This window comes from Toxorhynchites rutilus, chromosome 3, assembly GCF_029784135.1.
Source record: "Toxorhynchites rutilus septentrionalis strain SRP chromosome 3, ASM2978413v1, whole genome shotgun sequence".
NCBI lineage: Eukaryota > Metazoa > Arthropoda > Insecta > Diptera > Culicidae > Toxorhynchites > Toxorhynchites rutilus.
The window spans coordinates 174,430,540-174,552,435 of record NC_073746.1 but is presented as its reverse complement, the minus strand read 5'-3'; the positions used below and the strand labels follow the sequence as shown (position 1 = coordinate 174,552,435).

General features: G+C 39.6%; 2 protein-coding genes across 10 annotated transcripts in view; both read right to left on the bottom strand.

The window, feature by feature from the left end:
- Positions 1–424: 424 nt before the first annotated feature.
- On the bottom strand, positions 425–64,841 carry LOC129775564 (protein cappuccino). Of its 4 annotated transcripts, none has more exons than XM_055780440.1 (9): positions 63,986–64,841; positions 44,125–44,679; positions 42,787–43,389; positions 42,518–42,730; positions 31,915–32,081; positions 26,668–27,928; positions 10,197–11,129; positions 890–1,187; positions 425–830 (listed from the first exon to the last, which is right to left on the bottom strand). In XM_055780440.1, the coding sequence occupies exons 1-9, from the start codon at positions 64,359–64,361 to the stop codon at positions 710–712; spliced, it is 4,527 nt and encodes a 1,508-aa protein (XP_055636415.1). In that variant the 5' UTR covers positions 64,362–64,841; the 3' UTR covers positions 425–709. The 4 variants fall into 4 exon arrangements, with proteins under 4 accessions (XP_055636415.1, XP_055636413.1, XP_055636414.1 ...); XM_055780438.1 differs by having other exon boundaries at positions 26,554–27,928; positions 63,986–64,840; XM_055780439.1 differs by having other exon boundaries at positions 426–830; positions 26,554–27,928; positions 42,518–42,727; positions 63,986–64,840.
- A 24,488-nt stretch (positions 64,842–89,329) lies between these two features.
- The window catches only part of LOC129779357 (hemicentin-1-like), an 866,908-nt gene continuing 834,341 nt past the window's right edge, over positions 89,330–121,896 (bottom strand). For 5 of the 6 annotated variants that reach the window (XM_055786770.1, XM_055786771.1, XM_055786772.1 and 2 more), the window contains exons 5-8: positions 114,675–116,828; positions 114,228–114,611; positions 102,856–103,272; positions 89,330–92,445 (exon numbers count right to left, since the gene is read on the bottom strand). In XM_055786770.1, the coding sequence (XP_055642745.1) occupies positions 92,210–92,445; positions 102,856–103,272; positions 114,228–114,611; positions 114,675–116,828 (3,191 nt within the window). In that variant the 3' untranslated portion in view covers positions 89,330–92,209. Of the gene's footprint in view, positions 92,446–102,855; positions 103,273–113,833; positions 113,864–114,227; positions 114,612–114,674; positions 116,829–121,896 lie in introns of those variants that run through there. The other variant, XM_055786775.1, reaches the window with a different exon arrangement.

Genomic DNA, 121,896 nt, shown 5'->3' with positions numbered 1-121,896 from the left:
ATATAGATATTGAAAGACATAAGGCGATAGAACTTTCGCTTGAATCATTTTGAACTTTGAAGCAATTCGGTATCAGTTTAGCTGTTAGTTCAGCTATTCGCACTGTGTGAAAAATTAAAATGTATATACAATAGCATCTATCCAATTCTTTAGCTTCTTCTTCTTCTTCTTCTTCTTTGTTTTTAAGAGGCTTTAAACTTTGCAGTTCATTCGCCTATTTCTTCAGCTCTAACTCCTTTCTAATAACTTTGAGATACTAACGGAGTGCTGTCTTCGTGATAACCATAGGACGAGGCTCCGGCGTCGTACCAGTCGAACACGTTTCGAGCGTTGTAGCAGGACGCTGCATCAAGTCCAAACAAAGTTGGGGTCGTAGGGGTTAGTAGGATACGAGTATTTTGAGACAGAAGACAAAACATTCGCTTGAATCATTTTATTCCTTGAAACAATGTCTCATTCATAACTCTGACTCCATTTAATCTGTTCAGATATGTAATCACCAAGATTTATTTTAGCAAAATAGTCTCTCTCACTTCTTACAAACTAATCTATCATTTTTCATACGATTCATAAAAACATCTTCAATAAATACTATAAATATAGTTCCTATAAATATTTTTTCACAGTTTTTATTTATCAATACAGATATAATCATAGCGGAAAAAGGTATTTTCTTGAATAGTTGTGCTTCTTTTTCATTTTACTCATTTTAACATTTATTGCTGAGGCGTTTCAAACGCTCTTTCAAGGAACCTGCCTTCAGTTTTCCTTGCGACGATTGCTTGGAGTTGCTGGACACGTTTGGTGGTGGCCGTTTCGTTTTCTTTAATCTGTAATAAATAGAGCGTATAAATTATGTTTTTTTTTTCCAAGATCACAAGACATTTACAGTTCGTTGGATAGATTCAGAATCTCTTTCTTGAATATATTTTTGAAATCATGGGAGAAAGGCGTCCACAGCTCGAAAAACAATTCCGGCTTGCATTCCTCCAAGGCGCCCGATTTAGGAATAAATTTGTAGAAAATCATCGTTTTGATGAATATCTCCCTACATTCGTCCAGCTTGCGGTATTGTTTCTCTATTCGCTTTATTGCCACCCCAATGAAGGCATCCATTTTTTCTTTAAACGTAAGAATACTGTTTTCCGCAGATTCCGCTATCACTTTTTCCGTTATTCGGCGACATTCTGTGGAATTGAAATTAAAAATGAATGTGAATATCAATTTACATGTTTTACGTATGGACGGATTTCGCACCAACTCATCTATGGGCATGACCCTCTCAGAACTTAATGAAACTTTCTGGGCCTATTTAATTTTACCTATTTAAGCAATTTGGTATATTTAGTTTTCCGAAAAAATATCTAGACTAAGATGTGAAAAGGGCCAAATATTTTTGACCATTTTTTTAATTTTTTTTTTCATCGAAAATGGTCCTACAAAAAAGTGATGTATGGAAGAGCTTTAGGAAAATAATTGAATTTTCAGAGAAAAATACTGAACTTTTTTTTTTTGGAATTTCTACACTGGAAAAATCAATTTTAAAAACTAAAAGTCGATTTTCTCAAAATAGTCATCTCAGATTTTGATGAAATGGTAGATAAATGGTCGATAAAAATGTACCCTACAACTTTTTCATACATTGCAACTTGTGCATATATAAGACAAAAAATATTTTCTAAAAAAAACTTTTTCAATATTTTTTTGAAATTAAGTTTTTTCAGTGCAGAAAGCCAACCCAAAATAAAAAATAATAATAATAAAAATGTTGAATGAGTGTTTTAGAGGTCTTTATTTCAAACCAAATGTAATATAACTAATGAATTTTTTTGACATTAAATTCATTTTTAATTCATCTGATTTTATACGATGTACATGTTAACTTATACACAATCATCATATCTTTCATATTTTTGGTTTTTATCTAACGTTCTGAATATTTTGGGATCATCTACTGAATTTGGAAACCTTTTAGCTGCGATTTATTTTCATCAACAGGAATAAAGCAATCAAATTTTTGTGTTCCCGATATTGTTTTCGCGTGATTGAATAGTTCCTCAAGTTCACTTGCCTTTTTTATATGCTGTTCTTTGGATACGTAACAGAAATTCAACTTTGTGATACATTTGTCATTTTGTTTAACTGCCCAATCATAAAGCTCTATGCTGTTTGGGTTGTGTTTCCAAATCATCAATTCATCAATTTTGAAATCAATCGATGAATTTGTGCCTTATTTTGTTGATAAAGTAGACGAATTGATAGAGCATGACTTTATTTACAAACAGCAGTCTGTTTTTTTTGCGAAATTAAAAAAAATCTTTGATGCAAGAAAAGCAATAGTAATTTGTGATTTTTCGAGAGAATTATTCATTTATAATTCATAATGCGGCACAGAGTTATCACTGGAATAACTCGCAAGCAACTATTCACCCATTTGAAATATACTACGAAAAAGATAGTAAACTAGAAAACGTAAGCTTTATAGTTATTTCAGAAGTTTTAACACACTACACTGCGGCTGTGCAGTTGTTTATAGAAAAATTGATGGAAATTGTCAGAAAAATAATCAATTTTACTAAAATGGCTTTCATGTCCGCTCCATCGGCAGCACACTACAAAAACAGAAAAAAATTCACCAGTCTGTGTAATTTCAAAAAAGTTTACGGACTAGAAGCAGAATGGCATTTCATTGCCACCTCCCACGGGAAAGGACCTTTTGATGCAATAGGAGGGACTCTAAAACGAATGGCAAAGAGGGCCAGTCTTGCCCAAGATTACGGAAACACAATCCAAACAGCACTAGAGCTTTATGATTGGGCAGTTAAACAAAATGACGAAATTGAATTTCTGTTACGTATCCAAAGAACAGCATACAAAAAAGGCATGTTAGCTTGAGGAACCATTCAATCACGCGAAAACAATATCGGGAATACAAAAATTTGATTGCTTTATTCCTGTTGATGAAAATAAAATCGCAGCTTAAAGTTTTCAAATTCAGTAGATGATCCCAAAATCTTCAAAATGTTAGATAAAAAGAAAAAAATAGGAAAGATATGATGATTGTATCTCTTAAAATATATGTTAAAATTGTATAAGCACAGATGAACAAAAATGAATTTAATTTAAAAAAATGTCATACGTTTTATTACCTTTGATTTGAAATAAAGACATCTTATTATTATTATTATGAGTTATGGCACTTCTCAGCATTGAGCTGGAATATTCACCTACCCCCCGGGCTTCTTAAATGCCAAAGGGGGATTAGGCTCTGTGGTATCTTTTTTTTTCTCTTTGTAATAGTGTCTGCACAATCATCGTGTTCTAATTATGGTGATTCAGGAACCGTCGCACTATGTTACACGTTCCAAGAATCACCGCTTTCTGCATAACCGCAAGCTGCTCTGTTACTTGCAGCTCCTCCAATGACTGCGTGAGAGAGTGTGGAACTAAACCAGTAGCAGAGATCACTACTGGTATAATACGGATGCCTTTCAAATGCCACATTTGTTTTAGTTCTTCTGCCAAGTCGTGATACTTGGTTATCTTGGCAGCAAACGTAGATTGTAGATTGTGGTCTAACGGTATTGCAATGTCTATTATCAGCACTTCTTTCTTATTTTTATCGTAGACCACAATATCAGGGCGATTAGCTGGTATTCGGACATCCGTAATAATCTCGCGATCCCAGTACAACTTGTAGCAGCTATTTTCCAAAACCGGATCCGGAATATACTTGTAGTAGGGTACCAACTGATTTACCAAGTTGCGTTTTGATGCTAGCTGTTGATGAACAATCTTGGCAACCGAGTTGTGACGATTGAGATAAGCTGATTCGGCTAGCGCTCCACAGCCGGCTATGACGTGTTCAATCGTCTCTCCTACTTTATTGCACTTTCTGCAACAGTGAACAACGTTTTCGTGCAAGATGTACTTCCGGTAGTTTTTAGTCGCTATTATCCGGTCCTGGATGGCTACCATAAACCCTTCTGTTTCAGAAAAGAGTTCACCTCGCACTAGCCACGATCTCGATAATACTTTGTCGATATGCGCTTGCTCTAAACGATGGGGGTGTGTCCCATGAAGTTCCTTTTGCTTCCATGATGTTATTTTTTCTTCTATGGTCTGCAAATTGCAGCTAAGTTCGTACTGCTCCTGCGCCAGATGCAGGGCACTGAATCCACGGTCCGCTTCACAGACAGCGCGATAGATATCGTGACGGGTCTGACTTTCCACGAAGTAACTCCGCAACTGCTGGATCTGGGAACTGCAAAGCGCTCTAATGTCACACCTCTTCCTCCTTCAACACGTGGCAAGGTGAATCTTTCTATGGACGACTTTGGATGGTGCATACGGTGCTTTGTGAACGTCACTCTCATTGCTCTTTCTATTGTTTCTAAATCGGTTTTCGTCCACTTCAGCACCCCGAAACTGTACGCGAGTAAAGGAACGGCAAACGTATTGACGGCTTTGATTTTTTTGCCGCCGCAGAGGTTTGTTTTCAAAACCTGGTTGATTCTGATCAAGAATTGTTCCTGGAGTTTCTACTTGATTTTTGTGTGACAAATCCCTTTCAATTGCAGAAATCCCAGGTACTTATAGGATTCGCCTTCCACCAAATCTTGAATCACTCCACTCTCGTTAATGCGGAATCCTTCAGTCTCCACCAATCGTCCACGGTGGAGCTGTACTGCCTTACACTTTTCGATTCCGAGTTCCATCCGCACATCGGAACTAAAGTCGCTAACACACTGTAGAAGACTATGTAGCGCTTCTGTTGATTCCGCAAACAGTTTCAAGTCGTCCATATAGAAGGTATGGTTTATTGTCGTTGTTCTGTTGATATGGTAGCCATGGCTGCTTCGGTTGAGTGCTCTGCTCAAGGGGTTCATCGCAAGGCAAAACCACAAAGGACTGAATGTGTCACCTTGGAATATTCCCCTGCGAATATTGAGAGTTCTGGATCTCAACATAGTTGTTCCGTCGGTGATACTAAGCGAGGTGCTCCAATTTACCATTGCGTGTTCCATAAACCTGATGACGCCATCATGTATCTTGTACATTTTTAGTACCTTTATCAGGTACGTATGCGGTACTGAGTCGTATGCTTTTTTATAGTCAATGTACGCCATACTCAGGTTCCTTCTGTTTCGGCTTGCTTGTCCGACGATGACTGCATCGATAACGACTTGATCTTTGCAGCCCCGCGTGTTCTGTTTACAGCCTTTCTGTTCTTCTGTTAATATTTCGTTAACATCGCAATGGTTTTGTATCTTTTTATTAATCACCGACGTAAGTAGCTTGTACAGGCTCGTTAGACATGTTATTGGCCTGTACTTCGCCGCATTCGCTGTGTCTTGATCCTTTGGCATCAGATGAGTAATTCCCCTGGTCACGAACTCCGGTGTTGTTTGGGGATTTTCTAATACCTTATTGAAGCACTCTGCCATTCGCCCATGAGTTGAAGAAAACTTTTTGTACCAGAAATTGTGCACGAAATCTGGTCCTGGCGCAGCCCAATTCCTGGAATATCGAATGGCTTCGTTGATATCATGGGCGGTTACCATAACGGCAGGCATTGCTTCAAGTCCGTTTCCATATTCCTCTTCTTCTGCCAGCCACATCCTGTTACTTCGGTGTTGAATAGGGTTCTCCCATAAGCCTGACCAAAACTGGGTAACTTCGTCAATCTCAGGAAGACCACCATCGTAATTATTGCGTTTCTTTTTGATGCGGCTGTAGAACTCCCTTTCGTTCATACTGAACATACGATTATCCGCATGCCTTTTCGTACATTCCGTATAACGTCTTAACCTTTTTGATAGAGCACTCAACCGTTGTACATGGGTGTCGAGGATCTCAATGATGCGGTTTTCATTAAGATCAGAGAGCTCTGCCGGCTTCACAATTTCAGCAACTCCACGAATCAGCTTTCGCGATCGACTTCCCCTCTTGTACTGCGTTAGTCGACCGATTTTTACTCGGAGCGTTTAGATACGACCTTCCAGGCGTCTCATCCAAGCAGGTTTCGGTTTTTTGGAGAGTACGCGGTTCTGTCTATCGTCTTGGTGAAAGGTGCGCATTCCTAACGTCCGTACAACAGCTACAGTTCCACAATAAACGATAAATTGCAGCTCCTCTAGATTCTCTACCACTTCCAGGTACACAGGTAGAACTTCCTGGTCGAGTACTTGGACGGCACTCGTTAGTCGGTGGGAATACTGCAACTTCGGAATCTTGTGTCGGGTTAAGGGGTCCGTTCCGTAAAACTGGGTCACTGCTGCATCCATGTGGAAAGCCAATTCGTTCTTTAGTTGACCTTGTTGTTGATCCTCTGCCGGCTCTTGTCCTCTAGGCTCATCCACTGGATCCGGTGGTGGTGCAATAGATTCGCGCCTTTCACTAGCGAACGATGCACTAAACCTAGCAGAGCTCCTTCTCGACATATCGCTCGATCTTCCACTCTCTCTACGCAGTTCTCGTTGCACTTCCAACTTGATGGCCTCTATTTCAGCCGGGGACAGCATGTTGTGTGACAAAATCGCTCGTCTCCGTGTGTAGAGCTTATTCCGATCTAGTTGGCCGGCAAATCGTGGGAACTGCTCGTTGAACATTTCCAGCATTCTTGGTCTGCCGGACATGTCCGTCTCCAATCTTGTGCAGACATAATAGCAACGAATCACGAATTCATTCATCTCTCTCGTCCACATGATTCGTTGCCGTTGGCGGCCTGTCAATGTGAGCGACTGACGTCGTCCAATCGCAGCATCATTTGCAGGTGCAGCATTGCCATTGTGATTTCTTGTGCTGCGGGTTCTGTTTAGCGTTCGGTTTACGGGCTGAGCCCGATGACTAGGGGTCCGCTCTTGCACCAATTCCTCTAGCCGCTGGCCGCTCGCATGTACGCCCGTTCCAGGACCAGCTCCAGTCCGGGGGCCCTCCTCAGGCGATCGCATTACTATAATTCTCCGATTTCTCAATTGCATTATTGGTAGTTTTCCTTTTCCCGGGAAAACACGGGTTGGCACAGGTTGCTTCTTAGAGTCCTCAACCTGCCTGAAGGACGGTATCTCAGCCGTTCCTAACCTGGAATACAGACGCTGTTGTGGGCCGCTCCTAACATGGAGAACAGACGCTACACTAGTCCCCCTTCCCTGTTTGCATACGACCCAAGGTCCCACCGGGGTTGGTTATCCGATCTTTCCAAGGGTTGCTCGCATCTCAGCTAGTACCTCGTGAAGGTAGGGATCGGAGTTCCTGGGCAGAGGCTGAAGGTCGCAATGGGAACTATGAGACACGTGCACCAGGCTTAACTAACCAATTATTATTATTATTTTTATTTTGGGTTGGCTTTCTGCACTGAAAAAATAAATAAACTTAATTTCAATAAAATATTGAAAAAGCTTCTGTTAGAAAATTTTTTTTTGTCTTAAATATGCACAAGTTGCAATGTATGAAAGAGTTGTAGGGCACATAAAGGGTGAACACGAAATTATTGCGACACATTCAACAGGGCATAACTTTTTTACCATTGGGTAAAAATCAACCAAATTTTGCACACCTTCTCATTGATGTGTATTGTCTACATGCTGTCAAACTCGAAGTCGTATTTTTCGATTCAACGAAAATGGAGGTGAACCAACGCGAGTCGAGAGAACAAATTCTTTCCAAACACCTGGAATTTCCTGACCTGTCGCACCGGCAGTTGGGAAAAATGTTGAACATTCACCATTCAACCGTCTCCAGAGTGTTGAAGCGGTTCCAGGAGCGGTTGACGTTGGACCACGGCAAAGGAGCTGGAAGAAAACCGGGACCGGAGAACAAAACGATGGAGGGAAAGGTGAAGCGGATGATTAAAGCAAATCCCAACGTCTCAAGCCGTGATTTGGCTAAAAAGATCGGAATGTCGCAGAGCTACGTCCAGAATGCAATAAGAGAGCTGGACTACATACATACAAGGTACAAAACTTCCCAAACCGCGATGAGCGGCAACAATCGACGGTTAAAACTCGGGCACGGAAGCTCTACGAGAAGATGCTGACAAAATATGGCTGCTGTGTGATGGACGACTATATATTAGGCTGTCAAAAAAGTCCTGCGGTATTTTTTTTGAATTTTCATTTGTTCATAAAATTAGTTACAATCATCTGTTTTAAGTCAAATATGAGCCGTTTTGTTCGATGACTTGTTCCCAACGAGATGCCAACTTCATAATACCCCTGTTATAGAAGCTTGCTTCCTAATTGGCAAAAAACTCGGATAGCCAATTTTCACAGGCCTCTTTTGTGGCTAACTTCTGACTACCTAGCTCGTTCGCCATTGACAAAAACAGGTAGTAGTCACTTGGTGCAAGGTCTGGACTATACGGCGGATGCAAAAGAACCTCCCATCCGAGCTCCCGGAGCTGGCCTGGCGTTGTCCTGATGGAAGACAATGCGGCCTCTGTTTATCAAAGATGACCTCTTCTTCATGAGTGCTACCTTCAAGCGGTCCAGTTGTTGGCAGTACAGGTCCGAATTGAGCGTTTGGCCATAGGGAAGCAGCTCATAATAGATTATTCCTTGACAATCCCACCAAACACACAGCAGAACCTTCCTGGCCGTTAATGAGGGCTTGGCCACCGTCTGAGCCGCTTCAGCGGGCTTCGACCACGACCGTTTGCGCTTCACGTTGTCGTAAGTGACCCACTTTTCATCGCCAGTCACCATCCGCTTCAGAAACGGGTCGATTTTGTTGCGATTCAGCAGCGATTCACATGCGTCGATACGGTCAAAGATGTTTTTTTGCGTCAACGTGTGTGGCAACCATACATCGAGCTTCTTTGTGAATCCAAGCTTCTTCAAATGGTTAATAACGGTTTGATGACTTATCTCCAGCTCTTGGCCGATGCTACGGCTGCTACTATGCCGGTCTTTCTAGGCTAATTCAGCGATTTTGTCGCAATTTTCGACGATAGGCCTTCCGGAGCGTGGCGCATCTTCGACGACCTCTACACCAGAACGAAAAAGTTGAAACCATCGTTGTGCGGTGGAAATGGAAACAGTATCGGGTCCATAAACTGCACAAATTTTATTGGCAGCTTGAGATGCATTTTTGCCTTTGTCATAGTAGTACTGTAAAATATGTCGGATTTTCTCTTTATTCTGCTCCATATTTGCGACACTATAACTCACGAACGCTTAACCAAACAAAACATTTTCAAGGACTATATTATAGCGCAATGAATACAACTAGAACTACGCGCTTACAACGACACCTCGCGGAAATACCGCAGGACTTTTTTGACAGCCTAATGAAAGCCGATTTTAAGCAAATTCCGGGGTTGGAGTTTTTCACCGGCAAGAGCAAGTTCGATGTGGACGACAAATTTAAGAAGAAGAAAATGTCGAGATTTGGCATCAGGCCACTATTCTAAAAGTGTCCTGCAGTGGTATGAGGCCAATTCTGTCTATTTTGTTCCAAAGGACATGAACCCGCCAAACTGTCCGGAGCGGCGCCCGGTGGAGCAGTACTGGGCAATAATGAAGCGGGAACTTCGGAAGGGCAAGAAGACAGTCAAAGACGAGAAGGACATGTTAAGAAAATGGAAAAAAAACCTGAGAAACTGGTACCGGATGACACTGGTACCGGATGACACACTGACTTTGACGGAGGGCATCAAGCGAAAATGCGTTCAATTTTACACTCAAGGCTCCATCGATTAACTTTTCTTTTGATTTTTGAAGTAAATATATGTATAAAACTACCCTAAAATTTTGGTTTGATTCTAAACATTATAAGAAAATTGGCATGACATTTTCGGTGTCGCAATAATTTCGTGTTCGCCCTTTATTTATCTACCATTTGTCTACCAATTCATCGAAATCTGAGATGACCATTTTAAGAAAATCGACTTTTAGTTTTTAAAATCGATTTTTTTCAGTGTAGGATTTCAAAAAGTATGTTTTACTGAAAATTCAATAATTTTCCTAAACTCTTCCATAGATCACTTTTTTGTAGGACTTTTTCGAGTAAAACGAAATTATAAAAAAATGGTCAAAAATATTTGGCCCTTTCCATAATTTTCGGAAAACTAAGTATGCTAAGTTGCTTAATTGGGTAAGGTCTTTACGCCCAGAAAGTTTCATTGAGTTCTGAGAGTTGTCGAGTTGGTGCGAAATCCGTCTATGTTGATGTGTAAATACAAGAAGAAATCTCACCATCCGTTTTAGATTTGAGCATATTCAGTTGCGTCTTGCAATCGTCGAAATCGACAAGCACAGCTCGATCCAAATCTCCTGGATCTGGGACTGGAATTTCAATTTCATGCAACATTGTGCCATTTTTCCGACATTGGCTGATGTAGGTTTTAATGATGAAGTGCAGGAGAGTGATATTATTATCTTTTGATTTAACGTCCTTCAGTTTACCAAGAATTTCCAATCCAAAACCATCCGCTTGCCCTCGAGTTCGATTGCCTCCATTCATGTAGTTTCCGAGGGTTAGGATGATCGAGAAGAGATGCTTGAGTTGCTCACTTTCGATCAGAAACTCACACGTGTGTTTCACTGTTTCAAGTTTTCTGGTAACCGAAATGTAATGTTCGTCGAATTCCGCTTGGAATACTATGCAGGATATTCGTTCAGAAAATGAAGATATGTTGGAGATACGTAGCAAGAATTGCTCTGGAGGATCCAACGGTATATTACCCTCGGCACATTCCCTAATCTGCGAAAGTTCTTCGTCGGTTGCTTTGATTTCCTGAATTTTTTGGAGCGCTTCCAGGCTCACGACAGATGTATCACAATGGTAGATAGCCGATTCGATTTCGTAGAAATCAACATGCAGACTCTTGGCGAATATACCAACATTTTGGGATCTCTTGCTGTCCAACACTTTGATTGTTTTCTCAGGTTTTTCGATTTTTTCTTTGACTTTGGGAACTACGACCTGACGCGAAAACAGCTCAGTGAATTCTTCGATGTTGTCTAGGCTCATTTCTTCCAACTCTTGCCAGAGTGCAGGTTTCAGTTCTTCTGGCTGTTCGCCAGCGGAATCCGTTTCTGTTACTGGGCTTATCTTCGGTGCCACTATCCGCGTCCAGTAGAGTGGCTTCATTGGTTTTGGAGGGTTTACGGCAGTCTTACGAAGCGCTGGAAAGGGTTCATTCTCAGTTTGTTAACAATGTTGGTTTTTATTTATAGTAACAATGAGGGTGATTAAGGCTGTACAGTTGAAGGTGAAAAACGCGCAAAGAGCAGTTTCGCTGTCTGTTGTTTGCTTCAATGTTAAAACATTATGTACACAAGACAGAAACTGTTGTTACAGTTTCTTCGTCAGTTTAGCCTGTTCTACCATACACCACGCAGAGGGAAGTTTAATAAGAGCATCAATATTTTAGGAATGTTTGGTTCCAAATAATTAATAATAAAATTTACCCGACTATAATAATTGTTAGTGATCTTCTCACTCAATATAAACTAGCTCTAGAAAGATTTATAGATTTTGAAAAAAAAGAAATACTACACTACTTAGTGCTAAGAATGTGTCAAACGGCTTCAGAAGTAGGATTGTAGGAAGGGACAATTCAGTAGTGATAAGAAATAAAATGAAAGTGTACAATTTATGATATCCTATCTTGAAAAACTAATGCACATAGTGCAGTTTGTGGTCTTTTGGAATTATAATGCTAATGCTAAAATCGGGAGAAGGTATTTACGACAAAATCATTCGATATTTATTTTATTATTACCGGTACTTACTGAGGGATCTAATGGGTGTAGTCAAACTTATAACCTATATCCAGGAGTGATATTGCCCCGTATTATCTACCTCAAAATTGAACAAAAAGCCGGCACCAACTTATGACGAAAGCCACTTTGACGAATTGTAGATTGTCTCGAGAAGACATGAAATAATGAAGTGGCTTTAGAAAATAAAAAAAAATCCTTTTTCTTAAATTATTTCTACTTTACTGTGCGAGCAAGATTTACGTCAGTCAGCAGATATCATGACTGAAAATTCACGTGTTATCTTCGAGTTTCATATAAATCCAGTGTATTAGAATAAAACAGAAAATAGTTTCCTCGTCGATTTGAGAAACTTAAAAATTCAATACAGGCTTTCAGAAATACTTCGACTAGATAACTATTTTGAATTGGGTATTAATTATATTGAGTTTCTATCACGTTTGGGAGTTTTAGTACATATCATCGGAATATCCAAACTAAACTCCGCCTGCGAACGACGGATCTCTGTAGTAACATGTCCGAAAAGAAACTATTGAACGCCAGGGCAGTGGGTCCGAAGCCTAAAAAAAGGAGGATGGTTGTAATAGCTGTTATCCATGGTTATTATAGAAAAAAAGTAATGGATAAACCCCTAAGCCAAGGTGTTACGCGACCCGTGCTGAGGGTTGAATGGTAGGGGGGGTTTCATCAAATACCCTGTCTATAACGGAGCCTGTGAGGCACCGGGGCGCCCTCCACAGTATTTTCCGCCCTTACTGCATTAGGCGGGTCACTGATGTAGCTGACCTTCTTTACCGCGCAACTCGTGGGACTCACATGAACAATCCTAACAAGCTTTTCGGGTTCCGGCAGCCTCTCTCTGCATAATGGAGACGAACAAAATGCTGGACAGAATAAAGTTTATTCAGGTGAACCTTCATCACGCCAAGGGAGCAAGCAGCATCCTAAGCAGAAAGTTCATTCACGAAACTTTGGATGTGGCTCTTATTCAAGAGCCTTCGTTCTATAATTCTAGGTTTCGAGGAATCTCTACACAAAAATCTCTACGACAGCACACAAACTGCACCAAGAGCAACAATTCTTATACGGGATAACATTAGGTAGGTACCGATTACAGAATTTATCAACCGTGACATCGTGGCAATACAATTGGAGGCTCCAACGATCTGAGAGAAAACCGTTATCATCGTCGCTTCGGCTTATTTCCCAGGAGACAACGTTGAAGTTCCTCCATTTGAAGTTGCTACGCTGATACAACACTGTAAATTAAATAACAAACAATTCATCATAGGATGTGACGTCAATGGTCACCATACGGTCTGGGGCAGTGGCGACATCAATGTCAGAGGTGAATATTTGCTTGAATATTTAATGTCAAATTATACAGGGTTTTCCATTTCGGGATTCCGAAAGTATACAGCCCTGCGCTGACAACCGTTTGACATAGCTGTCAACCAAAGCGTCATATCGTTAGTTGAATGTCTGCCATTTTACAATATGGATCGTTTTAGCATCGCACAACGTGTTAATTTTGTTAAATTATACTATAAAAATGATGAAAAACCGGCAAATGTTTTTCGAGCATTACGGACGGATTTTGGTCGTCATGGACGGCCTACAGAGCACACAATCGCTGATGTAGTGCGTAAATTCAAACAAACTGGATCCGTAGCGGATATTGTGAAACCTGTGCATCATCGAAATGTGTGTTCGGCCGAAAATATTGCTGCTGTTGCTGCCAGTGTGGAGGATGACCCGAATGTTTCGATTCCACGGCGTGCTCATCAATTGGGCTTGTCAAACACATCATTGTGGCGAATTTTGCATTTGGACTTTGGATAATTTCGCGTTTTGGTGATGCCAATTGGCCGTCCAGATCATGCGGTTTGAACCCGCTAGACTTTTTTGTGGGGTTATGCGAAAGACCGTGTCTATGCCAACTCTCCGCAAACTCTTGAACATTTGAAAGACAACATTCGTGAGGTTATGACCGAGATACCGCCCCATATGTGCCGAAAAGTCATCGAAAATTACCTGTTCCGGATCAAGGTGTGCGAGGAAGCCCTAGGTGGACATTTGAATGATGTTGTATTTCACACATAATGGCATAACCAAACTTTATTTGAAATAAAAGTTTCATCGAAATTAGAATTCTAAGTGTGTTTTATTTCAATTTACTTTCGGAATTTAAATTTGGAAAACCCTGTATTAACATTTGTAACCAAGGAAACGACCCAACATTTGTCAACTCTATTAGACAAGAAGTTCTTGATCTAACACTCTGCAGTTCTAAACTATCGGATAAGATAAAAAATTGGCATGTGTCAAATGAAGAATCTCTATCTGATCATAAACATATAATGTTCAATTAAAATTCTGGTGATCTTTTGATCGAACAATTCAGAGATTCGAGAAAAACAAATTGGGATAGTTATCATTCCAAATTTCAGGAGAAAATTTTAATATCAGTGAAAAGTATTTCTTCCACTGAACAGCTTGAAATAGTTTCATCAGAATTTGAAACCAATATTAAATCCACCTTCGAAGAAAACTGTCCACTGAAGCAAAAAACATCAAGTATCTTGCATCTTGGTGGAACAAAAAACTTGAAACGCTTGGAAAATTGTCTAGAAAACTTTTCAACAAAGCAAAAATTACCTCTGATTGGACAGATTACAAAACCTGTCTAACAGAATATAACAAAGAAATCCGTAAATCTGAGAGAAGGGATTGGAAGTTCACCTGTGAACAGGCAGAAAGTTTACCTGTTGTAGCAAGACTTCATAAAGCCCTTTCTAAGGATCATATCAACGGACTTGGTAGTCTGAAAACAGGAAATGGTCAATATACAACCGATTCCCAGGAAACACTTAGTATCGTGATAGAAACACACTTCCCAGGCTCAATCTAACTGATTTCTGGACACGCACAGGTCTTCAACACAGCTCAATCTTGTCTAATCAGAGACGAAAATAGAGCTAATAAATTGGCTAGGGAGGTCTTCACGAAGTCAAGGGTTGAATGGGCAGTGGATTCCTTGAAGCCCTTTAAATCTCCTTTAAATCTTTTACCGGTGCTGTTACAAAAAAGCAAGGATATCACTGTCCCTCTTCTAACGGAGATGTTTAGAGCTAGTATGGTACTAAGATACATTCCTAGTAAATGGCGAGAAGTCCGGGTTATATTTATTCCCAAGGCTGGCAAACGTGACAGGACGACTCCCAAAGCGTATTGACCAATTAGTCTAACATCTGTCATCTTAAAAATGATGGAAAAGGTCATTGATCTCCATATCAAATCATCATATTTGAACAGGAGACCATTGAACAAATTTCAATTTGCCTACCAAGCAAATAAATCAATTGAAACAGCGCTTCGCACGTTAATTTCAAAAATAGAGAAGTCTTTTGATGCTAAAGAAATCTCGCTTACAGCTTTTCTTGATAATGAGGGAGCATTTGACAATGCATCCTACAACTCTATAAATAAAGCTATGAAAAAATATAGTTTTGACATGTGCATCTCCAACTGGATACATGCCATGCTAACCAACCGACTAATAACAGCTAAATTAGGAGGATCTACTCTAACAACCAAACCAACTAGAGGTTGCCCTCTAAGAGGAGTTCTGTCTCCTAGTTGTCGACGATCTTCTTAATAACCTAGCTAAATTAGGATACGAAGTCATTGGTTTTACTGATGACATAATCATCTTAGTGAGGGGTAAATGTGAGTATACTATTTCCAACAGAATGCAAACAGCCCTTAACTACACACTCAAATGGTGCAAATTGGAAGGACTTAGTGTTAATCCTTCAAAAACAGTCATAATTCCATTTACCAGAAAAAGAAAGTATAAGATTCCACCTCTTAGATTGGGAGGTGTACAATTGGAGCTTTCAAAACGAACCGAATAACGGAATAACGAACGTCTGGCATTCTTCTCAATAACTGGAGCAATGCCTAGCGCACCTTCCAAAGCCCTAGATGCTCTTTTAAACCTTCTACCCTTGCACCAATATGTGCAACTTGAAGCGGAAAAAGGTGCTTATAGGCTGAAACGTATAAAATTTTTTCTAGAAGGAGATCTCACAGGGCATTTACAAATCCTGAAAGATTTTCAACTGAACACTATAGTAAGCATGAATGAAGACTGGATGGATACAAAGACTAACTTCAGTGTTCCCTTCAAAGTGATTGAATTCAATCGCAACGAATGGAAAGAAGGTGGTCCCAAAACTCGTCCAGGATCACTCGTGTTTTATACCGATGGATCTAAAATCGGTAAATCTACGGGAGCTGGTATTACTGGACCAGGAATTGACATGTCATGTCAATTTCAATGGGACAGTGGCCTACAGTTTTTCAAGCAGAAATACAAGCTATTATAACATAATCTAACAGTGGCCAGGTACCCAGTATAGGCTAACGAAGTTAACCTATACTGGGTGCCTGGTCACTGCGGTATAGAATGTAATGAAAAAATCGATCTCTTAGCAAGATATGGATCTTCAACTAAATTCGTCGGGCCTGAGCCATTTTGTGGAATATCTACATCATGCATCAAATCGGAGCTCAAAACTTAGGAAATATCAATGATAGAAGCCAATTGGAGGGCTCTAAAAAAAGTTAAAAAAGTTAGATTTTTTACGATGACATTTTCATTATTTAAAAAAATATAAAATATTATGAGATATCTGTCCAGGTCGGAATCAAATGTTAATACGGAAGTTCCTGCAAATGGTGACTTTTAAAGCACTTTCGACAAGTTCATAGAATTTCGAACAAACATAGACGGAAAATTTATGCTTACATCAGTTGGGATTGGTGCTTTCAAACCATCTGATGTTCAGCTAAGAGAAACATGGCCTAGTATAAATTGATGTTGATTTACACAAAAGTAAAAACTTCTTGCTTCAATGCAGCAGTTTCTGTCGTTACACTTCACTACTATCAAAAAGTACTGGGATGTCCTTACGTGACGAGCATACCACTCGGCTTGATATCATACTAATTCTGCTTCATAAATTTGAGAGTTTTCGGACTCTATATATTCTGCTTTGACGGGATAACCATCGATCGCTAGGTTATTCCACACGTCAGCTAACGATTCCGCTGCATACGCAAAATGTTCCTGTTCCGGATTCCTTGTTTTGAGTTTTCATCCAAGTGAGATAATGATCACGTCATGATCCTACTGAACCTACTAACTCCCGGGAAAGAGGACCAATCCGACGTTAAACTCGGTTGAAAGCACTGCGTCCTGGAGCGTTTGTAGCAACGAATATTGCCTCAAGATTCAATTGATTAAAATGATAAATCGAAAATATCTATGATATTTTCATAACAAGGGTTCTCGTCTGGTCCTCCATTCACATTAATTATGAATTATGAAATGGCTTGATAATTCCTTGATACCAAATCATCTCGAATTCAGGCAGCTCGCACACCCTTTTAAAACCAAGTCCATGAGAAAATGCGTTCGAAGAACCATGCCATCTTGAACGAACTGCAACGTACATTGGACCAATGTATTGAACTGGTTCAGCATGACTAAGGTGCCCTTGCTTTATCTTGTAACCAGACAGACAGAATAAGTTTGTGTTTAGTAGCCATGGCAAAATCATGAGCCAGTAGATTTACGCGATATTCAAGATGCATGAATCGATGCCTGCTTACTGGGTGTTGTTAAGCCCACTGCAACACGTGCTTCATCATATTGGCTCAGTAAATACACCTCATTCGGTTCCAAAATCGAAGCGAGCAACTCAAGCATATTGGGGCGCGTGAATTTATTAAGGAAAAAATAAATTTTGTTACCTAACGATCACGGCTACCCCCCTCCCCACTGTATCACATTAAGTAACGCAACCTCAGAAGCAATGCTTTTACTGCTAGTAATATTGTTCCAGTTCTAAGTCTGCTAGAGCTCCACTGATACGTCCAAAATCCGTCAATATAGTTAAAAGCTTCTCGGATCGTTTTCCAGCCACGGAATCAATGATGGAAGGATCAAGAGAGGATGTGGCTTTCGACGCAGGATATATAAACCGCTTCATAAGCTTTAAAACCGGTTTTTTCAACATTCTTTCGCATCCAAGACGAAATTGCAAGATTTGTCTGTCGTAAAATTTTGGCGAGTTTTTTTTTAATCTATCCAACTTTGGATGCACCGTGAAAAATCTAATGCTCCCCAAGTTCAAAGGTTTTTCTTCTCCATTTTGAAAGTCTAGTTGCAGCTCGGGTAAAATGGTGGAAGAATGATGAGAGTGAGAATTGAAATCATGACGCGAGATGTTCCAACTGTTGTTCATAACTGCCTGAAGCGATGACTCTGCCATCACTGAAAAGCCAAACTGCAGCCAACAAAATCGGCCATACGTCAATTGACAGGGTCGGTATAAGTTGCGCATCAACTCATCTGAGGGACCGTGCGTATGAAACAATGGACTGGTTTGAGGCGATGAGAGATCGCGTCCATCAATGGGGTGACAAGTACCGTCACTCAAAAGGACAGGGCATTATTGTGCTCGGCCTGTCGGCATTGTTCCCATTTGTTCATTATATGTGGTCTTTCTTTCTGTTGGTGACCGTCTCCGGGAGTAGAAGTGCGCGTCGTGTAAAGTAAATGTCCTTAATTCAAAAAGGTAGATAAATGTAGTCATAGTAATGTTAAGTGTTGTTTGTTTAATAGGTTTTGTTGATAGTTCAGGTTGTTCAAATTGTGAACATCGTAAATATAAAAAAGACACAAAAAGAAAAGGTAATTTAAAAATGAATGATATGGGGACGCCACGGTTACTGAAGCCGGCTGGACAGGTCCGACCAGTGGGCCTTTTCTTTGTATATTTATTCTCCAAGACGCCAGGAGACAAAGAAGGCCACGGCAGAGAGAGGCCCTGCAGTAGGGACGGCCAATAACACCCAGCCAGGAATCAAAATCGAGCTGTCGATAAAACCGAGTTTGCCACCCACTCGGAAATCCGGAGTTAAGCCAGACCAGACCGCAAGTACCGTATGCTGTAAAACCCTACCCCCGAAATATAAAATACGTTACCCGTTACCTTATGTGTTATTCCCTTGTGAACAAACAGCCCAGTACATTCCCGTTTTCTTTTGTCCGTTATTCCGGGCTCGGAAAGGTAGCCGTCGCTCCCTTGGCCGAGTGGTTAGCGTCATAACTAACATGCCGGGTGTTCGGGTTCGATTCCCGTTCTGGTCGGGGGAATTTTTCGTCAAAGAAATTTCCTCCGACTTGCACTGTGATCACGCGTATTCTAGAGCTTGCCACTCAGAATGCATTCAAGGCGTGTTATTTGGCATAGAAATCTCAACTAAGTACTAATAAAAATGACGCAAGTAATACTACGTTGAGACGGCGAAGTTCCTCTAGGAACGTTAGTGCCATTGAAGAAGAAGAAGAAAGGTAGCCGTCACCCCTCGCCCGTAGTCGGCCAAAAAGAAGGTTTCGCCACAGGAGTCTTGGGGACGATTGTTAGAGAGGCTCCCCACGAGTGACGTTAGTGGTTCCATTCAGGGTAGACGGAAATAGATTGACTCCCGGAAAATTGTGAGTTGCCAGACTCTGGTTGAGGGTGACTGAGCATCTTATAACGACCCTGAGTGATCCCGAGCAGCGGTGCATTACAATGTACGGATGTTACCTCTACGCCAGATCGCTTCCTCCATCTGCAGCCACTTTGTAGTCTTGTTCAAAGACCCGTCGAAACTAACGACAATTTATAGCTTACATTATGCAAAGTTTCTTCGAGCTCAGATTTAGATTACGAGGCAACATCAAACATGAATTTACCACACCCTAGTTGGACCTTCTCAGCTTTCTGGCTGTCATGAAACATTCTTCTCAATACAACCATATCTTTTTGCGGAGTAATTCGTGACACAAAACTGTTTCCAGACACCACATGATCTCAACTTTGATAGTATGGTTTTGAAGCATGAATTTATTGATAGTTTTCGAAGAAGGAAAAGAAAGGAATTGGTTGAAGATGAATTGCAGGTACTGATTGCACAAGTAAGTGATCAGTAGAAACAAAACCTGGAGGTGTCCGACTCGAACTATTTGTTGTGTATACGAAACAGTACGTGCATCCGCGCGCAACTCCGGATCATGCAGCCAAATACCTTGGGGGATGGTTTTGACTGCCATTCCGTACTTAGTACTGTACTTCCTATCTCTTCCTAAATCTTGCTATTTTCTGTAACAGAGGAAACAGTTCAACAGTGGAATTTGCGAAAAAAATCCATGCTTTCGGTTTAGTCGACAGTCGGGGAAGAATGCCATACAACTATTTGAATTCATCGAACCTTTCTCTATGCTTACCAAAAAATATCTGCCAAATAAAGGGTGTGTCACATCAAATCACGGAAAAAACGCTGTAGAAATTTAAGTTTTAGGAATTATAACTTCAGCTTTCGCTTGTAATCAGATAAGAGTGTATAGATCACGTTGGCCATGCTTCACTGTAAATTTTTCGTAAATTTGGAAAAATGTCGTCGAACGAAAAAGAGCGTCGTGAATTAATCCTGCGCACTCATTTCGAGAATCCGGAGTTGTCACATCGGGACATCGGTAAGATGCTGGGAATCGTCCAATCCACGGTCAGCAGAGTACTAAAACGATACTTCGAGAACCTAACCATCGACCGGAAGGTGAAGAACGGCAAAAATGGATGCTCCGTCAGTGAAAAAGATCACAAGCGCGTAGTTAAGCAGTTTAGACGTGATCCGAGAAGTTCGGTCCGGGATGTCGCCAATAAGCTGAATTTGTCAAGTTCATTCGTCCAGCGGACCAAGCAGCGGGAGGGCCTGCGTACATACAAGGTTCAGAAGGCTCCTAACCGCGACGAAAAGCAAAACATGGTGGGGAAGACGCGAGCCCGGAAGCTGTACACCGAAATGCTGACGAAGCTGCATTGCCTGGTAATGGACGACGAAACCTACGTCAAAGCGGACTTTCGTCAGCTGCCGGGCCTGTTGTTCTTCTCCGCAGAGGACAAATTCAGCGTTCCGGAGGAGATTCGCAAGCAGAAACTATCCAAGTTTGCCAAAAAGTACATGGTGTGGCAAGCGATCTGCTCTTGCGGAAAGCGGAGCGCCCCCTTCGTGATGACCGGCACGGTAAACGGGCAGGTTTACCTTAAGGAGTGCCTACAGAAGCGCTTATTACCACTATTCAAGCAGCACGAGGGCCCGACCATCTTCTGGCCGGATCTCGCTTCGTGCCACTATTCAAAGGTCGTGTTGGAGTGGTACGAAGCAAACGGGGTCACCTTCGTGCCAAAGGAAATGAACCTGCCCAACGCGCCGGAGCTTCGCCCAATAGAGAAATATTGGGCGATTATGAAGCAGGCCCTCCGGAAGAACCCAAAAGTTGTCAAATCGGAGGCGAACTTCAAGAGAAAATGGATTTCTGTTCAAAAAAAAAACTACAACCTGACGTTGTACAGAACCTTATGGACGGGGTAAAGAGGAAGGTGCGAGCATACGGGCTTGGGCTCGAAGTATGAATAAAAAGAAAATGCCAAAAGTTGTTTAATAGTTTTTATTTTACTGTCTAAAATTTTCAAAAGGATCGGTCTACTGGGCGAATTTCTACAGTGTTTTTTTCGTGATGCAATTTGATGTGACACACCCTTTACCAGCAAAAGCAGCATACATTCTGTCAAATTTATACCGGGATAACGACATTTGTGTGCTCAACTACTCGTACCGTCAATAACGAACAACTTGTACTTAGGCGCGGCACTATTTTCATATACCACTGCAAATCAGCCGTACGTAAATCAGTCGGTTGAAGCCCAAATGCAGAGAACATACACTGACACTGTGGAGATAGGAAAATTTGTAATTTAAGCTCCGTCCGGTGCACGGGTCAAAACGTAAAACCAGAAGACTAGCTCCTGAGAGCGATCGAACTCTCCAAATGCAGCTTGACAGTTTTTTGATTGAAATGAATTGCAAGAGAAAAGTTACTTCAGAGAGTCGACAGTGTGTGGTGAATTAAAATTGCGGTGAGCGGTACTCGATGAAATAATACAAAGCATCGGTTTTCATGCCTTCTGGCGGAGAGTGTTTATGTATTTTGCATCACACGCACGCATTGCTGTTTTTTATACGTGGCCAAAGATAGATTGAAGTTGTTACCATAGTTTTGTGATTTGTTCAGTGTAAATGTGGAATAATGGTGGCGGTGGATGAAATATATAATATAATTCTATTAGTAAAAAATATTGTGTGAAATTTTGTGTTGCAAAAAAAATTTCTTGCGTCGAAACGTTGAAAATGTTGTAGAATACATTTTGTGATTCAACTATGTCGAAAACACGGGTGTATGATTGGTATAAGACATTCAAAGACGGCCAAGAAGAGATGAACGATTTCCTACGTCAACAACGACCATACAGTTTTCCACCTGATGAACACCGACAATCGACAATATAAAAGGAATTCTCGGAAGTCGTCATTGAAGTTTGAGAAAGCTGGCCCGTGAATTAAATATCTCTCAAAAGAGCTCAATTTTCTTCAGAAAATTCATCTTAATCAAGTGGCAGAAGACATGCTTGAACTATCAAATTCTGATCCCACGTTCATCCAATGCGAAATTGCTGGCAACGAGACATGGGTGCACGAGGTATTTCTGAAACTCAAAATACCGCTTCGTGGGACCCGTTTTGACAGCATTGACGACGTAAAAACGTATTCGCTGCGTATTTCCAGAATACAGCTATGAAATGAATTTCTATGACTTTCGATGACCCTCAGAAGGGTGACACCAGGGCCCTACTACCGCCTATCTTTTCCTATGTTCTCGTATGATGCCAACATCAAAGTTATGAGTGGGGTTCAAAATTTATAAAAAAGTGCCTACATCCCAGCTTTCCGCAGCTATCAGTAGAGTTCAAAACCAATCAAACCGAAGTAATCGTTGAAGGCCAGCTGCTGGAATATTTAAATTGCAATACTTTGCTAATACCAGAACAATCAGGATATCGGGAAGGTCATTCCTGTGAAACCGCTTTGAACTTGGTATTAGCAAAATGGAAAGAGAAGCTAGAGTGCAAAGAGAATATCATTGCTGTTTTCTTGGATCTAAAACGCGCTTTCGAAACAATTTCTAGGCCCTTGTTGTTGAACACGATTAAGCGCTTTGGATTTACGAGTACTACATATAAATGGTATGAAAGATATTTAAATGACAGAACTCAACGGACTATTTTTAAAGATACAATTTCCAATCCCCTAGGGAAATAATCTTGGAGTACATCTGGGAAGTGTATTAGGGCCCCTTTAATTTATTAAGTATTTCAATGACATGCGAAGAGTTTTACGATTTTGTGATATCAATCTTTTTGCAGATGATACTGTGTTATTCATTGCAGCTAATGATTTAGATCAGGTCGTTTTACATTTGAATGGAGATTTACATTCTTTAAGTAGATGGCTGAATAATAAGCAATTCAAATTGAACATAAGTAAAACTAAATATATGGTAATCTCGCGAAATCGTTTGAATGAAAACGTCTCCATCGTTATTGATAATGAGACTATTCATCAGGTCGGGACATTAAATATCTTGGCGTGATTATTGATGACAAACTCAAGCTCAACACTCACATTGACAATGTCATCAAGAAAATTGCCAAGAAGTATGCAATCTTATGTCGATTGAAAAACGATTTAACTATTTTTCCTTTTTTTTTAGCCAATGACACACAAATATCGAGATTACAGCGCTTGCGGTTGCGGTTGATACTAAAATTTAACAGATTCACTTCCTCATCTTTAATCTTGGACGCTCTGCAATGGATATCCGTGAAGCAAAGAATTGTTTATTTAACTATGGTGTTCATTTTTAAAGTAATTTACGGTTTGCTGCCTCGATTTTGTGTGATCGAGTTGAAAGAGGAAGTAACTTCCATAGTTATAACACTAGAAACGCGAATGAATTAAGAACACCTGATTTCTTGTCATGTGCTTCACAAAATTCGTTGTACTTTAAAGGAATAAATGTGTTCAACTCGATGACATATTAAATGCGCAACAACACTTACAGAATTTAAGAGGCACTGTATTTCACATATAAAAGCTGTGTTTTATTAACAGCCGAACCAGTTTTTGTTTATTTTTATGACGAAGATCTTCACTGACGAAGTTTTATACGAACGGATAATTTACTGTGGACAATTTTTTTGCAGTTTGTTTTCAATATTTTCAATTTTTTTTTTTTTTTTTTAACGGATTATATTATGTAGATTATTTAATTTTTTTTAAATTATCTTTTTTTTTAATTTGTATTGATCTCTTTTATGTCTGTCATGATCTTGGTGATGATGGACTATTTTTATTTTTATTTTGTCGTTCTTATAGTTTTATTAGTTAAAAAAAAATTAAAGTAGTCTACAAAAGTTTGAGCGTCGCGCGCGAGACACAGATACAAAGGATGTTAAATTGAAAGTTTTTAAAGTGCCGGTCTAGGAATTTTTCGTAAAAGAAATTTTCTCGATTTCTCTGAATGACGGTATTCATAGTCAATCCATATGGATAACTCGTCTTGCTCAAACCACTGTAGGGGAAGGAGGCGGGACCATCATCATCATCATCATCATCAGATCTCAACTGTTTTGATGGTTGAGATGTTGGCAGAAAAACATGGCTGCCAATGAGAGGGCCGAGGGACACCCACGCTATTGATAAGTATATTATATTGTTTCGAAAAAAAACTTCAAGATTTCAAATGAACGTCGCTGGTCTGCGATTGGTGGTATTGTTCAGTAACAAACTTCACCATGGAAAAGTTCATTTAAAATAATCTTGCTTCGTTTTGAATGGGAAAAAGGTTACTGATGGGGAGTGGCGGTTTAAATTTCACGAAGTGTCGTTAACGATCTTTCGAATTCGCTCCAACCATGTCAGGGACAACCTGAGGAGTTTATATTTTGTGGAGAGAGCAATATCACTGTAGACCACTTTTTGAATTCATGGGGACAACATGCATTTTTTGCTTGCAAATCCACAGTGTGGGATATTTTTTAGAACTGTTGAATTTGTTTATTCGTTTTTTGTTGCTTCAACTCATCGCTGAGATAATCTTCTGGGCCACACAGGTGTAATGATATTGAAAAACTGATGTGTGGAAAACTGACTCGATGTGCTCATTAAAATGTTGTGAAACAAATTTATGCGAACTACGATGGACTGATCACAGTCAATGAAGTTTTAAGCGATCTTGCTGAGAGCTCGAATACCAGATGAAGTTCGCGGTCCCTTTTACCAGCAATATGTGATTTCAGCATTCTGCGTCATTTGTACTTCTGGTATGATGTACTTCGTGAAGTAGATCTAGCGCAGAAATGTTTGTAAACTGAAGAATTATCTCTGGAGAAGATTTTGACCAGACTCAATGCACTGTTGATTTTTGTAATGAATAAGAAAACAATGGAAAATAAAAATAAAGTAGAAATGTTGAAGTGAATTGATCATTTTAATCGGGAATTACAAAGGTCTTCAGAATCGTCTAAAGAAGTAAGCGAAATAATTGAAGCAATTCAGTCTAGACACATGATTTGAGCATCAGCATCTGATAAGTACCTGAAAAGTCGATTTTCCAACTAAAAATTTCTACGACGAAGATTTGGAAACAGAACATTCGCTAAAAGAGATACCAAGATTCCGTGGACATTTCACCAGTTCATCGTGTAGTGGGACCTCCAAGAAACATTTCCAAATAATACAGTGAGCTTGAAACTGATTTTATGTTTGGAAAATCACCCTCAAACAACACTCACATTGCGAAACAAATTTCAAACATCAGAAACTTCACAGCTCGACTGAATTGAGAGCTTTAGCCCTTTCTATGTTGCCAACGCTTAAGTTGTGTTGGTTGGGATATGGAAGCTAGGGCCCTGAAGCGAGTCCATCAATTTTCGGGTCGGAACTGGTGTGAACAGTGTTGACTGATTGAACACTTCACTAAATAACTCGCATGTTCAAATAGTTATGATCTTGCAAAAGTAATTCCCCCCAGTGACATTCGTTTGTTATAACATACTACGAATCATGTCAGAAAACGAGAACGAGAGAACTCTGATTAGGTTAACACTTCATGATACACAAGCATGCGAACTGGAAAGTAATGACAACTTTCGGCGCGGAATCAACTATTTCGCAATTGCGCCGAAAATATGTTTAACACGTTGAGCCCAGGGACTGACAGTTACAAAATAGGGGAAACAAATATATATGGTTGGTTTTTGGATGTTTTGCAGAATGTGACTACTTTCTAGTCAAATTTCTGACTATTTTCTATCTATACAATTAGTATCTTTGGGAGCTGGGACCGACAATGATATTGTGCAAACGCGGACTGAATGGAAAGCGCAGCAAACAAAAACGGAGCCTAACGTGTTAAGTTAAATAATAAGCAAATAAAAACATATTTTGACAACAGTTAGGCTGGAACTCGCGCGAACCTAGGTTCGTCAAAAAACTTGAAAATAAAGTTTGAATAGAGGGGATGACACCCAAGACACTCGCCCCGGGTTTCCCCAGGTCACGATACACCACTGCATATTAGTATTATTACGCTCACACAGTCTATCAAACAAAATTCCGTGAACTTGGCAGCCAATTCCCTTTTCCATACATCCCCTTTTTTTTAAGAAAGCCGGTCTCCCAGTTCTATTCTACTTGTGATTACTTAGAACATAGCAATACAAACTCGTGACTATATATAATAGAGAGAAGACAACAAAGAAATAAAACTCTAACATCTCGTTTTTTTTGGGGATTGAACAAATTCGCTTACTATTTGCCTGATACCATCCTCCGGGCGTTGGTATTGGTAATGGTAATGGCGGTGGAGGGCCTGCCGCGGTCACGTGACTGTGGCCACACGGAGTAGTAGTTGACGGTAATTTACCTGGTCCCATAGGAACGGCCATGGTACATGGTGGTTGTGGCGCTGTTGGACCACTTGCCACAGCCGCCGAAGAGTGTGGCGGTGGCGGCGGAGGCAGAGGGGGTGCGATTGGAGGGCCTCTCAGTGGATTGATTCCCGACGACGTCATCGGTGGTGCTGGAGGGGCCGGTGGAACCGATAATGTGGCAGGGGGTGGCGGTGGTGGTGGGGGAATGGATGCCAGAGATGGAATATGATGTGGTGGAGGAAGAGGAGGAGGAGGAGGAGGAATTGCAGCTTTCGGAGGTCCTACTAGCTTTGGGAATGCACATGGCGGCGGAGGCGGAGGTGGTGGGGGAGGTTGTGAAGGCGCATTACACGACCTAACAGAGGTTGAATTCGCCGTAGGTACATTTAAGATATAGTTGATCGGATCGGTTTGTGTTTCCTGTGTGATCAAACTCTTTGGTTGGTAGGGCTCTGTCGGAGAACTATTTTCTATGAGATGATCACTCCCAGATGTACCAGAGCTCAGATCGATCTTAGTAGATGCTTGCTTGCAGCAATTTCGGCAGATATATACGGTGTTTTGAGCTCCATTAGCATTATTATCGAACACAGTGCCATTAGTAAGGTTACTACTATCATCACTAGTGTTAATGTCCGGAAGGAAACAAGATCTGTGGTTATCAATACTGTTAGGTAAGCTTGCGTTAATAATATTGGAATCACATTCAGCTGATGGGTTTCCCTTTATACGTGATGCATCATTTTCCACGGTAGAACTAACGAGCGGAGGTGCCATTGGGGGTGTTACTGTTTCACTTTGATCCAGCTTTTCCTGCTCGATCTGGTAAATAGTGACATCGGTTTCGTTCAACAGATCACTCAGCATACACGTTCGATTTTTCGCTTGCACAATTTCTACTTGACTTACTTCACTATCACTCTCATCCCGCACGAAATTTTGTATCACTCTTTTAACGTCGTTGAATGTTTCACACATGCTCACTTCGTTTTTCAGATCTTCAAGTTTTCCATCGACCTTGACATTAGACGCCTTGGGTGTGCTGCTATTAACAGTCATCTGTCTGCTGTCTTCACATTCGGCAGTCCTTGGAGGATCGGTGGTGGAATGTGCGGCGGATTTTGTTGTCATTGAACCAACCGACTCACTAGTACTAACAAAATGTGGCCAAACCACGTGCGTTTCTAAGCGACCCGGTGTTGGCGGAACTGGCGAAGGTATGTCCGTGTGAGCCCATTGATACATCAAGTTTGGCTAGAAAACAAAAAGCAGAGAAGATTTGATTGATATTATTCGTTTTCTTAATTTGCATATTTCGTTGCTATTCATCCAAATGACACGAATGTGTGCTTTACAGATCCACGAATAAGAAAACCTGTCTGGAGGCTGTCGAAGCATCGCTTATGCGTCAGTTTACTGCTTTAAATGGTAATCTTATTTTGAATTTTGAAAGCATTATTTCTTCGTAAGCATGACATGAACATATTAGGTTGGAGAAAAAGTAAACCATTATTTTTATGTGGAATTCAAAACTTTATAAAAAATGTTTCCGATTGTCATTGCCTCTATCATCTATCATAGAAGTCTTGGTCCTTATTGGCGAAAAACTCTAGTAATCGATTTTCACAATCTTCTCTTGATCCCAATTTTTTATCACTCAGTAAATTTTGCAACGCGAGAAAAAGGTGAGAATCGCTTGGTGCCATGTCCGGACTTTATGATGGATGCATTAAAACTTCCCAACCAAGCTCCCAGAGTTTCTGGCGAGTCACTTTATACGTGTGTGGCCTTGTGTTGTCCTGATGGAACACAACATCTCTTCTGTTGGCCAATTCTGACCATTTCTTGTCAATCGCTAGTTTCAAACGGCTCAGTTGTTGACAGTAGAAATCTGAATTTAGTGTTTAGCCATACGGAAGCAACTCATAATAAATGATTCCACCAAATACACAGTAGAATCTTCCTGGCCTTTAGTCTTGGTTTGGCCACCATTTGAGCTGCTTCATCACGCTTTGACTACGATCGTTTTCGCACAATATTGTCGGATGTGACCCACTTCATAACCCCACTCAACATCTGTTTAAGAAATGGGTAAATTTCCTTCCGTTTGGCCGATGCTTCGCAGATGGGAATTCAATCCATAATGTTTTGACGCAGGACTACGTCTTTCTTTTCTATACTGGGGTGTAAATTCATAGTTTGGTTACGAGAGCGTTACGCCGGAGCAACAAGATTTGGAGTGTTAATACCTCCTAAACAACTGGACGAAAAGGTATGATAAAGACTTCATTCGAATGATAAAATGTCTACGCGTTTTACGCTTGTTACTTATTGATCCAAAAACTTGTTTCGATAGTTTTAAAATTGCTTTGAAAACAGGCTATTCAAATCACACAAATCAGTATATAAGGGGAAGCCAACTTGGAGATCCACTCAGCCTGGGGAAAATCCACACGGAAATCCACTCAGTTATAATTGTACAGCAATTGTAGCATTTTCTTGCTGTTGTGATTGTGTGACATGCCCAGTTCAGGCAACACGGGCATCGTCAGTTTAGCGATTAAGTGGGCTGGGCATTCGGCACATATTCCGCCATCTTATCAGCAGACAGTCACCGCTCGGCTTCGATTGGTCTCCGATTATCCTGCGGCCGTTCATGGGTACACATTTTGGCAACCCCGCCAGGAGCAAGGATTAAACGGGATAATCGGAAATCGCCTTGAATCGAAATATTTTGAGACGTGATCTTTCAGGGCTTCTGCGTGGGATGGCAACTATGACAACCGCTTGGCGCGCTGCAGTTTGTTTTTTTGTGTCCTTCGCGCATAGCAGAAATAGAGTTTTTCTGTGTTGAGTGTGTTGAGGGTAACCCTCTTAAAATGCCCAAACAAAAATTTCTGAAGAAACCCTAAATTATGAATGGATCAATATGATGACAACAAACTCAAGCAATGATAAATGCAATATCTACTTGAGAGTTCGAATGTTTTCATTCAAAAATGGTGATTTCTTATGGTAGTATTAGCAACTAGAGACTTGGGGCTTTTCAACAAACCAAAACTCGTAACGATTATGTGTGATTTTCATGAAGAAAAATCAATTTGCGTTTACTAGTTGCGTAAAAACACCCAATAAAACCAAGATCATTTACCCAATATTAATGATAAGATGCACAAGGAAAACGAACAAATTATTGACACCGATATGTTCCACTTTTTTTTAATATAGCAAGTAAAAAATAGATCAATCTTCTATAACAAGTACGGTTTGGGACGACTGTACGATGAAACGGTAGAATTAAAGCGGATATGCGCGGATCGGGTCGACCGCGCAAATGATTATGACTCGGGACGACCGTATGAGTACAAAAGAAAATGAAAAAAATGTGGATCGAGACGACCGCACAAACAAGTACGGCTCGGGAAGACCGTATAAAAAAAATGACAATGATAAGAGTGCGGATCGGGTCGACCGTGCTGTGTAAAAATGGAAGTAAAATTATTCGCGAGTTGGGACGACCACGCAGAAAAAGTACGGCTCGTGACGTCCGTACGGGGAACACAACTTGATTCGATATTTTGTTAGTTGAACGTCGTAAGTAAGTTTATACATACCAAAGGTGGTTCAAATATTTTCTGTGAAGGAAAATACACTGAACCAAATCCACATGCATTTGTTTTTTCATATTTTTTAATTTTTTTTTCGGAGAAGAAAGAAGATGTATGGCATGCCCAGTTCAGGCATCGTCAGTTTAGCAATTAAGTAGGCTGGGTTCTCGACTCATATTCTGCCATTTTATCTTTCGAATGAAATGAAGAGGTATTGAGACTCAAAACCTTGTGCCTCCAATGTAACGCTCTCGTTTTTAAATTCCCCTAAACATTAATTCATCCATTCATTTATAATAGATTCAGATGCAACTTAAAACAAATGATAACTAAACCAACGATAGTCCAACGTCAACCTTGCGATTATACCACAGACATAACCCACTTCCTGTTTTTTTTTAATCTCAATTGGTATGACACCCAAACATCGAGTCTCTTATCGAGTCCAGCATTGCGCAAATTATTTGAACAATTTTATAGTCGACTAGCTTACCCGGCAAACTTCGTCCCGCCCAAAATTTATTTTTTTGTTATCACATCCACGTTTTCTTACTAACCGCACGTTCGTGGGTCCAATAGCAGAACTGTTCATTGATTGATCTTCTAATCTACCCTTTAAAATAATTTTTTACTATAAAATTTCAGTACTTCTACCAAAACTCGACAAAACTTGGGATATGTTCATTATTTTTATGGGACCCCCTCTCCTTTCCAGAGAAGGATGTGTCATACCATCATAGAAAAATTTCTCGTACCCAGGAACCCTTACATCCCAAATTTTGTTCCATTTGCTTGATTATTTCTGGAGTTATGCATTTGTGTAGCAGTAGAGAGGGGATAGGTGTGTCGTGTGGGCCATAGAAACATTTATTGCTACCTAAAACCTCCACATGCCAAATATGGCTCAATTTGCTTGATTAATTCTCGAGTTATGCAGAAATTTGTGTTTCATTTGTATGGCAGCCCCCCGACGAGAGGGGGGAGGAGTATCTAACCACCATAGAAACATTTATTGCACCCTAAAACCTCCATATGCCTAATTTGGTTTCATTTGCTTGATTAATTCTCGAGTAATGCAGAAATTTGTGTTTCATTTGTATGGCAGCCCCCCTACGAGAGGGGGAGAGGAGTATCTAACCACCATAGAAACATTTATTGCACCCTAAAACCTCCATATGCCTAATTTGGTTTCATTTGCTTGATTAATTCTGGAGTAATGCAGAAATTTGTGTTTCATTTGTATGGTAGTCCCCCCTTAGAGAAGAGGGGGGGGGGGGGTCTCGAGCTATCATAAGAATCTTCCCCGACCCCAAAAATCTCTGCATACCAATTTTCATGTCGATCGGTTCAGTAGTTTCCGAGTCCATAAGAATCCGATAGACAAAAATCCATTTTTATAGATATAGAAGAAGATCATTAAAGAAAACAATGGATTTCTTTTTTCCCAACCTAAAATGTATGTAATTCATTCTGAGTATGGCTAATGGACAAAAATAATTTTATGTTTCGAAATCACATTTGCTCATTGGCAATTGAATAATTTTAAGCTTCGACCCTGAACAACGCACGTAGGAGGATGGTAATATTAATAAAGCAAAATATGTTGCATTGGCAACGATCGTTATTATTTACCCGAAATGTTTCCTGGATGGGAGCCAATTTATCCGGAATCTGTTTGATAACTCCGGCTACCATTAGATTTGTGCAGTACTGTAACATCACGGTGTTAAGTTCTTGCTCGTTGATGGTCACATTTGCGGACTGCAGCGTTGATAGAAGCCAGTTCATGAGCATTTGACCTGGAATAGAAACATAGAAATAATCTTATCAATGCAATCGATGACTAGACACTACAACAAATAGCGTACTAAATTCTAACGCCAAATATTCGTTATCTTGTGTAGCTTCACGCTGATAAAAGGTGCTATCTGGTAACCACTTCTGTTGACGTTGTAGCGTGTAGCAAGGATATGTTATACTGAATACTATTCGTAATTCACGAGCCTCGTGGATAAATTGTACCCAAACCGTACTAGAACCCAGAATAGTTTTTCGACGGTACGCAATGCACTTAACCAGAACGCAGTAAATATCACAGTTAATGATGGCATTTTTCCATTTGAGTTGTGGCCTCATGATTGAAATCATGCCCAGTTTCTTGTACACTCGAGAATGCTTCACAAGTAGCCGGAATTTTTCACCTCGATTTCCACAATTATTGTTGAAACTGACGGTGAAGTAGTATCGTTTCCGTTTGAAAAGTTTATCGGCGAAAGTTTTTTGCTTCATGATCGTTAAACTGTGCATTTTGAAACTAAAGGTTGGGTAGTTAAATTTCAATCGCGAGTACTATGGTCTACATTGTTTAAATGGTTTGTTGTGACCAAAAATCACTCTGCGCTCATGTAGATTTGAAATGAGACTGGTGTACAGACGTTGGTGCGGATGTTGTTTCGTATCTACTTTCATGGTGTCGCGTCATGATAAGTGGGTGTTAATTGACGAAGTAGAATTGCGGAGGTAAACATGGGTATGAGAAATGCAAAAGGTGCTATTCCATAGAGCTGATTGATATATTTTCAATTTGAATTTCATTTGTTCGCATGTATTCGAAAAAAACATTCGCACCAATATCGACTTTTGCTAACCTTTTTCGTGGGGGAATAAATAGGCATTATCATGATAAAATAATTTGCCCTTGTGTGTGAATTCTGCTCGTTTTTTTGATCGATGCTTCAAGTGCATCCATCGAACTTCACCATAAGTATGACTCGGGCTCACCAGCACATAATGGGATTAAGCTCATCTGGTACTGTTGGTAATCTCGCGGGAGAAGAATATGAGGTTCCCTATTCCTGAAATGTAAGTTATTTAGGTGAATTTAGCAAATATTATTCAATAATTCTGAAATCTATGGAAGATAATTATGTAAGCTTGAGGTTTTGGAAAATCATCAGCAGTTTTATATTTTCTTTGCGATCAGTTAGACATTACACATTTCTCCCAACGTGTTATAAGCTATTCATACTGTCATTGAAAACAAATTCCAATTTTTCTCGAGCCCAGGACGCGATAGCTGCCTTCACTCTATTGTCCGAGGTGTAATGATTACTTTTGAGGTAAAAGGACATAAAAAGGAAAAACTAACAATCTCAAGGTCGCAAGGTCGGGGGAATACGGATGGTGTGAAATTGGTTCAAACTTCAGACTTTTTAGAACGCGAAGTGTGAGAACGAGCGTTGTTGTGTTGCACGATTATTGGCACCAGGTAGCCCTTAATATGACATATTCGAGGTCGGAGGTATTTAATTTTGAATTAAAACTATGACGAGTTTGCGACGATTGCCGTCTGAGGAAGTGATTGAACGTCCGCTGCGAATCAATAATTAAGGCCTTTCGAGAGTTTTTTTTATCCCATCTGTTTTTATTTTCTCTAGGCTCATCAACACTTGAGCTGTAACAGAGCCGGATTTATACGTGCACATTTTTAGCTTATCGATAAGATGTGGTAAATTACACAATTTGGCCTTTTCAGGGTAAGAGTATTCCTATTGTCCCACTGTTCACAATTGGACCGTACGAAGTGGACAATTGATGTGAGGCTTCCATTGTTGTGTTTTTAAAAGCACCGATTAGAGAAGGTTCTTGTTGCAAGTAGCAGAGCGTGTGTTAATGGAGAGAGGCTGGATCACCGTTATTATAGCATGGACGTAGTGGATAGAGTAACACACAAAGATGATCGATTGAGGGCCCTTAGTTTTGAGCTAACGGTCGTTCGCTTAGTAACGGAAACGCAACCAATTATGCTACGAATACCCTCATTTTTCCAGGTTTTGGCATATCTGTGTTTCATGTCCTTGGGTACAAAAGTGACCCCATGGCTTGATGGCTTCGCATCACTCCATGACATCCTTTGAATAGTGGTACGAAGCTAGATCCGGCCAGAAGATAGACGGGCCCTCGTGTTGATTCAACAGAAAAAGCAGACGCTTCTGTAGACACTCCTTGAGGTAGATCTGCCCGTTTACAGTCCCAGTAGTCACGAACGGTGCACTCTGTTTGACACATGAGCAGATCAATTGCCGAATCATGTATTTCTTGGCAAACTTGGAAAGTTTCTGCTTCTTTACTTCCTCTGAAACATCAAATTTGTGCTGGGCGGTGAAGAACAGTAACCACGGAAGTTGCCGGAAGTTCGCATTGGCGTGAGTCTCACCATCCATGTTCGTGACTTTCCCACCGTATTTTGTTGTTCGTCCCGATTTGGAACCTTTTGCACTTTGTACGTATGCAGTCCCTCCCGGTCCTTGGCTCTCTAAACGGAAGACTTGAACAGATGTAGCTTTTTGGACCCTAACCGAAGTATTGGGATTTCGTTAAAAAGCTTTCACGACATGTTTGTGATCATGATCACTAATAGAACATCCATTCCTTTCGCAATTCTCTTTCCATTCGATGCTCAGAGTTTCGTAGTAACATTTTATCACACCGTTGACTGCACGATTCCGATTTGTTTTCAGATGTCCCGATGAGAGAGTTGGGAATCTTTCAGGAGCTTGCGCAATATCAATTCGCGACGTTGCTTTTTGGATGACGCCATTTTCTCTAATATTCGAAAAAAACCGACAGCGATAAAAATACAGTGTAAACAATACATTCTAAACTACTTCTACTCAAATTTGGGTAATTTTCTACAGCGTTTTTTTCTGTGGTGCAATTTGATGCGGGACACCTTTTATAATCAAGAATCTCATGATATGTTTGCGGGTGTGGTCAAGTAGACACTTTTTTGTTTGCAAATTAATAGCAAATTCGTATTCATTTAGTCCCAACCTAAGCTCGCGCGGCTTCCAACCTAACTGCTGCCGTTTTTTATTACAAATCAGGTTGGAACCCATCCCATCTTCAATACGAAATGAACTATATGTTCCGATCGTTTTATACCTCCTTCAGTTTCACATACACTATTTCACACAAACGTTCCGTATTCTATGTGTTAATAGATTAATAGAATTAATAGAATAGTCCCTGGATTTTTAATGAAAACAATGGTTTTTTGGGCAAAACTGTATCTATTCCTCAACATAGTTTCATTCCAGGGCAATACACTTCGTATTGCGAGTTTCCAACAGTTCGATCCCCTTTCTGTAGTACCAAACGTCGAAACGTCCTCATATGATGTGAATCTCTTTCCGTAGGCGATCTGGCGTAGTGGTAACATCCATACCTCTCGGATTAAAGGTCACGAGTTCAATTCTCACTCTCGACATTCTTCCGAAATGGAAGTGAAGTGACGAACCAGGCAAATATGTTGAAAGTCACTTTAATGAAAGGAAGAAAAAAAAATCTTTCCCTGGAGCCACCGCTTGAGGTTTGGGAACATTTGCTAGTCGCTGGTGGCCAAGTTTGTTGTGAAGTTGGATTAAGACTGCACTTTCAACATACATAAATACATAAATACATCTCTATTTCTCATATATGTTTTGTTTGATGCAAAGTTCTGTACATGGGAAATGATTAGTTCATGCTTTACACCTTCGTTTGTAGATTTCAAATTGCGGATTTATACGTAATTGAAATTGAAATTGGGCAGAAACGTATCAGAATCTCTTTACAACTCTACAAAACACAGATTTTCGAGCTAAATCCAGGTTTTGGAAAAGCTATCCGTCCACTTCACTATGCACTGTAAGATAATGGCTTCGTATCGTATTAAAAAAATCTTCACAAAAAATGTACAAAAAGCAAATTTTGTGTTCGAAAAGCCTCCATTTCGTCAAAAAAAAAAAGACGGTGGGTAATGTCGGGGACATAACCGGAGTGACGTAGGACTAAACAAAGGGGACAGCTTTTGTTAAATATATATTTTAAATATATTGTCTTATTTTCTTCTCCTACGTGAATACCTACCTATCTACCTGAAAAATGGATTAGTTTACTGTTTACTCTTTATGAATATGTTGATGGTTCTGAAAAGAACCTTTGGTGTTGTGTTTTTGTTATCACTCGATATTCCCATCTTGTTCGGTTAAACCTTCCTGTTTAGCTATTGCGTTTGCCACTCGCCACAGCTTTCACAGTTGGAAAATTTCTTCCCATCCAGCTTGTGACATGTTGTTCAGTAAATTACATTTAATGCGACGTGCCGGAGAAACACTTTGCCACTCACTGAAACAAATTGTTGCCTTGATGAGCGCCGAACCGAAGCTGCTCTGTTCTTGATGCGGGTTTTCTGATTGTCGTGAGTAGCTTTGCAAGCCAACTCGAACACTCCGACGGCCGAAACTCTATAATCGCTGTTAGGTATACTGGTGCTCCGGCACCAATCCGTTCGGCCTAGTTACCCTTGCGGAGCAATCAGTGCGACCGACAGGGAACTGGAGACCTGCACGGTTCGAGTGAGACTTTGCCTTTCCCTTAACTTGTCCTCCTTTGTTACGTCCACGATGCCGATGCCGTACAACCACACGGGTTTACGGTTTGAAAGAAAATAAGATATTTTTTTGGGGTCCGCGTGTTTTATACTCTAGCGGTACACACTCACAGGATAGAGACAAATCGGCAGACTCAGCCAGAGGGGCGAGTCCAACGAGACGAACGAATGAGCGTTAAAAGGGAGCGATGGCAAAAAAATACATTCATTACGATTTGTTCGCTCGTTGGATTCACATGCAGGCTAAAAAGGGTCCTTTTCAGGATCACAAAATTATCTTCAATCTAAAGAGTTTATTGTTTTGTTATCACTCGATATCCCCATCTTGTTCGGCTAAACCTTTCTGTTTAGCGATTGCATTTGCCACTCGCCACAGCTTTCACAGTTGGAAAATTTCTTCCCATCCAGCTTGTGATATATTTTACAGTAAATTACATTCAATGGCACGTCGCATTACCACCACTCAGTATCGGATTGGAGGTAATTTTAACCTGTAATTGAACATTTGCGATGACAGTGGTACAGTGTCGGCTTTCAATGTGGGGTCATAATTTGGACCCCGAACTCTATGTTTACAAACATGTCCAACTAAATATGTCGCATTGCAGGTCCGTCCAATTAGCTAAATGTCGAGATAAGTGTAAATTACTGTACTTTCAATCTAGAAGCAATTTAAGAATTGGTGAAAATCAATAAGCTCAGAACAACTGCCAAATTCACATACTCATCATATCCTGGCAAACAAATTATGATAAAATCATTTTGTGTTTTATTATTATTTTGGATATTGTTTTAGAAAGCATTGAACTGTATTTCCTAAACTCTTTTTTGGAAGGTTTAATGGCCCTGAAAAGCGCATTGTTTTATGGAATGGTTCCAATTTAGAAAACTTAGTACTCGTGGTTTTGAAAAAAACCATTTCGAACGCCCTCGATGCCGCCTTGTACTGGATTTGCCACCAAAGCAGTTTGTATAAAGAACAAACTTTTTTCTTCTGCTACCTGATGCCGTTTTGCGATTGCGTTTGCCACTCGCCACTCGCTGCAACTGCCTGTTGTCTTGATGTCCACCGAACCGAATGTGTTCTGTTCCGAATGCGGGTTTTCTTATCGTCGCGAGCAGCTTTACCAGCTAACTCGATCACTTCGGCGGCCGAAACTGTATAACGTCGGCTAGGTGGACTGGTGCACTGGTACTAACGCGCTCGACCTAGCTACCCTTGCGGGGAACTCCAGATCAACACGGTTCGAGCGGGATTTTGCCTTTCTCTTCACTTTTCCTCCTTTACCATGTCCAGACATGGCTGCTTGGGTTGGTTTGTTGATGTGTTGTGATGCGAACCGATGTGGTGTACGGTTTGAATGAGAATGATCTTTACGGTAGGTAGGTAGGTATTGTATTATAGAGACTTTAAACTTTTGCAGTTCATTCGTCTCTAGCCTTGAGAAAGGCCCTTTGAAAACTCTACTCTATTCTACTCCAGCGCTACCACCTCCGCCCTCTTGCCTTGAGAAAGGCACTCGATCCCTCGCCGTCCAGCTCGTCCAGCAACGATGTTGTCCAGTCGGTGTCCACACGAAGAATGTGAACCATCGTTACGGCAGCGGAGCGGGGATTTTTAAGCTGACTGACTGGCTCGAGAATTACGCATGTGTGAGACTGCGACCAATGTTTCCCTCTTTTTTTTCTTTTTCCTTTCTAATCGTGCTTCATTCTATTTCGCTTGCCCGTTTTGGTCGGTACAATTTGAGGAGCACAAAATGGACCAATAAAAAATGGGCACATAGTGCATTTTCACAATGCTTGATATTTCACAATTATTCAATTATTTATCTCAAGAAAGATGAAATGTTATTCGTTATGATAGATGCGTAGATATATTTCCTATCAATTGATGCAAAAACCTTTGCGATCTATTGAGAAATGCTCGAGTTATAAGCGTTCCAAATCTTGCATTTTTTCCTACTTGTTCAGTGCCTAGATTTCCATTTCACCCCCTATATCTCCCGGTTAGACGTAGTCCTACGTCAAAACCACACGACGATATCCAAGTTGGATTACCACTGGTGGGGTCCAATCTTAGATCGAAGCGCAGCGAAAGTAAAGTGATCTGGATTTCTCAACAGTCCGATGCCGAATAAAATTTTGCCTCAGCGAGATCCACTGTTTATACTCTAGGCAAGTGTTTCCTTTCATTCTTCTTCTTTTCCTTTGTTCACGGAGACTTTAAATCCTACAATTCCCCCTTCGTTGCTCGTTATCGACAGCTCTGTTCGGGAATGCACACAAATGTATAGGAAAATGGAAACGCTTAAAGTTTTCATGAGTTTTAACCATTTACAAACAAGGGGATTCAAATGTATAGCATATTAAATAAATCTTAGGGAATTTCCGGTTCGTTTAGTATGTAAATCGCCAAAATCCTTTCGCAGCAAAAATAGTTATTAGCGTTTATTTCATAAAAACGTGACCTGTTTTCTGATTTGGCACCCTGAATGAAAGACGTAGTTCTACGTCAAAACATATCCAAACAGGAAATCCACTTCCAAATCCATGCTGAACTATGTACTATGTACTAGGCTAGAATACCCCCTTAACTGAACATTGCAGAAGGAGTTTTGGCGTTCAATACATGTGTTTTGTACTTCGGTACTATTGCACTTGATATTTGATAACTCTGAAACCGCCAAAAAAACTCCTGTGCTCGAAAAAAGACAGCCATCACCTCCGGAATATCTTCACCGCATTGATCGCTCAAGAAATATGTTGAATAGATTAATTGAACGTGTTTTTATTTATATCTCAAGGAATCACAACGGTTTGGTCATAATCGTAACTGTGACAGGTGTACTGATTTCAACTCCAATCTTTACTGGTTCAGAATCTGTTCGATTCTTTTGTTTCAGACTTTTTTCGAATCGCCTCTCTTCGTCAGCTTGTAACTATTCTAATATTGAATATTTTTCCCGTTTATTTCTTGATGTTACTATTCGCTACTAATCGAGCATTTCTTAATAGATCGCAAAGATATTCACATCAATTGATAGGAAATATTTTTACGCATCTGTCAAAATGAATAACATTGGTGAAAAAAAAAATTATAGGAGGTTGTGTCCAAGATACGACCGCATTGTTGACGTAGAACTACGCTGTTATTTTATATAAGTCGCTTGTTTATACCTTCGGATATTATTCTATAGTAGAATAATCTCTGAAATTATTTTTTCATTGTAGAATCAGTTGACGATAATTGATTGATGATTCATTCTTGCCCTCGCAAAACAATCGTATGTCGCAATTTATTTCATGTCAATGCATTGAAAATTTTCCTCGAAGGCTATTCCGGTGGCCTTTTTCGAAATTGACATAGACTCGGCTACAGTCGATTATATACATGTTGCACCAGCACCATTATTCCATATCTCATAACTACATCAATATATCTTTGGCACCGCATGTAAACAACAACAATGACAACACTTGCAAGTATCAAATATCATGCTACATGTTATTTAGTATTGCCTCAAAGGAATCGCACCTCTAGATATCGTTCGTACAAACTAAGCGTAAACCAAGCGCCAAACAAGCGTTCACCATAGCATGCATACAGAGCCATACATTGGTGGCTTGAAACTACTAGCAATAAAAACATTTCTCATCATTTTGCGCTATTCTCAAAAGAAACGCTTCTGTTAATATTACTGGCCTCGAAAAGAGTTGCATTACTTTTTCATCCTCAAGAGAAGCGCAGCTGTCACCCTTAGTGGAAGTTTTGCTACTGGCAAGCAAAACCTAATCACATACAAAATTTTTTACTTTCAAACTTACAAAACATTTACTTTCTTGATGACTAAACAAGCGAAATAAACTCTTTTTGTTAATAACAACCTCGAAAACAGTAGCATTGCTTCATTATGATCAAGGCTAGTGCAAATTCAATCCTAGTTGAAGGCAGTTTTGCGACTGGCACGCGAACCCAAATAACTTATAACATTCCAGTAAGACATTCAAGATGCTTGGTATTCCCAAATAATTTTTTGGTGCACAACCTTAACGTCTGCTTCGCCATAACGTTAGTTTAATGCATTGATGCATTCTCAAAGGCACCAACGAAACCCTTATGAAGACGGAAAATAAACAATGTTAACTGCTTGGAAAAAGACTGAATTATGCCACACAGCTTGTACTCTGCTGTAACACCCATCGTTGCGAATTCGCTGATGAGTTTGTCAAGAGCGACCGCCTTCACTACCAGCGGGGGGAGCTTGATTTTGGTTGCTGCTTGGGTAACGGCGTTTACATTTTCGACCGACGCGCCGAAATCGCCTACTTCGCTGTTGTTCGGTGCGGTGACACATTCGCGAAGGCTCGGTTCAGTGCGAGCGTTTTTCACTGCACCAACACCGCGTGCATCATTAGATGACGCTTATCTCGAAATTTTATTGCCCCTGGCAATGCGTTCGTTTTTTGCAGGGCTCGAGTCTGCCTTCCTCTTCTTCTTGCTCATCGCACACTACGCGAAGCGTCCAATTTATGATGCGGAAAGAAGATCAATCTTAGATCGAACTGGATTACTCAACAGTCCGATGCCGAATGAAAGTATGCCTCAGCGAGATCCACTGTTTATACTCTAGGCAAGTATTCCTCTTCATTGTTCTTCTTTTCCTTTATTCACGGAGACTTTAAATCCTACGATTTCCCCTCCGTTGGTCGTCGATAAGTTGCTCGTTATTGATAGCTCTGTTCGGGAAAGTACTCAAAAGGACAGAACAAATGTATGGGAAAATAGAAACACTTAAAGTTTTCATGAATTTTAACCATTTACTAACCAGGGGATTCTAATGTATGGCATATTAAACAAATCTTACGGAATTTCCGATTCGTTTAGTATGTAAATCGCCAAAATCCGTTCGCGGCAAAAATAGTTATTAACGTTAACTTTATTTCATAAAAACGTGACCTGTTTTCTGATTTGACACCCTTAATGAAAGACGTAGTTCTACGTCAAAACCAGAATGGGCTCGAAGGGAATGGGAATTCTCAAGATCTAAATAGTACAGTCAACAGTGAGCCGTGTGACGTTACTACGAAACTCTGAGCATCGCACGGAAGGAGAAATGCGGTCAGAATGGATGGTCTATTAGTTGAATCTTTTTTTTCTCTATTATAGTGACTTTCAACACATTTCGACTGGTTCGTCACTTTTACTTCCGTTTTTGGAAGAATGTGGGAGTAAGAATTGAACTCGTGATCTCTGCGTGAGAGGTATGGATGTTACCACTACGCCAGATCACCTCCACAAAGTTAAATCTGTCCAAGACTTTCGTTCAGGGAGCCAAGGACCGGGAAGGACTGCACACGTACAAGGTGTAGAATGACAAAATACGGTGGAAAAGTCACGGGCCCAGAAGCTGTACACCCTGATGCTGAGGAATACCCATTGTCTCATCATAGATGATGAGACTTACGTCAAGACGAGCTGCCGGCAGCCGGAGAAAGTAACGAAGCATAAACTTTCAAAGTTTGCCCCGAAATACATGATTTGGCAAGCAAACTGTGCTTGTGGCAAACGGAGTGCGCCGTTCGTGACCACCGGGACTGTAAACGGACAGATTTACCTCAAGGAGTGTCTACAGAAGCGTCTGCCTGTCCTGGAGAGGTACGAAGCCAACGAGGTCGCTCTCGTACTAACGGACATGGATTTTTTTCCATGATGGAATTTGAGGTGGAACACACCTGAGAATAGCCGTATAAAAATAGCAAAAGACGTCACAAGATAATGGAAGCCGTAAAAATGCTTACCTTCGAACTTTTCGTACGCGGAAAAGTTCAGTTTCTCCGGCACGAACGGAGGACGAGAAATTTTGCTCGCCAGTGTACATTCGCTCGGTTTACCGGAAGAGAGGGTCACAACTTTCCGCAGGACGTTACCTTTCCCTACCGGTAGTATTGGTGATATCCATTGTTGCTCAGTACCAACCATTGAATGCGCTTCGGAAGATGGGGGCAGTGCTACTAAGGTAAACAATAGCTTATTATTAACATAGAATACGATAAGTGAAGATACTTACAACAAGGAGTGGCGTAGAGTGAACTTGGTGTTTTGATCTCCGCAAGTTCTACTTTCTTCACACGAGAAATGTTGAACAGGCCTTTCCCTTCTTCCGCGGGCAGCCCATCGCCGCGGATTTGAATGGTGCTGCACGGAGTAGTCATGTGGTTTCGATAGTTCTGAGTCATTGCATCTATCCCTTCTTCGTCCACTAAGTAATATTCATCCAAACATTGTCCATCCAAACTAATGCCTTCTATATTAACAACTTGGCATTTCTCTAAACACTGAACACTACAACTCTCGACAGAAATGCCGGAAACATTCACTATGGACAAATTTTCTCTCCAGTTTCTACCCTTCCCCTCACTTGCATCGAAAGCGATTGGTTCAATTTTATGAACACTAAGCTGCTGCAGTTTCGTCGGAAGCGATGGAATCTTCTTCACCGGTGTTGACTCTGTTTCATCGTCTTGCGCATCGATTAGGTCCTCCTCCGAGTAGTATGCCTGGTTTATTTCCGTCGCAAAGGCTCCCAGTGGTGTGGCCGGATCGGTAAAGATCGAATCCGAGCTGGACGAGGTGGTGTGCTCAAGCAGATGGATCACTTTGGCAGAGTGATCTGTGTTCAGTAGAGTTCATATTGTGGAGATCATGACGGTCAGGAACATGGAACGAATGAGAAATATGTTTTGATTAGTATTGTGAGGACGTTTTAAAACGATCCATGAATGTTGTATCTGCCGAATGGATGGAAACTAGTGTAAACAGGGATAGCAATACGATCACTACTTTTTGTTGTATCTAAAAAAATAGTACTCTCTACATTGAAGACAAAATACGACATGCAACATTTAATTTATAAATATGCTCATGGGCGGGTTCCAAATGTATGTACATGAAGTATTATGATCATTCGTGCGGTCAATTTTTCGGTAGGAAAATAACAAAACACTTTGAACTGAGCACTTTGTAGTACTAGCGAGGATCCAGAATTATCGTGAACGTTTATCATTAAATTATATGTACATATAGAAATCAAACATAGTTATTTGGGGAACGCGTAGCCAACATGGTAAAATCGCGTTTCTCGCTTCAAAGCACAGAGAGAGTGGTAACGATCAAGGTTAAAACTGTATAAACACAAGTTGTGCCCTCGGAATAATTTCATTTCCCCTCTCTCTTTCACAACAGTTATTTGTTCTGGATTGTCGTGCCTAATAGTTATCATTAGGGCCTCTGATTATTCAGAAAGTTAGAATTATTGCAACATATATCAACATAAGTAGGTCAAACGCTGGAAGAAACCTGTTGATTCACCGCTGGAAAATACACATCGTTTGATCTATGTACCTACCTTTGTTTTGATCAACCAAATCGTGGCGAACGGTCGTGTTTTCGCTGAGCGATTTCACCCTCCTCCAGGAGTCCGTAGTTACTATGATTGACCCAGACGACGGCTCGTGATCGCAAAGGTCCAGCTGTCTCGTGGTTGTGCCCTCACCCAGAACCAGTTTATTACTGAGGCCGTTCGAGTTTGGCTTTGTTGCTATAGCAGCACAGGAAGCCGGCAATTTGTTGTTCCCTACGATCAGGTCTTTTTGTGTTTGTGGTGTTTTGGTGCTTCCATTTGGTTGTGCTAGTGCAGGTCGGGTCGTGGTGATCATAGTGCCTGGTTGTGAGGAGGTCTGTGACTCGTTTGTTTGGACTTCTTCAGCATGTTTGTTGTGTGTTACGGTGTTGCTCTCTGTATGGTTCGATGTCGTCATCGTCGTTGTTGATGTTCCCGCCGTAGCTAGCGAAACTGTACCGTTTGGGCTAGGGGGTGTATATATTACGTCATGCACACTATCGGTATCTAGCGGTGCGAAGCTAGAGCTGCTAATGCCCTTATGTTGTGTATCATGCGTTCCTGTTAGGCGGGAAAATATAGTGGAAGAAAGAGTGAAGATGATCGTTGAGGTAAAAGGAATTGTACAAAATAGTTGAACGCAGCTAGACTTGATCGAAATTCCAATTGAAGAATTTGATTTACCACATGGAACATGAGTGGCACATGGAATGATGTTTTAACGGTAGTTGATTATCTAGTTTATTATAATAATAACATAGCTGATCAGAATATGAAGAACTCTTGTAGATAATTGATGTTGAGCTAATTTGACGATTTACGCTACACTGTTTCTATGATACTTTGTTTTAAACCTTTTACTCATTACAATAAACAGAATGTTTGCGGGAAGTCAATTTGAGCACTTAATGGAACTAACAACTATGCTGTTCGTTTAACGACATTCGTAGGAGTGAATTTGCTATTAAAGAAACATAAGTCACTCAAGAATACCTTACATCGCCTTGGTTTTATTTGTAGCACTCAAAAACTAGTTTCCCCGCTCGAGCGTTGCCAACCACGTGAATTGCGTGAAATTGAGCTGTCAATTTTAACGGTAATTTCTTTCGAAATCAGCAAATTCGACTCGTTGTTATTTTGCAATTTGTATCTGCTGATTGATTGCATCGATAGATATCGGAAAATCGGCACGCAAGGCTACCTACTTATGCGATCGTGGAATACGAATAATAAATGGCGTTGTGTGTCACAACAATCGTAGGTTCGCGAACAGAGATTTAGATTCAAACGCATCTGAATTGTTTGTTTGAGAAACCCCAGAAGTCCATTTGACGCACTTCCGAGAAAACGACTGAAAACTGTTTTTCTCCAAATTTTGACCTGGTCCTCCTCTTTGTTGGTATCAGGTTTGGTATTTACACCCAAAACCACTTTTGTGAAACCACTTTTTCATCAATATAAAAGTTCTTGCTTAAAATATAACACTTTAGAGTTGGTGGACTTAGGGGTTTCTCCCCTAAGCGATTGAAGCGATTAAATTCAATTTGATGTACTTTTAATATTTATAGTGATCATACCAAGTAAGAATTAGTTAAAGTTGTTTCCATATGGATATGCAGGATTGGCAGGGAGACTCAATTGATCTGTAAAGTACTGCTGTTGGCGTCACGTACGTGACTTTTTTCCACCGCCATGTCCTTGAAGTCTCTCGATTGAGAAAACTGTCGATTCTTTAACATTTTATCCGGCCACTGTTTTCCAACGAAATAGTTTTCTCGTGTAGTTTCTGGTAGATATAGTAAGATACTTTTGCGGAAGACAGCGAAATGTATTGTACTACAAGGTCAATTACGGTTCTCAGCTTGGGATTTTCGCCTCTCAAATCGTTTGAGAACATCATTATCTTTCCTATTTTTGTATACCTTTCCATTGACTTTTGCCTATTTTATGAATTCCGCTTCCTGATATTTTTTTTGTCTGCCGATTGTCAAAAATGTCCATAGAATAACGGAAGCTCATCGAGTGTGATATAAAGGGTGTCCCACATCAAATTGCACCGCGGAAAAAAACGCAGTAGAAAATTACCCATTGACTCTCTTGAAAATTAGGGTAGAAGTACTTTAGAGTGTATTGTTCACACTGTGTTTTTATTGCAGTCAGTTTTTTTTTCGAAAAATTGGGAAAAATGGCGTCACCCGAAAAGCAACGTCGCGAATTGATTTTGCGCAAGCACGTGTAAAATCCTTAACTCTTTCATCGGGACATCGGAAAACAAATTGAAATCGTACAGTCAACGGTGAGTCGGGTGATTGAATTTCACTACGAAACTTTGAGCATCGAACGGAAGGAGAATTGCGATCAGAATGCATGTTCTATTAGGGATCAGGATCACAAGCGTGTCGTGAAAGCGTTTAAGCGGAATCCCAATGCTTTGGTCAGGATTGTGGCAAAAAACAAGTCTTTCGTTCAGAGCGCCAAAGGACCGAGAGGAACTACATAGGGGAAGACGGGGTAAGACCCCATAAGAAAACCAATTTTCGATTAAACGTTAAACGGATTTCCCCTATTTGTTGTGCTACATATAATTGAGTATATAATAATTTACTACTAAAAAATGTGTAAATGTTGATTGTATAACTTTTTTGGTGTTTTTTCAATAATTTATGAATTGATGAAAAATACTTTTTGTTTTGCTGGAGAGGTAAGAAGGACCCCCGGCGGGGTAGACGAAGCGATACCATTTTCGAACAGTTAAGTCTAGTAAAAATAACAGGAACAGTGTTGTCTAAGGTACTAAATGTTAAGGGTTGATCATAAACTACGCACAAACTTCTGAAAAGACCATCTATATTCCATGTGCAGAGTTTTTAAAAAATCGTGAAAAATTTACCAAATTATCGGACGATTATCTATGTGGGTCTAAAATCTCTCAAAATCTGTTCACGAGAAGTCTTAATGACCTCGAAGTAGGTATTTTTAGTTCCGATTCGATATGTTGTTTCGTTCAGTCAGCTCGAATGCCAGTTCCTTGACATATCACATTGTGATGGCGTAGAATCGATTCTCCAGCTGTAGCAAATGCTCTAACATTTCTTGTTCTGAAGTAGTGGTAAAAACTGGATCAATGGATCCGAGTTTCATCGTCGAAGATTTATTGTCTTTGATTTGTTAGCGGTTCTAGGAATTCCAAAACCGACTGAAGCTGTCCTTATGGACATGCCGTTATCTACTCTCGCTTCAGCTGTATTTTGCTTATCCAATATCCATCGCATCCGCGACGACTTCCTTATGTACTTTCGGGACATTTGTGTGTAAAGAGACGAGTAAAAAGGTGGTATTTTATTTGATTTGAAAATCATTTAATATCACAGCGCGTGGCGCTTTTACCCCGTCGAAAATGGTCTGTCTTCCCACCCAGAGCACCTTTTGCATTATTTTGTACTCTACACGCATTTTATATTATATTTTTTATATCTTTTCACGCAGGCAGGACCGGAATAATCTACTGAAGGACTGGTATACTGGCAACTAACGAAATATACAGTTTTTGCTGGAGAAATCCTTATTTCGGTTGCCTTGAAAATTAGATCTTTTGCAACCGCAATAGACTAAAACTTTGGTTTGGTTTACAATTTTGATATTTCGTGCGCTCAAGTGTTGCAAGGTGTTTCGAAATGACAAGAATATGTTATTAATGTTTCTTGCGTAGCATATTTGCCAAAATACTGAGGATTTCTTATAAAACTAGAAGTGGTCCGTCTTACCCCGCCGGGTGGTCTTACCTCGTCTTCCCCTACGTATAAAGTGCAGAAGGCTCCATATCGTGACGAATGACAAAATGCGGTGGGAAGGTCACGGAAACTGTGCACCCAGATGCTGACGGGGACTCATTGTCTCATCATGGATGATGAGGCTTACGTTTAGGCGGACTTCCGGCAGCTTTCGAGGCTACTGTTCTTCGACGCCCAGTACATGTTTGATGTTTCGGAGGAAGTAAGAAAGCAGAAACATTCAATGTTTGCTCATGTGGTAAACGGAATGCGCCGTTTGTGAGTACCGGGACTGTAAACGGCAGATCTGCCTCAAGAAGTGTCCACAGAAGCGTCTGCTTTCTCTGTTGAAGCAACACGAGGGCCCTACAATCTTCTGGTCTGATCTAGCTTCGTGCCACTATTCAAAGGATGTGTTGGAGTGGTACGATGCCAACGGGGTTACTTTTGTACCTAAGGTCATGAACCTCCCCAACGCACCGGAAGTAAGGTCCTTCGAAAAATACTGGGTTATTATGAAGCAGGTATTACGGAAGCTCCCCAAGGAGGTCAAATCTGAGGAAGACATGAAGAAAAAGTGGGTTTCCGTGCAGAAGAAGCTGCAGCCAGATGTTGTACAGATCCTTATGAGTGGAGTTAAGTGTAAGGTGCGAGCATACGGTTATGATATTGAAGTTGAATGAAATGAATATGCCAAAACATTACTGATGGGTTATATTTTTTTTGTCTGAAAGTTTGAAAAAGATCGATCAACTAGGTAATTGGAATGTAATTTGATATGTTATAAAAATTGAAATTATTTTCGCATGACAAAAACATTGATTAAAATTTTTTAATTAAAATTTGACAGAAAAATAATATCCTCAAATTATATTCCATACATCTCGTCGCTTTCAATGGGAAACTTCTGAACTGTTTAGTGGAAGCTTTTGGTTTATCCAATTGCACGATACAGTGTACAGTGTTGACGTCTACAATCGAGTTTGGAATCCAAATTATTCTCTATAGGATTAGAAGGCCCGAAGGCAGTTTTAAACTGCTAAAATTTGTATTGAAATTTTTACATGGCGTTATTTATTCATTTCAAGCGTGTAATTCTGATCCTAACCTGTTTTCTCTGAATTTTCTATTATTAAAATTCACCATTATAATACGAAATCGTTTTAAGACATTTTTTTTGTTTTTGTAGAAAAAAAAGTGATATTCATTTACATAGAATGCTAATTTGATTGAGTAGAGTTAGTTTTCATCCATAATTCTTATTATAAAAGTGTGTTCATTCCACCTAAAAATCCATCATTTCCATTATCGCTTCCTTATCAACCCTCCTATACTCGCGCATACGATCTGACAGACCGAGAATCAATGAGGTGACTTAATTGAGTGACTATTAAAACTGAATGAAATTAAAAAAAAATTACTGGAGTTTTTTTCATTGTCTATATATATCTTTTTCTTTGAATAACCAATAAAGCCTAAAAATACACAATAGTAATATTACAGAGACACGCATAGCCTGTGAGTATACGAGTTACGATTTTGCGCGGGAGTATATAAAAATATAATAAAATGAAGACAGCTCAAATCAGACGATTCCTTTCTCGAGTTTTGCGCTTACCAACACATTTGGCGATCGATTTTCATTTATATAGCCATCAAACATCAACTAACAACGCTTATCACGATGTAATTGTAGAACAAGTGGGAATTCAATTTTACGAATTTTTCCATTTTCCTTCAGTATTTTCCGAAAATTTTCAATTGTCATGTGATATTTTTATAAGACTCCCCTTTTCCTCCCAGAGAAGAAAGAGGTGTCATACCATCATGAGAACATTTATTGTACTTCTAAATCCTCACATTCCAATTTTGGTTCCATTTGCTTGATAAGTTTTCAAATAGTGCAACTGTGGTGGATGCCCGCCTTAACGATACATTCAAGGCGCGCGATCAGCAGAATTAGCAAGAGTCCAAAGTTCCGAGAACAGGCGATTGCGATTTATGCTGACCGCGGCAGAAAGTGTCACGTAGGCATCGCCGCATGCATGGTAGAATATGTCTGAGAGAGTTAATAAAATGATTCTTACACCTCAACTCATGGCGAGTAGTACATTGCTAATACCACGTCCCTCGATGTCTAAGCTGTACGAGTAGACATCAAATCATGGCGATCCCTCGCCAGTCGAGTAAAAAGTTAAAAAGGTTAACTTTTAACAGAGTAAAAGTTGAGTTTTAACAGTGCAAAAGTCGAGTGATAAGTGGCAGAAGGAAAATCGATCACAGCAATCATTAATTACCGACCAACAATGGGTTGGTTTAGCAGCGACGAGATCGTCGCGCCGGCAGCAATTAACAGTACAGCCGAAAACAGCCACGCACAGACGATAGCAATATGCATACTTGCGGCAGCCGCCGTGGGATACATCGCGATTAAATTAATTGCGAAATTGCACCGCCAACAGACAAAGCGAGTGGCCAACCGGACCATTCAAATGAACAATTTAGCAGCGAACGTTTAACCCTTAAACTTCTAACGATGTTTAACGTTTGTGCTATGTGAACTGTGAAGTGAATAATCATAAAGACCATAAAGTGAATAATTCATAAAGACTCAGACCAGCCGCACCGTAGTGCGAAATTCAAAACGAAAAAAGCACACAGTTAATTTAATTATCAAAATACTGTGACCGAATGAGAGCACCGGGACAGCAGAACGGTTAAAAGCAGCAACAATCAACCGCAGCGAACATCAGTGAATGCATGCGACCATCAACATTGTCCTGTTATCATTTCACGACGCAATGCGGAATGCGCATCCACAGGCTAACTTCAAAATTAACAACAGGCTGCGTAGAGGTAAGCGCCTCCGCAGGCCAACAGCAACATTATCAACAGGCTGCGTAGAGGAGAGCGCCTCCGCAGGCCGCATCCAAACAACGAGCAACCGGAAATCTGATTCAGACGACCGCCAGTGAAGTGTTCTTCAATCAGTTCAACGACCATGTAGATTAGTACAAAGCAAAACAACGAAAATTTATGTAAGTAAATGGATTTTATTTTTACAGTGCGGGATAGAAATAAGCTTTTAACTAATTTAAAAAAGCATAAATCATATACGCTACCCACAAAGAAACAAAAAATTAAAGATATCAAACAGCTATTGCTAGAAGTTAAACATGTAGTGATTGATGCTAGAGGAACGGAAAATCAGATAGCTTTCAAAAACAGATACATCGATCTTAAAAACATAGCAAGGGAGTGTTTGGTAATATTGAAATCAAACGACCTCGAATGCACAGCTATAGAGGATGATGATTTAGAAATTGGGGAAAATACTGAAAATAAGGAAGACAAAGAAGAAGACGAAGTCGAAGAGCAAGAAGAGGTAGAATTGGAACAAGAAGAAGAGGAAGAACAGAATAGTGAATTTTCAGACTTATCAGAAGAGGAAACAAGTGAATCTGAACCTGAACCATCCAAAATGGCTACGCTAGATCTTGGAATAGCTATGAAACTTATTGAAAAATATGATGGCGAGAAAACTGGGCTATCATTATTTTTAGAAACGATGGATCTGCTCAAAGAATATTCGAAAGATGTTCCTGAGGCATCCATCATAAAATTCCTAAAAACTCGATTAATAGGAGCAGCCCATGGCTCCATTGAAAATGTGACTACGTTAGGACAAGTTAAGCAAGATCTGAAAGACAAATTTACCATACGCCTCACCCCTAGAGCGGTGGAGAGCGAGATTCGTCAATTAAGACAACAGAACAAATCTGTCAGCGAGTTTGGCGCTGATATTGAAAAGCTAGCGACAAAACTAGCAGCGGCACACGTGTCGAACAATACCTTCACATCGGAAGCTGCTGCATCCAGTATTGTTTAGCCAATAGCTGTACAAGCTTTCATAGAAGGATTGAAAAATCCCCAGACCATGTTTTTCTTAACCCGTGCACCCGTGGCCGAGTGGTTAGCGTCTCACATTATCATGCCGGGTGTGCGGGTTCGATTCCCGTTCTGGCCGGAGGATTTTTCGTCAAAGAAATTTCCTCAGACTTGCACTGTGGTCACGCGTATTCTAGAGCTTGCCCCTCGGAATACATTCAAGGCGTGTTATTTGGCTCAAGAAATCTCAACTAAGTATTACTGAATGACGCTAGTTAATGCATATGTTGAGACGGCAAAAGTTCCACAGGGAACGTTAACGCCATACAAGAAGAAGAAGATGTTTTTCTTAAAGGCTAGAAACCCTAGTACTTTAAATAAGGCGATCTCAGACGCACTAGAATGTGCACCAGAAGCGTCAAAAACTGAAAATGCTTTCTGGTTTGGGTTTTCAAACAGATCAGGAGGATACAACAGCAATGAAAGAGGCCGTGGAAATCCACGAGGCCGTGGATACTCTCGTGGAAGGAGAAACTTCCGAGGCCGTGGTAACCACCAACAACAACAACGAGGTAATTACCAAGGTCGAGGTAATTATCAAGGCTCAAGAGGACGCGGTAATTACCAAAACCAGGGGAACGGTAATAATCATTTCCAACAACATTCGCAACAGCAAAACCATAGGCAACATGCACATTTGGCAGATCACGAGCCTCAGCAATCGAATGCATCAGTTGCAGCACAGTAACCTACAGAGGAAGCTAATCTGATCGAGTTATTTCGTTGACTTGAATCAAGGAAAATTAAGCTCGTCACCCCGAACAGCATTTACCATTTTTGACAATACTATTAGTTTTATTATTGATAGCGGAGCATCGTGCAGTGTTATTGATATAAAACACATACCTGAAAATGTGAGAATAGACAAACAAGATATAATCTCAATTAAAGGAATAAATGGATTAACAAAATCCGTTGGGTCCGTCAACACTGTATTGCAGTTCGGTAATGACTATTTCGCCATTAAATTTAATGTTGTTCCAAAATTGCCGAGCAGCATAGCAGGATTGATAGGCACGGATTTCTTATTGAAATATAAAGCCAATATTGATTTTGAAGCTTTAAATTTGACATTAAGAAACAACCAAAATACAATGAATCAGATACCCCTAGCACTTAATGGAACTGTGTCGATTGTTATACCACCAAGAACAGAAATAACTACCAATGTAAAAACAAAATTTTGCAACACGTGTGTAGTACTTAGCGAACAGGTTATGCCAAATGTATTTATTGCAAACTCAATTGGTCAACCCTCGAAAGGTACTATACCTGTTAGGATAATCAATTTAAAAAATAAACCAGTAATAATCAAGCAACTGGAACCGAAGATAACATCAGCTGAAAAGTACAATGTTATCGAATTTAAAAAACAAGAGAATAATATTGACAAAACACGAGCGGAAAAACTATTGGATGAATTGAAACTTAGTCATCTATCTGGGGATGATGAAAAAACAATTAAGCAAATTTGTCTGAAGTACTCAGATATATTTTGTGTAAAGGGAGATAAACTTGGAACCACCAATGTTTATTGTCCTTCATTGACCACCAAACCCAATAGTCAACCAGCGTTTAGTAAACAATACAGACTACCAGTCTCACAGAAGAATGAAATCTGTCGACAAATTGACAAAATGTTAGAGGAAAAAATTATTGAAGAAGCCAAGTCAGAGTGGAACAGTCCATTATTGCTTGTACCAAAAAAATCAAGTGATGATACTAAGAAGTGGAGATTGGTGATTGATTATAGAAAAGTCAACACTAGTCTTCAAGATGATAAATTCCCTCTTCCAAATATTGAGGAGGTGATTGATTCATCAGCAGGTGCGCAATACTTTACTCATTTAGATCTGTCGCAAGGCTACTACCAATGTAACCTAAAGCCTGAAGACAGACACATTACTGCTTTTTGAACGCCGTCGGGCCAATATCAGATGACCCGACTGCCGATGGGACTGAAAACCAGCCCATCCTCTTTTTCACGATTGATGACCGTAGCGATGTCGGGACTTAATTTGGAAAGATGTTTAATCTACCTTGATGATATTATTGTGTTTGGTAAAACATTTGACGAACACAATAAAAATTTAATTTCTATATTTCAAACACTTCGAGAAGTAAAATTGAAGCTTAATCCTTCTAAGTGTAATTTTTTGAAGCAAGAACTGCTTTATCTAGGACATTTTATTTCAAAAGAAGGTGTCCTTCCTGACCCTTCAAAAATTGAAACTATAAAAACTTGGAAAAGCCCTTCAAATGCTGACGAAGTTAAACGCTTCGTAGCATTCGCCAACTATTACAGGAAACACATTCGAAACTTTGCTGAAACGTGTATTCCATTAAACTTCCTTACGAGACAAAACATTCCATTCAATTGGACTTCGGAATGTGAAACAGCATTCCAAAAATTAAAGGAACAATTTATAAACCCACCGGTGTTAGATTATCCAGATTTTAGCGAACGAAATATTTTTAAACTACATACTGACGCTTCAGGTTATGGTACAGGTGCAGTACTCAGTAACAATAATGACAAACCAATAGCCTTTGCAAGCAAGACGCTAAATAGCGCAGAAAAAAAAATTCAACTATAGAGAAGGAACTTTTGGCTGTGGTTTGGGCAGTCCGACATTTCCGTACCTATTTATATGGGCGAAAATTTGAATTGTACACAGACCACAGGCCTTTAGTGTACCTTTTTACATTAACTGACCCTTCAAGCAGGCTGACGAAGTTTCGTCTAGCTCTTGAAGAATACAATTTCGGTGTCTATTACAAAAAAGGTTGTGAGAACGTAGTAGCGGACGCGCTATCACATATTTCAACAGCTGAATTGAAAGACATGAATACAAAATTAAGCCAAGATGCATTCATAACAACCCGAATGCAAGCTAGAAAAGAAAAATCGGAATCTTCCACAGGTGATGTGATCAATGGCCATGATACTTCACATGGAAAGAAAGCTCAAATTAAAATACAAAATAATGATTTTCAAGAGAACATAACGTGGATCCCGGAGAAAGAAGAAATAATTATTAAACCAACAGAATCCTTGGTATCGTTACGACGAACAATGGATAAACTTGGAGCAATATGCAAAATTAATAACGTCGACGAATTATACATAAAAATCAACAATGAATGTGCGCACAAATTCTATGAAAAAATAATAAATCATGATTTAATCAAAGGGATACCAAATATAATTAAAATCTCAAACAAGGTGAAAATTATAACGGACGAATTAACTAAAAAGTTGATCCTTAATGACTATCATTTGTTGCCAACTGCAGGACATGCAGGCATCAAAAGAACAATAAACACGATCAGACAAAAATACTACTGGAAAGGCATGAACCAAGATGTAGCGAGATTTGTTAAATCTTGTGTAAAATGTCAAAAATATAAGTCAATCAACAAAGAAAAAATTCCTATGACAATTACTACAACAGCTGGCGCAGCGTTTGAAAAGATTTATTTAGACCTTGTTGGACCGTTGATTCCTTCAGAAGGTTATGAGTATATCTTGACAACGCAGTGCGAGTTGACAAAATTCATTACCGCAACTCCAATAAAGGACAAAGCAACTGAAACAGTAGCCTCAGCTTCCGTAAAAAGCGTCGTATTAAAATATGGCGTGCCAGAGAGGATTGCGACTGATAGAGGAACAGAGTTTATGTTCACTGTTCACATCAGTTGCAAAACTCCTGAATATTGAAAAACTAAATAGCACAGCATACCACCATGAATCAATAGGAGCATTAGAAAACTCACACAAAGCCCTTGGAAATTTCTTAAGAATCCAGTGTGATAACAAGTTATTTTCATGGATAGACTGGGTACCATATTATGAATTTGCCTATAATAATACGGTTCATTCTACTACACAATTTACACCTTTCTATCTCGTGTATGGCCAACAGTCTAGAATGCCATCAAACCTTACAGACAACAAACCTGAACCTATTTATAACTTTGACGATTATAGTAAACGCATGAAACTACGACTACAAATATGTCACAACGAAGTAAAGGAAATATTAATACGAGAAAAAACCGTCAGGACAGAACACATAAATAGAAACGCGAAAATAAGGAATTATAAACAAGGAGATTTAATCCTACTAAAAAATGAAACAGCAAGGAAATTGGATGAGAAATATTCTGGTCCATTTCAAGTATTGGAAGATTTAGATCCAAACATAAAAATTTTAATTCAAGGAAAACAAGATTTAGTGCATAAATGTAGAGTCAAACCATACATAGGACGTGTAGTGGATGTTTAGAAAATGACAACAATAACAATAATAATAATAATAATAATAATAATTATAATATGCCATAATTGTAATTCACCATAATAATTCATTGTAACATTCTATTTGAAACATTAAATGATCTTCAATTAAATATATTTATACAATAATAATTTTTAGCGTTAACAGTTCAATATCAATACAATATCAATGTAATCAATTACAATATCAATTAATAACAATTTATCATCAACTCAATTTATTATATTGCTTATAATACTACTATAAATAAGAAGAAGATTATAACAACTTTAAACTTGATTTAAAAATTAAACTATAGCATAATTTTTAAATTTTATAAGAAAGGGCGTGTGGTGGATGCCCGCCTTAACGATACATTCAAGGCGCGCGATCAGCAGAATTAGCAAGAGTCCAAAGTTCCGAGAACAGGCGATTGCGATTTATGCTGACCGCGGCAGAAAGTGTCACGTAGGCATCGCCGCATGCATGGTAGAATATGTCTGAGAGAGTTAATAAAATGATTCTTACACCTCAACTCATGGCGAGTAGTACATTGCTAATACCACGTCCCTCGATGTCTAAGCTGTACGAGTAGACATCAAACCACAACCCTCCTAGAGAGGGGGAGGAATGTCGAACTATCATAGAAACGTTCCGTGCCCCCTAAAACCTCCAAATGCCAAATATGGCTCCATTTGCTTTGTTAGTTCTCGAATTATGCAGAAATGTATGTTCCATTTGTATGGCAGCCCCCCCTTAGAGAGCAACTATCATAGGAACCTTCTCCGGCTACAAAAACCCCTATATATAAATTTTCACGTCGATCGGTTCAGTAATTTCTGAGTCCATAAGAACCAGAAAGACAGACAAAAAGACAAACAGAAATCAATTTTTATGGATACAGATCAAAAACCAGGTAAACTCTTCCGTTTGAACGTAATTTAAAGTTCTAAACGGAACTAGCAGATTATTTGTCAGGAACGACATCTTTTCGTTTTCTTCTCCTGAACGCTCGATGCCCGCCGGCAATCAATGCTGACTCGATGACCACCAAACGAAAAGAGTGTCGCGCGTGTATGTATTTGTGTGGCGGCTGTCTTCAGTGCCTCAAGCCTTTTCGATACTGATGCTTTCTTGGTCGCCTTCCGTACTGAGAAGCCACTAAACCTGATAATATAAATACATCATGTACAGTGGTAGACATTCGTTTAGCCGCACCTTATTTTACCTCAATATTTTTAAAAATAAGTCAATTCTTTGTACAGTTTTGCTCGAAAAAGACGGTTATTGTTTATTTTCATCGAATTCATTCTAAAAAAAAGTATAAATTCACTTTTTGTTTTATAAGTAATTCAAATATGTGGAATCAGGGTGATTATAGCCCAACATTCCTGAATTACTGCCTTGAGACTGGAAATGTTATCATATTATCATCCGTTTGCATAGACCATCTCGGCCAAGATTCTCCATAGGTTCTCTATGGGATTGTAATCGACTGCCAACAGGTCATTCAAGAAGCGGAATGTCTTTCTCGACAAACCATGTCTTCGATTGCTTGGAAACGTGGATCTATGCATAATCCTGCTAAAAAACGACATCCTCGGTAGCATTATTCTCAATATGGCCAATCAAAAATCCTCCAGTAATTGAAGATACTTTTCGGAGTTCATTCGGGTGAGAATAAAACAAATGAGAAGCTTGCTGTGATAGGAAACGGCTCCCCACAAATCAAACTTTCGCCCCCTAAGTTTCGCTTCGATCTCACGACATGCCGTTGACTTAGATTGTATCAATAGCAACTGTAACAGTCCGGACCATCCAAATTGAACTTTTTTCGCCGGAAAATACAACATTTCTCCATTCCAGTTTCCATTCCATGTATTGCCGGGCGAAAATGAGAAGGCTCTGCTCATGGGTGGCGATCAGTTTCGGCTTCCCTTGAGCAGTTCCCATTTGTTGGTCGTTATATCCCATATTTCTGGCACTATTTAAAGAAATTCCGTACCACTTTCTCAGATAAACCAATTTTTGTTACGATCGAGCGATTAGAAAACTTTTGTTCACTGAATTTTTTTTATTATTTTCCGCCCCTCTTCCGTCAACAGAATACCTTTCGCCATCCCTTTCAATTCTACGTAAATCACTAATCTGACTAACTTCTTACGTTGCAGATCTAATATTTATCTTGTAAATTGAACATTCCTAAGTATTTTTTCAAAAAAACGGAGATAAAGGCTTGGTGATTATGTGAGAACTCGATTTTTATGCCCTGCGGCTAAGCGTATGTCTCGGGAAAAACGACGTTTGAATGTTTATATCCACCGATGTCGCCTTGTGTGTGTGTGATTGGGACGCACGCCCTTTCAATAAAAGTGACTTAAATATACTATCACTACAGACATAGACGTAGTCATACGTCAAAAATCTCGTTACTAACGAAATCAACTGTTATGTGAAAACTTTTCGAATCAATCGCAATCACGATTCTTACGTTTAGTGGTCATTAACACTAAGCAGTACCCACAATTGGCGAGGTTTGCTAAAATTCATCTCTCAGCTTCTTGCAGTAGGGGAGAGGGAGGCACATTCGGACACTTTTTTTCCTTGATTTTTTTTTGTAAACTTAAAAAAAATCCTGAATTCATCCTGGTTTTCATTTGGACATCAATGTATCATATGAGCGTGTTAGATGTGTGCGTTGATGCGATTACGATTGGTTTATTCGAATTTTGAAAATTGCCTTTTTGTCCGAATGTGCCCCATGTGTGGGGCACTTTCGGACAAGGAAAAAAAATGTTTATCAACAATTACTTCCGTTTCCTCTTATTTCCAGCATATTCTGCATTTTCTATTTATCAGTATTATTCTGAAAGGAAATTGCTTGCTATGAGAGTCAGTAAAAATTCGTGATTTTGCTTTCTTCCGTTTTCTAGTGGTGGTTTTCCGCGGTGAAGTTTTTGGAAAAGACTCAACATTTTTCGGGGACAAAGTTGCCAAAGTAAAATCTATCTGCTATAGACACAATGTTTTGCAGCATTGTTGTATTACCCGATGAGTCAGTTGCTACCTCTGCTCCAGTAGGTGAAATCATTTGAGCATTCAAAATCCTTGTCCGAAAAAACCTTTCTTGAGAATGGATAGCAACCTGTCATTTTGAATCCAGCTAGGATATTACTCAGATTGAAAGAAGCATTATAAAGGGTGTGTCACATCAAATTGCATCACAGAAAAAACGCTGTAGAAATTTAATTTTTAGGAATAATATCTTCAGCTTTCGCTTATAATCAGATAAGAGTGTATAGATCACGTTGGCCATGCTTCACTGTCAATTTTTCGTAAACTTGGAAAAATGTCGTCGAACGAAAAAGAGCGTCGTGAATTAATCCTGTGCACTCATTTCGAGAATCCGGAGTTGTCACATCGGGACATCGGTAAGATGCTGGGAATCGTCCAATCCACGGTCAGCAGAGTACTTAAACGATACTTCGAGAACCTAACCATCGACCGGAAGGTGAAGAACGGCAAAAATGGATGCTCCGTCAGTGAAAAAGATCACAAGCGCGTAGTTAAGCAGTTTAGACGTGATCCGAGAAGTTCGGTCCGGGATGTCGCCAATAAGCTGAATTTGTCAAATTCATTCGTCCAGCGGACCAAGCAGCGGGAGGGCCTGCGTACATACAAGGTTAAGAAGGCTCCTAACCGCGACGAAAGGCAAAACATGGTGGGGAAGACGCGAGCCCGGAAGCTGTACACCGAAATGCTGACGAAGCCGCATTGCCTAGTAATGGACGACGAAACCTACGTCAAAGCGGACTTTTGTCAGCTGCCGGGCCTGTTGTTCTTCTCCGCAGAGGACAAATTCAGCGTTCCGGAGGAGATTCGCAAGCAGAAACTATCCAAGTTTGCCAAAAAGTACATGGTGTGGCAAGCGATCTGCTCTTGCGGAAAGCGGAGCGCCCCCTTCGTGATGACCGGCACGGTAAACGGGCAGGTTTCCCTTAAGGAGTGCCTACAGAAGCGCTAACTACCACTATTGAAGCAGCACGAGGGCCCGACCATCTTCTGACCGGATCTCGCTTCGTGCCACTATTCAAAGGACGTGTTGGAGTGGTACGAAGCCAACGGGGTCACCTTCGTGCCAAAGGAAATGAACCCGCCCAACGCGCCGGAGCTTCGCCCAATAGAGAAATATTGGGCGATTATGAAGCAGGCCCTCCGGAAGAACCCAAAAGTTGTCAAATCGGAGGCGGACTTCAAGAGAAAATGGATTTCTGTTTTAAAAAAACTACAACCTGACGTTGTACAGAACCTTATGGACGGGGTAAAGAAGAAGGTGCGAGCACACGGGCTTGGGCTCGAAGTATGAATAAAAAGCATATGCCAAAAGTTGTTTAATAGTTTTTATTTTACTGTCTAAAATTTTCAAAAGGATCGGTCTACTGGGCGAATTTCTACAGCGTTTTTTTCGTGATGCAATTTGATGTGACACACCCTTTAAACCGATGCAACTATACCTGAAAGGTCGTGTATAGAAATAGTTTCTCCAGGATGGTTGAGTAGCCAATCGTTCTGGGAAATTGAGAGCTTTTGCTTGAAAGGGCCCATTAATGAAACATCCAGCGGTTGTAAGCGATTTGTGACATAAAGTGGAAAAGATACATGAATTGTGCAATTTTCTCGGCAATATTTAATTGTTTCCAAAGTGCAATGACTTTTTGATTGATTTTTGATTTTTTGAAATTGATTCGTTTACGTTGCTTTTTGCAACGTATTTTTCCCGTTATGCAACCGTTAGTTGGGAAATTAGCAAAGACAATGGACCACCTGTGAGTTGGAATCATGAAAACGTCCTATTCGAAAATAGTTCGTTAGCTCTTTCCATCTCATCTTCGTTAATGCTGGATCTATCGGTTTTCTTTTTGTAGTTTCGAACGATCATTAGGTCTGAGAATCAGCCTAAACTGTTGTTTGTTAGTAAACAACAATCGAACAAAAATTTTATGAGGTATTAAATATTAAATATAAAGGTATTAATGTATTAAATAGACATTAATTTCATTAGGGAAATACAACTTCAAGCTCAAAATTTTCGAAACGTGTATGGAAAAGGGCACTGTGTTGTTTTCGTAAGTAATAAACGACCAGGAGATGTCAAACCATATGACAGCTGTTGGTGGAAGGGCTGTTAACTTACTTATATTTTTAATTTGGTTGAAAATTGTACCACTTAATTTTAACAAGCGTTGTCCGAAACTGACCCCGTCCGAAAGTGCCCTCCTTTCCCCTAGTGTTTACAGCGAAAGACTATTCTCTGAAGCTGGTTTGGTGTACAAAGCAAAGCATAATCGGTTGTCATCATGAACTGTTTTAGAATTTTTTATTTATACATCTTAGTTTACCACTGGTTTATTGTGAGTACTGTTAAGAAAATTATAATAAAAGTAATAAATTAATGTCATGAGTTAAAAATAATTTAATTTCCTAGAAAATGGTATTTCAGTAATCAAACCTTGATTTTAATCATGTGTGGAAAATAATAATGAGTTGTTTTGTTATGATTTATCTTGTGTTAATGAGAAATTATAGTTTTTTTTCTTTCTAATATCCGGTATCCGGCATATTTTACTATAACGGTACTACTATTATTCCGATTCTACTATAACGAGCAATCTTAATCTAAGGAAGAACACTTGGTTCGAAAAATTGGCGACAATTTTATTATACAGGGTTTTCCATTTCGGGCTTCCGAAAGTATACAGCCCTGCGCTGACAACCGTTTGACATAGCTGTCAACCAAAGCGTCATATCGTTAGTTGAATGTCTGCCATTTTACAATATGCATCGTTTTAGCATCGCACAACGTGTTAATTTTGTTAAATTATACTATAAAAATGATGAAAAACCGGCAAATGTTTTTCGAGCATTACGGACGGATTTTGGTCGTCATGGACGGCCTACAGAGCACACAATCGCTAATGTAGTGCGTGAATCCAAACAAACTGGATCCGTAGCGGATATTGTGAAACCTGTGCATCATCGTAATGTGCGTTCGACCGAAAATATTGCTGCTGTTGCTGCCAGTGTGGAGGATGACCCGAATGTTTCGATTCCACGGCGTGCTCAGCAATTGGGCTTGTCAAACACATCATTGTGGCGAATTTTGCATTTGGACTTGCACCTACATCCATATAAAGTCCAACTGGTACAAAAATTAGAGCGTGGTGACCATGGGTGAACGAACAACAGCAGCAAAATGCTGAATTTTCGCATCAAATTTTCTTCAGCGATGAGGTTGAGAGACCATTGCATCCGCCAAAAGTCTCTGTTTGGTGCGCATTATGGTCTGGTGGAGTCATCGGGCCGTATTTCTTTGAAAATGAGGACGGCGAAACGGTAACTGTGAATGGTGAGCGCTATGGCCGCATGTTAACCGATTTTTTTTGCCACAAATTGAAGATATGGATACGGATGACATGTGGTTTCAGCAGGACGGCGCCATACGCGAACATACGAACGGCGGCCATATTGCGAACGAAATTTGAGGGACGCATAATTTCGCGTTTTGGTGATGACAATTGGCCGTCCAGATCATGCGATTTGAACCCGCTAGACTTTTTTTTGTGGGGTTATGCGAAAGACCGTGTCTATGCCAACCCTCCGCAAACTCTTGAACATTTGAAAGACAACATTCGTGAAGTTATGACCGAGATACCGCCCCATATGTGCCGAAAAGTCATCGAAAATTACCTGTTCCGGATCAAGGTGTGCGAGGAAGCCCTAGGTGGACATTTGAATGATGTTGTATTTCACACATAATGGCATAAACCAAACTTTAATTTGAAATAAAAGTTAGAAATTTGAATTCTGAGTGTGTTTTATTTCAATTTACTTTCGGAATTTAAAGTTGGAAAACCCTGTACAATCAATGGCTTTCGTGTTCCAATGTTTTGAATATAGTTCATGTTAAAATACATACGTCCTTTTTTTATTCTTAGACAGATTCGTGAGCAACGTTTCATGCAGGTAAAAATAATCGTTCGAAATTGGGAATATTTTTCAGGTTGCCTAGCTGGACATGCTCAGCCGTGAAAATGGTTTGCTTATGTTGAACCCATTATAATCTGACAGAATATCATGCTCGTGTCGATTGTTGCTAACTAGTAATTGAAAAAAAGGAAGGGATTCGTAAAAGAATGAAGGTGATTATGCATGGAAGGGTATTGGTAGAATACACATCCATTTGAAATGTCGCTTTGATTGAGCATATTTCGTCAAAGAAGATTCTGCCGACTACCTTTCTTTGTTAATGGATTCTTTAAATCTTTCGATTCATTCATCTCCGCACTTATTGAAGATTGTAATTGCATATGTCACATTTCGAACGAACTATTAAACAATTGCCAAGGGTGGATTGTACACAGCATTAACTTTGAAACACTTGTTATCTATCAAAATCTAATGTAACGTAAACCGCCCAATCAAAAACTATACCTAAAGCATAACAAAATTATTCCGCTCTACATAGGCTGAGTCATGGTCGAGATTACACCATACCCCTATTGTTTGATGGCACCTCTGTACGAGTGGTTTGTGCGAGGGAAAGCTGACGAAACAATAAACGGTTGAAACGGTTGTATGCAAATGAGGTTGATCAAACGTGCGCACATGTGCTGTTGTGTTCCATCGAAACTTTCTTCATGCACCGTATACGCGTGTGATTATTTCTACTATCAAAATTATCTACACACATCACCGCTATTGTGTCATGCTTGGTGTCCATTTTCCGTTTCAAATTGTTAGTTTTTCATACCCCCAATGTGTTCAGCAAGGCAAATAATTATTATTTCCGCGTTCTGCAACATAGCTTACCTTTGTGAGATTCGGTTGGCTTATCATCCTTTCCGTACCCAGAAACGAATTCAAATTCTCGTTTGGTAATCTCTGTCTCCACCAGAAGCGAATCAGCTGATTTCGACAACTGCTGACCTTGGCCGGCCGACGCTGATGTTGTTGCTTTCGATGTTGCACTATTCTCCATAAATATATGCGAAAATCCATCTTCGTTGTCAGCATCCACATCCGACTTGCTGCTGCATTCGATTGCGATGGTTGCAATACCGTCATGATCGACTGGAAGTGGCTTCTTTTTACCAAATTTCATAAAACTCCGCCCTTTCACGAGGTTCTGTTTAGGTAACCTGGGAAGGCTACCCTTACTTTCACCTGCCACTTGGGTGTTTCCCATGGCGCTGAAGAACTTCTTACGACTTACACCAGACCGTGACTGCAGGACAAGTTACAGCGACCAATTCACTAGACTGAACAGCGTGCTAACTTCCATATCGTGTAACTTTCCTGAACGCTATTTTTAACACTTTTGTTTTCGTTTGCATGCAGACATCGACGCATGCATCCGTTCAATTCAATGCTGCTGTAATCTCGTGTGGTTCACTGCATTTCACACATCACTGGAGCTTATGATCATCACGGTGACTTTTTTCATCTTGTTACTTTCATGATTCACTTGTTTCCAGAAATGTATGATTCAAGCTTCCTCACTTTACATACAGTACTGACCCAGAGCCAGCTTCCCGATTTCTTGCACTTTAATCGATAGTTTTCCTCCAACAAAATTTAGCGGCGGAAGATTCAACATAAACATTGGTTCGGTGAGCATTTTGCCAGCTTTCGTAGAGGTTCTCTCCGGTTTTGCTACTGAGTAAGCGCATGCGCATGGCGTTCCACACGTTACGAGCGCGCGGGTTTCCAGGCCGTAATCAGCGTATGCGTCTGTTCACGTTGGCGGTTACTTTATTTTTAAAATGCCAACTTCTTGTTCGGTTTGTTTGAAGTTTACTGGTGCATTTTCCTTCAACATTTTCTTTCGTTTTCTATCTCGGCGTAAATCTGTTTTTTTCGGTCGTAAATTACAAACGCGTGTATGTGTTTTTTTTTCTCTATTCGATCCATTATAGTGTCTGTGGAGCTCTGGACAATTTGTGGTGTCCGTTGTTGATAGTTTTTAGACTCGTGTTTGCGTTTATGCTGATGTAATTCACTCGTTGTTCGACAAATGATTTGTTCCAAAAAAAATTAGACTTTTTCATTTGATAATTTTTTTTTCTGTTTCTGTTTCAGTTTTTTTTCTGTTCATTCAATTATGTAATTGCCGCTGTATCAGTAAATGAGTAAAAATATTCCTTTTTTTGTTTATAGCATAGCACCTATGTATACGACTTCACCCTATCCTCGATTTGCATTTTCTTTTTTGTAAATTCGTTTTGAGCGCGACGGTCAAAACGTTGTTTTTGTGTATTTGACGGTTGAAGACGTTATCAGCATATGGAGGAAGGAACGGTGTAATATGATCTGAACATGCGTTTGACTTTCACATTAGTTAATTTCAACTAACCAACGCTAAATGCGTTAGCATTATAAAATACGTTATTCACGATCAATTTGTTTTTTTATATTTAGAGGAAAAAACCCCCACAAGAGGTCGTAAAACCTTATCATGTTAATACCAACTGATAACATTACATTTCACAGACACACTTGCTCAAACATATTTTTAAATTTAGACATGCACATATTTTAAATACATCTAGAACAGGGGTTCTCAAAGTGGTCCCCCCGAAGGTCGACGAAGTCTAAAAAGTGATCCCCATTAATTAACACAAGTTCTTGTTCGAACTTCCAAGACACAGTATAAGTTGAGTGACGCAATCCAACTTGATTACTAGTAGAAAGTATTATTGTTGTACTTTTCAAAAATTCAACAAATTGATGAGCGCGCATAAGTTTGTATAAGATGAAAACTTTGGCAAGTGCATTTAGCATTTGCGTTCTGAAATTTGTTGGAACTTGAATATACTCATTTACTAATTGAATTCAAGAGATTACATTAGTAGAAATAGAAAGTGAGTTACCAGGTTCCTCTCATAATACTGATTGAAAAAAGAAAGTTATCAGTAACGTTGATTTTGACGTGTGGTTAATTTATTGTCTACTCCAGCATTTGTGCGTATTTTGTATTAACATATTTACCAATAAATTAATGTTTATATAATTTTATATCTATTTATTTTGTTGAATTTTTATGCGAAAATGATGTCAAGTTTACCCGCCTCATCCATGGTTGCCAGACTTCCAGATTTCTCTGGAATCTTCCAGATATCCATACCGTCCTTTGTTTAGTCCAGACTTTCCGCATTTCGCCCAGATTTTTCCAGATTTGAACAAAAAAAGCTGCAATCACATTTGACTTTATTGGGCTGGTTTGGAAAGCTAGTTTGTGATAGTTTTATTGAAACAGTTATTCAGAATGGCATCACTGATTTGACCGATTGGATTGGGAGGCCAGACTGAGCTGGCTTTCTCAGAGCACCGATAAGTATGCTGCTTTCAATAAAGTATGTAGTAAAAACCTCAAATGTCTTGGAGAATTGAAGGATTTATTGAAGCACTAGCTGACCCGGCAAACTTCGTCCCGCCCAAAATTTATTTTTCGTTATCACATCCACTAAACGCTGTTCATGGGTCCAATCGCAGAATTATTCATTGATTGATCTTCTAATCTACCCTCTAAAATTACCTTTTACTATAAAATTCCTAGTACTTCTACCAAAACTCGACATTATGATATCAGATTATTTTCAGAACCAGAACACCTCTCCCCTTCCTCTTAAGAGAGTGGCAGGAGTATCTAATCATCATAGATTCATTTATTGCACCCTAATCCCTTCACATGCCAAATTTCATTTCATTTGTTCGATTTATTCTCGAGTAATGCAGAAATTTGTGTTTCATTTGTATGGCAGCCCCCTCTTAGGGTGATTGAGTGTCTCACTATCGTAAAAACATTTATTGCACGTAATTAATTCGCGAGAAATTTAGAAATTTGTGTTTCATTTGTATGGCAGCCCTCTCTTAGAGAGGGGGGAGGAGTCTCAAACTGTCACTAAAATCTTCCCCGGCCCCAAAAACCCCTACATACCAATTTTCATGTCGATCGGTTCAGTAGTTTCCGAGTCCATAAGAACTAGACAGACAGAAAGACAGAAAGTCAGACAAACATCACTCAATTGATTTTTCGTTTTTCAAAAAAACTCAAATTTTAACGTTTGTGACACCAGTAAACGAAGTCAGAATGAGCTAATATTTTGTATAGGGTATATTATCGTGAAAATCAACATTCCATAGCAAGTTCCGAATGAAAAATCGAGATGACAATTTTTATTGGAACCCAAAACCATACTTTTCGTTTCGTATTACGAAAAAGTCCCAGAATGCCGATTTTTGACAAAACTTTTTTTCGAGATGACACTAGATCTCGACGTTTCATTTTTAAGACATTTGACATTAAATTTTTTTTTTCGGAAATCCCGATTTCCTTGGGTGATTTTTCGATTTTCAAAAAACTCAAACTTGGACCGCTTTGCGCCACTCTCCCTTAAGTCCGATTGAGCTGAAATTCGGCATAGGGTGTTTTTTCGAGGTGGTGAACATTTTTTATGTGGTAACTTTTTGAAATTCTAGATGACCATTTTCATTGGAACCCTAATATAGATGCGACTGAGAAGCACAAAAGCGACTGCTGTGATCACGAATGTCCTCGGAGATGGTCAACACGAGGAGTCCATTAGTCATTTGCGATGCTATCCGTTTAGTTTGATTGCCGACGAATCGACGCATCTGTCGAAGAAATAGTCACTAGCCATAAGGTTTGTCTGAAGGTCAAATATTTGACACTTTTTGACAGATACAGTTTGGTTTTGAAATTAGTACAAACACTTTTTTTTTGTCACTCTTCAATTATCAACAGTGGCAAACAATGTGAAACATCGAACATGGAAAAAATTCGACTGAAATATCAGCTATTGGAAGGATGATAGATGGTTTCGTTGTTCAAGAGGAAAAATTGCATATCACATTTATTTGATTGGCTATGGGTCTGATGGAGCAAGAACCATGACTCCACCCAGAAATTCACTTGACGCTTTGCTTAAAAATGATTGTCCATCGCTTTTTATTATGAAGTGTATTTTTTATAGTTCTGCCTTATGCTCTTCGTATGCGTGTAAGCATATCCCAGATGAAATTGAGCAAACCAATAGCTGTGTTAGCAGCGGTCCCTTGCGGATTAGTAAGTGTTATGCGATTCAGGAAATTCTTGAATTGAAACCCTTGAAATTGCTGCATCCATGTGCGACTAGATGACTTTCACTGGAAGCAGTGGTACATATATGAACCACATCATGTTAAGAACGCCGAAGTTGTAGATTTAATATAACAAGCTATTTCAAAGTGATATTCCTACCGATTCTTCATTCGAGCATTTCACGACTTTTTCGCACGATTTGGATATTTTTTCACAAAAGAGTTCATGCAAACGCTTAAAGATCTGAATTGCGTTTGGTCAACAAAATTACTTCGAGCTTAGAAAATGTTTAGATTGGGACAACGGCTGAACTACTCATTAGGGAGTACGTAAACGATGGAAAATGTCTGTTGATCGGCCCAACGAATTTAAGACTAATGTAATGCATCAAATTCAACTTCAACGTATCGGTTATGATAGATCCGACCATGCTGGACCCATCCAATGTCATCAGAAGAAAACATCAAACCATTCTTTTTTTTTCCAAAATATATATTTTATTAAGGCTCATATGGCGTCAGCCTAACGGGGCCGGGAGTCCAATATTTTGACAATGTTTGCTTACATCTATGTAAGTAATATGTAACCGTTAATCGCGGTTGACTCGAGGTTAGTATTACAAGTGTTCTCATTATTGGTATGTCGCAGTCTTCGATGCTCTATACGTGTGCCCGACACGGGTTACTTCCTATTGGGATGCAGCTGACCGACCCCCTAGTCTGCACCCCATATCTAGCGTGGTGCGTCTTTCTCGACTCGAGGAATCCAGGATAGAATGGTTACTAGCCGGCGCAATCATCAGCTCGTGTAGAGTTGTCATGAGCGGTACAACCTTTGGCTCTTGTTGAATGATCAGTAGACTGCACAACCTTCGGCCCATGCATCTGTAAAGAGTGTGTGTATGTATTGCCGCGACTAAGTAAAAGTTTATCGATCGGATAGGAGGGATATGAAACGGGGACACAACGAAGGAAACATCATTAAACGTTGACATCGGCGTTTCTGAGGAACAGGTATAGATGAAGCAGAAGATCAGGATCCCGGCTACCTAAGATATCCCGGACGGGGATATCCGATTGTCTGCCTTGTCAAACCATTCTATCGCTTACTGAAAAATTTCGTAATAAAGTTCCCAGAGAAATGATTCAGCCAATCGTTCAGAGTTCAGATAGCTACGCAATGTTGATTTTTCGACTATTCTTCGGATGAACGAACTCTAGCCAGCTCTAGTCACAACTACCCGTGGCACAGTGGTTCAAAAGTGAAAAAACGTGATCGTGAGGGATTTCTCCAAAACGGTTAATTTTACGTATATGATGTCTTCGGAGAAGTTTTAAAGTACAACGAGGACCACCTTTTGAGGGCTGCCATTTTGAAATGAATCCCCCTAAAAGTGAGATCCAAAATCCATTTTTTTCAGCTTAAGAGATAGGAAGTTGGTGTCGTCATAAAAATTATAGCTCTTATCAAAACAAACAATTTTGCTGAAAACATCAACTTTCTATCTATTCAGGTAAAACAGTTATGGGACATTTTTGGTGAAAAGCACCAAAAAATCATATTTTCGTCCTAACTTTTCCTCTTGATTTTTTACAATTTTACAATGTTTAGAGACCTTTTTTGCCTAGTCAAACACACATTTTTGACGCACGTTGTTTTTTTCTATCTCTTATATATTTGGAGATATTGGAGTTTTTATGTTAAAATTGACCTATTTTTGAACTAGGATATTTCATAACGGGGCAGATTGGGGCAGACCAAACCGATTACAAATTAAAGTACAAGCAAAATGCTGCAAAACCACACTTCAAGTGTTTGTATCCACCTGTATCCTCAAAAGCTACACTTAATTTAAAGGAAGGCCTCCATCTACGTTATCCTGTTGAAAAAATATGTTATTACTATTACAGTGCACTGTAATAGTAATAACATAACATAACATAACATAGCATAACATAACATAACATAACATAACATAACATAACATAACATAACATAACATAACATAACATAACATAACATAACATAACATAACATAACATAACATAACATAACATAACATAACATAACATAACATAACATAACATAACATAACATAACATAACATAACATAACATAACATAACATAACATAACATAACATAACATAACATAACATAACATAACATAACATAACATAACATAACATAACATAACATAACATAACATAACATAACATAACATAACATAACATAACATAACATAACATAACATAACATAACATAACATAACATAACATAACATAACATAACATAACATAACATAACATAACATAACATAACATAACATAACATAACATAACATAACATAACATAACATAACATAACATAACATAACATAACATAACATAACATAACATAACATAACATAACATAACATAACATAACATAACATAACATAACATAACATAACATAACATAACATAACATAACATAACATAACATAACATAACATAACATAACATAACATAACATAACATAACATAACATAACATAACATAACATAACATAACATAACATAACATAACATAACATAACATAACATAACATAACATAACATAGCATAGCATAGCATAACATAACATAACATAACATAACATAGCATAACATAACATAACATAACATAACATAACATAACATAACATAACATAACATAACATAACATAACATAACATAACATAACATAACATAACATAACATAACATAACATAACATAACATAACATAACATAACATAACATAACATAACATAACATAACATAACATAACATAACATAACATAACATAACATAACATAACATAACATAACATAACATAACATAACATAACATAACATAACATAACATAACATAACATAACATAACATAACATAACATAACATAATAATAACGTAATAATAGAATATTCTTAACAAATATCTACAGGAAAAATGAATTATCAACAAGTGTTTATGCTTTGGAAAAATGGCAATGGTGATAAAAATGTCAACAGATGAACGCAAGGACATTTGAGCCGCATAGGCTAACTGATTCGCGTTGTGAACTGACCGAAGCTTGGCTTGTTTCTTCCAAAGTCGGCTAAAATATTTGCAAGTATTGGATAAATATTTTTCAATTTCCGGTACAATATCAGGTGTCAATGTCGTATCTATTCCAGAATGTTTGGAGACTTCTTCTATCAGGTCTAGAGATGGGCAAAACAGTTCACTTTGATGAACGGTTCACTCACTAACCGTTCATCTACGTGAATCAGTTACTTTGAACCGTTCTTTCGCTCTTTCGTTCAGCGGTATTAAGAACACATAGAATGTTGGCTGGAACCCAACATCAATAGACAGCTATTAATTGATATCGTTGTATTGGATAGTGTACGTATGGGATTTATGTAATAATTTGATGCGCACAAAATATGTGCAATTTTTCATATTCTCTTTTTGGACAACACACTGGTTCCATGTAAGATTACATATTTCATAATGTTCATTCAGGGAAAAAATCAACAGCGATTTTCACTAACAATCAATCATACAAACAATCATAATAACACGTACACGCAATAGGCCAATCAATGAATTGAAAGCAACGAAAAAACTTTTTTCTCAACATGCCCTAACTATAAAATTCTATGTTTACCTAATCCATGAATCGCCCCAGCTTCCCCCAGATTTTTTTTTCTGATAATCACGAAATATATGAATGATCGGCGGAATTGAAATACTACAAGTAATTGAAAATATATAGTTTTGCTTTTAAAACTACGAAAATCTAATTTAATTTTTAACACAAAATTGAGTACATTAACAAAATAAACCCTGCGTTAGATGCATTTTGCTCATCATGACAATATCGTTTTATTTTCCTTACAAGCGTTCTCGTTATATTTGTTCATTCCGTCCAGCGCAAATCAGTTCAGCTGCACTAGTTCGTTCGCAAACAGTTCGCCCGCAAACATTTCGTTCTCAAACAGTTCGTTCTCAAACAGTTCACTCTCAATCAGTTCTTTCCCATACAGTTCACTCGCAAACAGTTCGTTCTGAACCAGTTCGTTCACAAGCAGTTCACTCTCCATCAGTTCACTCTCAAACAGTTCACTCGCAAACCGTTCTTTCGGAATCAGTTCGTTCACAAACTGTTCGCTCGCAATCAGTTCGTGGGGAGAACTATCGTTCTTTGAAAAAGCACGACCGTTCGTTCACTCTTTTCGGCGAACTAGTTCGTTCGTACCGTTCGTGAACGGTTTGCCCATCTCAAATCAGGTCAATCATGTTAACATTTTTATCATCATTGCCATTTTTCCAAAGCATAAACACTTGTTGATAATTCATTTTTCCTGTAGATATTTGTTAAGAATATTCTATTATTACGTTATTATGTTATGTTATGTTATGTTATGTTATGTTATGTTATGTTATGTTATGTTATGTTATGTTATGTTATGTTATGTTATGTTATGTTATGTTATGTTATGTTATGTTATGTTATGTTATGTTATGTTATGTTATGTTATGTTATGTTATGTTATGTTATGTTATGTTATGTTATGTTATGTTATGTTATGTTATGTTATGTTATGTTATGTTATGTTATGTTATGTTATGTTATGTTATGTTATGTTATGTTATGTTATGTTATGTTATGTTATGTTATGTTATGTTATGTTATGTTATGTTATGTTATGTTATGTTATGTTATGTTATGTTATGTTATGTTATAACTATAGGTCAATTTTAACATAAAAACTCCAATATCTCCAAATATATAAGAGATAGAAAAAAACAACGTGCGCCAAAAATGTGTGTTTTGACTAGGCAAAAAAGTTCTCTAAACATTTTAAAATTGTAAAAAATTAAGAGGAAAAGTTAGGACGAAAATATGATTTTTTGGTGCTTTTCACCAAAAATGTCCCATAACTTTTTTACCTGAATAGATAGAAAGTTGATGTTTTCAGCAAAATTGTTTGTTTTGATAAGAGCTATAATTGTTATGAAGACACCAACTTCCTATCTCTTAAGCTGAAAAAAAATGATTTTGGATCTCACTTTTAGGGGGATTCATTTCAAAATGGCAGCCCTCAAAAGGTGGCCCTCGTTGTACTTTAAAACTTCTCCGAAGACATCATATACATAAAATTAACCGTTTTGGAGAAATCCCTCACGATCACGTTTTTGCACTTTTGGACCACTGTGTGTGGTGGTGAAATGGCATTCCCGCAATTAAGAAAATTTATCTCAAACATTTTTTGAACACCGAAGAAAGTGGTTTGGTGCACATGTCTGCAACCATCAAGTTTAAGTATAATGCGTCGATAGAAATAACCGTAACGTTGTTTTACACCTCAGATGTAAAAATGTTGATTGATTGAATTGTGTTGAATTATAGAGACTTTAAACTTTTGCAGTTCTAGTCCTGAGAAGGGCACTTGTGGACAAACTCAATCCAAACTCCTTCTTCACCTGCCTTGAGAAAGACCCTTCATTGCCATTGCTCGTCAGCAAACCGTGTCCGCTTCCACAAATATCAAACGACGTTCTCATGAAAATGTTCAATCACAATTAAATATATAAAACGTCGACTAAAATCGGTACAATTTTTGATTTTCCATCATTCAAATTTCTGTTCAATATAACTGGCAACCCTGGCTTAACCCTTTATAATGCCGTAGTAACTAGGCAAGGAATTGACTCAAACTTCAGAGAACATAATCCTTACATGAACACATTATCTTTGATAAAAGATAAACTATTGAAACAGTTGAAAAAATTGGTGGCAATATAGTTGCCACTGCCCGTTAGCCCTAAAACACTACTAGCCGCCTTGCCTTGTAAATTCATTTTATTGTGCCTTTGGTTATACAAAAATTAAAACAATATCTCTAGTGCAGCGAATTTTTTTTCTATGTAGACTTACAAAAAAATATAAAATTTGAATTTTTCATTAAATTATTGATGAAAAATTATTGAAAAAAGTGCATGAACTTACACAGTAGATCCTAAATAGACCGCTTACAGTGAAAAACTTATGAACTAGTTGCTTGTTCAACAAATTTTTTGTCGGCGCTCTGAAATCGCGGTTTTTTTTACATAAAAATCACTCCCAAATTAATATCGTACATTTATAGCAGCCCCAAAAAGATGGAGTATTGCCAGATACTTTTAGAAGCCTTTAGAAGCAAAATACTGAAATAATACTTCAAGTGCGGTAAGAAAATATTTTCTGTGGGTGGCAATATAGTTATTACGGCCTTATAACAGGTTAATCAACCGCAAAGTCTTTAAATTAGTAAGAATTTTGTATCAATAAGACAAAAACTACAAATAGATTTTTGTTTAAAAAATATATCTATAGGGGCCTAAGTATCACTTAATTCTGGAAAAGGGGTCTATCGTTAAAAATAGTTTGAGAACCCCTGATTTTGAAAGTGAAAAAAACAAATTTTTTAGCCCAACACTGGAGACACTGAACTTAACCCATTGTACAATGGTCCGGAAGTGCATTAAACCCATTTCAGGCCAAGCGTTCGGAAAATCGAATAGCAACTTTAATAATTTTTCATGGCTTTGGAAAGCTAGGATTTGGCATCAAATGATAGCTCAGTTTATTAGCTATCACTTACTATTAATTTTATTCAATTTTGTATAACTTTATCGGACTATAAATTCGGATTAAAGCAACTATGTGCGAAAAGTACATTACCTCACATAACCTAATAAAAAACAAAACCTTATAAAATGCAAAAATATGTAAACTATAAGGTATTACTTTCATAAAAGAACACACATTGTGATGCAGAAAAAAAACCATTGGATTGAACCTCCTACAGGATCATAAATGTAGGTTTTGTCCAATGTTTTTGTTCGGAGATTTTTTGGTTTTTTGTCATTTTCCGGAAAACGGGACGGAAAAAAAAATTCTTGTAGATTTGGGTTTCTGTAACGCCAATAATCAAAATTATACCAATGGTGTTCGTTAAAAAAATAATTTTTACAGCTTGGTTGTTAATCGGTTAAGTGGAAATTATCTAGAGCTCGACAGTTATTCTCTAGACAAAATATAAATATGGTTTGACAATGTTTTAGCTTCAGTTATTTTAGGCAAATTTGTTGAACATAGTTTTTGACGTAGGACTGCGTCTAACCAGAAGATATAGGGGGTGAAATGAAAATCTAGGCACTGAACAAGTAGGAAAAAATGCAAGATTTGGAACGCTTATAACTCGAGCATTTGTCATATGATCGCAAAGGGTTTTGCATCAATTGATAGGAAATATATCTACGCATCTATCATAACGAATAACATTTCATTTTTCTTGAGATAAATAATTGAATAATTGTGAAATATCAAGCATTGTCCAAATGCACTATGTGTCCATTTTTTATTGGTCCATTTTGTGCTCCTCAAATCGTACCGACCAAAACGGGCAACCAGAGCTGCAGCAAAATACAATGAAGCACGATTGGAAAGGGAAAAGAAAAAAATGAACGAAACATTGTTCGTAGTCTCACACATGCGTAATTCTCGAGCCAGTCAGTCAGCTTAAAAATCCCCGCTCCGCTGCCGTAACGATCATTCTCATCCAAACCGTACACCACATCGTTTTGCATCACAACACATCAACAAACCAACACAAGCAGCCATGTCTGGACATGGCAAAGGAGGAAAAGTGAAGGGAAAGGCAAAATCCCGCTCGAACCGTGTTGGTCTGCATTTCTCCGTAGGTGTATCCGCCAATTGCTCCGCAAGGGTAGCTAGGCCGAGCGCGTTAGTACCAGTGCACCAGTCCACCTAGTCGGCGTTATACAGTTTCGGCCGCCGAAGTGATCGAGTTAGCTGACAAAGCTGCTCGCGACGATAAGAAAACCCGCATTCAGAACAGACCACATTCGGTTCGGTGGACATCAAGACAACAACAGACAGTTGCATCGAGTGGCGAGTGGTAAACGCAATCGCAAAACGGCAGCAGGTAGCAGAAGAAAAAAGTTTTGACGTAGGACTACGTCTAACCGGAAGATATAGGGGGTGAAATGGAAATCTAGGCACTGAACAAGTAGGAAAAAATGCAAGATTTGGAACGCTTATAACTCGAGCATTTCTCAATAGATCGCAAAGGTTTTTGCATCAATTCATAGGAAATATATCTACGCATCTATCATAACGAATAACATTTAATTTTTCTTGAGATAAATAATTGAATAATTGTGAAATATCAAGCATTGTCCAAATGTACTATGTGCCCATTTTTGATTGGTCCATTTTGTGCTCCTCAAATCGTACCGACCAAAACGGGCAACCAGAGCAGCAGTGAAATAGAATGAAGCACGATTAGAAAGGAAAAAGAAAAAAAATGAGGGAAGCATTGGTCGCAGTCTCACACATGCGTAATTCTCGAGCCAGTCAGTCAGCTTAAAAATCCTCGCTCCGCTGCCGTAACGATGGTTCACATTCTTCGTGTGGACACCGACTGGACAACATCGTTGCTGGACGAGCTGGACGGCGAGGGATCGAGTGCCTTTCTCAAGGCAAGAGGGCGGAGGTGGTAGCGCTGGAGTAGAATAGAGTAGAGTTTTCAAAGGGCCTTTCTCAAGGCTAGAGACGAATGAACTGCAAAAGTTTAAAGTCTCTATAATACAATACCTACCTACCTACCTACCGTAACGATCATTCTCATTCAAACCGTACACCACATCGGTTCGCATCACAACACATCAACAAACCAACCCAAGCAGCCATGTCTGGACATGTTAAAGAGGAAAAGTGAAGGGAAAGGCAAAATCCCGCTCGAACCGTGCTGATCTGGAGTTCCCCGCAAGGGTAGCTAGGCCGAGCGCGTTAGTACCAGTGCCGGCGTTATATAGTTTCGGCCGCCGAAGTAATCGAGTTAGCTGGCAAAGCTGCTGGCGACGATAAGAAAACCCGCATTCGGAACAGAACACATTCTGTTCGGTGGACATCCAGACAACAGGCAGTTGCAGCGAGTGGCGAGTGGCAAACGCAATCGCAAAACGGCAGCAGGTAGCAGAAGAAAAAAGTTTGTTCTTTTTACAATCTGCTTTGGTGACAAATCCAGAACAAGGCGGCCTCGAGGGCGTTCGAAATGGTTTTTTTTTCAAAACCACGAGTACTAAGTTTTCTAAATTGGAACCATTTCATAAAACAAGGCGCTTTTCAGGGCCATTAAACCTTCCAAAAAAGAGTTTAGGAAATAAAGTTCAATGCTTTCTAAAACATTATCCAAAATAATAATAAAACACAAATTGATGTTTTCATAATTTGTTTGCCAGGATCTGATGAGTATGTGAATTTGGCAGTTGTTCTGAGCTTATTGGGGACTTTCCTGATTATTCAATTTTCACCAATTCTTAAATTGTTTCCAGATTGAAAGTACAGTAATTTACAATCAGTTCGACATTTAGCTAATTGGACGGACATGTAATGCGACTTACTTAGTTGGACATTTTTGTAAACATAGAGATCCAAATTATGACCCCACATTGAAAGTCGACACTGTACCACTGTCATCGCCAATGTTCAATTACAGGTTAAAATCGCCTCCAATGCGACACTGAGTGGTGGTAATGTGACGTGCCATTGAATGTAATTCACTGTCACAAGCTGGATGGGAAGAAATTTTCCAACTGTGAAAGCTGTGGCGAGTGGCAAATGCAATCGCTAAACGGAAAGGTTTAGCCGAACAAGATGGGAATATCGAGTGATAACAAAACAATAAACTCTTTAGATTGAAGATAATTTTGTGATCCTGAAAAGGACCTTTTTTAGCCTGCATGTGAATCCAACGAGCGAACAAATCGTAATTAATGTATTTTTTGCCATCGCTCCCTTTTAACGCTCATTCGTTCGTCTCGTTGGACTCGCCCCTCTGGCTGAGTCTACCGATTTGTCTCTATCCTGTGAGTGTGTACCGCTAGAGTATAAAACACGCGGACACCAAAAAAATATCTTATTTTCTTTCAAACCGTAAACCCGTGTGGTTGTACGGCATCGGCATCGTGGACGTAACAAAGGAGGACAAGTTAAGGGAAAGGCAAAGTCTCACTCGAACCGTGCAAGTCTCCAGTTCCCTGTTGGTCGCATTCACTGATTACTCGGCAAGGGTAACTAGGCCGAACGGATTGGTGCCGGACAACCAGTATACCTAACAGCGATTATAGAGTTTCTGCCGTCAGAGTGCTCGAGTTGGCTTGCAAAGCTGCTCACGACAATCAGAAAACCCGCATCAAGAACAGAGCAGCTTCGGTTCGGCGCTCATCAAGGCAACAATTAGTTTCAGTGAGTGGCAAAGTGTTTCTCTGGCACGTTGCATTAAATGTAATTTACTGAACAATATGTCACAAGCTGGATGGGAAGAAATTTTCTAACTGTGAAAGCTGTGGCGAGTGTCAAACGCAATATACCTATCAGGTAGATAGGTAGGTATTCACGTAGGAGAAGAAAATAAAACAATATATTTAAAATATATATTTAACAAAAGCTGTCCCCTTTGTATAGTCCTACGTCACTCCGGTTATGTCCCCGACATTACCCACCCGTATTTTTTTCTTTATACAAACTGCTTTGGTGGCTACGATACGCTCAAAGATGAATTGACGAAGCTCATGACGCTCATTGTCTTCGATGAGAAACCGATGAACCTGCTTCAGCACCTTATGAACCTGCTCCAGCACCATATGATTCCTTCTCCTCCTTCTTGTCGGTTTCCGAGATATTCTTCTGCGCAGTGCCGATCTTTTTGGCGGCTTTTCTACTAAAGGGTGTGTCACATCAAATTGCATCACGGAAAAAAACGCTGTAGAAATTCGCCCAGTAGACCGATCCTTTTGAAAATTTTAGACAGTAAAATAGAAACTATTAAACAACTTTTGGCATTTTCTTTTTATTCATACTTCGAGCCCAAGCCCGTATGCTCGCACCTTCCTCTTTACCCCGTCCATAAGGTTCTGTACAACGTCAGGTTGTAGTTTTTTTTAACAGAAATCCATTTTCTCTTGAAGTCCGCCTCCGATTTGACAACTTTTGGGTTCTTCCGGAGGGCCTACTTCATAATCGCCCAATATTTCTCTATTGGGCGAAGCTCCGGCGCGTTGGGCGGGTTCATTTCCTTTGGCACGAAGGTGACCCCGTTGGCTTCGTACCACTCCAACACGTCCTTTGAATAGTGGCACGAAGCGAGATCCGGCCAGAAGATGGTCGGGCCCTCGTGCTGCTTCAATAGTGGTAGTAAGCGCTTCTGTAGGCACTCCTTAAGGTAAACCTGCCCGTTTACCGTGCCGGTCATCACGAAGGGGGCGCTCCGCTTTCCGTAAGAGCAGATCGCTTGCCACACCATGTACTTTTTGGCAAACTTGGATAGCTTCTGCTTGCGAATCTCCTCCGGAACGCTGAATTTGTCCTCTGCGGAGAAGAACAACAGGCCCGGCAGCTGACGAAAGTCCGCTTTGACGTAGGTTTCGTCGTCCATTACCAGGCAATGCGGCTTCGTCAGCATTTCGGTGTACAGCTTCCGGGCTCGCGTCTTCCCCACCATGTTTTGCCTTTCGTCGCGGTTAGGAGCCTTCTGAACCTTGTATGTACGCAGGTCCTCCCGCTGCTTGGTCCGCTGGACGAATGAACTTGACAAAATCAGCTTATTGGCGACATCCCGGACCGAACTTCTCGGATCACGTCTAAACTGCTTAACTACGCGCTTGTGATCTTTTTCACTGACGGAGCATCCATTTTTGCCGTTCTTCACCTTCCGGTCGATGGTTAGGTTCTCGAAGTATCGTTTTAGTACTCTGCTGACCGTGGATTGGACGATTCCCAGCATCTTACCGATGTCCCGATGTGACAACTCCGGATTCTCGAAATGAGTGCGCAGGATTAATTCACGTCGCTCTTTTTCGTTCGACGACATTTTTCCAAATTTACGAAAAATTGACAGTGAAGCATGGCCAACGTGATCTATACACTCTTATCTGATTATAAGCGAAAGCTGAAGATATAATTCCCAAAAATTAAATTTCTACAGCGTTTTTTCCGTGATGAAATTTGATGTGACACACCCTTTATTCCACTAGTCTTCGGTGCCTTAGTGTTAGAAACAACTGCATGCCAATCTGACGGGCGTACAAATGTATTTTTATGCCATCGCTGCCTTTTAACGCTCATTCGTTCGTCTCGTTGGACTCGCCCCTTTGGCTGAGTTTGCCGATTTGTCTATCCTGTGAGCGTGTACCGCTAAAGTACAAAACGCGCGGATCCGCTGAAAAATATATCATTCTCTTTCAAACCGTAAATCAGTGTGGTTCTATGGCATCGTTTCACATCACATCGCATCAACGGATTGGTGCCGGAGCACCAGTATGCCTCGAGTTGGCTTGCAAAGCTGCTCACGACAATGAGAAAACCCGCCTACAGAACAGAACACATTCGGTTCGGTGGCAACAACTGGTCTCAGCGAGTGGCAGACGCAATCGCAAAACGGCAGCAGGTAGAAGAAGGAAAAAGTTTATTTATACAGACTGCTTTGGTGGCAAAACCAGCCACCGTAAAACACGGCGCTTTTAAGGGCCATTAAACCTTTCAAAGAAGAGTAATTAAAAGTTTTCCACAATACCAATGCATTTCGAAGTGACATAATATGACATATATTATAAACTGATTTATTTTGTTTATGCTTGTTCTTGAACTTATTGGTGGTTGGGGGCTTTTCACAAATCCATGCATGGTTTCCGAATTAAAAGTGGCTTCAAATTACAACACATTGTATGCAAGATGGTATTGACAAATCTTCTCGGTAGTAAGATCTGCTTTATTTGGTTGATAACTGATGTTGAAAATTGACTGACGTTACATCTGCATTGTATAGAAAAATAACTAAGGAGCAACATGATGAGCTATGTATTTCCTGCTGCTCTGTTCTTATTTTAAAGGACTTTAATCCGAAGGTCATCCGTCCCTGTATTTACTGTTGGTTTATCAGAACGCTTATAGCTCGTTTATTTCTCGACAGATCGTAGAGTTCGTCTCCAAAACCACAGTTCTTTTTCATTTTTATTTACTTTGTTTGCGGAGACTACAAATCTTACAATTCATTCGTCTCCGAAACCACAGTTTAAGGTACGGTAATGTGCTCAATAGTGAAATATATGATAGTGAATGAGCTGATGACCACCTATGCATTCCCTATCATAGCTATCATTTTGATTGTACGATATGTGCATACGCCGAAAGATGCCCGGCGTTGAACATTAAATAAGTACAAAGTACAAAGCCTTCAGAAAAAAATCAAGAATCAACTATAAGATAGAGAGAAAAAATTGAGAAAGTTTGTAAAAAAACGCAAAAACACAACAACAAAGGTTCTTTTCAGAACCCCCAACATGTTCATAAAGAGTAAACAGTAAACTAATCCACTTTTCAGGTAGATAGGTAGGTATTCACGTAGGAGAAGAAAAAAAACAATATATTTAAAATATATATTTAGCAAAAGCTGTCCCCTTTGTATAGTCGTACGTCACTCCAGTTATGTCTCCGACATTACCCACCCGTCTTTTTCTATCTCTTGAAATAACCGATATAGCGTTTTTTTTCTAAGTTGCGTTAGGATCACCATAAAAAACGCTTTTTTTACTCTAACTTTTATATTGCAAATTTTACATGCAAATTGTTATCAGAAAACATTCAAAGCTTACTAAGACAAACATTTTGTGATGCAGAACTTGTCAATATCGCCACTAGTAAAAGTTATTGATATTTCTTCCCAAAAAATATGCTCTCTTCATTCGCTTGTCATTCTTTTTGGGACAAACAGAAAAAATGTTCGTTGACGTCATTTGAAAGAGCATACTTGACTCTACAAAATGTGGGATTTAAAAAAAATTATGTTATTTTTGGTATTTGAGTAAACTAAAATTGAAATATTGAGTTCTTGAGCATCAATAACTTTAAATAGGATTAAGATTCAATATCAAGTTCTCCATCGAAAAATGTTTATATTGATAAGCTCTAAAAGTCGTTCCAAGACAATTTTGATGTAGGATTTGAAATATAAAAGTTAGGGCAAAAAAACCCGTTCTCTCATGGTCACCCTAATGAAACCTAGAATAAAAAGCGCTATATCGGATATTTCAGGAGATAGAATAAAATTTTGTTCTACAAAGCTGCTTAAAATAATTGAGGCTACAACATTGTCGAACTATATTTGCCTCTATCTATAAAGATAAGAAAGTTAGATTTTTCATTTCATCGAAAATTTTGGTCGCCCTTTTTTGATGACATAAAAATGAGCGCCCTATCATATGTAACAACTTTGTCGAAGACTGTTTTTGTCTAGAGAATAGAGATCTTCCATAAAGTTGTTTAAAGCACTTTCTATCTAATTTGCATTAGGGTCACCATGAAAAAAAACGGGTATTTAATTCTAACTTTTATATTTCAACCTCTACATCAAATTGTTCTGGGACGACTTTTAGAGCTTATCATGACCAACTTTTTGCGATGCAGAACTTGTCAATATCTTAACACTACTCAAAGTTATTGATGGTTTTTCATCCAAAAATTCATGATTTCAATTTTAGTTTGCTCAAATACAAAAAAAATAGTTTTGGAAATCCCACATTATGTAGAGTCAAGTATGGTCTTTCAAGTGCTGTCAACGAACATTTTTTGTTGTTGAATGACATGAATGGATGAAATGAATGACAAGAGAATGAAGAGAGCGTATTATTTGGGAAGAAATACAATAACTTTGAGTAGAGTTGCGATATTTACAAGTTGCGTATCGCAAAAGGTTTGACTTAGTAAGCTCTAAAAGTCTTCTGATGACAGTTTGTATGTAAAATTTGCAATATAAAAGCTAGAGCAAAAAAAACCTTTTTTTTCTGGTGACCCGAACGCAACTTAGAAAAAAAGCGCTATATCGGTTATTCCAGGAGATAGAAAAAAACTTTGTTCTAAAAAGTTTTCATAAATAACTGGGGCTATAACATTGTAGACCTATGTTTACCTCTATCTATACATAAAAGAAAGTTAGAATTTCTATTTCCTCGTAAATGTTGGTCACTCTATTTTTGACAACATCAAAATAAGCGCTCTATTATATGCAACAACTTTGTCGATGACAGTTTTTGTCTAGAGAATAACTGTTCAGCTCTAGATGCTAATTTCCACTTAAATGCACCTCCTGAACCATTGTGCATTGGACTTGAGGCCCTTTTCGCGCGAACTAGCAACATTTACAAATGAATAAACGTATACAAATAATAAAATTTCACCAGTTATTTATATGTCGAACAACAACAAACTTTGATAAATTCTCAATCATTCTCCCCAATTGTTTTGATACAGCTCTTAGTTACTTTTTATCAAGATCGTATGAAGGTATAATTACAAAAAAAAACTCTTTAAGTTCAATCAAGAGGGTTTTACGACCGGCTATGTGTACTTGGACCAATCCGACTGAACAAAACCATATTTTCCAGAGACTTTTTTCACTACGACGGAAAATTTTTATGATTTTTATGATGGAATCATATCATTTATTTAATTGAATTTCCTCCCATAAACCTATACAATAAAAAAAACCGGTTTTATGGCTTAAAACAGTATTTTACTTACTTAAAATAATCAATTTGTATGTATTTTCCAGTGCAATTCTTGATTTTTAAATAAATATGTTTCAACGACAAACGGGTTAGCGTGATTTTGAAAAAGAGTAAAGAGTAAAGAGAAAGACCACGGTAATCGACTATGAAACATTTTGTAATTACAATTTTTTACTCTCTGGCACTTGATTCACTCCTTCTGTGCAAGATATGATAAAACATTCAATCAACTTTTCAATAACTATGAATTGTTCGGAAAGCATATGCATTGTGTTTCAATGTGAATTACTTTTCTGTGTTCATTGAAGGTCAAAAGGAAAGATTTTCTGATGCGGAGAAATCCAACATTTCATTTGCAGTCCCTTCCATCTTCTGGTTGTCAGAAAAATGTAGCTTCTCTCTAGTCGCTATGGTTGTATGCAATTGGTCCACTCGGACTGCATACTATTATCTGTTTTTGCTGATCAGTCAAAATAAATTTACTGTTTGCAACATAAGTGTGATCTGAAAAAAGTAGAATGTAGGTTAAGAAATTCTTGATTGCTTGCTTACTATTAACTAATTTTTTCTTATTTTGTTGCTTAGTCCGGTCTGACTGGCACTTCAAATCGGCCAGGCGTCGCTAGAGTACAAGGGACTAAAAGCTTTAACATTTACTGAACATTTTGAGCATACTTAGAGGCGAATGAACTGCAAAGTTTAAAGCCTTTTAAAAACAAAGAAGAAGAAGAAGAGCATACTAGTTAACGTCGTAGTTTGACTGAGAATGCCTGGGAACTCGAAAAAATAGTAAGAACGTAAATTCACGCGTTTTATACTAATATTCAATTGCTGCAATAGTGCACCACAATTGCAATACAAACGCAAGGGATCGACAATGAAAAACCTGAAAAAACAACAATTTTTTTAAGGTCAATTGATATCAAATATCGTCGTTGGGATGAGAATGGGTCAAAAAAAGAAAGGAAGGAAAGTCACATTCCTGATTATGTAGATTTTTTTTATTAATTCGTTTATTTTTACACGCTCAGTTACATAAGTTTAAAGGAGTCGAATTCTTAATTATATTTTTATAACTATATATAAACAATTTTCTTGAATCTATGGTTAGTAATAAGGGAAACCGATTACTCGCGGTGGACTCGAGTTTAGAAGGGTGACATATTTGATTATGTAGATATGTTCTCTAATAATTGATTTACAAGTGTTCAGAAAATAGATAGATAGTATAAATTTTTCACTGAATTGCGATTCAATGAAAGTTGGCCCAGTCTCACTCCTTAGAAGTAATGAATTTTGTTTTCTTTGAAGAATTATGTTTAAAGATCAATTTTTCAATAAGAACAAAGAACAAACAACAAATAATTTGACAACATGTAAGTGGTTTGGATGATTATTTGAGGTACGAAAATAGTGTCAATTCACCTACAAGTGCGATAGATATAATTATATATGAAGATTTTTCTCAATTCGTCGATGTCATCTGCCGTGATGCTTGTTCCTGGATAGAAGACAATGCGGCCTCTGTTTATCAAAGATGGCCTCTTCTTCATGAGTGTTACCTTCAAGCGGTCCAGTTGTTGGCAGTACAGGTCCGAATTGAGCGTTTGGCCATAGGGAAGCAGCTCATAATAGATTATTCCTCGACAATCCCACCAAACACACAGCAGAACCTTCCTGGCCGTTAATGAGGGCTTGGCCACCATCTGAGCCGCTTCGACCACGACCGTTTGCGCTTCACGTTGTGGTAAGTGACCCACTTTTCATCGCCAGTCACCATCCGCTTCAGAAACGGGTCGATTTTGTTGCGATTTAGCAGCGATTTACATGTGCAATACGGTCAAAGATGTTTTTTTGCGTCAACGTGTGTGGCACCCATACATCGAGCTTCTTTGTGAATCCAAGCTTCTTTGTGAATCCAAGCTTCTTCAAATGGTTAATAACGGTTTGATGACTTATCCCCAGCTCTTGGCCGATGCTACGGCTGCTACTATGGCGGTCTTTTTCGGCTAATTCAGCGATTTTGTCGCAATTTTCGACGACAGGCCTTCCGGAGCGTGGCGCATCTTCGACGACCTCTACACCAGAACGAAAACGTTGAAACCATCGTTGTGCGGTGGAAATGGAAACTGTATCGGGTCCATAAACTGCACAAATTTTATTGGCAACTTGAGATGCATTTTTGCCTTTGTCATAGTAGTACTGTAAAATATGTCGGATTTTCTCTTTATTTTGCTCCATATTTGCGACACTATAACTCACGAACGACTGAACCAAACAAAACACTGTCAAGGACTATATTATAGCGCGCAAAAATACCTTTCCAACAAGCTATAGTGTGACTCGATACAATGAATACAACTAGAACTACGCGCTTACAACGACACCTCGCGGAAATACCGCAGGACTTTTTTGACAGCCCAATATATAGGAATGCGTTATTCCGCCTGAAAATCCATTTCCACCTTCAAACAAAGATCAATTTCGTTAGCGCAAACATCGAATGGACTAACGCTTATCATGATGTAATTTTCGAACATATGGGTATTCAATTTACCGAATTTTCCGAACTTCTTTCGGAAAATGATCGGATTGAACATATTTGATAGATATTTAATCTGCTATCACCACTTTACTGCACAACTAATTAATATGTAATAATGTGTAATGTGTCAAACTCCATTATTGTCATCTCATGTTTCCTAAATGATTTCTTGAGTTTTCGTGATTGTTGTACACACAAAATGGTATCGGGCCAGGCGGGCCAACCAGAAGCCGCAGGTTGAGTATAGCTGGTCTACAGTGACTAAAAATCTCGCCTAGGCGCTTGCAGGAAGTGCTGGGCACCAAAGGGAGGGTCATACCAAACACTAGGGGATTGATTTTTGTTATCTGCTAACATTTCTGAACTGATTTCAATTTTCTTTTAAGAAAAACTTGACTGTACACTCAATTTTGCCACGTCTTCATTAGTGATTTTTTGTTTGTATTTTAAACATGAATTAGAAATGTGACCATTTTAATTTTTGACGTAGGACTACGTTCTACATTAAGGGTGTCAAATCAGAAAACAAGTCACGTTTTTATGATATAAAGTTAACGTTAATAAATATTTTTGCTGCGAACGGATTTTGACGATTTGCATACCAATCGAATCGGGAATTTTCTAAGATTGTTTTACATTACAATCCCATGAAAATGGTGAAAATGATGAAAATTGGAAGCATTCCCATTTCCCCGTACATTTGTTCTGTCCATTTGTGTGCTTTCCCGAACAGAGCTGTAATTAACGGGCAACTTATGCAGCCGCTGGAATAGAAACAACGAAGGGGGATAGCGAAAAGAGAATATTTGGGAAGTAAATTCCATACTTGCATAGCGAGTAAACTGTCGCTGGTGTATAGGTATTGCATCTCCTCTGGGGAAAAATTCTCAGAATCTTTTAGTGCCCGAAACAACAATGGTCGCTTATTCTGTTTGTTTTGTGTTTTATGTTTTCCCTCGAGCTGACAAGAAAGAAATCGTTGCTTCTCGAAATGATTCTACAGCAGGGTCCCCGGAACTTTTTACTAAAGCGTTATTTATGAAATTTCGACGCATTTGAAAATAATATCCGAAATGATGAATCAACAAATTAAAAAAAAAAGATTGCGTAGTCCTACGTCCTAAGCGGTCGTGTCTCGGATACAACCCGAAGCGATTTTTTCTTATCACTACATGGGAGTAAAATGGATTGATTTCACAATTAATATAAGTCGCATTTAATTATTTTCTTTTCAACCCCGCAAAACTCAAAAATAACAAACCATACGAGGTGTAAACTCAATTTTGCGATAGACTGTATAATGATCTACGCACGAAAACAGAACTTCAGTTTCAATAATAATTTAGAATCTGTGACAATAAATTGTAATCAACGCGTTGTACACCTAACACCAATGTAGAAGAGGCTTTTGCTAATATATAGCAAACTTTTCTTTGTTCCAGAAGAATGTAATCTGTGCTTCCTTCCCACACAAAAACGACCTCACGGGCGGGGGACAATCGGAGATAACGGAAACGCAACGTCGGATTTATTATTTACAGTAAAAAAGTTTTATTTCTCATAGTTTCTTTCCACCTTCCAGTGAGTTTCAGCATATAATAGCGTACATATTTTTTTAATCCACTAAAAGTTTCCATATCTCGCTATTCACGCTTTTTTTTCCTTCGCAAATTGGTTTTTCTCTCGGTCTGCCTTCGGGCGGGAAAGGAAGAACGCAGTGCCTTTCTGCCTCTTTGTGAGGGAGGTGGCATTGGGGGAGGATAGTTCGCACGTAGCCTGATGAGATTCAAGTTTTCCCATTGCCCGCGATATTAATTAACTTTTTTTTTGCTCCCGCTCGTCGCTATCTTTTCTCGACTGTTTTTAAGATCATATGTAAAACAATTTACTTCGCGTGGGAGGGGCCGGGCAGCTGCGCGTTTTTCACAGCAGGAAGGCAGACTAGGATCTCTCGCGTTTGCACCTTGCCGTCTCGAGGTATTGCGAGGATCGGTTCTTCGAATTGCACTGCTTTGAACTTAAACGTATATATTTACAAATAGATTTACGGTTTTTCCTTCCATTGTTCACAAATTAGATAAATTTTAGATCCTATCTTCAATTAGAATTAACGAATTCTTAAAGCTACAGAGTACCTTCTTTTTACACAAAGTGACGCTTAACAACTAACTGCACAGTTTATTTTATTTCTGATTCTGGTATTTTCTTTCTGCTGTTGCTGTAAAAGCCGGTTTTTCTGTTTGATAAGGTTTGACAAATAATCAGACGGTTGTCTATCCGAAACTAGTGTTTAGTAGATATCATTGATGCGCGTGTGTTTGTCCCCGATGGGTTATGTTGTATAGTGTTCATCTTTCTGCTCGCCAGCTCTGTTCACAAGGACACACATTAAACTTATGCTTCTTCAGTACACTTAATTAGGAGAAAAATAAAGTTTGTACGAGATCATGCAACGTCGTGATTGGTTCGATGAATGACTGGACAAATATCTAGATGGCGCTCGCAGATACTGCTGAAGAAACGCTTCCCAGAACCCGAACCATATTAGCTTCGAGTGAGTATTTTGGTAACGCATGGCTCGAATTAACGTAACACCCTCCACGGAAAGGTGAGTTTAGTACCTCGGTTTAAAAAAAAAATACAATAAAATCAGTTGAACAATTTAAAAAATATCGTTACATATTAAAACATATTAACATTCATTTAAAATTTTCCACAGCAGGGTCGTGAATTTGTTTTTTAATTATCGTTCGTTGATGAATAAAGTATTCTGAATCAAATATTTGCGGTAGACAAGCAGAATTACGGTGTCACTGTTGGACAATGATTACACTTTTTGTGGCAATGCTTTCAATAACGAGACTGCGCTGTTGGTTAGTTTTCACATTTGTTCTGTTAGTTTTATCACACACACGACGATTTACATATACAGAGAAACAGCGATGCTTCTTGTTTGGTTTGTTTTTCCTTCTTTATATGTATAAACAGTTTTGTTATCTTTTTAAAATATTTTCTCGAGATAAAACACGACTATGTCATTTTATTCATTAGTTGCGTTAAATTTTCATTAAGTTGATCCTAGGTAAATTCGATTTTAATACACTGTTCTTCTGCTCCGTTGACGATCACTTTTCAATGTTAAAATATTTCTTCTTTCACTCAATCCCTCATCTGCATGTAAAAGCTGAACGTACCTTCTGGGAAACTGATATATCTATGTTCGTGTTCTCTCTGTCATTTCTGTGACTGGCTTTGCGTTTAATTTTTTTGTGCAAAGTTTGTAATGCCCTTAAGGCTGATTTAGACGATGCCAGTCAGCGCTCTAGTTGAAGTATCCAGTGAACAGAGAACAGACACTCTGTTAAAGTTACTTGTACCAGTATCGAACAAGTAATTGGCCTCTAACTTGAACAGAGTGTCTGTTCTCTATTCACTGGATACTTCAACTAGAGCGCTGACTGGCATCGTCTAAATCAGCCTTTAGTTTGTCTCACTCACCGCTCATATTTCCTCATAACCTCTCATGCATACTTATATCGATGCTCTCGTGCACTCATGCTTTATTCGTTATTCTCGCAATCAAATGTATTTCGTTTAAGGGCACGTATTTTTAGATAATGATACAATTTAATTATAAACGCATGAAACATTACATATTTCCGTGAGTGTGCGGCAAAAGGTGGGCTTCACAATCGAAACGGTGCAATGAGCTCTTGATTGCTTTTTGGGGTATAATTTTTTATCATTATGCTGTTGCATATAGACGGGGACACACCAACGTCACACGTCCCAACTGTTCACCACCAACAGCGTGAATGCCAGCGGTGAAATTATATGAACAAATAATTAACTTACTTTCAGCGGCGAAAACAGTGTCCAATGGTTTTCGCCATTGTATGCCAATTCAATTTGCGCAGTCAATTCAATCAGCAGAAGATGTATTGAGAGGCAAAACATTGAATAAAAAATTTCCGAGAACACGCGAATTACTAGCGCACAAAATTATACATGTTAGCTGAGCTGCAGGTATGGTTATGAGTTCTGTTCTCTCATTTTAGAAATCCACAAAATTAATCATTTTAAAATCGAAATCACTGAGTCCAACATTGCAAAAAGACTTCGAAAAGTTATTCCGATAAAATCAGATTTACACTCGAAAGAATAACTTTTAGGTGTACTGGTAAGTTTCTTCGGTTTTACAACAGATGGCGTAACTTGATTATTATTCCAGTGAATCAAATTTCCAGACATTCGTTGGAAAGCTACTGTCATATACCGACATATACTGTCTTTTTCAGTATATGTCATGAAGTTGAAGCCTAAACCACATATTTCTTCACCACTTTGAATATGTCGAATTTCGTACCAACGAGAGTGTTTTCGTGGTGAGTGTTACTTCATTGCTTCAATATGAAGAAAAAAGCTGCGGAAAGTTTGCTTCAACTGAGCCAACTGAGTGTCAGACGTGGTTTGCCCGGTTTAAATGTGGTAATTTTGACTTGGTAGACGAAAAATGTTCCGGACCGCCAAAAAAGTTTGAAGATGAAGAATTGGAATCTTTACTTGATGAAGTTCCGTCACAAACGCAACAAGAACTTTCAGATACACTTGGAGTAGCTCAGCAAACCATATCCGATCCGTTTAAAAGCAATGGGAATGATCCGAAAGATAGGACATTGGGTGCCGTATGAAATGAAGTCACAAGACGTCGAACGCCTTTTTTCACGTACGAACAACTGCTCCAACGGCATAAAATAAAGGATATTTTTTGCATCGAATCGTTACTGGCGATGAAAGGTGGGTCCATTACGACAAACCTAAACGTCGGGCAACGTATGGATACCCCGGCATCCTCTACCGACGACAATTGATGCGTTTGAGCCGTGCGCTGAATGAAAAACGGCTACAATACGACAATACGATAAAGTTATTTTGCAGCACGACAATGCTCGTTCGCATGTCGCGAAACCGGTCAAAACATACTTGAAAATGCTGGAATGGGAGGTCCTATCCCACACGCTGTATTCTCCAGACATTGCTCCGTCCGATTACTACCTTTTTCGATCGATGCAACATGGCCTGGTAGACCAGCACTTCTCCAATTTTGATGAAGTCAAAAATTGGATCGATTCGTGGTTAGCCGACAAAGAAGGGAAAAAGTTGTGACTAGCGATGGGCAATACTATGAATTTTAAATTTGTAACCATTTTTGCTTCGTTTGGAAAAAAAACGAAGAGAACTACCGGTACTCCTATTATAATACCTAAAAACACATAAAAATAATCTCACTTTCGGCTAAGAGTACTTCCATTGCAATGATTCCCAAAAAGCAATACAAAACCACACGCATAATCACTAGTAGCCATCCCAATATTCCGATCGCTTCTGACTGAACTCGATCGTTTTTCTCGTTTCTAGTAGTGTCGGTGGTTATTGTGCCAATGCAAAGAAAACAGGTAAACTACAAACTAAGAAGCCCACCCCGTAAATGCTGCCCTTAGATTATGAGTTTATGGACATTAACCCTCCGTTTTGCCATTATGACCACCAACAGGTTCTGAATTGCCGGTGTCTCGACGATCGATGCGTTTTGATTCCGTTCCGTTTTTCGTCCTAAGTACAGGGTGTGTTTGGTTTGTCGCCTTCTTTTTTTTCGTAAATTAAAAAGGTGCTTCTTGTCTATAAGTGTGTAGGATGCATGAAGTTGACACTTCATAGGCACGTTCCGTTGGCGAAACGCACCCGAGGCTGTTCTCAGACAATTATTTCTCGAATTACGCGTCGATTCCGCGAATTGGGCGTCGAGTATCCACTTTCTAAGCTTTCGTCGTAGTTGAGCGACATTTGTTGCTGTTGCTGATGTTGCTGCATCTGCTGCTGCTGCTGCTGGAGGAGGGACTTGCTATCTTCCTGGTCCTGGTGGAGCTGAAGCTGCTGATGTTCCAGATACGCATCGGGTAGCCCACTCACGTCGTGATATGATGATGAGTCTGCAAAAGTAAGTTGAACATATGTTTAAACTATAGTAATAAAGAAATAAGTTGGTAATGAGGATATATGATAATGGAGAAAAATTCAATGACGCGGAATTGCTCGATTGATTTCTTTTGTTGTACGCTCAAAGATACGCCTGTGGATTCCCTGGACTTGAATACCACCACGATATGTGAATACTTATTGACTACTTCTAAAATTATATTACTTGGCTATGGGAAACGCAACTATAGAACTTATCTTCACGATGACAATAACTACTCCTGATATTTTTACTCTGACACTAAAACCAGTGACCTCTCCTTTTTGCTAAAACATGAATTAGGAAGTAACTAACATCCCACCTTCAAGAGCTACCCTCCAAAAACTGCACACCTTTCCTTGCAATCCTCGAATGCTTTCATCCAACACTCACATCCTTCCACCCGTATCAGTTTTCTCTTCTGTTGTCTTCGCTCTCCGTGTCAATTTTGACGTAGGACTACGTCTAACCGGAAGATATAGGGGGTGAAATGGAAATCTAGGTACTGAACAAGTAGGAAAAAATGCAAGATTTGGAACGCTTATAACTCGAGCATTTCTCAATAGATCGCAAAGGTTTTTGCATCAATTGATAGGAAATATGTCTACACATCTATCATAACGAATAACATTTCATTTGTCAAAATCATTGTCAAAATGCACTATGTGCCCATTTTTGATTGGTCCATTTTGTGCTCCTCAAATCGTACCGACCAAAACGGGCAACCAGAGCAGCAGCGAAATAGAATGAAGCACGATTGGAAAGGAAAAAGAAAAAAATGAACGAAACATTGGTCGCAGTCTCACACATGCGTAATTCTCGAGCCAGCCAGTCAGCTTAAAAATCCCCGCTCCGCTGCCGTAACGATCATTCTCATTCAAACCGTACACCACATCGGTTCGCATCACAACACATCAACAAACCAACCCAAGCAACCATGTCTGGACATGGTAAAGGAGCAAAAGTGAAGGGAAAGGCAAAATCCCTCTCGAACCGTGTTGATCTTGAAGTTCGGACCCCAAAAAATATCTTATTTTCTTTCAAACCGTAAACCCGTGTGGTTGTACGGCATCGGCATCGTGGACGTAACAAAGGAGGACAAGTTAAGGGAAAGGCAAAGTCTCACTCGAACCGTGGAGGTCTTCAGTTCCCTGTTGGTCGCATTCACTGATTGCTCCGCAAGGGTAACTAGGCCGAACGGATTGGTGCCGGAGCACCAGTATACCTAACAGGGATTATAGAGTATCGGCCGTCGGAGTGCTCGAGTTGGCTTGCAAAGCTGCTCACGACAATCAGAAAACCCGCATCAAGAACAGAGCAGCTTCGGTTCGGCGCTCATCAAGGCAACAATTAGTTTCAGTGAGTGGCAAAGTGTTTCTCCGGCACGTCGCATTAAATGTAATTTACTGAACAATATGTCACAAGCTGGATGGGAAGAAATTTTCCAACTGTGAAAGCTGTGGCGAGTGGCAAACGCAATAGCTAAACAGGAAGGTTTAACCGAACAAGATGGGAATATCGAGTGATAACAAAAACACAACACCAAAGGTTCTTTTCAGAACCATCAACATATTCATAAAGAGTAAACAGTAAACTAATCCATTTTTCAGGTAGATAGGTAGGTATTCACGTAGGAGAAGAAAATAAAACAATATATTTAAAATATATATTTAACAAAAGCTGTCCCCTTTGTATAGTCCTACGTCACTCCGGTTATGTCCCCGACATTACCCACCCGTCTTTTTTTCCAGAAATATGTTCTTTTTCAGTTTTTAGTATTAGTTCGTGGGTTGTTTTCTCACGGTCTACCCCGAATTTAAAAGGCCTCAACGTCTTTCACATCATGAAAGACTTGACAAAATATTCTTCGCTATCTGAAATATCTGGAGAATTGTGAGTTGTCCTGACTGACTTGAACCAAGCAAACGGAACTGTTCCCGCACTTTACGTTAGAATATCGCATCTCAATCCCCTCACATGAATGTCTCAGTTTTTTTCTAGCACACGAATTGAGGCTACCTGTGCGACTTTTTGTGGCTAAACTGCAAGTGGGCAACACGGCGGCTTGTTGCGCTAACAAACTAACATGTGGATGAAGCTTGCTGTGCTTATGAAAAAAGTTCCTACAATGCTAATGTGAAAGGTCCTCATTGAGCGAAATATAAAAGTGTCACAGGGATAGCTGAAGCGCTTTTTGGAGGAACGTTCCAAATAAATATTTACAGAAATCCTTAAGACTCCCCACTGGCCTAACAACAACATCAAATTAGGACAAATAACATTTTCACCCTGTTTGCAAGTTGGTAAAAGTCTTCGTTAGCTTTGATTTACAGCGGATAAGCAAAATCAGATCCCTCCTAGCTTTTCTCGGAGCAGATTGCCTTTGAACGACTCTGTTCTCGAGGGAACATCAAAACCCTAACTATCCCTGTTTTTATCGTTATTTTCAACTGCCCAAACGGGATTCATGAAGCTGTCTGGAACGTGAATGATGAACGTGAATGGAATCGTCCCGTTCTTCAATAATTCTGACTTCAACAGAATGACGCAAACAGCGTCACATCTGCGGTAAGAAACTTTGCATAACCAGAAGGTGGTATTGGCCTTCGAGACTTGCGGTGAGACACAAGTAGCTTACTGACATGTGCTCGCTTCATCTTGGGAAATTTTGATTTTTACTGGATTGTTTGAGAGCACAGTACGACGGCAGCCGTTCATAATTGTAACAGCCTCAGTATGTTAATTAGTTTTGTATATTAGGTTGATACAAAAATCATTCGTCTGATACATAAATTTTACAATTACTTTATTCAAAGTATGCTCCATTGGAAGCCCCAACCATGGCCCATCTTTCCGGTAATATGCAGATTCCATGCCGTAGAAGTCCGTTTGTTTTGAACTGATCGTTATCAAGCCAATTTTTCCCATATTGGTCATTTTTTTTTTCTTTTAGAGCTCTGTTCGAAGGTATCAATAGTGGTAGATGCGGTAGATGCATCCATTTGTGTATCTTGATTTTTCTTCGATGGCTTTTCATTTCTTTATCATCCAAATCAGAATCACTTAGCTTCTGAATCTAAACGATTCACATTTCACTCATTCTCACCGATGTGGCATATTTTTCAGCAGTCGGCGAGTCTACTGAAAAATATGCCTCAAACGTTGATTATAAGTTGCTTTTCTTAAGAAAGAATAAAATACAATAGAACTTCTCGCAAATGGCGTTTTTCTAGTTTTCCAATTCGTAATTTTCAATGCGATAACAATATTGGTTATTTACACTTCAATCAATACAACTGCGGCTGAATTTTGTAAGGCGTATATTCAAATACATGTGTTGCCAACTTCGACATTATGCCAACAGTGCAACATTCGTCACATATTATATATCCATAAAGTCGTATTTCTACCTAATACTTTGTCCATGTACATCATAATTGAGTCTTTTTTTATAAGAGCGTTTCTAAACTTGGGGAAATTTACCTTCAAAGATGTGACTTGTTTGGAATTTAATGACGCGCAGAAGAAAAATGAACAAAAAATAGTAAAAGATACTGGAAACCGGAGAGACAACACGTGTACCTAGTCCTCTTGGTCAACCAAGCGCAACAACCCTTTACTCAGGTCGCATTAACTATCGTTAGATTGCAAGTGGAATATGATCCAAAATCCTAACGGTAATGATCACTTGCCTGATGAAGTTTTCATTTCCAATGGGTGGAATTCTTCAGAGTCAATAAACTAGTTATACGATCTCACAAGACCAGTGCTTGTCAATTTCGAAACTAAAAGATGAAAATGACTTTTTGACTTCTTCCTTTCTTTTCAGCCAATTTCAATCTCGATTGTGTGTATTCACTACGCGAACTGAAACATCGATTCTTCAATTTCAGTTTTCGTTCTAACGCAGTTTACGTTGATTTGAAAGCATACGCGTTCACTTGACAATTGGGATTGTTCTATTCATTATCATTTAAATGAGCTATATGTCACTCTCAGTTTCACATGTGAAGGACGATCACTGCTTTCAGTTGAAAGTTTCATTCGATTTAATTTCTCCAAACTGGAAAGAGGCATATGAGGGCATATTAGTCTTACAACAGACAACAGATTACACCTGCTGACATACTGCATTCGAAAAAAAACATTTTCATTTGACGAAAAAATTCATTTTCATTTGACGATTTGATAATTTCGCTTCAGTGTGGAAAATGAAAGAAATTATCGTGAAATGAAACAAGGGTGTACGAAGGTATCATAATATTCTTTTTATTGAGCTAGAAGAGAGAGTTGCTCTATTTTCACCCTACATGAGTTTGCATGAAATTGAAAGGCGATAGGCTCATTATTGAGTAACGATGTGTCGGTGAAATCGAAATTGTAAGGCCCTGTACAATACACATAGACTGGACTAAACACGATTGCTCTAGTCACCCATTTCAGAGATGGTTTACTTCCTTTGGAAGAACGAAACCCCCTTCACATTTGATTCATAACTGCGTTCAAACGATTCGTCAAAGGCCTTCCGATCCATGCTGGGATAGCCAGTGTTACGAACTAGGAAAATCTGATGTACTCAAAGTTTTTCGGAAACATGGCACCTTATACAATTTCCAAACTTATTTCATTTAAAATCATTCAGTTCGATATAAATCTTTAATCTAGATTCATGTCTTCATATCACTTATTCATCTCTATGTAGGTTGGAACTTTTTCGTCTATTCCATAGCTTTCCTTTTTTCCTGGCAACATCATCTCCCAAATCTATGGAATTTCAGATTATCATCCATCGGGCATCGTTCCAACGCCACCGCACATGCCACATGTAACATGGCATATGCCACATACCACATGTCAGATGACAGATGCCATGTCGCATGGTACATACCGCATGACACAATTCGCATGGCACATGGCACATGAGAAATCGTTGCGAGCAACAGCGAAAATGATAGCTTTATCCTTATCAATAGTGATCGAATGCAGCGATCATGATAAGATCTGAAGACTACAAAGCCTGAGTTGAGAGAAGGCCTGAATATCGCCAATAGTTCGAGCTGAGAGAAATATCCCTAACAATTCGACAGAGGAAAGCATTCGCAGATGTGTGTACAAACAGCAACCATAAGACTACCAAGCACCATAACCAGCAAGATGACAGTCGGATGAACTGTGTGTTCCTTGAGAGAAGATGTGAGGTGTGGTGTGTTTGGTGGTCAAAATTCGGTTTTTAGCGTTACGTAATCACGTCTATGTTACTTCGTATATGGCTTCCATGCTGCATATAGGGGGCGATGGTGTAGAAGTCGTGCTACAAGTTTATATATTTTTGGAGGGAAGCAGTCCAAATAAAACGGACTGCTATCTAGTAAATGTTGCACACAACGATTTGCATAAGTTGTACGCAATCGTTGTGTGGTTGGACGCAAGCGCAGCTAATGTTCCGTCACACACACACCTTTTGGGGTCGAGTGGACGAAGTACCACCAAGTACCCAGCATCATTAACCGCACTTTTGATCCCACGTGTCGGGTTGGAATATCCCAACGCAACGCCAACACTGTCGGAAAGGAGCTGCTTCGTCAACACAGCGCTCCGGGCAGAGCCAGACGGCAAAGCGTAAGTACCCTAACCCTTTTATACATGCGCATGTGGGTGGGTACTTTTTTGGATTGCATGAATACGTATGAAGTGATCACAAAGAAATCTAAATGCAATGTGGATGAATGAAGCCGGTTTGTCGTTTTTAGGTTAGAAATTAGAATAGGGAAAATTAAATGTAATAGATAGGTTAACACATAAATGTTGAAGGTTGGAAAATGTGTTAGTTGAATTTGTGGATAATATATTTGTTTGGGGAAAACTTCCGCGTCGTCTTCTTTTTGTTGATTTTCTTGTTGTACTCCAAGTGTGGACTGCTTGGGATTCTCAGTCCATCTCGGCTCTTGTTTCAGGAAGCAATCAGGGAAGTTTGGGCAGTGTAAGGAACCAGAATTTCTTTCGTTTGTGTTGGTTGGAGATAGAGCAGAGAAACGGAAACGCGAGGTGAAGGTGTCAGGAAAGTCAGCTTTTTCGCCCTGAGGTCGAAATTCTTGCCGGGCAGACAGTGAATGAGTGGCTCTCTTACGAGGTGGTGCTTAAGCCACTCACTTCGAATCCCGTGTGACGGAACAGTAACTGCGCCTTTTTGGTATCCCCAACGTGGCCCTCAAAGCCGTGGTGCAAATGAATTAAAACCCGGGACTCTCGGACTACGACATCGCCAAAAAACATTACTCTAATCAAAGCATCAACCGGAGAATCCGTATGCGCGAAGGTTATCGTGATTTCCGTGCCTGCAAGCAACCAAACAGGACGCTGAAACAAAATTTGGTGACCAAAAGACGTGTTGGAAAATTGTACAACAAGGTTTTGACGAAGTATGATGAATGACGAAACGTACGTGAGGATGAATTTTGAAAAACTCCCAGGCCTGGAATTCTATAAGCCACTGCCAGAGGAGATGTTACTAGCAAATTTGAGTTCGTTTTCGCTTATAAAGTTCTGATGTTCTTGATTTGGCAAGAGATTTGCAGCTGTGGATAGAAAACCAAGATTCTCTTACCACAATAGATCAAATTAATGGTCGCAGTGGTTTAAGGCTCCTACAGAAGAAAAAGAAGAAGGTTCTCGTCACAAACAAGACAATGGAAATGTACCTGCAGAAACGCCATCTTTATCAAGGCTAACAAAGGTCTGGTGAGGTTTTGGCCAGATGTGGCAAGTTGCTAATACAGTTAAGAGGTGCTTCTGTCTTAAATCCTCCCAATTGTCCTCAATTGAAATATATCGAGCGATTGTCAAGGGAGAATTGAAGAAGGGTGCCAAGGTTGCAGACATGAAGAGATCGCGGAATAAAATGGCCTCCGAGGTTGACCAACGGAGAGTCTAAACCTTGATGGAGGGTATCCGAAGAAAAGTACAAAAATTCATCAAAATTGTAACGGAATAATTTTTTCAATATTTTTTTCTTTGAGGAAAATTATCGGCATTTTGATATAAACACACATGCACGGAAGCGACTAAAGTGTTCACGGCGCTAGCTAATTTCATGCAGGAATTCTGGTAAAAGTAGACACGTCGATACCACGATACGGTAGTTCGGTTTGGATGACTAGCGGCGATAAAAGTTGCGAGCGCCTCTAGAACGATATTTCGGAGGCGGTATGCGTCATGGTCGGAAAGATTCCGATCATTCCGATATCACACTGGTCGAAGCCGACGTTTTTACAAGAGTACAGAGTAACAGCTTGATGAGAAAGTGGAATCAGGAGTGGAATAACACACCTAACGGTAGATGATCCTAAATATCACCACTTGGGTACAAAGGAAACACGGAGAAGTGAACTTCCACCCGACGCTATCCGGCCATGGCTGCTTTAGACGGCACTTCCACATATTTGGACATGCAAGTTCACCGTTTGGCCCAGACTGTGGCCGCAAGTGGTTTTCGATTGTTCTCGTTTTGCTCTAGAAAAAGAAAGAATGTATTCAGCGAGTAGTCTAGTTGTAAACCTGATAAACATCGTTTGAACGATGTGCGAAAATGAAATAATGGTGGTTGGCACAACCTACTTCTGAAGTAATACTAAATGGTGGCTTCTGATGAGTGGGTTCAATCTCACATGTCCCAGTCAACTTGTCGACTGGGATAACTTTTTACATATGCTGCATGTTACATACCGTATGACCATGCCGTATGCCACACGCCACATGTTACCTGCAACAACCCAAATGTCACATGTCGCATTTCTCATGATGTCTGCAACATGTCGCATGTTGTCGTGCTACATGCTGCATGCCACGCATATACACAAACAAACACGGTTGGGTAGCTTTGTCGCAATTACCCATTTAGATAAGTCGGCAAAGCACTCGCCGCACTTCTTTGAGAAGACACAACAAATATTGAGTGCTTTTATTTTATTATTTTTGAATGGCCTTTATCAAGGCTATGTGAGATTTTCTTTTTGACGTAGAACTACTTCTTTCATTAAGGGTGCCAAATCAGAAAACAGGTCACGTTTTTATGAAATAAAGTTAACGTTAATAACTATTTTTGCCGCGAACGGATTTTGGCGATTCACATACTAAACGAATCGGAAATTCCGTAAGATTTGTTTAATATGCTATACATTAGAATCCCCTGGTTTGTAAATGGTTAAAATTCATGAAAACTTGAGGCGTTTCCATTTTCCCATACATTTGTTCTGTCCATTTGTGTGCTTTCCCGAACAGACCTGTCGATAACGAGCAACTTATCGACGACCAACGGAGGGTAAATCGTAGGATTCAAAGTCCCCATGAACAAAGGAAAAGTAGAAGAATGAAGGGGAATACTTGCCTAGAGTATAAACAGTGGATCTCGCTGAGGCAAACTTTCATTCGGCATCGGACTGTTGAGCAATCCAGTTCACTTTGCTTTCGCTGCGCTTCGATCTAAGATTGGACCCCACCAGTGGTAATCCAACTTGGATATCGTCGTGTGGTTTTTCTGTTCGTTTTTCGCGTTATTCGTATCGTGTGTTTTTCTTTCCGCGTCATAAATTGGACGCTTCGCGTAGTGTATGATGAGCAATAAGAAGAGGAAGGCAGGCTCGAGCCCTGCAAAAAACGAACGCATTGCCAGGGGCAATAATATTTCGAGGCAAGCGTCATCCAACGATGCACGCGATGTTGGTGCAGTGAAAAGCGCTCGCGCTGAACCGAGCCTTCGCGAGTGTGACACCGCATCGCACAACAGCGAAGTAGGCGATTTCGGCGCGTCGGTCGAAAATGTAAACGTCGTTACCCAGGCAACAACCAAAATCAAGCTCCCCCGCTGGTGGTGAAGGCGGTCGCTCTTGACAAACTCATCAGCGAATTCGCATCGATGGGTGTTACAGCAGAGTACAAGCTGTGTGGCATAATTCAGTCTTTTTCCAAGCAGTTAACATTGTTTGTTTTCCGTCATCATAAGGGCTTCGTTGGTGCCTTTGAGAATGCATCAATGCATTAAACTGACGTTATGGCGAAGCAGGCGTTTAGGTTGTGCGTCAAAAAATATTTGGGGATTACCAAGCATCTTGAATGTCTTACTGGAATGTTATAAGTTATTTGGGTTCGCGTGCTAGTTGCAAAACTGCCTTCAGCTAGGATTGCATTAGCGCTATGAAGCATTACTACTGTTTTCGAGGTTGTTATTAACAAAAAGAGTTTATTTCGCCTGTTTAGTCACCGAGAAAGTAAATGTCGTTCTGGAATTTTGTATGTGGTTTCGCTTGCCAGTAGCAAAACTTCCTCCACTAAGGGTGATAGCTGCGCTTCTCTCGAGCATGAGAAAGAAATACAACTTTTTTCGAGGCCAGTAATATTAACAGAAGCGTTTCTTTTGAGAATAGCGCAAAATGATGAGAAGTGTTTATATTCCTAGTAGTTTCAAGCCACCAATGTATGGCTCTGTATGCATGCTATGGCGAACGCTTGTTTGGTGCTTGGTTTACGTTGTAGTAACGATGCCTAGAGGTGCGATTCCTTTAAGGCAATACTAAATAACATGTAGCATGATATTTGATACTTGCAAGTGTTGTCATTGTTGTTTCCATGCGGTGCCAAAGATATATTGATGTAGTTATGAGATGTGGAATAATGGTGCTGGTGCAACATGTATATAATCGACTCTAGCCGAGTCTATGTCAATTGCGAAAAAGGCAAAAAAAAAGCGTTCGAGGTAAATTTTCATTGCATTGACATGAAATAAATTGCGACTTACGATCAGCTAGTGTATTGTTTTGCGAGGGCAAGAATGAATCATCAATCAATTATCGTCAACAAATTCTACAATGAAAAAACCATTTCAGAGATTATTCTACTAAGCAGTTGTTTCTAAAATTTCACAGCATTATAGAATAATATCCGAAGGTATAAATAAGCGACTTATATAGAATAACAGCGTAGTTCTACGTCAACAATGCGGTCGTATCTTAGACACAACCTCCTATAATTTTTTACTTCTAATTTGCCTTTTTCATCATCCGTCAAGATATTTCGGCTTCAGTCTTAAAAAAATCAAATTCAAAAAAAATCAAAAATATAAACAAAGAAGGAAAACTGAAAACGACGGGATGAAGAGTCTAGATTCGTCCACTCCTCTGGAACCGACGGAGCTTTGCTCTTTAATTAAAAAATTGAAAAAAAAACAGCCGAATCACATACTTAGCATGAGATGCTATAACAATTGATATCTTTTTTCTTTTTCTTTTTTCTGTGCGAAAACTCACAATTACGTCAATATAGACTATCAAATTGAGTACACTCAAATGTGTTACTTGAATGTAAAGAGCATGAGAAAACGTCCGCAACTCACCTAAATGAGGTTGATCCAGCCGTTTCTTGGGCTTATGTACAGATGCGTATGAGTCGCCGCAGTAATCCTGCCGCGAAGGATTCTGACTTTGGCGCAGCGTGTGCTGGTATTCGTCTTCGGCTCCGTGCTGACTAGGTGTCGTAGCCAAATGAGGATAACTTGCGTAATCGTCCATAGTGCCATAGCCCGGGTGCACCAATGGATCGTAGCTGTACGATAGTCCTGCTGTGCTGGTTGCGGCCGACACAGGTGGTGGCCTTTCGACGTAATGTTGAGTTGATAGCATCGTACCGGTATTGGTTGCTGCCGCTGCCTGAGCTGCCGACATCTTCAATTGCCAGATTGAATCCTGTGAATTGACGCTGCCTCCGTTGTTTGAATTTGTGTAGCTGTTTTCTGCGTAACCCATCGTAACCCCTGCGTTGAGAAATGATAGAGAGAGATAACAATACAGTAACTGGACGCACAAACACAACCGTTCGAACATGATGTGGTTATTGTCTGATATTTGATTATACTACACGTGCTAACTAAACTACCACTAGCATTGAACTGAAAAAAAAACAGCATAACTGTGCTTCAGACACATTTTCTACGACTAATAACTACAATATACAATAAGCCTTTCTTGTGAACATAAGAACTAACAGACCAAATTTTCCGAGCTACCTCTCTGGTCGATTTGTGTGGGCTTGCTTCGGCTTAATTCCGGTGATTTTTAGTGCAGTAATAGTCACGTATCCGTGCAGAGAATGAAATTTAACCGATAATTTATTCTGAGTCTTGCATCACACCCCGGGAAAAAGAGATTAGTTATGCATTTCCCATGGAGTTTAATTGCTTCCCTTCGCTTCTGTGGCGCTTTCCTGAAAACAAGGTGACCATATCAGTCATCCGCTGCTGTCCGGCGTCATTATTCCAGGTGTCGCGTACGCTAGATGGGGACATTATTTATGAACTGAATAATGTTTTCATGTTTAGCAATGTTTTGCTACTCCATGCTTAATGCGTTCCCCCCCCCCATTGCGCTGGCGAACGCAGTCTAACATGGGTTTTATTACTTTTTGTCGCCCGTGGTCGAATGACTTACGTACACCAGGCGGTAATTTCTTGAAGAGGGGTGCTTTTCTAGAAAATTGAGCTGACGAATTACGTTATTAAGTTGATGATTATTGTAGACTCTTTGCTCTCGTCACTTGTCGGGATAGAACTGGCGAGATCATGCAAAGTTGTTTGTATTGATTCAGTGATTAATTTAATTAATGTTTTTCTACAATTTTTGTGTAGGATAACGTATTTCGGGAATATGGGTTACAAATTGAAAAACAAAACATCGGTCGAGTCACGAAATTTGGGCAATTTTGAGCGCTTATTACTCAGCAATTTTTTTTGTGGATTTACGAGTTTTTTGGACCAATATAATTGAGGATTTTCGTACTATATATTGCGATGATTGTGTCACATTTACCTGAAACCCACTCACTTGAAAGACAGTTACCCGGAAGACATTCACCCGAATTCCACTCACCCGAATGTAACAAATACCCGAATGCGACAGCTACCCGAATGTAACATCTACCCGAATTAACACTGACTCGAATGCGACAATTACCCGAATGCTACAGTTACCCGAATGTAACAGTTACCCGAATGTTACAATTAACCGAATGTAACATCTACCCGAATGCGAGACTTACTCGATATATTCGAATAATATGCAAATTTTATTATTAGGAAATATTTGTATATTTTATAGAAAGATCATATTTGTCTAGTACGTTTATTTCCATCCAAAAAGTTAGTATTTTTCGTGGGTAGTGTAATTTGAGAAATAGCGGCGTTGGATAAAATAATTTTCAAAATAATAAAAACTGTAATCACTGTAATGAAGGCTAACGAGGATGAGGAACCGAGGCGACCTCAAGCCGACAAGGTGATCCAATCTGAGTTGGTCGCCGACCGTAATGCATCAGGTAAACGTATGCCGTCCGGACCTAACTAAAGGATCGTCTCCTATGTTTCAAACAACCCGGCAATCAGTGGAACACAGGTTTGCTTGCGAGAGGCTGCCGCCTCCGACGGCGGGTCGGCAGCCGATTCGGATTACGTCACCTCGGCGGCTTGGTGCCGCTTCGGCTCCTTATACTCGTCAAATGGGGACTTCGCCCCCATTACGTTGATCACAGAATAAATTTCATCACGAAATAATAAAAACTGCGCTGCGGTGGTAAATACGTGAGTACCATTTTTTATCATTTCTTTTCACATTGTCATGGCATTTATGCCTTATATTTTTTATGTTTAAATTACTTGCTTAATTTTCGGAATATTCCATAACCCATGCTCATTTTTGAATGATCTCATGGCCTTAAAGATCAATATGGAAAGGAAAGATGACGGCATGTCAATTGTGACTACTTTTTAATTTTTAAAAAAACACCGCGAAGTCTTCAAAATCATTTTCAAATTTCCTCATCACAATTTCCCATTTCACTTCGTATTTTTGTTGCTTTTTCATGTTATTTTGATTCAAGTTTTTTTTATCAACAGGAGGTTCGACGAAACTCATAATCTGATTCGTCGGAATCTTTCTTTCTCATTCGGATAAACATTCCATTCGGGTAAATGTTGCATTCGAGTAAATGTCGGATTCGGTTACATTCGGGTATTTGTTGCATTCGGGTAAATGTCCATTCGGGTATTTGTCGCATTCGGGTAAATGTCCATTCGGGTATACGTTGCATTCGGGTATTTATTACAGTCGGTGAATGTCATTCGGGTAAATGTGTTTCGGATAAACGTGTTTCGGGTGAATTGTATTCGGGTGAATGGGACACAACCATTGCGATATACACTCGACAAAAAAATCAGAGGAACAGGGAAACAATATCTGGTTAGCAAAAAATTGCGTTAATCCGGAAAATCCTGCCAATTACTGCGTTTTCCATGTTTTTTCATGGTGGGGCATTTTACGAAGTTCCGTGTTCGTTTCATTCTTCACCGTCAAATGGAATTCGCGCAAATTGAAGTGACTCCCCCCAGACTGAATTCGTTTCTCTCTCGCATGTATGCTTGTATCAACGTAAACAGCATCCCAGGTATATTACATTGTCTGTGTGATACACTCTTTCTTCAATACTAAGAAGCTACTTTTAAAAATACTTATGAGTGATGTTTAAATTATTTTTTACTTTTGAAAAAAGCGGGGTTAATATACCTGGTATTCTATTTACGTTGTGCATGTGTCGATGTTTGAGTTCACGGTATGTAAACAAAAATCCCGTTTATTAATAATGGTGTATCTACTTTTCTGCAACAGAAATCAATTTTTGGTTTCACTTTATGTGGACGTTTAAATAAGATTTTGTACGCAGGCAACGAGATTCATATCAGGGTGGAGTAGTAGTTGTGGATTGAAGTCAGGTTGAATGAAGAGGCAGATTTGTAATCATTCGTCACGTCAATTAGAATAACCATTTGCTAGAATTGTTCACCAGTCACCCTCGCCCTTAACGCTCGTCAATTCACTTCTAGTCAATTCAAGTCGTGTTGACGAGGAATGCCGAAGTAGTACTAGTCGAAGCAAAGCAATTAAGAGTCAACTTTCCTTCCTTCATTAGCTAATTTTATTTATTTAATTGTGTCTTAATAAAGGGTGTGTCACATCAAATTGCATCACGGAAAAAACGCTGTAGAAATTCGTCCAGTAGACCGATCCTTTTGAACATTTTAGACAGTAAAATAAAAACTATTAAACAACTTTTGGAATTTTCTTTTTATTCATACTTCGAGCCCAAGCCCGTATGCTCGCACCTTCCTCTTTACCCCGTCCATAAGGTTCTGTACAACGTCAGGTTGTAGTTTTTTTTTTGAACAAAAATCCATTTTCTCTTGAAGTCCGCCTCCGATTTGACAACTTTGAACGCTGAATTTGTCCTCTGCGGAGAAGAACAACAGGCCCGGCAGCTGACGAAAGTCCGCTTTGACGTAGGTTTCGTCGTCCATTACCAGGCAATGCGGCTTCGTCAGCATTTCGGTGTACAGCTTCCGGGCTCGCGTCTTCCCCACCATGTTTTGCCTTTCGTCGCGGTTAGGAGCCTTCTGAACCTTGTATGTACGCAGGCCCTCCCGCTGCTTGGTCCGCTGGACGAATGAACTTGACAAATTCAGCTTATTGGCGACATCCCGGACCGAACTTCTCGGATCACGTCTAAACTGCTTCACTACGCGCTTGTGATCTTTTTCACTGACGGAGCATCCATTTTTGCCGTTCTTCACCTTCCGGTCGATGGTTAGGTTCTCGAAGTATCGTTTTAGTACTCTGCTGACCGTGGATTGGACGATTCCCAGCATCTTACCGATGTCCCGATGTGACAACTCCGGATTCTCGAAATGAGTGCGCAGGATTAATTCACGACGCTCTTTTTCGTTCGACGACATTTTTCCAAATTTACGAAAAATTGACAGTGAAGCATGGCCAACGTGATCTATACACTCTTATCTGATTACAAGCGAAAGCTGAAGATATAATTCCTAAAACTTAAATTTCTACAGCGTTTTTTCCGTGATGCAATTTGATGTGACACACCCTTTACTCCTATACTCGCGCATAGGTCTGTGAGACCGAGAAATCAATAATTCGTTCATTTCTCAGAAAACATCAACACTACGACCTTGCGATTCTCTCTATCTTCGTCATTCGTTGTTCGTCATTGTTTAGCGTGTCGTATGATTTGGTAGGAAGGGGACGTGTATCACTTTTTTACTACTTCCGGTCTGAGACACATACGCGAGTAAAGGAGTAACTGTTTTGGACAAGTGACTTTTTTCCTATTTTAGAATATTGTTCAATTAAATGTATACATTAATGTCGGTGGCATGGAATATTTAATAAATATAATGCATAATATCATTATTGGACTAATTTTATTTGATTTTAGTTCTTTTTGTCACCGGATTAAACGGATCCATATATAATTCTTCGTTATATTCATTCGCGCAATAGTAAAACACAAATGTTTGACTTAGTTGTTCACTAAATACAATGGTCACACATATACACACTTGAGAAAGAATTGCACTTGCGGAAGTATTGTAAACTGTAAACTATAAACTAATCGGTGGCTTATGGTAATTTTTTACAGTTACAGTTACGGGGATATTTTATTTATAATATGTGAGCTGAACAATATCGACCATAAAACAAGTCGCAGGAAGTTCCTAGAAATCCTTTTATATAATCTTTTATGCCCCATCAAAAAAACAGGCATTAAGTTTTTGTTAACCAAGAACACAGAAACATGAAATATTAGAAATATGAAAACTTAAAATTCTAGAACCTTTATCATCTGGTAAATTTCTAGAAGGTCGTTCTACATTCTTTTCTTCGAAAAGACCCAAAAAACACGCTTCAACTGTATAAATGTAAAGAATAGGCTTGACTCGAGCATGCAGTTATGGTATTTTCTGATTCTTACACCAATGAAATCTAAATCGATAAATGCGTTTTTATGTTATTTCATAGCCCTTTATACTTTCCTGAATTATATTCAGTTACTTATTGTCGATTAATAACAGGAAAAAAGTCAATTAAAACAGTTAAAACTGAATGAAGATGAAGAAAACATATTTTCTGGAGTTTTTTCATTCAATTATACTCTCTTCTTCAAATAAATACCAACAAACCTAAAAAATATACAGGGTTTTCCATTTCGGGCTTCCGAAAGTATACAGCCCTGCGCTGACAACCGTTTGACATAGCTGTCAACCAAAGCGTCATATCGTTAGTTGAATGTCTGCCATTTTACAATATGGATCGTTTTAGCATCGCACAACGTGTTAATTTTGTTAAATTATACTATAAAAGAGATGAAAAACCGGCAAATGTTTTTCGAGCATTACGGACGGATTTTGGTCGTCATGGACGGCCTACAGAGCACACAATCGCTAATGTAGTGCGTAAATTCGAACAAACTGGATCCGTAGCGGATATTGTGAAACCTGTGCATCATCGTAATGAGCGTTCGGCCGAAAATATTACTGCTGTTGCTGCCAGTGTGGAGGATGACCCGAATGTTTCGATTCCACGGCGTGGTCAACAATTGGGCTTGTCAAACTCATCATTGTGACGAATTTTGCATTTGGACTTGCACCTACATCCATATAAAGTCCAACTGGTACAAAAATTAGAGCGTGGTGACCATGGAATGCGTCGGGCATACGTCGATTGGGTGAACGAACAACAGCAGCAAAATGCTGAATTTTTGCATCAAATTTTCTTCAGCGATGAGGCACATTTCGAGTTGGTGGCTATGTGAACACCCAAAATATCCGTATATGGGGCTCAGAAAATCCACATGTGATTGTTGAGAGGCTATTGCATCCGCCAAAAGTCACTGTTTGGTGCGCATTATGGTCTGGTGGAGTCATCGGGCCGTATTTCTTTGAAAATGAGGACGGCGAGACGGTAACTGTGAATGGTAAGCGCTATGGCCGCATGTTAACCGATTTTTTTCCCACAAATTGAAGATATGTATACGGATGACATGTGGTTTCAGCAGGACGGCGCCACGTGCCACACAATACGACCGAACATGGCCATATTGCGAACGAAATTTGAGGGACGCATAATTTCGCGTTTTGGTGATGCCAATTGGCCGTCAAAATCATGCGATTTGAACCCGCTATACTTTTTTTTGTGGGGTTATGCGAAAGACCGTGTCTATGCCAACTCTCCGCAAACTCTTGAACATTTGAAAGACAACATTCGTGAAGTTATGACCGAGATACCGCCCCATATGTGCCGAAAAGTCATCGAAAATTACCTGTTCCGGATCAAGGTGTGCGAGGAAGCCCTAGCTGCACATTTGAATGATATTGTATTTCACACATAATGGCATAAACCAAACTTTAGTTTGAAATAAAAGTTTCATCGAAATTCGAATTCTAAGTGTGTTTTATTTCAATTTACTTTCGAAATTTAAAGTTGGAAAACCCTGTACAATAGCAATATTACAGAGAAATTCAACTTTCGGTCTGTGGCACCATGCGTGTTAAGATTTGCACGCAGGAAGGTTAAACACGTGTGAATGATGTTTATGTGCTATTGTGTTATAATTTTTTTTATGAAAATCTATATAAACAAAAATGGAAGGCCAAATGTGTTGCTAAGCGCGGAAACCCAAAGAAGGTATCGTCCGATTTGAGCCATCTTTATTTTGATGTATTCGTCTCTGCCCGTAGTTCAACGTTATGGAGAGAAAAATCGGAAAACTCTGAAGGAAGGTCGGAAAATTTGGAAAATTGATTTCCCATATGTTTTAAAATTACATCATGATCAGCTTTGTCGGTCCATTCGATGTTTGCGCTAACGAAATTGATCTTTGTTTGAAGGTGGAAATAGATTTTCTGGAAGGCCAAATGTGTTGCTAAATCCGAAGAAGGAAAGGTCCCTTTGAGCCGTCTTCATTTTGTTGTATTTGTTGCATTCTGCCCATAGAACAATGTTATGATGAAGTTTAGAAATTTGTTCTAAAGAATTCATATCAAAACAATAATTTTGGGCGGAATGAAGTTCGCCGGTAAGCCAGTAAGAAATATTTTTTTAATATCCGGTATCTGGCCGGATAGCGTGAGTCACCAGCCGGTATCCGACCGGATAGCAAATATTGGCCGGACAGGTAGGATACCGGATAGTTACCGGATATCCGTTTAATCTCTAGTTAGAATCGCCAGATGATCTCTAATTTTCGAGACATTTTTATGTTCGAACCGAAAACTACGAAGAATTTTAAACTGATATTTTTGTTTACAAACGTATTAATATTTGTCGCTGTTCACAAATGTGCTGCCAGACTTTTGGCGTTTATAAATGTTTTTATTCGATTCCAAGGTTCGTATAATTTTTAATAATGGATGGATTTTAGTAGTATTCTTTTCTGATCTCGATATTGGAGCGATGTGCCCCATTACGCGATGGATTAGGAAATTGCATTTCAATATAAAAATATTTTTTTAACATTTGTTTATCCAAACTCAATCGATAGCTCAATCGATAACATTTGAGAATGTATTAAAGTTTGTATAATTGAAATCAGTTTCATAATGCTTCATAAGTTTTATGACAGAAACGGCCAAAGTTGCATGGAGTCATGTAGTCTTTTATATATTACTATTTTATGAAGCTAGACGAGGTTTTCTGTACTAAAATACATTTAATGGTATTTATAATGAAAAAAGAAAATTATAAGCACAGAAAGATCCTGCCAATTACTGCGTTTTCCATGATTTTCCATAGTGGTGCGTTTTACCGACACGGTGCGTCTTACCCTAAGTTCCCCTACGTGTGAATGGGTTTGAGATGTCCCCGGTAGAACCGTGTTTCGCGTTTATGCATAAATTTCCTCGGAAGTTTATGATTTGACAAGGTATTTACAAATGTGGAGTGAAAACCAAGTTTTATTTTGTCACAAACAAGACAAATGAACCAGAAGATGTACGAAGGAGAATGTCTCGTTTGATGGCGAGTATCATAAGAAAAGCGCGCAGTTATATAAAAATTTATGAGAAATAATTTTAATCATATTTTTCCATGAAAGTACAATAAAATATCTTTGTGTTTTGATTTGGAAACCTTTACATATGTCAGTCCATCCCTAATATAATAGGAGTACCGGTAAGTTTCTTGGTTTTTTTTTCAAAAATGACTGCTTTATTCTGCAAAAATTGTTACAAATTTAAATTCAAAGTATTGCCCATCGCTAGTCATAACTTTTTCCCATCTGTCTGGCAATTCACGGATCCCTTTGCGAAAATAATCGGCCGGTTTGTCGGCTAACCATGAATCTATCCAATTTTTGATTCATCAAAATTGGAGAAGTGCTGGTCAACCAGGCCATGTTGCACCGATCGAAAACGGTGGTAATCGGACGGTGCAATGTCTGGAGAACACGGCGGGTGGTATAGGACCTCCCATTTCAGCGTTTCCTAGTATGTTTTGACCGGTTTCGCGACATGCGACCGAACATTGTCGTGCTGCAAACTAACTTTATCGTGTCTTTGCTCGTATTGTGGCCGTTTTTCCTTCAGTCCACGGCTCAAACGCATTAATTGTCTTCGGTAGAGGTCCCCCGTAATGGTTTAATTCGGTTTTAGCAGTTCATAATACGTCGGGGTATCTATACGTTGCCCGACGTATAGGATAGTCGTAAAGGGCTCACTTTTCATCGCCAGTAACGATTCGATGTAAAAACCCTTTCTTTTATGCCGTTGAAGCAGTTGTTCGCACGTGGAAAAACGGCGTTCGACGTCTCGTGGCTTCAATTCATACGGCACCCAATGTTCTATCACTTCATTCCCATTGCTCTCAAACGATCGGATATGGTTTGCTGAGCTACTCCAAGTGTATCAGCAAGTTCATATTGTATTTGTGACGGAACTTGATCGAGTAAAGCCTCCAATTCTTCATTTTCAAACCTTTTTTTGGCGGTCCGGAACGTTCTTCGTCTTCCAAGTCAAAATTACCACTTTTAAACCGTGTAAACCACGTCTGACACGCTCGCTCAGCTGCAGCATGGTCACCATAAACTTCCACCAAAATGCGATGACTTTCCGCAGCTTTTTTCTTCATATTGAAGTAATGAAGTAACACTATCCGCAAAAACACTCTCGTTGGTACGAAGTTCGACATATTCGAAATGGCGAAAAACTATGTTGTTTAAGCTTCAACTTTTTGACATATACGACGAAAAATGCGAGCAATGAATGTCTGGAAATTTTATTTACTGGAATAATAACAAAGTTACGCCATCTGTAAACCCGAAGAAACTTAGCGGTACACCTAATAAAAGCTATTTCTTCCGTATGGATTATAGATGGACACTACTTTAATTGATGTCACATCACTTTTCAATTGGGACAAATGGGAACACCAACCAAAGTTAACACTTTAACTGATGAAGGCAAACATTAACCATGGATCAGGTTCCATTAACGGAAACATGGTAACGTTTTCACTCGGGTTCGCCCGGTTTGTAAGGTATACTCCACAGCAATTACTGAATGGGTAGATAATCCCAAACAAATAGTGCCCAACATACTCCCCAATAACTTCCCAGCGCTCAAAACCAGTCGAATCCGTCCGCCGTACGGAACATAATAATTTACGTTTAACAATTTACAACACGTCGTACTCCGCATGGCGGCACACGCAGGTCGTCACCGGATTATACTAGCTGTGGGGGGGGAGAAGGGGAGCGATGGAGCAAATTAGTTGTCCACGCGTCGTTGCCATCGTGCAGCTCCCGTCGCAGATGGCAAAAATCTTGTTCAATTAGTCGAGGCCGACATACACGGGTAGGGCTAGGGCTAGGGTTGTGGTGGACCCGGTTTCAGCTGCTGCTGCTGCTGAGTGTGGCAGTGGAGGCAGACTTTCGTTCGTGTCCGGCATGCTCTCCGAAGGCCGTCAGCGCGCGCTCTCTGGGCGCACCAGCAATGGGACGATCATCGTTGGCCGGGATTTATATTCGCAATAATTGTTTCCGTCCTGCTTTCAACGTTGGCAGAGGATGACCTCTCTGCTCCAGCGGCTCCAGTGGGAGAAGTGTGGAGGGGGGGGGGTAGTATGTGTCGTTACATTTATTACGCGTTTTGGTTGTAGTGCAACTATTCCTATTACTAACTAGTAACCAGGCCAAGGTGCGGATGGGGGGTGCTGGGGGTGATGCAAATGCGGGGCACTCGGACAGGTGAGAGCACTTGTAATAAATGAATAGCAAATTATACCCGTGTGATTTGCACTAACAAGCGAGAAACATGACAGGAAAGAAGATATGTGTGATTGCTAACATTCGCAGGGTGTGTGATAGGTGAAACTGCGGGGTTCGGTGAGGAAAAAAAAAATTGCAGGAGACAGGGAGCAGGAAAAGCGGAAGATGCTCTTTCCCTAACAACGAGCGGTTTTTTTGGGTTTACTATTTACCTGCTGGAACTGTTAGAGCGCTTGCTAGTCCTGGATGTAATGTTCAAAGCGAAAAGGAAATATAAATAATTCATTCAATATTACACGTTATGAATGTTGGGCATTGCTTGTTCACTCTTTAGCGGTTATAAACTATGGTTCTGATGGAGGTGAGAATGAAGGATGGGCTCATGTCGAGAATTGTTAGTGAACTCGTACGAATGAGGGTTTCGATTTTAAGGTTAAGATAAAATATACAAGCTAAACATCATTATCTACTGTTAATCAACCAACAGGGTAAATGAAAAAAAAATAACGACGAAGCTAAAAATGTCACTTCAGAGAACAAGTTAGAAAGATAAACTCCAAACTATGTTATATGGTAACGAAAAAAAACATTTTGAGAGAGACTTACATTCTTGGCCGACGACGGTGTGATTTGGTACTTGCAGACTTGTTCCGCTGTGATAGCCGTACCCATTCTGAGTGGCGTAAACAGTGGTTTTCTGATCTTCCATCGCAAGTGCCAGATCCATCGAATGCTCCAGAGCTTTGTTGTCCAACCCCGTGGTTGGATAGTATGGCGGAGGTGCCTGATTCTGCTGCGCCACTATCGATGGTCGCACGGAATCCATCTCGTAGTCTTTAGCTGTCGATGATTTCTTCGTTTGATTTCTCTTACAACGGCAGAACATCAGCAGGAGTCCCACAAAAAGTGCGAAGACAACACACGAAACCACAATGGCAATCAGCGTCGGTGTTGCTATGAATGTGGAGTCATGGACGTATGCGGGACCAACTAACCGAGGAAAGGAATCATTTGTAAAAAAAGTGTTTTGAACGTCACCCAAGCAATACTTACTTTCCGCACCCACGTACTCCCCACAATGTTCATGGTTCGATTTGAGACACAGCTTCACCCTAACTTGTGGCGGAATTTCCTCCTCGAGGGCCATCGGCAGATCATCACCACCCAGTGATCGCGCACTACTCCTCCTAGCCGATATCATGTTATCCAGAATTTCCTCCTTGTACGTTGGCTTCCCACCGGAAACAGTCAGCGGGATCGTTTGCACGACTTGCCACGTGGAAATAGGACTATCGTAATATCCGATCGATTCAACGATAGCAATCAGAGACAAACAAGTCGCACCCACATTAACACCGAGCTGTCTCGTCTCCGGATCGAATCCTACGTGAAGCGGCATCGGAACCTTGCTGACCTTCGTGGTGGTCGCTATTTCGTTCGATGGCTCCGAGTTACCTTTCGCGTTAAAGGCCTTCACTTTGAACACATAACTCTGGTACTGATCCAGTGGCGTTACACTGCAAGGAACATCCCGTTGGCAGTCGAATTCCATCCATTCGGAGCTGGTCTGTTGGATCACGCCACAGTCGCCGTTCATCTGGTCGTGGTAGGGGATAGCAACCTTGCGGTATGAGACGAAGAACTTGGTGTTGCTGATGCCACCATCGAAACCTGGATCCCAAACAAGCGACACATAGTTCGATCCAACGTCTGCCGCATGAAGGTTGGTTGGTTTCTCTGGAGGTCCTTTGGGCTGTAATCGAATGAGAGCGCGTATGGTTTCAATAGAATTTCCAACTCTACATGTATAATCTCCGTAATCCAGATGCTTAAGGTTATGGATTCTAAGGACGCTCGTGTATATGTCGTTGTTATCGGTGGTAGTGTTGATTTCATAATGACCATCGGATGACATGGACAGCGCAGCGGTGTTGGTGCCCAAATGCCATTGGAATTCCGGTTTCGGATACGCTTGTACCCGACAGATCACCTCAGCCGTCTCCTTGATTTCGTAAGCTACCTTATTGTACTGATGCAATACTATGGGACCATGTTCTATCCGAAGATGCATACTAGCATTGGCAACACTGACCTCGTTTTCGAAAAGGCATGTGTATGTGCCGCGATCACTTGGCAGTAGTTGGGCCTTATGGGGACGGGCTTTACCCTGGAATACGAGCATGCTTTGGACGGTCACAATTCCACCAAGGCCATCGTTATTACTGGTACTGATCCGATACATATTGGCATCCGCAGTGATGTCTCGACCGTCTTTGAGCCATCGCACCGTTGGACGGGGCTTACCCTTCGCGTGACAGCTAGCCGAGAAGTCTGTGTCACCAATTCGTTTAGTCATGTGTTGCTGCATCTTACCGAGGAACTGAGGAGGTTGATGTACCTCAAGTTTGATGGTCGCCATGGGTCCATGCCCCAACTCGTTCACGGCATGACAGTGATAGCTGCCCTCACTGCCGAGATGAGCTCTCGGAATAACATACTGTGGACCTTGGGCGAGAATTGTATTGGACGAAACCTCTCCCACAGCATCCTTAAACCAACGAAACTGTGGAACTGGCCATCCGGGCGGATTCGCTGAACACGTCAGTGTAACTCCACTACCAACATGTACAACAGGCTTGTTCGGATTTATGTAAGCCTGACCAGGTCGATGGCGCACCAACAACGCTACTGTTGAATTCCCAATGCGTTCCACCATCTTCCCTCCGTACGGTTTGACCATATTGATTGCTCTACAAATATACGTTCCAGCGTGTTCTGCCTTCACTTCACGCAGTTGAAGAATATCCCCAGCATACCGAAAGTCAGGACTACCTTCCTTGAACCACTCGATTGAAATTGGCGGAGGGTTCGACGTAACGTTGCACCGAATCGTAACGGTCTCACGTTCTTCTGCTTCCCACGTTTTTGATTCGATAAAGACAACCGGAGCGTACAGAACATCCAGCATGATGATCTGTTCGCCTACCTTTCCCAAACCATTATCGGCCGAACAGCCGTATGCTCCGGAATCTTGGACGGACACTCGTTGGATGGCATGCGTTCGGGAAGAGCTAATGAACCGGCCGTTTCGAGTCCAGCGGACGTTCGGGACGTTCGGTTTCGCATCTACGGTGCACTCCAGCTTGGCAGTCGTGTCACGCTCCACTCGTAGCGGGTTTTCCGGGCCAATTTTCACCCTCGGGTAATCTGCAACAAAGCCAAAGGAAAGAAATAAAGGAAGCATTAGTATTATGACGATTACCTAGATCCGTGAGAAAGTTCGAATTCAAAAGGAGCCAGTTGCCTTTTTATCGCTGTTAAATGAGTCCGATTTGTAGTCCCCACTGCTGGGAAAACCGAGAAGGAAGCAATGGCATTCGAGACAGAAAAGTTTCAACAAGTCACTACAGCTCTTGGTGGCTTTTCTGGTGTGTCCCCATCACAACATGGCAAGGGTAGTTGAATACAACACGCGCGCGCCCGTTGATTGCCCGTTCCAGAGGACGTCCGTTGAATGGGAAACAATTTATATAATGTTATGTATTCGCAGCCAGAAGTAGTAAAATCTTTTCTCATTTTGCCGCAAACACATTCCCACTGGGATGGGGGGAAAGTTTCACTCAGCTTCAAGTTTTTTTTCCCTCTTCCTCGGTAGAATGGGATGAGTTCGGAAGTTGCATCGTTAACTGTGCAAAATTTTTGGATTTGCCTTTCCACAAGTTCGCATTGCATCCAGTGGCGAGGCGAGGATCCGTTACTGTGCTGGAGGTCAAGGCGGGTATCTTTAGGGAAGGATGTTCCGAACCACTTTACGTGCAGTGCTTAAGTTATCCTTTCCTCCGGCTGGCGGCGGTGGATGGAAAAAAAGTTTCAATTCGTCTGCTGGGAGGTGAGGTGCGAAATTGGGGGGCCACGTAGGCAGACATTTTGCTGTGTGGCTCTCTAGGAGAGATATCATTAATCTCGATGTCTTTGAAGGTAATTGAGTTTCGTTCTCGGAAAATTAATTGTCTTGCGAAATACGATGCGAATGGGAGATTTGCTATCTCAGGATAGTTTAATTGCATTGCTGGTGATTTTGTGGCTGATAACCAGCGCCAGGAATTAAAGAGTTAATTGGCATCGTGTGTTTATTCTGGAGGTCAAGCTGTAGATAGTTTTTATAGTGGCGGAAATTGGCAATAGCGATTATTGAAGTTTTTAGTTTTGGCTTTGGAGTAGCATAAACTAGAGCAACCATAAAAATAAGTATACGTTTTATTATGGGTACTAAGATTTGAAACCATGATTATGTTTCCATCGGTTTTTTTTTGTAGGACTGCGTCTTACCTCTCAATATAGGGGTCCATTGCAATGTTGCAAACCCAAACTCGTCTTTATTGTATGTGATTTTCATGAAGAATAATCGACTTGCATTTACTAGTTGCGAGAAACACATATAAATATGCCCCCGACTTGCATATACAGTTGTTCTTCGATATGTTTATGATTACTCAAAAATGCGCAAAAACTAATTTTCTATCACCCAGCATTATTTATAAATCTTTCTTATGCCCATTTAAGATAATTTTCGTAGACAAACAAAGTTATATCGAGGTAAAAGTTACGTTACATCGAGGTTACCTTATATCGAGGTATGAATATATTTGTAATGCCGATTTCCCCAGGCTCCTCGGTTTAGGTATCTGTGTTAGAGAACACATTTCGGTGGGAACAAAAGGTCCTCCTACTTTCATGTATTTGCAATGCCGATTTCTCCAGGCATCTTGGTTTTGAAGTATGTGATTACGTAAAATATATAATTTTATTTATTTGCACTGTAATGACTTGTTATGGAGTTCCCTAAATGATTGATGCAAAACTCTCGTAAATCTATCAGACAATGACTCAGCAATAATTGTGAGTAAGATTGTACCTTCAACTTCGACAAATAAGAACGAGGTATTATAGGTTCTCTGTCTGTGACACAACCAGTTCGTGTTTATCTTGCACTAGCTGACCAGGCAAATTTCGTCCTGCCCAAATTTTTTTTTCGTTATCACATCCACGTTTTTTTACTAAGCGCATATTCATGAGTCCAATCGCAGAACTGTTCATTGATTGATATTCTAATCTACCCTTTAAAATTATTTTTTACAATAAAATTTCAGTACTTCTACCAAAACTCGACATTATAATATCAGTTTATTTTCAGACAAAATTCTCGTGCAAGATTTTTCATCCATTTCCAAATAACATGTTTCTCCGTTACATGGAATGAATGTTTGATACAGAAAATATGATAGAATGAAGGCAGCTTTAAATCGGACAACTCCTTTCTCGAATTTTGCTCTTATCAACACATTCGGCTATCCATTTTTATTTATATAGATAGAAGACGATATACAGGGTGGGCCATTTAAAGTGGAAGCATCTGGCAACCCCATAACTTTTGACAGAGATGTCAGATTAACAAATGCCATACCGCGTTGGAAGCGTCATTTCAGTACAATTTTAACCATGGAACAATACACACCTAAACAACGCGCTGAAATTGTTCAGCTGTACATTCAAAATAACTTCTCAATTGTGTTAACTAAACGTGCGTGGAAAAATAAAAATAAAGTTAAAACATCGCCTGGAGACAACACTATACGTCGATTATATGCCAAATTTATATCGTCTGGTAGTGTTGGTAATGCCAGTCATCTGTCCAGACAACGACCAAGACGTTTCGACGAGAATATTGATGCCGTTCGAGCCAGTGTTGCAGAGACTCCATCGACATCAGGTCGCCATCGTTCGCAAGAGTTAGGCATCTTTTTATTGCCATTTGTTCGTGAAAATGAATTGGACAATTACTGGTTCCAACAGGACGGCGCTACATGCCATACAGCGACTGCCACGACCAAATTATTGCGCGAAATGTTCCCCGGAAGATTAATATCGAAAAACGGCGATTATGACTGGCCACCGAGATCACCTGATTTGACGCATCCTGACTTTTTTATGGGGGTATTTAAAATCCAAGGTATACACTGGTAAACCAAGGACCCTGGCTGCGCTGAAAGACAATATCCGACAAGAAATTGCTGTCATATCGGCCGAAACATTGGGCAAAGTGATGGCAAATGCCGAAAAAAGGGCACATTTTGCGGTCAAGGCCAGAGGCGGTCATTTACGAGATATCATAATCAAAAAGTAGTTGGAACAAATCTCCTTGGACCAAAATAAATGAATTTCAAAAAAAATAATTTAAAATTCCACTTCTTTACTTTGCTATTGCAAAAACAAATCCTTCCACTTTAAATGGCCCACCCTGTAGGAGTGCGTTTTATCACATTAAAATCCATTTCCACTTTCGAACGAAGATCAATTTCGCTATCGCAAACATCAAATGGGCTAACAACGCTTGTCAATATATAATTGTAGAACACATGCGAATTGAAATTTTCGAATTTTCCCATTTTCTTTCAGAGTTTTCAGAAAATTTCCAATTGTCATGTTTGGTTGGAATATGTTTGATTGAAATATATGTATTATTTTTATGGGAACCCCCCTCCTCCATTCTAGAGGAGGGAGTGGTGTCATACCATCATAGAAACAATTCTCGTACCCAAAACTCTTACATCCTTAATTTGGCTCCATTTGCTTGATTAGTTCTCGACTTATGCACAAATTTGTGTTTCATTTGTATGGGAGCCCCCATTTAGAGAGGAAGGGGAGGAGTGTCGAACGACCATGAAAACGTTGTTGAACTGTTGAACTACCTTAGAAATGTTTCTTGTCCCCTAAAACCTCCACATGGCAGCCCCCCCCCCTAAGAAAGGGGGAAGGAATATCTAACCACCATAGAATCATTTATTGTACCCTAACTCGCCGACACCATAAACCCCCACATATCAATTTTATGTCGATCGGTTCAATAGTTTCCGAGTCCATAAAAATCAGACAGACAGAAATCCACTTTTATATAAGGTACACCGGGGCAAGTTGAAATTCGGGATGAGTTAAAACGGAAATAATAACTTTTATTAGGAATGATGGATTGACGTAATAAAAATATATATAGTAAACATTATCTTTCAACCCACCTTATGACAACCGATACCAGAATATTGGAATGCTTTAAACCAATCCGCGCCTTTGTTTACTTTTCCTTGTTCCGTGAAATCAAAACAAACATTTTTGCGCGCTGATTTTTCCGAAAACTCTGATTTTTTCCAAAATATCCCAAGAATTGCACGTCAGGTAATCAAATAGGGATAAACAGGTGTAGTGGTTTTGAAAACTAAACTGAAAAATCTTTTTCCGTCTAGCTCTGAGCATCTAAACTCACCTCATGTTTTTTCCAACCCTGGGGTAAGTTGAAACCAGTGTTTATTTTTACAGGCTCATCTCTTGAAACCAGTGAAAATCGACTATTCTTTAAACATTGCTGCAGATGCCGGACGTTATTTATCGATTGCTGTATGAATGAATGATGATAAATTAAAAAAATATGAATCATTCATATTTCGTTCCTTAGTATGTTCTACATATGAATACACAGACATGATACAAGTAAAATTTGTTAATTTTGCAACTAGGGCTCGTTCATATATTATGGAACGCATTTTTTTTTTCTATTTTAGACTTCCTCTTCCCTACAGAACATGTAACAAATGGTCATTTGCATAAAACTGTTTAGATTTAGTTGGACTTTTTTCTAAACAAGTTTCCACAAGCCATCCCCTCCTCCTTTTCAAATGCGTTACGTAATCTTTGAATATTTGAATGATCCCATAAACCTCATATGGCCGTTTCGAGTGGCTCTACTCTGGCATGAAACCGCCCAAAATAGTATTCTTGGTGTTATTGTTTTGTATATTAATTCCTAATGCCTGTCCACGTTAAATTTCAGACACTTTCACTTTTATTTCAGTGTAGTTTATGAAATATTTCATTAATAAATGAAATATTTCACTTACATGACAGCTGAAATCCTTCCTTTATTTCGATGTCCAACATTTTTACATTCTTCTTCAGTTTTGTAAGATGGTGCGCAAACGCATTTTGCGCGAACGGCAGCAAAATCCAACACTGTCGGTACGCAATCTCGTCAAAAAGCTAAAACTGTCGAAGAGTACCGTGTTTAGTGGGTGCAAATCGTTTCACCAGCGCTTGACTGTGGATCGGAAGGTTGGAAGCGGAACAAATCGAAAAGTATGCTCCCGACAGATGGACCGAAAGGTGGTTTCCATTATTGAGAAACATCCCAACCTTTCAGTTAGAAATGTGGCTCGAAAGGTTGGAA

Bases quoted from the DNA above. Each gene is read 5' to 3' on its own strand.
- LOC129775564 (XM_055780438.1), bottom strand. From the start codon at position 64,361: ATGGGAAACACCCAAGTGGCAGGTGAAAGTAAGGGTAGCCTTCCCAGG. The intron at 43,390-44,124 runs GTAGGTACATAG...TACTGAACACAG, and splicing joins TTTGGTTGATCAAAACAAAG to ATCACTCTGCCAAAGTGATC. The intron at 1,188-10,196 runs GTGAGATTTCTT...TCAATTCCACAG, and splicing joins GCTCAAATCTAAAACGGATG to AATGTCGCCGAATAACGGAA.